General features: G+C 41.7%; 2 protein-coding genes across 2 annotated transcripts; both read right to left on the bottom strand.

Moving 5' to 3' along the window:
* Positions 1-3,708: 3,708 nt before the first annotated feature.
* CCN2 (cellular communication network factor 2) lies at positions 3,709-7,831 on the bottom strand. The gene is given in 7 exon segments (XM_083435038.1): positions 3,709-5,110; positions 5,910-6,121; positions 6,291-6,548; positions 6,980-7,199; positions 7,360-7,430; positions 7,433-7,672; positions 7,675-7,831. Coding segments are annotated over 7 exon segments (1,440 nt in total). The 5' UTR covers positions 7,817-7,831; the 3' UTR covers positions 3,709-4,813.
* Positions 7,832-28,663: 20,832 nt separating this feature from the next.
* LOC310674922 (uncharacterized protein) lies at positions 28,664-143,539 on the bottom strand. The gene is made up of 25 exons (XM_083434808.1): positions 143,414-143,539; positions 139,621-139,712; positions 135,547-135,599; positions 130,501-131,239; positions 128,910-129,070; positions 111,016-111,141; positions 108,624-108,707; positions 108,340-108,477; positions 104,161-104,280; positions 94,643-94,715; positions 92,058-92,132; positions 87,987-88,108; positions 84,130-84,342; positions 81,486-81,607; positions 63,057-63,173; positions 60,680-60,734; positions 58,929-59,090; positions 56,849-56,945; positions 52,578-52,762; positions 50,832-50,919; positions 49,185-49,312; positions 47,337-47,429; positions 41,775-41,863; positions 34,182-34,389; positions 28,664-29,216 (listed from the first exon to the last, which is right to left on the bottom strand). The coding sequence occupies exons 4-25, from the start codon at positions 131,198-131,200 to the stop codon at positions 29,046-29,048; spliced, it is 3,327 nt and encodes a 1,108-aa protein (XP_083290934.1). The 5' UTR covers positions 131,201-131,239; positions 135,547-135,599; positions 139,621-139,712; positions 143,414-143,539; the 3' UTR covers positions 28,664-29,045.
* Positions 143,540-144,179: the final 640 nt, after the last annotated feature.

Here is a 144,179-nt window from a genome sequence, read left to right as displayed (position 1 = left end):
CTGCTCCTTCATGAATAAAGCCTTTGAACTCCAGAAGCTGTAAGTGATCTTTTCTATATAATTCATCCAGGCTGCAAGCTCTTCTAACAAGGGTTGCATAGGCAAAACCAATGCAGTGCTTCTTGCACAGCCACAACTTTGCTATTGTCCTGCCCTAGTTGAGTCTGATTTGTGTAAGCTGCAGTGCTGCTGCTGATGGGAGGGGGGCTTCACACCACCATTCCAGCTGCTGCTGGTACTACCCAGGCTCTCAAGTACTTGAGTCCTTACAAAAATGCTTCTCTCTATTGATCCCATCTGCATCGCAATGGATACTGAAGTAAAAACTTGGGGAAATCAACATGATTGCTCCTGGCACAGTCAAGCGTGACACATTTATAGACAAAGATTATTCTAGCTGGGTTTCGAGGAATAGCCAACACCTCCCCTTGTGTAACTCACACATCCAGCCAGGAAAGTAACATCACTTCATGAATCACAGCAGATTAACTGCCAAACAATCACAGTAGATTAGTGTCTGAGTTTGGATGAGAAATTGTCAACGCCAGCAGGTGGTGTGGAGTTAAATAGAAAGGCTTCGTTCCATCTCTCTCTCCTGCAACTTCTGCCCCTGCAAAGAAAGCAGTGAGGCCCATCACTGCCCAGTCAGAGACAGGAGTGAAAACAAACAAACAAACAAGCTAACAAACACAAAACATATATGAACCCCAATAATGTCTCTGTCTTGGCCAACCCTTTGCTCCCCAGTTGAATGATTCTACAGTCTCCATCCCTAGGTAGAGACAGAGAGCCAAAGTGATGCATTGGACATAGTAGTATGGACATGAAGAGGAGATGAATTGAATTGAATTCACATTCCCTGCCTCAGATCTGGTATCACTGGGTGACTTTTCCACCTCTCATGTTCTCTCAAATAAGTCTTCTTCGTCGTCTTCTTCTTCTTCTTCTTCTTCTTCTTCTCTTCTATCTTGCTAAGAAATATCACTATATTTTCTTTATGGGATTGTCCTCAAACAGGTGGGTCCAGAGCACCTGCTGTGAATTTGGGGCCAAGCTGACACCACATTTCTTACAAGGTCCAAATCAATTTCTATGTGGAAGGCTCTAGCATACCCTATTTGCATGGAATAACTTCCTGGATGTAGCCCTGAATGCTTGGATGAAAATTTGGAGGTGGAAGGGAGAAATAAATAAAACTCATGGGTTTGGGGTTTTGTTTTGTTTTGTTTTTAGTTTCTGGTAGGACAAATATTTCCTCGATAATAGAACTGTGATGGCTCTACCAAATGAGCTATGGTATGTTAATTGCTATGAATCCGTGTGGTTAAAAGTTTATTTCAGTAAGTTATTCATAAAACTATGTTTCATAATCTCTAGATTGTCTCAATATAGGGCCAAGCCCTCCTGTTTTATGAGTACATGGCAGACATGAGTCAAAGTGGCAATAGAGGAGACAGATGTGAGAGGGAGTTTGTTCTGGAGATGTACACAAACAAATATGCATCACATCTAATTCTTTGCCATCTGAAAAGAAAGTGGGAACATGTCACAGGCAGCAACAAATTGTGCTGGGAGGATCCTTGGTAAATTTGGGACATGTGGAAGTTCTTTTCTGTGAATAAGCATTGGGCTGATTCCAATTTGATTTTTGCCTTTTTGCTTTTGAATTTTCAGGGTAGCAACACACAAGACTGGAGAAGTAGAGAAATATTTTTTCCTCTCTTTCCTACAGAAACAGTAAAGACATCAGTAGGGTCAAGCCATGTCGCCCCATAAACAAAGGAAATGAAGATAGACAAGGTGGTAACAACAAGCTTCACAATGAACTGTTGTATGGGTCTTTTCATGAGATCTAATTTCATCCTTAGATTGTATCTAATCTCTGCAAGCCACAGAGATCTCAAAACTCCTGCGCTGCAGACTGGAATAATTATAGGGCAATGTGTGTCCTGCAGGTGATGACAGTGTTGCTATTATTTTTAGATAGGACTGTTAAGATATTTTCTTCCTTTAAAAGTAGGGGCATTGCCTATGCAGATATTTACTCCAACCACAGCAATGTAAAAACCAGCCTTCCACAATCAGTTGAAGGACTGAATAATTAGCAATTTACAGACTGTGTTCATTGACTTATGGGATCATTCTCTTCTTAATCCCCATCCACTCTGCAGTGGAAAGGTGCTATCTCTGAACTACTAAAGCACTTCTTCAATAATTTTAGTGGGATACTGTTCTTCCCTATATTTGCTCCTTGGGGCACGTCTGCTATAGCAATGAGTTCCCACCATTCCAATGATCATGCAGAGCTGGCCAAAAACATTCCACTCCCTAAGGGAGTTGTACATAATACAGTTGGATTGGCAGTGAGGCAGAGTGCAACCCCTTCATTTATTTTCATGCAAGAAAGAAGGTCTTCCAATTGATCAAAATGAATGGGAGGTAGGAGGGCTGGTTGGAAGAAACTGACGACGCCAGAGAACTGACTTTGATGAGATTTATGTGACTTTTCTGGCTCAAACCTTAGGAAACTTGCTGCAGGGAAACCTAGAGTGTAATCTTGATTAGCTAGTGTCAATGAGAAGCAGATTGAAAATTTGAGGCTGCAATCCTGTGCATGCATGCTTGGGGCTAAGTCCCATTGAACCACTGCAGGATTCTGCCTCTAAGTAATCTTGTGTAGGGTTATATATCAGCTTAAATCTAAGTTTTGCCACTGAATGAAATTCAAGTCTTGCATGTATTTTTTATGCTCCTTCACAGACTGAATTATTAAGACAAAAATAACATAGAAAGCAATTTGGTATCATGTGACTAGTGACTTAGCAGCACTAGGAAGTTTCAGGATAGTGGGTGTGTTTTTCTTTCTAAAAGCAGGGCTGACAAAATGTCCATATGTTAGTTTTTGAGGACTGAAAACCTGTTTACATGTTACATGTTCAGCAGTATTGGCCAGCTGACATCTGGATGCTTTAGCTGAGATTCCTGCATTGCTGGGAGTCCCTTCCAACTCTACAATTCTATGATCTATGTCCAGTAACAAGGCTATACACAATATTGTTCTTGCCAGCTTGTATATGGGCAATTAGTCTCCCAGCTCGTTCTCCTGCTTAAGCCTTCCGTTCATTCCAGTGTGCAGAACTAATTGCACCCCACCAACAGGTTAGATACATCAAGGAATACCTCCCACTGGAGTGTAGGCCATGGTGCTATCAGGGCAGGACTTTAGGGCAGAAGTCCAGGACCCCACTCAGCAGAAAAAGAAGGGTCCTCAAATGAAGCACAGCTGGCTTGCCACACTGGAAAGTCATTCACATAACCATCCAAAAAAGGACAGGGACATGTGTAAGCCCAGCCTAGCCCAGAGCAGTTAGTGTGGAGGACTGGTGGCATTTACCTGACTTCCCGCTACCAGCGTTACCGGGCTTTACTGGGAGGGCGGTGGGAAGTGGTGGGTAAGTCGTTGCAGTGCAAACACACTGGCAGGAACAGCAGATTTTCGCATGGCTGCCAATGCTGTGGCAAAGGCAATCTCCCCGCCACCTACCCCATCCCATGGTAAGATGAAACAATGCAGGTGACAAGAGGTGAGGAAAGGACTGCTGCCCCCACTTTTCATGGAGCACTACTGGTCCAGAGTGTAAATATTACTGAGCTGCTGCCATTTCCAGTAACTGCCCGACCCAACAAAATCATGAGAAGCACAAGTCATTTTATATAAAAAATAAAATACTTTATTTTTTTTCCAACTAGAAAGGTGCAGACATGTAACTTTTGGTCACACTTCTCAACAGGTAACAAAACTGTTCCCAGGTGGAAAGATTGGTCAGCTAACAAATAAGCCACTCATTTCGCTACAGTCCATGTACGTTCATTAAGGCAGAGAGAATCCAATTTCCCTCTCCTTGTCCTTGATTTGACGATGAGCTTCGCAAGGACTCTGCTGGTGCATCTTGTTCAGCGAAGCATCACTTCGTTTCACTGCAACACCCGAACCCACTAACTGAACTTCCCAAAGAGAATCTATTTCATGTGTTAAATGAATGCATTGGATTGTATTTGAATGATAAAGCCTTGAATTGTAAAAAAAAAGATGAGGCTAACACTGATGTATCAAAGCATTAACACAAAAGGGAATAAAACTTTAAATTAACTTAGATAACTGTACAATATATATATATATGTACACACACACACACACACACACACAACAGTATTTACAAGATCGTAATATTACAATATTAATTAAAAAAAAATCTAGCTTGTGGCAGGCAAATTCATTGCCACAAGCTGTCCAGTCTAATTCCGATTCATTCTGAACAAACCATTTGAATCAGAACTTCAAAGCAAAATTATTGCTGTTCTAACAGAACACAATTACTTAGCACCTTGCTGGGTGAGAATTTCCAGTCCAGCACCTACTGTCATGGAAAGCCGTGACAGCAGCCTTGCTAAGCGTCCTTTCTGATTGCACTATTTGGTGGAAGACATGCTAACACACCATGAAAAGGCTGCACGAGATGGCACATGTCCCCTTAAGTAATCCCTATACACCACCCCCATATACTCTGTTCTGAGGCGCAACTTCATTGTCGTTCCTCACTGTCCTTCTTATTATTACTATTTTTCCTTCAAACCAATGTTTGGGGTCAATAGACAGTTTTGTCTGAAATCACATAGAACATTCTGCTTTTTGTTTCCCCCCCAAAAGCAGACATTTAAATACCTTGTGCTATCGAATCACGTTTTACAAAATGAGATGCAAACTATTAAGTTCAAGTTGACCGTCAAGTTTTTCAAAGTCTCTTTTTGGGCTTTATGCCATGTCTCCGTACATCTTCCTGGAGTAGACCGACTCAAAGATGTCGTTGTCTCCAGGGCAGTTGTAGTGACACGCACAGGTCTTGATAAACATCATCCTCTTCTTCATGACCTCCCCATCGGGACACTTGAATTCCACAGGGAGGGTGGCTGTTCTGTGAGGGGTGCAGCATCGGCCATCGGTGCAGACGCCACAGAACTTGGCCCGGTAGGTCTTCACGCTGGTGCAGCCAGAGAGCTCAAACTTGATAGGCTTGGAGAACTTGGGAGTACGAATACACTTCTTTCCTTTCTGTGGAAAGAGGGAGAGAGAATTCATATGTTTACATATCAGCTACACAAGGCTCCCATACACATTATCAAATATCTTAGCTTATCTCTGTGTTATTTATTTTATAACTGTCCAATCTTAAACATATTATGGTGGAACCAGACTCAGTTGAGATGAAGCCATGAGTTGTGGCTTCCTTGCCCCACTGATTTAAGTGAGGCCTAAATTCAGCGAATTTAACCTGCATACATCTCACTTGGTACAATCCAACCAGTGTAAGCACTTTGTTTGTCCCACTGGTAGAGCTAAGCAAACACACAATGAAGTCAATGATACCTAAGGATCTTAAATTTGGCTAGATTATGCCTAGTAGGTATAAATGGAGTCTCGCTTACTTCAGTGGCATTTCCACCCACATATATCAGATTGTTCATGCCTAGTTCTCTTGAAAGTTTCACTCACATTCATTAAGGTCAACTCAAGGAACAACAGCAGCCCTGGACAATGCATTCTCCCCAGTGTTGCATCCAATGATGGCTTTGCCTTAGAGAGAAGTATTTCCTCTCCCTCAAGGCAGGGCACCTGATGTTCACTGAGCTCTCTAGCCCACAATCCCCCTGCCTCCTCTTCCTTAGAAGCTGGTTGTGGGGCCCATAGAAACAGAATGGGACACAAGGCAGAGAACTGCTGTAATTGGGTGGGGGAAGCATGTTCCATTAAGGCCAAACCACTGGTGGATACAAACCCTAGTTCATAGCCACCAAGTGGATCTTCACATTCACTATGTAGAAGTGCTCTAGCAAAGTGGACCCCTATTTACCTTGATGCTCTCCTCCAGGTCTGCTTCACATGGCCTCACCATGCAAAGCCTGCTTTGCTTCTCCAGTCTGCAGTGGGCATTGTCATTGGTGACTCTGGTGGAGATGCCCATTCCGCAAGTCTTGGAGCAGGCACTCCATTCAGTGGTCTGGACCAGGCAGTTGGCACGCATCATGGATGGGTCAGGTCCATAAGTGTCTTCCAGTCTATAAGCTGGAAAAAGAATAGCAGAAACGGTTAGATTCTAGCACTAAGAGCTCATTCAGAAGGCACAGAATCCATTGATGGAGATCACAGCATGGTTAAGGCAACCAAACTCCAGAAAGTGCCCTGTGTAGGCTATCAAGATGGAGAGGGGCATTGAGAGAGCAAACCTACTCACCAGCAAGAGCAGGTCCAACTGCAGTCTGTTCTTTGTCTTTGGGCTCATCGCACACCCATTCCTCGCAGCATTTGCCTGGCAGCTTCACGGTTCGTGGGTAAGGGCAGTCGGGGCTGGGCAGGCGAACACCCATGCTGCAGAGAGGCACACAGCCCACAGCCCCGTCCAGGCAAGTGCATCGGTATTTGCAGCTGCTCTGGAAAGACTCTCCGCTCCTGTAAACCATGCCTCCAAAGACACAGGGGGCGCCGTCCCTTGCTGCAAACAGAAAAGAGGAGCCATTCATTAAAAACAACCACCCTAGAGTGACCAAGGAGCCTAGATTTCAGCAGCTCTGCCTACACATAAAGAAAGCGACTGGACTAACCATATTTTGGGCATGCAAGGATCAACTCCTGTCCTGCCACCTTTGTGCACCTCTGATGCCTTTAACAGCTGCGCAACAGGCAGAAATTCAACAGGGGAAGCTTTCTCTTGCTTGCTAGAGGAGACTGCAAGCCCCCCAGACCAATCACTTGCACCACTCTCTTCCATACACAAAGGGTGCTTTTTGTTTTAAGAGTATCTTAGGAAACAAAAAGCTGGAATGGGGTCACTTTTCCAGGCCCTAGAAGGGATTCCTCTCTGGAGCTTCTCTGCTTCAACCCTGCTCGCCGCTTCCCCCTAGAGGCAAAACTCCGGGTACTCACCGGTGCAGACGCCGATCTTCCGGTTGGCCGGGGAGCCGAAGTCGCAGAAGAGCCCCTTGTGAGGGTCGCAGGGGTCTCTCTCGGTGCACAGCTCGCCCAGCTGCTTGGCGCACACCCGGCAGCACCCGCAGCCGTCTTGCACCAGGCTGACGCCGGGCGGGCACTCGGGGGGCGCGGAGTCGCACTGGCACTGCCCGCTGCAGTCTTGGCCGGCCACGTCCTGGGGGGACACGGAGGGGGGGGCAGAGGGGTCAGGATCGGACGGAGCAGGCGGAGAGATGGGAAGCCAAGAAGAGGTCTCGGCTCCGCAGCCACTCAGCGCCCCTGATCCCGCCAAGCCAAGCTCGGCTCCCGTCGAGGCCGAGTGCAGGGAGACTTACCCGGCTCCAGAGGGCGACGACGAGCGCCAAGGCGAAGCTGCGAAGGAGTCCCATCCTTGCCAGCATGTTCAGGGCGAGAGAGACGAGGGCAAAAGCTGCGCGGAAGCGGAGGGGCTCCTGGTCCGGGCGAGGGCTCGCAAAATCTCCCTGCCTTGGGGCGAGAGAGGGTCGCTGCTGTCCGATCTGGCTTCGCTGGGTGCAGCCTTCGTGGGAAAGCGCCTTCCTTTGGTGCGGAGTCCGCTGGCCTGTCTTGTTCTCCGTCTTGGGAGCAGAGGAAGGTGGTTCGGTCTGAGTCTCAAGCAGGCGGCCCGGCGCTTTTTATACACTCCCGGCGCCCAGGACGCGCCAATCGGCTGAATGGAGTCCTACACAAACAGCGACATTCCTGACATTCTTCTCCACCTTCCTGCCTCATCAACTCACACCGGATTGATCCTGACCCCTTGACACTCCGCATTCCTCCTGTCTGAAAAAGCTGGCGCACTTCAGCGCACAAAAAAGGCGCTGTATTTTTCACCATCGAAAAAAAGAAGTGGGGAGGAAAAAAGCAAAAGGAGGGGGGGGGGGACTTTTCTCCCGCTTCCAGTCTAGATTCTTCCCACCACCACAGACCTGATTTATAGGACTTAAAAATACGTCTCTTTTGGAATATTCTCTCTCTCTCTCTCTCTCTCTCTCTCTCTCTCTCTCACACACACCTTTTTCAAAGGAATGGACCAGGATTTCACACACACAAAAATCGCCCTCCAAATTGCATAAATCATATGTAAAGACACCGCCAGACCAAAGAAGAAAAGGATGAAATTATTTCTTGGAAAGTATTATGATTTATAATAATAATCAGGGATCACATCTGAGACATTTCCAGTTTTAAGTTCACAGGATCCAAAAGAAAGTGCTTGCAAAAACCTTTGTGAAGGTGGAGTTCCACTTAATGGAAAATGTGAACCAAATGAATGGATTCTGTTAAAAAACATTGTCTCCGATCCCATCCAAACACTTGCTCTCGACCCCCCCCCCCATTTGAGTTTTTCCACATGTGCTTTATGAACAAACACATGAATGGATTAAAAGCTGAAATCATACAGTGTATTTGGAAACAAGATTCATCTCCCCTACACTTGTTGAGAATATTCCATTGAGCCAATAAAATCCATGTGTGGAAACAATAAAAAAAGACTGTGTTCTGTACTAGGTAAGGGCAATAAACCCTAAGAGGCTGCAGTCTGAGACACACCTGGGAGTATGCCTCATTGAACTCAGCAGGGCTTACAACTTAATAGACAGATTGTGCTTTAAGAACCCTGTTTATAAAACTTTTGCATTGCTCTTTGTGTGAGAGAGGGAGAGGACAGAGAGAGTGTGTCCACATTCCTTGTGATGGGAAGGGGTTCCATCTGTTTTTTCTCTTGATATTAATAGGGAGTGCCTATAGGGGGCATTGGTAGCTGGATGTTAACAGTGAAGTACACTTAACTGAGTGCATAAACACATAGTGGACTGTGGTACTTATATTTCTCTGGATCTATTAAGGTCCATCAAGCACATCTGTGTGATGCACAACTGGAATGAATGGGCATAGCACATCAGCAGCACTTGATGTGCATCACACAGATGTGCTTGATAGATCTTAACAGATCCAGAGAAATGTAAGTACCGCAGACCACTATGTGTTTATGCACTCAGTTAAGTGCACATTGCTGGGGGGAAACTTCGAAACAGCCCCAGTTCTTCCAATGGGGCTACTCTGGAGTAAATTGGTTGGGGTTTAGTGTCATTGACTGAATTCCCTAGCAATGTGAATGGCAAAAGTTCTGATGGCTTAATAGGTGTCAACTTGGTCCCTTCTACATCTCCAAGATACAGTCTCTCTTTCTAGCTGGATTCCTTCCAGAGAAACAGGTAAGAATGTGTGACACGATTCATCTCCTGTCATTAGTGAGGAGCAGAGAGTTTAAGTGGGGGAAGGGGATATGTCCGGGTGGCGGCTGGTGGGGAGAGGTTGCCAGGATGGTTGCTAGGAACAAGCCTGGGAATTTTTCTTTCCTTTTCCTTTTTATCTGGCCAAGAAGGCACAATATTGAAGCCTGACAGTTTTCCGCAGATTTCTTCAGACGCTCATGATTGACTTTCTGGCTGTTATCACCACCCCACCTCCTTAACAACTTGGTATGCTTTCTGCAACAACAACAACAACAAAACAAAATAAAAAATATTTGGGGATGTTTCTTATTATATCACCTAAAGCAATATATTATGCAGTGTCTGCTTTGCAATTGACTGTGGACCACTGAATCATCCTGGGATATTTTCCCTAATAAGTACTTTCTATGAATAGAGAGAGGGAAAGGGAGACTATTTGCCCTGAAATTCTTGGCAGAATCAAGTGAGGCAGAATGGAAGATGTGGCTCCACTTTTCCCACTGCGTATGTACTAGTCATTCGTAAGCAAGACATTCCACCCAAGCACTTTTGGGCTCCTTAAACTTTCCCCCCAGTGCCTAAGCAAACAAAATAATAAAAAAAGAGAGCCCACGGTATTTGTTGAATAATAGCACAGATAGAGAGATGCTTTATTATGTTTCCCAGCTTGCTCCTCCTCAAAGAGCAGTGCGGCATACACTGATCCTCTCCCCATTTTATCGTCACATCAGCCCAGTGAGGCACATCAGGCTAGGAAATTGTGGCTCGTTTGAGTTTACCCAATAAGCTTTGCAGCTGAGCAGAGACCTGAATCTGGGACTCAGTTAAGTTTGTGCATAGGCAACACAGAACTGGTCCCCTGTCCCAGGGGTGGATCTACTATGAAACTAATGGATCTTAAACTTTAGGGCCCCTAATTCCAGAAGGGCCCCAGAAATCACTTTAGTCCACATTGCTTTAAAAAAAGGGTCTAGTAGACCCCCATTTGAGTGGCACAACTCAAAGCTATTATTATTTTTTGTGCATATTTCAACAATCCCAGCGTTCGAGAGCTAGTATTACAGATACAAAGGTCATGGGGCATCAATTTCAATCAAAATTTGAGGGCCCCCCCGCGTGACTCACAACCTCTCCCTCTTTACTGCCGTAGTAGCTTTGTGCTTGTCCGTAGTACTGTGTATAAATGAGATATTGTGGAGAAAGTTGCGCCCATCTCAATGTTAGGGGTGGAATTAACAAAATATGGAAGCAGCACCAATGATCTTCAGTAATAATAATAATAAAAATGCTAAAAAAGAGAGTAAAATCTGAAATGTAGTAGTTAATGTGTATGTGGTGGTGTTTTTTTTAAAGGTGGTAATCTGTCATGGGACAACCCCACTGAAGAAGATAACAGCAGTTACCCAGAACTCATTGCTGGTTGTGAAGAGGCTCTCATGACACTCCAAGCTTCAGGCCCCCTAAAATGTGGGTGTGCCATTGCCCTGTCCTCAGCTTGGAAGGTCATCAGAATGTTTGCACGAGTCACAGTCTCTCAGCTGCTTAGCCTACACTACAGGGTCGTTGGGAGGCTTGAACACTGCTCTGAAAATGGTTGGTACTGGAATTGGAAGGATTAGCCAGTTATGGTCTCTTGGTAGTGGTTGTCAAACCTTACAGATCCGGGATTTGAAATTATATCCATATGTAGCAACCTGTGTCCTCCACATCCATCTGTTTCAAAACAAGCATGCACAGGAGATGTTTCCTGTGAATTTGGCTTGCAATCTGTCCTCTCCTTCTCTACCACAGCATAATATAGGATGTAGCCTCTTTCCAATACCACATTGGTTTTGTATAAAATAAAATCACCCCTTTAGCAGGAAAAACCCCCATCTCATTTGTAAAAATCCCATAAAAGGGAATTATGGTAAGTAATACATATTTCCAAATTTATGAGGCATCCCAAAACCTCTATTTACTTGGACAGCTGCAAGCAAAAGGCTGCACTTACCCACTTCTGAGTAAATAATAGACACACCAAACTATGCATAACATGCTTACGAAAATGGAAACTTTACCAGGTAAACAGAATGCCGCTTAAAAATGCCCAAATATGGTAGATGATCTCTGGGAAGAGAAGGGTTTTTAAAATAAAATGATCATACTTACCACAGACTCAGAAATGACTGTTTCGAAGGGCCAAAAGAAAAGGCTAGTAATTTAAGATGACTTATGCCAATGGGCCACACAGGGAAGGCAAAAATGAAGGCTGCCAACTGGTGTGTGTGTGTATTCATAAATCATCTGCTTTGATGGCCTGATTCATCAATCAGTTATATTTAAATAAATTCTAACACGCTCACAAGAGAGGTGTGTTTTTGGGGGGTGCTGAGGCCCACTGAACTCAGTAGGACATACTTCTCAGCAGGCAGGTATATTATAGAATTGCACCACATGTTGATTATAAATTAAAGCTTGCACCCCTGCCTTACAAATTACCCTGTATAATTTACGGTCCATTTGGCCACTTCAAATACAATCATTTCTAAGCATGAGCAAAAACATTCCGCCCAAGTCATTCCAAGAAGAATTAAAATTTGGTGTATATCCTTGGAACCCAACAACCTATCCCTGGTCGAGCCGTTCTTAAAAGCCTATTGAAATGTAGAGGGATGTGCAAAATCCCATGAAAAGTGTGTGTGGTGGGGAAGGGATAGACTTTGCTAAGCTGAATAAAAGCTTTATCTTTTCATGAAGTTTGACTGGAAACCAGTGAGTTTTCCATACAAACAAGATCTATAGCAATTGATTGTCGAAACAAAACAAAAACTCCTAAAATACCATTTATCTAGTACTTTAGGGAGGGTGCTTCAAAATCATGGAATCATAAAAGCTGGATTCCTCCAAGTAACCTAGTCTAATTCCCTGCTGATGCAGGAAAACCACCACCACAGCATCCCAAAGGGTTGGCCCCCAGAGTTTGCTTTAAAATCTCCAGAGAGTCATCTCCTGCAGCCGTTCGTTCCACTGTTGAATAGCCTATACCATCAGGAATCTCCTCCTAATGTTGCACAGGCATAACAACAGTTTCAAATGGTGCTTTATTATGGGATACTATTTCAAACCTAAATCTGGTGTGTCTTTCATGGATCAGAAAGAAATTCAGTGGGCCTCATCTATATATTGTTTTGCTCCATATGTGGTTGTTGGTTTTTTTAAAAAAGACACCTCGCCGAACATGTTTTGTGCAGATTGGGGTGATGACAAAATATAAACTGTGGCCTGCATCACCAGCCTTTGTTTGGCCATGCCAAAGGAACTTCTGGAGCACCATCATTCATATTTACATATACATACAGTGGTACCTCGGTTTTTTTTATTTTTGAACGTAATCCATTCCGGAAGACCATTCGACTTCAGAAACGTTCGAAAACTGAGGCGCAAAGGGCAGTCTGCAAATTCAGTAGAGAAAATTGAAAAAAACAACCCCTCAGAGCAAGCCATTGGACTTCTGAAAACGGAAGATTTACTTCCAGGTTTTCAGCGTTCGGAAACTGAAACGTTTGACTTCCGAGGCGTTTGAAAACAGAGGTCCCACTATATTTGTATATGTTTGCCATCTGTTATGGATGTTTTAGTTGAAATTCCTGCATTGCAGGGGGTTGGACTAGATGACCCTTGAGTCCCTTCCAGCTCTACGATTCTACGATTCTATATACATATACATATGCATATGCATATACATACAGGCTGTCATTGATACATAGGATTGTTAAAACGGAGTAATTTTGACTTACATGCAGGTGTTTATACAGCAGCTCCTTTTCAGACAGTATATTTTTTCTGGTAGAATTAGGAATTCACTATGTTGGCAACACGCTTGTGTTTGTACAGCTATATGTGGAATGTGTGTGTTTCGACATTCGCTTGAACTGGTGGTAAGTCTTGTAAAAAGTACAGGTGTGGATCTGTGGCATTCTTTCTTTAATGTTTATCCTGCTTCTTCGACCCGACTCTCCCCCCCCCTTCTCCTCCTCTCATTCGATGCCTTGCCCCCTTCCCTAAAGAAGTCACTTGATCAAGTATCAGACATACTGAAAATCCTGGCAGGACTGCAGGAAAGTGGCTAGACTCAGAGTGTTTGTGTACTTAAAGAAAGAATCTTGCACATTTTCAACCTTCAGTCGCGGCTATTTTCTTATAAGAGCCACTGGAGGTCTGAGCCAGCCCTCAGAGCGGAAATCAAAAGCTCCCAGAGAAACACACCCAAAGAATGTGAACCCGATCCAAGTACTGTACGCAATGCGCACAGAGGACTGGTCAGCCTTAGAGGAAGTCTAGCCGTATATGGACATCTGGACCCTGAGCTATTTATCATCCTGATGGGCTCATAGGCTGCTGCGGTTCAGACCTTCCTAGCTTGCCTCGGGTTTAATGATGTACATTAATTCCCCTCTCCAAAAGCTTGCCAGAATATTTCCCCAAAACGTTTAATAAATATTATCTTGCGCTCCTCAAGGATCCTGCTCAGCCCCATACATTATATGTGTATTTGCTTAAAGAGCCGATTCCAAGCAGGGCTTGCTGCTCTGCTTCGGAGCTGGAAATGAAGTACAAATAAAGCAGCTCGCTTTATATCCGGAATTTGCTTCTCGTGTTTATTTTTTTAAAAAGTTCATTCACTGGCTCATGTGTGTGTGTGTGTGTGTGTGTGTGTGTACACATTTATACATACACACATACATATACAGTGTGCATGTGTTCTGAAATGATATAAGCTTCCCAGTTGAACACACCAGCTATGAGAGCTCCAAGATTTCCACCTATTTTGTCACTTATGGTCTGTTTTAGAAACCATGTGATTATTTCTCAGAAACAGCTATATTACTGGTTATATGAGGTATATAAAAAGTCACCACAGCAAATGCTACAAATATTTACTCCCTTTTTGGCAGTTTTATCTTGAATCTATTCAAGAACAGGTCCTGAGCCACACTCTGAGGCTTGCCACCCTCTCCCCATCAATGCACACATGCTAAATATTGACATGACACCTGCATTGTCCTGCTTAAGTGTTCTTGCTTAGATCTGCAACTAATCAGTTAATTTATGCTGGGCTTTATTAGCTGAAGAAGAGAGCCAAAGGTTCTCACCCAGTTCACTGGTAAGTAAAGTGACCAACTTGGATGGATTGGACATGGCAACATCTGACGGAGTGGAACCAGCAAGTTAAATTCTGCAAAATTGTAGTGGAGTGGAGAACAAGCCATTCCACACTTAGAAAAATCTGGACTTGATTGCGGCACCAGGAACAGATTCAGCAATCAACTCTGGACATACATAGGCCTGGTTCACAATAATGATTTATTCAACCATGGTTTATCAAATCATTGTTTAGCATTATATGCAAATTCTGCCCCCTGGCTTAACTATGGTTTCTTTTCTACCAACAAACCACAATCTGAAACCCTTGTTTTTAGCTTATGAACCTTGGCTTGTTTTAACTGAAGCTTGGCATTGCGTGTGAACACAGCCAGCATCCTTCTTTAACCATTATCTTTTTTTGGTTAGCCCATTCCTGATAGTCACCAAACTGGCAAGACCAGGTAAAAAACAAAGCACATTTCATAGGATAACTTGTGGTTAAACAAACTGTGGCTTAGTAGTATGTGTGAGAGAGCATTATGCTACAGAGAGGTCTAGCACAACTCCTTGGGTCATGCTTAGATTTTCTTAAAGGTATAGCTTATATCAGTGGGAAGATGTACTGTTATTCTTGATCCCTTGATCACTTCTGGACTTTGGTTGAGGGTAGCTGTATTCAAATTACTGCTCAGCTTGCTGCGGGTTCTTAGACTAGCCTGCTTTTTGTTGTGAGAATGGAAGGGGTAATTCTGAACTCAGTAGTGAAGGCAGGGAGAGAGTGCCTTAAAAACAATCTCTGTTGTTTCCTGAATTGTATTGTAATCATTAGAAGAAATGGGACTTAAATTATGCCATTGCCACCAGCAGTTTTAATACGATTTTAATAATAATAATAATAATAATAATAATAATAATAATAATAATAAACCTCTTCAGAGATTACTCTCTGCTGTATATTTGCTTCTGTTCTGCATCTACAGAATGCAATTAGTCCCTAGCTGATTAATGAGATAGCCTTGAGCAAGTTGAACAAGACATGACTATTTGTGTTATAAAGAGCATTAATCTACCAGCTAATTCCTTTGACATCCTAAAAGTGTTTTAGGATTTTATACTGGCCTCCATAATGACCTCCATAAATAAGGGCAATATAGTTAGGACCTTGGAGAAATTGGAATCACGTTTCAACTTGTAGCAGCTTCTGTGATTTGAGACCATGCTTTTGTCAATTTGTGGGGTCTGCCCCATGCCTGACTGAGGTGATCAAACTTAGGTAAGTGGAGGAACTTTAACTCTGGTATCTACTTCCTTTCTTGATCTTGCATGAATATGTTTTATTGGCATAGAATCACACAGTAAGGCACATCTGTTTACTCAGGCCTTCACTGAAGTGTTGTGTTGACTCAGAGAATCAATCTCTCTCTCTCTCTCTCTCTCTCTCTCTCTCTCTCACACACACACACACACACTCCCCTTTTATGTTTTCTGATGGCTGTTTACTCTGTTTAGAAACATATCTCTACCCCCCCAAAAATGACAAGCAAAGTGTGGAAACTGAAAGAAAAATCAACTAAACAGCTGCAATATATTAATAACTTAATATAGCCATCTGCCCTCTGTTTTGGAAGATATTTCAGATTTGATTTTTAAGTCTAGCTGGCATGATTCCCAGTAGAGAATGTCTAGAATGCACATGGTGCAAATATAGCCACACTGGTGATGACGCAGAAGGAAACTTTGGAGATAGCCTGGGAAGACTGAAGTAAAACATCGAGGGCTTCCTTGTTGATTCGCAGATGCTTGCCATGCCAGCGCTCAGAAACAGCATGTCTAGTTTTCCACAAAGGTTCCAGTCTAACAGAGGAAAATGCATGTAGACAAATCTGCACATCATAACCCCACGAAGAGGGAACAATGTGCTTTCTCTAGGTAATATACAGAGTCTCCAATAAATAATGGAGCCATTAAGAACAATTTTCACATTACCTGGTCAGTATGCACTTTCTCTGGTCAATATGCATAGTCTCCAAGAGATAATGAAGAATTTTTACATTTCTTGGTCAATATACATAAGCTCCAAGATACAGTGGTACTTCAGGTTAAGAACTTAATTTGTTCTAGAGGTCCATTCTTAACCTGAAACTATTCTTAACTAGAGGTACCACTTTAGCTAATGGGGCCTCCTGCTGCCGCCGCACGATTTCTGTTCTCATCCTGAAGCAAAGTTCTTTACCCAAGGTACTATTTCTGGGTTAGCGGAGTTTGTAACCTGAAGCGTCTGTAATCTGTAGCATCTGTAACCTGAGGTACCACTGTACAGTGACAGGATTATATTGCCCAGTAAATATTGATTGACAGATTGATATTTACATTTATCAGCTTTTTAAAAACAAGGTTGTATACAATATTAGCCAGAGAAGATCCATTGAAATTACTAGCCATGACTAACTGCTTTATTCATATCCAAGTGAAACTTTGGATACAACCAGTGCTTTTTTCTGGGGGTACGCATACCCCTAAACATTTTGTGAATCTTTGTACTTTTGTCAATTTACAGTATTTATTTCCCCCAGTTTGAACTATAAAATGGTGATTTTCTTGAGTCAAAATGAGAGTACCCATAAACATTTTTTAAAGAAAAAAAGCACTGGATATAACTCATAAAACTGACTTAAAATAATCTCATAAATAACATAACAAAAGCATTACAAATGCAAATACACATTAGCAGCTCACCTCATACTAAAATAAAAACCAATATTAATTCTCAAAACACTGATTGAATAAAAGTGTTTTTGCACGTGTGATGAAGATTGCAATGGAGTGGATCTATCAAATTTCCTTAAGGGGGGAATTCCACAGTACTGTTACAACCACTGAAAAGATTCTATTGATAGTAGAGTTCAATTTTTCCTGGTTGTTGCCAGATGATGCGTTTTCCAATGTGACACCATATGCACACATGTGATCAAAACTTGAGATTAATCACTTGCTATTTATGCACATTCTCTGACATCACTTGTAGACTGTTATATCAACCAACCAATGTAAAAGCATCCCTGTTTATGTTATCAAATTAATTCATACTGGTTCAATATCACTTTGCTATCAGCATGTCTACTCAAAAGAAAGCCCTGCTAACTTCAGTGAGACTTACTCCAAGGAGTGGTATGTATAGGATTGCAGCTGAAGCATATAGACTGGAACTAATATAGAACGCATCCAGTGGAAAGTATGCGTATTGCCTGAGCATGTACAAAAATCCCAACTGTCCTGCCAATTCTTGCACATTCTCTGGCATGCCTTGGAGACTCTGCATATTTCCCAGGGAGAGTACAAACCTTCTGCTTATGCCATCATTGTGTGTACATTCTTGGATGTGTCTTTTGCCTAGGCTTGTCTGGTGGAGCCAGCTGGTGAACAAACCCTTCTTCAGCTGCTGGTATAAGGACTCACTGGGCCCTCCCTGCCAGAGGCAAGGCTCTAGCTTGAACTAATGGTGAGATGCCAAAGCTCATTGGTAGAGTGTATGCTCTGCATGCGAGAGGCTCCAAGTTTGATCCCAGACTCTTCCAGTAGCAGTTTCTCAAGTAGCAGGGTTGGGAAAGAAGTCACCTGGAAACCCTGGAAAGCTGCAGTACTGGATTCAATTGACAAAGGGCCTGAGTAGGATACTACTACTACTACTACTAATATATATATATATATATATATATATATATATATATATATATATATATATATTTATACATACCCTGCCCACCTGGCTGGGTTTCCCCAGCCACTCTGGGTGGCTTTCAACAGAATATTAAAATACAATAATCTATTAAACATTAAAAGCTTCCCTAAGGTTGGCAAGGAATAGCCTCATATATTCATCTCAGACTTGGGAGACTCTGCACATTGACTATCCAATGTACATTATATCAAATGCAGCACATTGTCCAGTGTCACTGGGATATAATTACTGTTAACGAGAGAAGGAGCATATTGGTTGGGCAATATGCAAAACTCCATAGCATTTTTAAAAGCACAATTAAAGCATATGGCTTTCCCCAAAGCATCCTGGGAAATGTAGTTTCTTAAGGGAGCTGGGGACTATGTGGGGAGTAAACCAGTTCCCAGGATTCTTGGGGGGCTTTAAATGTACAGTGGGGGTGTGACTCCAGGGTGATGCAAAGGAAAAAGGAGAAGCAGCTCCTGCTACCTGCTAACTCCCTTGTCTTATCCCCCTAGGCAGCAGTGGGGATTGGGTCCAGGGGCAGAGTGGGAGCAAGCATGTGATGGGAGAGAGGAGACCATGGAGAGCCTCTTCTCTGCCATACCTGGAACTGGACCACTGAGAGCTCCACCATATCTGGAGCTGTCACCAACAAAGATACGCCACGTGTTATCTGAAAGATAACAAAGTGTGTTCCTGGCCTCTACTTCTAGACATTTTAGAAGTAAAACCAGGGTCTTCTTCCTGAAGAAGACTGTTCTGGAATTCCTGTTATGGAAAGGCTGTCATGTAGCTGTGAAACCTTTACAGGGCTTTCCCTTCATCCCCACACTGCAGTTCAAAAGTGCAGGGTGTGCTTTGCTGTGGCATGTTTATTTGCTCCTTCGAAAACCCACCTTAAGGAGAAGGCTGCAAGGGGTAGTGTGTATCAGACAGTGCCACTTGGCTGCAACCTAATGGGCCAGAAAAGGCACTGAATATGGGAAGCTAGCTGCAAGGTGAAATAAAAAGTGTGCTCAACAAATCAAGGGATACAGAGCAGCAGATGCTGTGGATGGGCCCTTACAGTCCTTTTATTCTTGCTCCGAGCGGTCATTCCGATGGCTGGAGAAGACAACCAACCAAGCTTCTCTTTTGCTGCCATTGCACATGCAAGCAGAATGATAATGCACAAGCTTTGCTTTGTATAGTAAAGACCATAATGCTGTTCAAGGAACTGTGGCTGCTCCATCCTGTGGATACGTATGATGCTAAATATAAATCGGTTGGGAGAATGCAGGTGTGCATTAGAGCATCCTGAGTCCCTCTCCTGGCTCATGTTCACTAGGTCTCCCTTCAGCCTACACATTTCATTACAGGTACACCACATCTGATATGCTGCACACCAAGTGGAGGAGAGAGAGCTTAGTAAAATTGCGGCAAAGGAGGGGTTGGCCATTTGGTTAATATGGGACAAAAGGTAACAAGTGGGAGGTTTCTATTAATTTGTCTGCTTGCCACAAAAGTTATTTAAATTTTTTTGGCACGCTTTATGGATGTGGAAGGGGATAAATACAGCAGGAACAGCAACCCACACTATTGTGCTGGTGGAACATCGTCTGTTGGTGGATAATGCCTGGTACAGCATCACAAGTAGATGTGTCACCGTGGAGCTGATGTTCTTGTGACCTGTACCTTGAGAACCTCCCTACATTGAGAACCTCCCCTTCTGAGGTGGAAGACAATTTTCTGTGTCGGAAATGCCATATACTTCATATGTAGATTGCTGTGTGGGAATTGTTTTCACTGGGGATACCCGATTGGAACCCTGTTGACTGTCTTCCACAACCCAAGGCATGAACATCACATTCACGTGTACTGGAAAACTGATGTCCGTGATCTTCATACATGCGGATTTTACGGGGTTTGCATCATGGAGGAATATATCAGCCCTGATTTTCCAGCATTATGGTTCCCAGTCTATTTGGTGATCATTACCAGAAAGGGCATGTAAACCCTGAAAATTTGGGTGGGACCATTTCTTGTGATAAGGTTAACAATATGAGATATAGTCAGATCATCATACTCTCTTGATTTTCTTGCTGAAGAGTCCATTGAGAAGAGGATTGCAGTTTTATCCTCTTTTCTGACTTCTTTTTCTATTAGTTTATTTCTTGTCTGACTGCTTCTTAGCCTGTTTCCAGTTTCTATTTTTTAAAGTAGTGCTTCACATATGAAGTATGCATGAAGGAACGAAAGTGGGCATGATTTTGACCTAACATCATTTTAACAGTGGGCACATTTTACAGTCATATTAAATAGATATTTTAAAACACATACAGCTTTTATAGGTTTTTTTTTGTCTTTCAAACTTCTCTACATTTTATATTGCAACATAGTTTTCAAAGCAAGCCAAAGATAACAAGTTTCTGGTTTTAGCTACTTATGATTTCTTAGCACAAATTTTCAAAGAAGATCAAACAGGAAAGAATGCTTTTCTCATCTTGCCATAACTACCCCAAAATGCATTTTTGGGTCACTGCTCTAAACAATCATGTCATGATGCTCAAACCAAACACAGAAAATTTCAGAGATTATGAAATAGCTTTGGATACTCTTGAAACTCTTCTGAGAAAAGCGAACATGTGAGTTAGCGATGAACAATATGCCAACAAAAAGAGTGAAATGGTTTTTCATTCTCAGGCCATCTTTTCAGGTGTTTTAATATTCCTTAAGACAAAGGAATTAAGTGCTTGTTCTTATGTCATGGGAAATAGCAATATCATCAGCTCCATTCTGCGTGAGCTCACTTTCTGATGTGACTGGAGTGGCATGGGAAAAGAGCTTAGCAAAGTCGGACTCAGGACAACAGGTAAAGGCAAGCTCCTCTTACTCCAAGTCCAGTTCCTAAACCCAGACACCATGGTGTTCTTGATACCACCACCAGGATTTCAATGGAGTCTGTCTTCCCACAGTGACAGAGAGGTCTTCCTGCTTTCCATAAGACTGCAATGGCATCTTTAACACTGCAATGTGTCATACATGCAAGGAATCCTGGGTTATGTCATTTCCCTGGCTTCTGATACTCATAGGGAGAATTCAGGCACTCAGCAAAACTACATTTCCCAAAATCTTTGGCACTAGTGTAGCATTTAGGGTTATTGGGGAAGGAAAACAAAAACCTGGTTGAAAATCAAAACTTTCCGGGGCAATTCATAATGTAGTTAAGGATTATTAACTGAACAAGTTCACATCCCTGAGCCATGGAAACGTGAACTTCAGTGATATCACTACATATTTCTCCTGTCATTTGAGAACTGGTGTGGCCACGTTCAGCAGGAATGTTCAAAGTACAATTAAGAACCAGTTCAAAAATCCTCTTGAGGAACTATGCCATTTCAGAATAGGGTGAGAAAGCTCCTCAGATCAAAACCTTCCTGTGTGAAGAAACTGCTGGGAGCTTCTGACATGGGGGTGCTACCACGTAAGGAACATTCTTGCCCCTCTTCCCCAAGCCAACTCAAGCTTTTGGAGGACTACTGGTCAAGACATTCTTTATGAGGCCTCCCCCATCCTGCAACATGAATTGCTCCTCACCAGTCATGATCACATATACTTCTGTCCCTCATCATGAATACCACCTGTTGGCTTGAATATGGAGCCAAGGTACTAAGGCGGCAGTGGCTGCTACTGCTTCTCCTTTGTCTACTGTACCACCTTTGTCTGAGCCAGAGTGAGCAAACAGACTGGAATGGTTCACAGGAGGGGCAGGTCCACAGGGCTCTTGCCAGTGGGCCCTTGTAAGGACAGGGAAGAAATTCAGTTCACACTGAAAAGTGGACCTATCTAATTCAAACTTCCTGAAACAATGCACAAACTGAAATGTAGCCATCTTTTGAAATATGCGCTTCTCCAAATTTTGCAAAGCAGTTCTTCAGCCAAGTAATGTGTACAGAAATGCATAGGCTTGCAAAAAATGTGTACTATAAGAAAAATAGCACAAACATGTGTATTTTTGGAGAACTTTGCACTAAAATGCTGAGGGAATTTTCATGAGGACGTCCTTAAAATTAAATAAATTTGCAAACTGATGTGAAAATGAATGGAACCTATGTCTGGAAAAATGAGAGGCTGGGAGAAACCGAAACTGACAAATTTGCCTATCCCTAGGCAGAGGCCCAACCATGCTGACCTAGGACTCGGGACCAGCCTCTTCCAAGTCCTTAGGTTGCAGTGGCCTCTGGGAGGACTGAAGTTCCTGCTTTCCTGCTTTATGTCACGGAGATTTTTATGGGCTTTTGGCATTCTCAGCCAGCCCTGGCAATCTCACAGATTCCCTGGATCTCATTAACTGCTGTGTTAGAAACACACAGACCTTGTCAGGAAAATAAAGCAGCTGCAGTTCTTGCAGAATCCAGAATTTTAACAGCAATTCTCAGTGTGCTAAAACTGGACAGGTGTGTCTAAAACTCAGTTAAACTCTTCCATCAAAGGGAAAGCCAGGTGGAGCAAGACTTGGGGGTTTCAAACTGCTTAGCACTCCTAAATCAGAGCCAGATTTTCAAAGCTTTCAACTCTCATTAAAGTATTAAAATAATCAAGGGATTCCCAAAACTGCTGAGCATCCAGTATCTGCCACTGAAACATAGAACTATCAAGCATTATGGGTGCAGAGAAAGAGCTGTTTGAAAAACCAAGCAGATTTGTTTTTGTTTTAGTAGTACCACTGAAAAAGCACCGAGCACTTAATGTTTTGTAAAGTTTCCAGCTCTGATGGGGAGTTATAGTTAGTTTATTGTATATTTAAAGTATATAACCTAAGATGATGTAGAAGGTACGGAACAACAAGATGATAAAAGACAGCCATGGCAGAAAAACAATGGAGGCTGGAGATGTGGACACAGTAAAAAAGATGAATAGGACCATATGACCTAGTCATTTAGTCGTGTCCGACTCTTCGCGACCCCATGGACCAGAGCACGCCAGGCACTCCTGTTTTCCACTGCCTCTCACAGTTTGGTCAAACTCATGCTGGTAGCTTCGAGAGCACTATCCAACCAACTTGTCCTCTGTCGTCCCCTTCTCCTTGTGCCCTCCATCTTTCCCAACATCAGGGTCTTTTCCAGGGAGTCTTCTCTTCTCATGAGGTGGCCAAAGTATTGGAGCCTCAGCTTCACGATCTATCCTTCCAGTGAGCACTCAGGACTGATTTCCTTAAGAATGGAAAGGTTTGATCTTCTTGCAGTCCATGGGACTCTCAAGAATCTCCTCCAGAACCATAATTCAAAAGCATCAATTCTTTGGCGATCAGCCTTCTTTATGGTCCAGTTCTCACTTCCATACATCACTACTGGGAAAACCATGGCTTTAACTATGCGGACCTTTGTTGGCAAGGTGATGTCTCTGCTTTTTAAGATGCTGTCTAGGTTTGCCATCGCCTTTCTCCCAAGGAGCAGGCGTCTTTTAATTTCATGGCTGCTGTCACCATCTGCAGTGATCATGGAGCCCAAGAAAGTAAAATCTCTCACTGCCTCCATTTCTTCCCCTTCTATTTGCCAGGAGGTGATGGGCCCAGTGGCCATGATCTTCATTTTTTTGATGTTGGGATTCAGACCACATTTTGTGCTCTCCTCTTTCACCCTCATTAAGAGGTTCTTTAATTCCTCTTCACTTTCTGCCTTCAGAATTGTGTCATCTGCATATTTGAGGTTGTTAATATTTCTTCCGGCAATCTTAATTCCAGCTAGGGATTCATCCAGCCCAGCCTTTTGCATGATGAATTCTACATATAAGTTAAATAAGCATGACCTTAGACTGAGTCAAAGCATTTGTCCATCTAGCTCAGTATTGTCGACACTGACTGACAGCAGCTTTCCAGGATTTCAGGCAAGAAATATTTTCTACCCCTACCTGGAAACACCAGGAATTGAACCTGAGACCTCTGGCATGCAAAGCAGATGTTCTGCCACTGAGCTACATCACTCACAGTACTGAGCGATGGCCCACACGAAGTGGAATTGTGTCATGAACCTGAAAGTGCTTTCTCATGGAGATTTTACATTGTGGAGGATTAATTAATGTTTTAAACTTTGTATCTTGCATATTTTATTGTTGCAAGCTGCTTCAAGGCCTGTATGATGAAAAGCAGGATAAACATTTTTTTTAAAAAAAATAAGCGAGCTAAATAAATAAATGATCAAAAGGCAAAAGTGTAATAAAGAAATGATATTAGTTTTGTGATTGGTTTCTTTTCTCTTTCATTTGTGTTAATGCAGCTTTGTTGTTGATGCATTTGGGAGAATTGAAAATGGGTGTGTGAGGAGAAAACCCCCACCAGTGTTAGCATGTGTGTGTATGTGGGGTGGGAAGGGAATAGTTTATGAAAGTGATAAAATTATAATCGCTTCCTTGCAGAAGTCTGTGTCTAATTTTAAAACTTAACCAGAAGCTGAATCATCAGTGGGAGTCAGAAATATTTCATGGCATTTGAAGCTTATTTTTGTCCTTAAGTCTTTGTCCAATTCCTTTCTTTTTGTGACAAGAGACAGATCCCAAAACGTCTTGAGATGACTATTTCTTATGTTCCTATATGTTTAAAGTAGGGTTATATCTTGCACTGCTTTTGAAGTTGGATGGAAAAGGACTATTTCCAAATGGAAAACTCTTATTCTAGGTATCAGTTCAAACAATACATTTTTGGATGAATAACAATATTCTGAAACACAGATTAACAAATAAATACTGACAGATGTTGGAACTGCACAGTGCAAAAGGGAGCCCTGATGATGGTGATAGCAATAATACTGGTTTACTGTTCTTCCATTCAATGTTCCAAGCAGTGATGTTTACAATTTTCCATTTGGTGTAGAAATAAAAAATAATAGAAATATGTATAAAACCAGCATGCTATAATTGTCAGAGAGCTACAGGAAAGATTTATGGGATAGACCCACCTGCTTTTAATTAAAATAGAGGAATCAGACAGGAATGGCCATTGTTTGCAATCTATTATTGGAACCATTAGCAGTCTCCATCAAACAAATCACATGGACAAGAGGAATGGCAGCAAATGGACTGATTCATAATTTGGTATATGATGAATATTTGATACTATTCATCCCATGGATCTGTTCAATTACTGTCAGAATGAGATATCCCAATGCTAATAACCCTCTGGTTTTAAGATTATGATAAATCAGAACAGCATATTAATGGAACAACTGAAGAGTGCAAAGAGATTATAACCAAATTCTTCTTTGCGTGGGATATAAGAAGCTGGATATATATGGGAGTCAGCATCTAAAAAAGCTCAACAACTTTGACCCGACCCCCCCTCCCAATGGGTAGATCATTGCCAGTTTTTTATTCTGTGAGTAGATCGCAGTCTCTTGGGAGTTGGACATCCCTGATATATATAATTATTTCCACTCCTTGATGTCCAGGGATTTAGAAGAATGGATGATCTATCATGGCATGATCGCCAGGCAGATTTAGGATCTGTGTTACCAAAAAAGCTGTGTTGATTGCAATGTGAATATCCTCTCTGACTTCTTTAGACTACAACCAGACACATGAAGCTTGGTGGCAATCTGTGCAGTGTCTGTTCTCTATGTGGTTGCACCAGCAGGAAATGCGGAATCAGGTCTATCTGGATCAATCGTTCTGCCACCTTGTTCATAATCAGTGAGAAGGTGAGCTAGCTGGAGTGTGATTCCACTGGCAGTGAGGGAAACCCTGTTCTCCCAGCAGTAGAAAAGAAACAGTCTCATTCTCTTCCTCCTCTATATTGAAAAAAAACCCCAGTTTGTTCACTGGTGAACAAAAGTCTTCAACTGTCATAGACAATTTCAAGTAGTGTGTAACAAGTGGAAGTCAGGCTCCCAATTTGTCTTCCCTTTTAGTCTGAATTTCCAAATTATGAAATGATTGCCCGACACAAATATTTACTGGTATCTGCCTTGTTTTCTGTTCTAATTCTGTTCTATTCATTGAAGTGTTGACATTCATTGTGACATCTGGAAAAGGTTATAATGAGTATTTTCTGTGTCTTGCCCTTTTATTTCTTGGAACACGTCTGCCCATAGCGCATTTAGGTGGAAATGGAAATGTTCCTTGCAAGTCTTACAGGTTGTTCGACACATGAGCCTCTGTAACAGGGATGGTGATCACATTATTTTCACTGGTCAGACAGTCTATTAAGTTTGACTTGGAGTGGAGGGAACAATATAACACCTGAAGACAAGCCAATAGAGGTTTGTTATGCAATGCAAGGGAGCCTGAAAAAAGTTGTTTCCAAGTTCTGCTTGGAAGTACACCATTCATACACTAGTTATTCCAAATGTTAACCTACAGACTAGTGAAAAATTCTTGAATTAACTTACGCAATCAAATACAGATGGAATGACAGGATATTCTCAGAAAGAATGATTAAATAGATAGTGATGGATATTTGACAATTTACTATTTTTCCAAAGAAGCTTTATGTACCAAAGGCTAAACGATAACATTAAGGGTTATTTTATTCCTTGAAACAAATCCTAAGGGTTTAAATAAAAATAAAAATGTGAATGTCAGTTGTCTGAAATGGGAGGAGACATGTCCTTGGAATGTAAAACAAGGGCATATGGCAACACTATTTGCAAGGAACGTGATTCTTTTTTCCTTTTTTTGCACTTGATGCCAATTGCATGCCTTCCATAAGTGGTTTTGAAGGATATGTTCTATGATCCTAACCAGGTTTTCAGGAGACCCTGATGGCAAACTTGTATACCCCAGGTCTTCCACTATACTAGCAGGCTTCAAGTCTTAGAGGTCTATGATTTTTTATGAGGGTACCAGTACACAGACCCACAACACCTGTCATGCTTTCTCTTTTTTTTGAACTGTTCACTAATTTTAGCTGCATCTATCAGACAAAATGCTCAGGTGTCATAACTCAGTTGTTAGTTCAAAAGATGTCTCTCTCTTTCCATGTTTATAGATATTGTTCTGTATTCCACTGCAGCTGGGTCTCAAAGCAGCTTACAAAATAAAACTATAAAATATACCAAATTTAAAACATAAATTTAGAGCTTCTTGGGATTCTTTCTGTAGTGGTGAAGGGTTGCTTTTCTCCTTTTCACTCAAGCAAACTCAAGAAAGATAATGGATTGTCAGCTTTTGAAATATGAAGGAATTGGCATGACTGATTTAACGTATTCTAGATTCAATTATGTATCATTTATACTGTGATTAGAATGATCCCCACCTCCCAGAATATGATTTTGTGAAATGGCTTGAGAAGACTTATGAAAGCTCAGATGTGAACATTACCACATTACTTAAATTATTGTCAATAAAGGGATTATGGCATGTGTGCTTTTAAAATGGAGAACTTTGTCTATGAGTTCCAGAAAAACGTATGCATTAGAAGTAAGGACTGATTTGCATATTATGAAATTAGGTGGCGTGCTCAATTTCCCCCCTTTCCCCTTTTAAAACTCATTTCTGCGTAAGGTGGATTAGGATCAAAATCTTACTGAGCTTCAGACTCGGAACACAATGAAACAGCAAAAATACGCAAACCAGATTACTTGCTTTGTTGCTTACGTCTACCAAAAACCCATTTACAAAACAGCTCTTGTTTTCAGAGGGAGGATCATGTAGTTCAATAATAACAGAAACAGTTTAGTATTTGTAGATTAGATGCTAATACATAAACAGCATTTTTTTAAAAAGGAATGGTTCTGGATATATGAGCAAATAGATTTTTAAAGATGAACCATGTCTCCCTCTGATTTTGAAACAGAGATGGGCAAATTTGTTAAATCCCATCAAGCTGAAACTGTGAGATAATATATTCATTTGCTCTCCCCTGTCAGCAAAGCAGCCCAAACAGCTGTGATGGGGAAAATGTATTGACACCAAACTATTATTTATAGACACATATGCCTTTTACAAAAAAAAAAAAAAAAAAAAAATGCTCATAAACAATTTTCAGTGTCTTAGGCTGCAATCCTCTATACACAAATTCAGTAGTAAGTACCATTCGAGTTGAGTGGGACTAACGTTTGATAAAAAATGTATAGGATTGCATTCATTGTTTTAATCATAAAAGTACACACACACACACACACACACACACACACAGGAAATAACATAAAAGCCATACCAATATATATCTTGATTATTAAAACTATTAATTTTATTATGCTAAAAGTAATTAAAACAATTATGTAGTTAAGATAACTTTGCTATAGGGCGCACAGAAGTTGTTTTGGGAACAGAAAAAAACTGTATGCCAATGATAGTACAGTATATTAAAGTATTAATTTTAATTTAAAGAGCTGTTATTGGTTCTGTGAATATTATTGGAGTTAAGCTGATCTAGTGTTACAAGGGAGCAGATGTTTCATGAAAATATTGCCCAGTACATGAGTAGGCATGTACAGTGGTACCTCAGTTTTCAAATGTAGTCCGTTCCGGAAGACCGTTTGAGTTCTGAAACGTTCAAAAACCGAAAACTCAACAGCTGACAGCTAGGCCTCAGGATCTTGCAGTCAGCGGAAGCCGCGTGGCATGTTCGACTTCCAAGGCGTGTTCGAAAACTGAAGCATTCACTTTTGGGTTTACAGCGTACAAAAACTGAAATATTCGTCAACAGAGACATTCGAAAACCGAGGTACCACTGTATAGGATTATAATGTAACTAAATATATTGAATCATATATAGCCTTTGAAGAAAGTAGAACAACCTTACCACAAACTTTCACCTAAGTCTCTATTGCACTGGGAATCTCTAATGATCAGCACTGACTACAACAACGTTATTTGAGGTTTGTACAAGCAATCAGCAGTAACTTTAAGCAAATTCTTAATTAAATAAAAATATATATATTTGAGATTTCCATATCTGGGTCTTCTTGCATTGCTGGATTCACCTTGCAGTTCTGTGTTTCTAAATCACATTCAAATGAAGCTCATCTTCCAGATCTGGAACAGTGTTTGGGACTAGTGAAAGAGGATTCTGAACTATGCCCTCGTGGATTTCGACAAACAAGGGGATGTAGGTAACAAAATCCAGGAAAGATAGAACACCTGCTTTTCCGCGGTTGAACTTCTGCAGGGCCTGAAAAGAAAATTTCAAAGAGAGCTTTAACATTATGAAAGTTGGTTTCATAATAAGATTCTTAATTAGAAATGCATGGAACCTGTTATAATTTTGCTTGACAATGTCACACAATGGACTTAGCAACATATATGCCCTGATCTAGTTGGGTGCCCTGATCTAGTTGGGTGAATTAAAATTGCTGGAAGAAATATCAACAACCTCAGATATGCAGATGACACAACATTGATGGCAAAAAGTGAGGAGGAATTAAAGAACCTTTTAATGAGGGTGAAAGAGGAGAGCGCAGAACATGGTCTGAAGCTCAACATCAAAAAAACGAAGATCATGGCCACTGGGCCCATCACCTCCTGGCAAATAGAAGGGGAAGAAATGGAGGCAGTGAGAGATTTTACTTTCTTGGGCTCCATGATCACTGCAGATGGTGACAGTAGCCAAGAAATTAAAAGACGCCTGCTTCTTGGGAGAAAAGCAATGACAAACCTAGACAGCATCTTAAAAGGTAGAGACATCACCTTGCCAACAAAGGTCCGTATAGTAAAAGCCATGGTTTTCCCAGTAGTGATGTATGGAAGTGAGAGCTGGACCATAAAGAAGGCTGATCGCCGAAGAATTGATGCTTTTGAATTATGGTGCTGGAGGAGACTCTTGAGAGTCCCATGGACTGCAAGAAGAAACCTTTCCATTCTTAATGAAATCAGCCCTGAGTGCTCACTGGAAGGACAGATCCTGAAGCTGAGGCTCCAATACTCATGAGAAGAGAAGACTCCCTGGAATAGACCCTGATGTTGGGAAAGATTGAGGGCATAAGGAGAAGGGGACGACAGAGGACGAAATGGTTGGACAGCATTCTCGAAGCTACCAGCATGAGTTTGACCAAACTGAGGGAGGCAGTGGAAAACAGGAGTGTCTGGCATGTTCTGGTCTATGGGGTCACGAAGAGTCGGACACGACTAAACGACTGGGTCATATGGTCCTATTCATCTTTTCTACTGTGTCTACATCTCCAACCTCCATTGTTTTTCTGCCATGGCTGTCTTTTATCATCTTGTTGTTCCGTACAGAAGTGCCTGGCGTGCTCTGGTCCATGGGGTCACGAAGAGTCAGACACGACTAAACGACTAAACAAGAAGAACAGTTGGGTGCAGTGCCTTGGAGGCACAGCAGGTGTGCCACAACTAACAGGTGGGGGTGCATCAAATTTTGTCATTTGAGATCCCAGTTCCACCACTGCCATAGACAAGGCTCCCTCAATGCACCTAGAGGAGCCAGGAGCACAAGAGAAGTGCTAGCAACTGTTCAGGGACTTTGGGTTAGGGTTGTCAGACATAGAAGTGTGATAGCTAGAAATGCCTACCAGCTCCTCATCCATAATAGCTACTTGCATTGGAGAGTGGCACTGAAGTTAAACAATTCTCACTAGCCTGCTACAGATCCTGTCAATTATTTAAGAAGGCTGTGGATTCTTATTTATCCAAGAACCTATGTTGGTATATTTATAAGTACCATGCGCATAGGCCTAGCAGGAAAAATTCCATGTCAACCTGGTTACATTCTGTTTTACTTGTTGGTTGCTGTACGTGCTTCTTGATAGCCGCCCCTAAATTTGAAGGGGGAAATGTTTTTATCATGTAATGACCAAAGCCCAGCTCATGAGAATATATGCTGGCAAAACCGATTGTGTGTATAGATGGGTGTTTAGAATGGAAAATCTGCACCAATGGAGAAAAAGCTCCCATTCACCTCAGCATGGAACTATTGAAAAAAAAGATTATGCAAAGGCTATTTTGGAGCAGTTAGCAGAGATGCCCAAGAATGAAGCAGATTACATTTTGGATTCTCCAAAAGGTTGTATCCAGATAGGATTTGGAATTATACTGTTCCGCTTTTAACCACCACATAGGCCAGTGATCCTTCAGTATGTGAAAACAAAACCCTGATGAAGGAGCCTGCTAAAGTCATTAAGCTGAATTACTTAAAAGCAAACCTCAAAGAATGGTTAAAATGATTAGACTGCTTGTTCACTGAAGATCAAGTTATTTTCCATGGTTGCTTCCCAGCATGGAGTATTTAGTCACTAGTGCCTTTAAAGATCCAAAAATACAAGAGGACAAGAGGCCTCTTAACTATCATCCTGCCCTGTATGCTTGGCACCAAATTCAGACGACTTGGAGAAGTTTCGTTCAAATTGCCTGTTTTTTCTCTTCTACTTTGTATACCTTTCCGTAAGAAAGCAGGCCTATTTTTAGGAGCTGGCCGATGAAGCTGAACCCAGTGGTTTTGACTTTCACAGTTGTTGTTTTTCCTTCCCTTAAATCAAAAAGCAGGGGGCTTGGGGATTATATTAAAGCTTTCCTCTCTCTTCATACAAAGTGGTGACTTTTTAAAAAAAGTGTCTACAAATTCTCTTCACATTTCATCCAGATTGCTAGTTGTTATGATCCTTAGCATCCCTCCTCCTCCTCCTTTCCAAGGTTGCAGGTTCAATCCCTGCATGGGGCAGCTGAATATTCCTGCATTGCAGAGGTTGGATTAGATTCTTCTTCTTCCTCTTCCTCTTCCTCCTCCTCTCCTCCTCATCCTTCTGACCTACTTACTCCAGTTGACATGTCCAATTGGCTTCTGTTTGGACAGTTCAAGAACTGAGTTGAGAATTGCAGCTTTACGTTCCAATCCTATTGATTGGCTGTGATTTGTGCTGCTACCACTACAGCTGGATTCGTTTCCTGGTAAATGGTTCAAAGCTGCCATTTCCACTCTGCTTGCCAGATAAAATCCTTGGAACAGGGTTTAAAAGGAAGCATGAGGTTGTGCTTAGGAATTGTAATGTGGTGCATTGGAAACGGTATAATTTGAAATTGGTCACGGTGGGTTACTCAGGTTCAAGAAGTTGCTCAGCTACGAAGCTCACTGGGTGGCCTGGAAAAAGTCATAATCAGCCAACCTAACCCACCAACGGGTCATTGCAAGAATAAATGAGGTATGAATTGCAAAGCACTCAGTGCATCAAAAAATAAAATAATAATAAAAATGATAGTTGATCATAATCACATCCACTTTCATTTTTGGGATGTCACATACATGATTAGCACAGAAAGCCAACGAGTGCTGGTAGCTTTTTTTTGGGGGGGGGGGTCATTTTTATTTGATTTTACAAATACAAATTTGTAATAATGCAAACAGATATCCATATACAGAGAATACTTCAAATGTTACGACTTCCTCCCACCCCCGCCATGGAGTCCCATTTTGAACATGTGCAACTGCATATTCTTCCATACTCTAAATATTATAGCAATCCATATTGTCCATGGTATTTGTTACACTACAAGTAGAATCAAAATCCTTCCAGTGTTTCTATCTGCTTACAGTGGTCTCCTAAATAACTTATAATTTTTTCCATTCTTTTATAAAGTTTTGGTCCCCTTGGTTCCAGAGTTTTCCAGTCAGCTTTGCCATTTCAGCATAGTCCAACAGCTTGGTTTGCCATTCCTCTCTGGCAGGGACGACTTCTTCTTTCTGTCTCTGAGCTAGTAGCATCCTTGCGGCTGTTGTTGCAAGTGCTGGTGGCTTTCACTTTGCCAGCAATGGTGCAGCTGAAGCATTGTATTCCATGTGAAAATGCTTGAGCTCCTGCATCTGACCTTATGAGCTACCATGTCGGTGCAGCAGCAGCTCATAGGATTGGGCTACCACTATGTGCTTGAGATTGCAGAGAACAGATTGCAGAAGACCAATAAGAGTTTTGGCATGAGAAACGGAGAGCAAAAGAATGGCAGATAAGATTGTCAATAATGTGAAATAATGTGCAATAAGTCCAAGGAAGCATGCATGTAGCTAACTAAGTAGAGTAGACCCATTGACATTAACATATCTAAATTAGTCATGATGATTAATCTTAACAGGACTAATCTGACTATGACTAACATTGGATACAAGCCTGTTGTGCCAGTTGGGGGGCGCACTTTGAGCTCCCCTGAAATTCTTAAGGAGGGGGTCCCATCAATATTGAGCGCGATGTTGCTGTGCTCTACGTCAGCGCGTCGTGTCACATGGTGCATGACATCTGACATCGGCCCCTCAGTGGTGAGGGCAAGCTGGCACTCCTGATACAAGCCATGTGCTGTGATGTGGCTTCAGTTCCTCAGAGAAGTGACCACCATAGGAAGCTCATTGTAGCATCAGCTGAATGATCTCCGGCGATGGAAAAACTTTCGGCGTCATTATGAAAAGATTCAAAACCAGTGAAGCAGTGTTTCTCTGTTTTCAACAATAGAGTACCAAGTTAGTTCAGTCTTTCATCTGCTCCAAAATGGTAGTTGTTAGAATATGTTTGTATGGGCATAATAAGAGTACAGTCAGTTAATGTACAAAATAAAATTAAGGGTCAATAAAGCCCTATATCTGTTTTGTAATAGAAGGAAATGTAACCTATATCATTTTCTATGAAGATAGTGAGAACAGAAGAGTTTATGAATAAGAAGCAAAATGGTTAAGAGAGAAAAAACATCTGAATTGACCTGACCTATTGTATGTGTCAGTGAAAAGATCTGACCTTATAATCTGCCTTACCTGCCATATACCTGCAGTATATAATTTATACTAAACACTAGTGCCATTTTATACTCTCTCATTCTACTAATGCTACTCTCAGCTGAAAACAACTACGCCAAACGAACTTTGGCTTTTATTATCTCCAAGGCATATATGATATTTTGGATCATACATGGTACAGTAAGCCTAGGTCTGGAAGACGAAAGTCATAGCAAGGATATCTGTCTCTACAGCTTTATGTTTAGCTCTTCACTGTCAAAGTGTCCCAGCCTCTGAAAAGTATCATATAAGTATATAAATATTTCAAGGGGAGTGGGTGAAAGTGATCATCTCAGGAAATGCAACCAGAGATTTTGGACTGGTGCCATGCAGCCATGAAAAGAAAATGGGATTGTGAAGGGTTTGACTTACAAAATTAATAGCCTCCAATGAAAATCCACCTGCTGCCAGCTCAAGTGCCAATCGGCGAATGCTGACTGATCCTCCAGTTGTTCTGTTTGTTTTCCTTCCTTTCTCTTCTTCATCGTCCTGGAGGAGATGCCAGAGATCTTTTGCTTTCTCAATCCGAACGCTTAAGGCTTCAAAATCCAGTTTATTGACCAATTTCTTAATCACTGGGCTATGGGTGAGGAAAGCAAGATAAGATTATTTCAACGTCTGCTCCTTTTTATGAATTACATAAATGAAATTACTCTTCAGATTTTTAGCAGCAGAGTGATATGGATTGTAAATATTTTTCATTGATAGAATGTTTCACACAAGGAATTAAAGCTGCAAGAATTTAATTCAAGGTTTGACAAAATTATAGCACTGATGTCATAGTCTTTTTCTCCTTGAACACTTTTCTTACTGGACTGGCTCAACAGAATGTTTATTAATTGCACATGGATCTGGCCATTTCTCTATTCCCAACAGGTTGCCATTGGCACCTACAGGGCACCGGGAGCTATTTAAAATGTCTTTTTGGATGGAATCTTCCTGAGCTACTGATACTAATACACACCTTTTGTGGAAGAGGCAGAGGTGACAGTTTCAAACACCTGCTTATTGCAGATTAGTAGCAAGCCCAGTTTTCTAGAAGATTCTGCAACTCTGCAAATGCAGCTCTGCATTTTGTAGATCTCCACGGGGAGCACAAAGATGAAGGGATGCATATTGCACAAATAATTGTGTTGTGTCTCCAGGGTGTCATCATTTTGCAGGAGGGATTCAATCATAACCTGGAAACTGAGGTTTGCATAATTGAAATGAATAAGAGTGCTCTGTTGCCCTAGTGCAACAAATCCACTTTTTCCAATGGGGTTTTTGCATTTAGGAAAGTGATGGGAAAATGAAAGTGTTGAATGCTGGCATACAAACACCCCACAAGTAAATCAAGATGAATGCTCAAGGAAGAGGTCAAGAGCCCTTTGTGAACTGGACTCTCTTGTGCATGTCAGTCATGGGAAAAGCCTGCAATATTGTGACTACTTGACTGTTTATGAGTCATGACAACAAAAGAAACACTTTCAGGATTGCAACCTCAGTGGCAACTTAGTGCCATTATTCCCTTAATTTTCCAAGCAATGAGCACAAAGCTTTGTTCCGCAAAGCCTTAAGAAAACAGTAAAAAGGAGTTGAACGTGTGCCACATAAATGGCACAGGCTGCTGGATTAGTTGTTGGCACTCACAAGGCAATGGGCAACCTTCCAGTTGGGACACAGTTTGAAGTGCGATGGTGCCAGCCTGATGTATTACTGGGAGGAAGCCAATTCTGTACAAAGCAGTTGAAGAGGAGGTGACACTAAGGGGCAGAGGGAGAAAAGAAAGGGAGTGCATCCTGAGGTGATTGGTATGTCCTACAGAGACTACCAAAGGAAAATGTTGTTGTGTTAATTGGGTGTGTTAGTTACACTATTTTGCAGATGAACTTGCTAAAAGTACACATGGAACAACTTTAGGTTCTAAACAAAGAATGAAAAATGTGTGTAACTGTGAGAAGAAAATTCATGAAAATGAAATGTTTTCTCTATCAGTATAATGCGTCCTGTTTGGGGAGGATGCCAGCAAAATTGCTCATCTTGTTTTGGCTACCTAGTTCCTAGCTAGGTTTAGGAGTTACTGTCTATCTCCTTCTCCTCCTATTTCTGGCATGTTCACATTCCACCCAGGAAGTGAAGAGGATCGCCAAGGCCTCCAGTTTTTATGGTGTTGATTGATCACCCTTGGAGTCTCTTGGTGTGTTTGTGATCCTCATGCTTTATTTGGCAATGCTGGGCTCACATCAAGGGTAACCAATGCGGTGCCATCTGGATGTTTAGGATAACGACTCCCATCCTCCTATTGCCAGGTGCCATGTTGGCTATCCCTGACTTACATGCTCTGATCCCCAAGTTGTTGATGATAGGAGAGGAATCCATTTTAAATGGATTTATACATGGAATCTTGCAATTCTGACCTAATGGAGCGTTGCTTGCATCAGACCGCCTCTTGTATGGAGTGCTCGCTTATGTCTCAACTGCTCACAATGTTATTTTTTCCAAGGCCCAACTAAGGAACAACAATAAGCTCTTTGGGTAGAAAAGTTGGTGCAAAGAAGCAAAATTTGTAAACCCGAGAATTTGACTGCTATCGTCCCATCATTATTAATAGGATTTGTGTTTCTGGATTGTATGCAACATCTTGAGTGCCTTGGCTTGGTGGTGCTGGTGAATTATAAAATTGTCAGATAAGCTAATACAGAAAGCCATGATCTTTTGCTTTTTGCATCAGCTAAAAAGGCACTTTCCATGTTAGAGATTAATAGGAAGGGGCTTGACAAAAAAGGCCAGTCCTCTAGTATTAATGGATACGTTCAATGACTAAAATAATATCAGTGAAATTACATTCATGGTTTTTACCTATGATACCTAGAGAGGCTTTTATGATAATAAATATGCCATTATCAGTTGCTGCAAAGGCAAGTGGGGAATTAATATTGCTTTCAGAATCTGGCTGTCCAATTTTGGAAAATGGATGCTGAACGAGATGAACATATGGTCAGGGTTCTTCTTTTTTTATGGACTACCTTCAGTCTAGACACCATGGAAACTTGTGTAGTTGGCTCTTTTTTGCCACAAGAAGCTTATTTTGAACAGAAGTCTAAAATCCGAGAACTAACAAGATCAAATCAATACTATCACAAGTGCACAAGTCACTTTCTGGCTGTTTTCTCAAGCATAGGTACTATCTGTTTTAGGTTCTAATAACATCCATACTGGCCAGTGCTCTTTTCTGGGGGGATGCAGGGGAACGCATACCCCTAAACATTTTGTGAATCTTTGTACTTCTGTCCACTTACTGTATTTATTTTTCCCGATTTCAACTATAAAATGGAGATTTTATTGAGTCAAAACGAGAGTACCCCTAAACATTTTTTTCAGAAAAAAAAGCACTGACAGTGGCTCTTGGTCAATCAAACTCATAGACAGAAACACCCACACACCCACACCCACACACCAGCCATACTTTTGCGGAAGTTTTCTCCTTGTGTTTTGCTTGTGCAATATGGGCATCTTCCACTTAGAAGGTACAAAGGAGCTATTATGACTATTATGTTTTTTTAACTCTCACCACCCCCTGCCCTGGTAAAGTATTCATGGAGTTACGGGAACGGCTAACTCATTTAGAAAATGTAATGTAAGCCCCATGACTGATACAGTATTGCATCAAATTCCAGTTTACTAAAGGGAGGAGAGTGGATTATTTTTGATGCAGCCCCTTTTCAACTGCCTTCTTTACTGGAAGAGAACAACAAATCCCTTTTTATTCCAGCATAAGGACTGTGAATTGGTAAATATTTTGAGAATTTTGCCTGTAGTGTTTGCCTACTGAGACATTTTTAAAAAATGCCTGTGAAGTCGTACGGCTGGTAAGACTATTCAGTCATACCTTTGCTGCCCTCAACTTCTTCAAACCTCACGCCAGTAAGAAAGACCAGCGGGAGTCCTGCTCTTCCTTTGCAGCTGTCTTCCTCATAAACATCACCCATGGTATCCCATTTTATAGAAGCCACAAAACATCCCATTAAGCTTTCCCATGGTCCTTTTCTTCATGGCCGTAGCACAATATGGCTGCTGGTCATGGAACCGGACATTTAATCATATTCAGAATCTGCACAATAAAAGGCATGCCTCAATTTCACAGCTAACGTGTTCTCATGGAATTCTTCTGTTGGATAATATGCTTTTGTTTATCATTTTTAAAAATGAAATCTATGTAGCATACAGTCCTGTCAACCTTTTTTTTTTTTTCATGAAAGAATGTTTATACCTGCGGGCAAGGGCTAATGCACTGAAAGGCCTGCATTCATGGGCAGAGTATTAAGCGATTCATGGTTGCCAAGGTAAGCAGTGAAGGCATCCCCTCAGCAACTCTGCTGTGTCTAAAGGAAACAGTCTCCAAGGAAACAGGCTAACTTCCTTGGAGACCAAAAATGTCCCACTTTCTTAGGTGCAAGAAAATATTCATTCCTATAGCGAGAAGCAAAAGGATGCAATGTGTTCTATTTTTAGTTTTTCACAGTAACTTAATTTAGATTTTGCCCAAGGGTATCATTTAATTTCAGGGGGCACAGGGACTAATGAGCCACCATGGTAGAACTCCTGTCTGAGACCAGAGTCTCTTACATTTGCAAGTGTTGTGGAAGGGAACAGACCGTTTATCCTACAACAAAGTTTCAAGCATCAGTTGCAGCAGTGTTTGTAGCCACAAGCTTGTTTTCAATATTGCAACCAGGGGAGGAAAACATCATGAAAGCTTTTTATTGGTGGCCTCCTTATACACAGCTGCTATCACATTCCCGTCAGGTTTCATAGATACAACACTTTTATCAGGCAAATGGAATAGCTGTCAATAAGAGACACCCTTTGATGATCCAAATTAAGGATGTCCTCCTCCCACCCACCCAGGAGTTGAAATTTGTCATCTTGACTGTGACACTTGCTTTGAAAAGACATCAATGTGCCACTTTCATCAAGAGTCAAGACAGTCAAAAGTAGTCTGGGAAGACCCACTTTATCTGCCACATACAATTTTGCTTATGACGTAGGATGTCACTATAATACATTTGCAATCATGCCTCTGTGATTGTCTCTAACAGTCCAGATGGCATATCTAATAGATGTCAGTCTTCCCCACTCTGTCCATAAAAGTCAACCTGATCTTCTCTTTTAAATTTATCTTTAAATCCCACTTATTTTGCAAAGCTGTTTTCAATTTGTTTTCCTGTATCTGAGGCTAGGGATTTTAGCAAAGTTCCACCTGGCCCATCACATTTCAGTCTCCCTTGTGTGTGCTGCCATGTGTTTTACACATACTTTGGGTGCCCACATGTAGAAGCACCTGGGGTACAGTCACACTGCATCAGTAGCCACATTTTGAAAGCCACAACACAGAGTAACTGGAGACTGGGCACTAATCAAGATCATATACAGTTGTACTTTGGATCTCAAATCCCTTGGCTCCCGAACAAATTGGCTCCCAAACATTTGAAACCCAGAACTGAGTGTTCTGGTTTTTGAACTATTTTTGGAAGCCGAACGTCCAACGGGGTTTCCACGGCTTCCAATTGGCTGCAGGAACTTCCGGAATGGATTCCGTTCTACTTCCAAGGTACAACTATATACGGGCACATTCCCAAATTCACATAATTTAATACGTGCTCCAGACCTGGGCTTATAACTTTTGTCTTCATTTTATCATTTAAATATTTTAAAATAAGTTTCTAAAGTGAACTAGTTGCCTGTGAAAATCAGCAAGACCCAGCCTGAAGGCATACTGTGCTTGTGATGCAAAGAATCCCCTCAACTCGTCTGCTTACTGGTGGAAGGTAGTTGGGCTTGAGCAAACCTTCCCTGCCCCAATTTCCACTGACTCCCCTCCTGCTGCAACCCTCTGTACCACATCTCATGCTGTTGGGAGGGTTCTCTGACCTTCAGGAGGAACTTTGTGGAGAGGGGATACAAGAAGCTGCAGTGGGAGCTAGCAAGTGGGGAAGCTCCATAGAGTATAATACACCTTGTTCTTTTTAGATTCAAACCAGTTTGATTCTGATTCAAACCTGTGTGATTAAGGCAATATAAATGGGGGCAATTATAAGGATGTTTAGGGGGTCCAACTTCCTTGCCTGCTTCTATCATTGGAATTTAACAGTCCTGTTTCAAAACTTCCCAAAGCAACCTTATCTTATTTCTGCTGATCTGGAACCAGAGGTGAATTTTTATTTTTAAAAAATGAATATTGAAGGATTCATTATTGTGCATACAAATGGTTGTTGCACATGAAACTAGCTGACCTTAAAAGCCTGAGCTATTATTATACATGCATATTGATTCCATATGCCTCTTTGATTAAGTTTAGAAGAAGGCAAATGCACTGAAGTGACCTTCCCAGGATGTATGGGCAGTGTGTATGGAGGTCCTGGGATGCCCAGACAACGACCCCCCCCCTTGACATCACTGATGTGATCCAAAGGAAAGGAAAGCAATATGTTAAGCACCATTTTGGCTGTAGGAGTTGCCATAAGGAGGCGTTTAAGGTGCCATCCAAGAGTGTTAGGGACTCCACTGCATATTTTTGTAGGATATACTCCTTAGCCCTTTCTTCTCCCAAGCTATCCCACAAGACAGTGGAGGTTTAGGATTATAGTATTCCATCTCCTAGGTTGATGAGCCTCATCTGCCCTTCGCTTCCATCTACAGCACATACAGAAACTGCCTTCATGACCGTTGGACCCACTACTGGTATCAATACATCAGAGCCTGTACAACTTTGCACGCAGGGGAAGTCCCTAACTCACCAAGGCTTTGAAGCCCATCAGCTACCATCACCTGGTTTAGCCAGCCAGGCCAAAGCCGGGGCGTGGTTGCTGTCGCATGCTGACAGCTTCTATGAGCCACAGGTGAGAACTGAGTGCAGGGTGGGACCAAAGGTGGAGAAATACTCCAGAAGGAACACAATGTGTTCCCTACCAGAGGTACTACCACTCCCCTAACATCCATACACCCCAGAGAAAAAAATCAAGTGGATTCAAGAAATTATGCCAGATATTTTTTTAGCAACTCCTGAGTTCTGCATTTGATTGGTTTTGATGGTAGCCCTAACTGTAAGAATAAATGAACTTCCTTTAGGAACAAAATATTTTCATAAGTGATACACATTGTGAATTCAGCTCTCTACCACAACCTAACTATACATTATGCTTTGCCTCAATTGACAAATGTTTATTGACAGAAAGCATGAAGATGACACATTAACGAGAAGGCTTGACATTCTCATCCAAGGATGACTTCATCAAATTGACCACCAGACAAATAAACAACTTGGTTCTTGTAAAATGAATAAATTGATATGAAGTCACTGGGAAGATGATAAAATTTATTTTGGGCTTTTAAATATATAGACAAAACACTTGAATCACTTCCTGATGAACCCAATAAACCATAGCAGGTTCATGCTAAGACCAAGAACGAGGCTCAGCCAGACCGAGTACCTCTGTAATTACTATTGTTCGGGTAAACATTTTTTACAGTTAAGTGTCTTGTGTTTACACTTACTCCTCATATATGCTACAAATAAAGCAATAAGACATGGATCCTACAACAATCATAAATCAGAAACAAGTAGAAAAAAATAATCCCAGGTATAACAGTTCCTATACTATATACACATGGATTCATTCATTTGATGTTTAAATAACAAGGAAATCATTTGTATTAGGGCAGCAAGATTTATTTGCTAAACTGTTTGTAAATTAACTGTTATGGGAACATTTTAATTGGAATGACTAGAACCACATACATGTCCCAAAGCCCCAGAAGTGATGGCGTGGATTGGCTCTAATTATATGAACTGGTTTCCATCTAAATATTTTCCGCCAGCTATTATGCTCTGCCTTCTTTTCCTAAAATTGAAGCTGCAAAATAGCCACAGTCACTAATCAGTTTGGTCACTGCAGATGGGCTTTGGTTTATATTTTCACTTACTCAAGCTGTGTCACTTTCTCAGACAGAGCTGCCACTACACAGAAGAGTTCGAGGTTTAGTCTGTATTGTTGACCTGGGAGTTCAAGAATCTGGAAGAGAAAGAAAAAGCTGCTTGCATATATTGAAAGTCATTTGGGTTAATAATCAGTGCCATCAGCTGATGAGCACTGTCAGCTCACGAAACCTTTGTCCCAAGACTATTAAGGAAATGTAACATAATGGTTCTATGAAGATCTTATGCATAGTCATTGGCTGATCGAGGCAGGTCATTGTGCATGGGAAAGATGGAGAATCTTCTGTTGGATCAGAAGCCATGTGCAGAAAATGATGCCAAATGCATGGTTTCCAGAGGTGGCACTCTCCCCAGCACCACCACTTGGAGGTAATATTCATGCTTCTACAGTGGATCAGGAACCATGTGCACAACACAAGACCAATGAACCAATGCTTTAAAAATGAACTATGTGTCACCGTGTGTAGGTGGATAACCTAAAAACGATAAAATAATAAAAAGCAAGTAATCTCCAAAGCTGCTGTCAGGAATTCATATATAAAAGGGAAAGCCCATTTTTGTGTTTAAACTAAGGTGTTAGGAAACACAACTGTTCAGCATTATGGGCCATTTCCTTTGTAACCATTGTAGTGTATGCCCTAATGGTGTTAAGCTAACAGAAAGCATAAATCCTGTGGATAAAAGAAAGTACGTTTCTGAGGAGTTTTAGAACTGCAACTACAAATGGTGCTGCATATCCACATAGCCTCATTTATGGTGGAGTGAGAAAGGTCAGCAGCGGAATCTGTGGACACTGAAGCTGTATTTGGAACAAAGACTACAAGCCTCAAGGTGGAATGTTTTGTGGATCTAAGACATAATGATAAGCATTTTGGACTCTTGAAAAAGTTACCGAGTCTGCGGCACAATGGGAAGCATAGTTAAGAAGAGAAAAGTTTCCATTTAACAGAACTAGCCTCTATTGTGTCTTCTTCACTGCATCCTGAATCATCTGTTTGCCTATTTTAAGGAAAGTTGGAAAGTGCTTATCAGAAAGGTAATCATCATCATCATCATCATCATCATCATCATCATCTAGGTTGTACTTCAGGGCTGATGAGCTTAGTGCTGTTCTTTTCTTTAGCGGGTCCAGCACTGAGGAGAAGCATCTTCTTTCCCTCCAATGATTCTGGGCCCTGATATATGACCATAGTGGGACGCTATGTTGGGAGCAGGGCCCAGAGGGAAGGATAGTCCAGTGCAGCTGCCTAACATTTCTGTTTCAAATGTAAGGTTTTAAAAGATTAAATTATACTGGCCTCAGCTACAGTGGGCCAGCTGAAACCCCAGACACCCAAACGGCTCCACCTAGTCCTGCATTTCACTGCACTGAGACCCGCACCCTCAAAAGCTCACACAGAAAGTTTTAGGATCATGACTGTGCCTGGTGGTTTGTTCTAGGCATCTGGTATTCAGAAGGATACCAACTCAACACTACTCCAGGCTGCAGTGACATCAGCACATAGAATCATACCTGTTGGAGGCGGCGGATCTTAGCAAAAGTGGTGCCACTATCAGAGTTCTTGAAAATAGCCCTCCCTCTAAGATGTTAATGTCCCCTTTCAGCAATAAAAGCTGTGTGTGTGTGTGCAAGTCCTCTCAGTGGAATGAGAAGGACATTCTACCAAGTCTTGGTTTTTATTGACGAATTCCACACCAGACCCCAAATAGCATCTGCCCCACCATAATTCCTGCATTAAATTACTGGCGCAATATGTTTATTGCCGGTGGTTAGCTTTTAGCCTTTGAAATAGTTATGATGTGAGCCGTTTTTTATACTACAGTTTGTAAGGAAAAGTCGTAATTCAAATTTGTTTTGCAAATATTTCGACAGACTGAAGCGGTCTTCTTTTTCCTCTATGGTGTTTGAAGGTTGGATTAATCTCCTGCAGATATATATATATATTTATATATATATTTATATATATATATAAATATAAATATCTCAAATAGTAAGCACTCAATACCTTTTTCTCATGTGCTACCCAGAATGTGCAGCAGCCGCAGCCGCAGCCACAGTAGCATAGGCTCTCTCTATCTGACTTCCTAAGCCAGCCATGGGTGAGATGGGAAACTAATAATCACACTACTCAAACATCGCCTGACAATGCATTTGTTGTTCATACTTTAAATTAGATGCAGAACACCATAATCTCTGGACTTCAATGGCCATTGCATATAAATAAAATATATTCCAAGAGCTGGTTGGACTAGACTCAAGCAATGACATGCATGTGTAGATGAGTGGTCCTGATTTCCCTTCTATGCTTCCATGATTTTCTAAACTTATTAGGTTACAGCCAATGAAGTCACTGCAATGGAGCATCTCCCCACATCACTTGCGCCTTCAGCATCTGCTCTGGGCTTCCCCACAACCTTCCAAAGCAGACTGGGGGGCAGTGCATGCTGTGAGGGGAAGATCCATTGCATGAGCAGAAATTCTGTGTGTGCAATGACTTTGCCAGATTCAACCCTCTGTACTAGGGTTAAGCCCAAGGGGATGCTTTGCAGCACACCCTCTTGGTGATTCTTTCTTTCTTTCTTTCTTTCTTTCTTTCTTTCTTTCTTTCTTTTAAGTAGCTGACAGATATTGTTTTAATAGCATTTGAAAAGCACTGGTCTCTTCAGGGAACATTGCCATCCTTTCCACAAAATGAGGATCTTGGCCAGCTTGAATGTGTGGCAAATTATAGAGCATTCTCCTCCTAAAACATACAGTTGTGGATATCCTGAAAGGAAGAAAGTCTGCTGGTAACTCCCCTTGATATCAATCCCACAGCAGCCTGCCCTCCGCCCAGATTCCTCCTTTGCCTCAGAAACCATGAAAGTATAACATGCACCTTCCTCTCTCTTTGTTTGGATTTGAAGCCAGGTAGGATCAGCAGCTATCAATTTAGGTAGATGTACAGCTGAGTAAATAAAATGAAAGGCAAGTATAAATGTGTTTCCTCATGCAAAGTTTGAAAAACAGGCTTGGCAGAAGCAGAGGGGGAAAAAATCTAAACAAAACAGGAAAAGAGGGGCTGCTTATAAATTATACTTTTTTCACCTCAAGCTTTTTCGATAGCCCAGAAGTAATAAGAACGGGTGTTTCTTGGACTGGCTAGGCATGCATTCCAGCTCTAAATGGCTTCCTGTTCAAAATGTTCAAAGCCAAGAAGACTGAGGGCTCCCCCCACTTTCTGGGGTTGGTTACAAGTGTGTGAAGCATGAGCTTTTATTTCTGGCCAACGCAAATGTTTTTACATCTCCCCTCCAGCCCCCCAGAAGGATGGCAAAATGTGACCAAACTGTTTTCTTCTTCAGCTAGGAAGTTCAGTGATTAGCCTTCAGTTAATCTGTAAACATTCACACTTCCCGTTAAAGATGGTTTGGGGGCTGGAGGAGAGGACCAGTTCAATGTCATTCTGTGTTGGCATCCACACATGTTACTCAGGCTGGAGGCCTGCTCCACAACTTAGGCTGAAGTAACATGAGGGAAAGCTTGGATGTTTGAGGGTGCGAAATGTACTAAACCATTTCCCTCCCAATACACCTGAACCTATAATTCACAAATTATAAACTCTAGGCCCGGTTTTGGTTTTTTGGTCACATCAGCCTCAAATATTATTTAGTACGGCATGTTCTCCATAGATTTTCTTTACAAAATAACGAACACCCTAATTATGTTGCTAAGAGTGAAAATAACACACCCAGAAAAAAAGGGTATGTAATGAGTTGTGCCACAAATGAACCAAGGAAAGATCCCTCTTGAAACCAATGGAATATCTTACGCCCAAATTTATTCAGTCCTTCAGACCAATCAACAGCCTTTCCAGTTACCGTTTTTTCTAGCTTCTTCTGCTTCTTCTTTTTGAAGATGGGGCTATATTTATTAAGTGCAATATTTCACATAACTGTGGAGTACTTTGTTTCAATACCTTGGAATACACTCAGAATTTAAAGCAAGCAACGGTAAATGCAGCTGATTCTGAATGCAAAAAAAAAAAGCTCTTAATAAGAACACAAGGAATCCCCTGTCGGATAAGACAAAAGGCCTGTCTTGTCCAACAACCTGCCTCCCCCAGCGACCAAACAGATGGCTGTTAGGCAGGAGCTAAACACAATAGATCTCTTCTTCAATAGACTTCTCCTGCTCCCCAGGACCTGAAATTCAGAGGCATTGCACCTCCTGGAAGTAGTAGCTTGACAATGGAATGGGATTACCATTTTGTCCTAAATGGTACTTTGGTATAACCAAAACACAGATGATGGAGTTCAGGTGAATGGTATCTTTGAAACCTTTGCACTTAAAAGAGCTGTTCTTTAGCTTACGACTGCATAAAAAAGCACTGAGAACAAGATGATGTCACCACACTATGCCTGTTCAGAAAAAAAGGGGGGGGGGATCTGTTTGTGGAGAATGTAAGCTTTTGTTTACAGCTTTCAGTTTCAAACATGGTAAAAATTACAAAAGATGTTCAGTAGATAGGTATCACTACTCCAGTACTATTCTAAGGTTCTAGTCTCTGATGTTTCAATCTATGTATTAAACGCTGTATTTGCAAGCTTTGATTTTTCTGTAAACCACTTTGAGATGGATGGTGAAAAGCAGGGTATTATAAATTTCTTAGATAGAAATAGAACAAATATACCATCAGAAGAACTACATAGTGCACTAGAGTAAATCTGCAGGGCTGATGAAGCCCTCTGCACTCCAAGAATACTCTACGAATGCAAAGCCAGAGAGAATGGGAAAGGACAGACCAAAGGCCTAGAGACTGCAAGACCGAGGAAGGAACTTGGCAGTGGAAATGTAGCTCATTTTTGCATGTGTGACTTTTAAACTTTTTTCCAGGGTGCTTTGTGTGTGAGTGTCTATATTTTCAATCTGAATATAAAACAGACATTGGCTAGAATCCTTCCAGAATGACTGGAATGTATATTTGATTTACAAACAGCCTTATAGTGCCTTTTCTCCCACAATAATAACAATATTTATGAGAGGCACATTCCAGACTAAAAGGTATTCTCAGCTTTTGCAAACGCCCTGACTTGTACAGCTCAGGCCCTCCGACTTCCTTAACTATGGCTGGGCAGGGTGGGATGGAAAAATACATTTGATTGGCACATGTGATTCACCCAGATGGCATCTTAGGCAAAAGGACGAGTTTAAGGGCCATTTACAATAGCTGAAGGATTCCTTAAATTTCTTATACCAGGTAAGAGAAAAATCTTAATCCTGTTACATGAGCCTAATATACTTCAGACTATTTAAGTGAATCACTGCCATTACCAATATACACAGCTATGTACTGCATTAGCTTCCCAGACACTGAACACAATGTTGGCAAAATTGATAAAATATAAACCTAATGAGTCAGCCGCCAAACTTTTTTTTTTTTTGGTAATCTCCAAGACATACAGAAGACAGCCCAGACATATTGCCTTTGGCCCAGCTGCAGAAGTCTTGGAAAAGCTTGTGTGATAGCAGTCTAACTGCTGACAAATGGTACAGTAGTAGTACTTACATGGAAAATATAAGAGAACTCTTTTGGAGAAACCAGGCATTTGTTCACATCCTGGAGAGCTTGTTCAAGGTCATTTAGGTCAAGCACAAAATCCTGGAAAAAAAGAAAATACAGAAAGTTATATTGGATGAAATACCCCATCTTCATCTTCTTGCTTTGTACAACATGGTTTAGATGCTATGTCTAACCTTCTGCTAACAACCCACTGCTAGTAGAATAGCAGAGTCTAAATTAGCCACACCCAGTAGCCTTCCTACTTGGATGTTCTCTGTCACCCAGGCAGTGGCGGAGCTTCATGCGGGGGGGGGGGGGCAGTAGCGATGGCATCCTACCAGGACTGCGCTGCCGGGGGGCGGTGTGCTCCCCCTGTACTCTTCGTCCACCATTGCATCCAGGGCCCCCTTGACTGTGTTCCCATTGGCTCATGAGCTGTAGCATAGTGACTCCGGAAGGTGAGTCTGGTGCCATCCAGATCTCATCCTTCAATGCCTTCACTTTGAGACAGGATGTGGACGTCCTCAAAGAATGAGGCAGAGATGGGCAAGATTTGAGAAGAAGCTGTACTCAGCCACAGGCATTTAATGACGGCCCTTCTCTTCTCGTTTGTTGAAAGAGTTTTCGCTGTCACTGCAAGGCAGCGGTGGCACTCTTATAGGCATTTCACTTCTCAGGGTGAGATCTGAAGTGGCACTGGCTTCTCCCTAAGAGGGGCAAAGAGGCAGCCAACAGTCTTTGTGCTGGATTGAAGTGTGGTGTGCAGTGATGCAGCACCCTTCAATGCAAGAAGGCACTTTCCAAATGTATTTTCCTGGGGGTGGTGGATTTTCAGCAGTGGTGAGTAGGCAGAGAGCAATGGCTAGGTGCACATTCACTCTGTCGTCCCTCCCAATATGTGACCTGAGGCAAAGGGCTCAAATTGGCTAGCGGTAGGGCTGCTAGCCCTAGTCAGTGTTGGCTTTTGCAGGTCAGTATAGTAGTATTCTGGAAAAGAAGCTGAACAGCTCTGCTGTAATCCTTGAATGTCTCCCAAGTCACTGATAAAAATGATGTGACAGTGCAGTTGCAAAGTGGAAACACAATGCTCTCTGGCACAATAGCACATTCACAGGGCTGACAAATATTAGCTAATTAGCTATGTGGAACACAGCTTTGCAACAGCTTATAAATCATAAAATAATTTATCCTTTTTTTACAAGATATATAAAAAAAACAAGTTCACTGAAGCAACTGTAGGAGCACAGAACCTTACTTTAATCTTTTTTAATAGCCACAGTTACGTTTTTTCTTGATGTATATACATGTCTTATCATTTTTATAAAGTTCTGATCATGAGACTTCCCCCCACTCACCTTTAAAATTATGGGAGCCTTCACACTCTGGTTTTTCACATTTATTTGAGCACTAAGTTAGAACAGGGACATGGGTGGCGCTTAGGGATGTGGGTGGCGCTGTGGGTTAAATCATATAGCCTAAGGCTTGCCGATCAGATCGGCAGTTCGAATCCCCATGACGGGGTGAGCTCCCATTGCTCGGTCCCTTCTTCTGCCAACCTAGCAGTTCGAAAGCATGAAGTGCAAGTAGATAAATAGGTAGCACTCCAGCGGGAAGGTAAACGTCATTTCCGTGCGCTGCTCTGGTTCACCAGAAGCAGCTTAGTCATGCTGGCCACATGACCCAGAAGCTGTACGCCGGCTCCCTTGGCCAATAAAACGAGATGAGTGCCGCAACCCCAGAGTCGTCCACGACTGGACCTAATGGTCAGGGGTCCCTTTACCTTTACCTAAGTTACAACAGACAAAGATGATATCCCACAAACTTCAGTATGTTTGCAGTGTATTTAACATGTACCTTATCTGGGTGCAATCTCTGATATAGAGCACTTTGTAGCCTTCTTTCTTCTGGAGGAATCTTGGAATTCTGAACAATTGACTCTAAATAAGCTTCTTTATTTTTCTGTTCTAAAATCCTCTTTGTATCTAGATAACAGAAAGTGAAGGAGACAGGAAATGAACAAACAAAAACACTGGTAAAACAACTTTATCAAATAAAGTAAGATTCTCAGGATTCTGAATGAAATCTGGAAGCAGCATCTCAGTTTTTGTGTGGCTCTGAAGCATATGGCATCCACAAAGAAATTTGAGAAATTTGTTTGAGAAATGAGATCATTTCTAGTTAAAGCCACCTGATCTGCAACTAGGGATGGAAGATGCTGTCAGTGTCAGTTTCCTCAGTTTCCCATTCTTCCAGTCTTAAATTCAGTTTCCACAGCTGTTTGTGAATATTAATTAAAATAATCTTCATTAAAATTCACCAGCATTTTATCCACACTTTCTCCTATTATATGCATTTTCTACACATTGTCTAGTTGGAGAACTGCATTGCTAAATTTGGCAAAGTGAGAATTTTGAAGTCTAGCAGGGTTTCAGTCTGTGCATTGGGTGGAGATGTGTGAGTTGGCTAGTTTCTCCTTAAAATGCATACAAAATTGAATCTCTCCTGGGAAGAGTTTGTGGTCAGGGGACAGTCCCAAGGGCCAGAGAAAGATGAACGGATGTCCATATTTGGCTCCCACGCCTCAGATTCACCATCTCTTTTTTTTAATATCACAATATTCTACTGTGAATGTTTTCTGGTTATTGTTTCTTTCTTTCTGTAACCCTCTTGAACTCCTACTTACAGTTGGCAGGGTACAATCTTCATTTTTTTTTCTTAGCCCACAGCAGCACATAAGGTTCAGTTGTTTTCAGGAAGCCTTGGGCACAGTCCAACTCCATTCTACAACCCCCCTTCCCCTATCCTAAAAGGATGAGATGTACTCTGTTGGGCCAAATGTCCCATTACTATGTGAATAAGGAGTAATGGGAGGCAAACAGCCTGCTGTCATTTCTGTTTCTTCCTTAGAGCTATGACATGGTGAGATAAGAGAGTGAAAAGGAAGTCCTGAAGTTGCCTGGGGATATTTTTGTTTCCCAAATGAAGACAACCCTTGCCCGTAAATGAGGATCCATAAGAATCAAGTTCAGCTCGCAAGTGGCCATGGTAAACAACTGGAGGGCTCTGATAGCATATTACAAGACATGCCTTCTCCACAACATCCTTGTGCAAGTCATTAAAAAAAGAAGAAGAGGATTTCCTGACTGGGTACACAATGAAACAGGGCAAATGTTCTGAAACCAGAAAAATGCAAATAGCACTATCAGTTCAGATTCACATGGCATCACCTCTCTGTGTTTTTGTACTAGGATGTTTTTTGGGGGGAAATTGTTAATAAAAATAAAATGAATGGGAATTGTTCCTCTATGGCAGGGGTGGCCAACCTGGTGCCCACCAGAGGTTACTGAACAATTCCCGTAAGCCCTGACCCCTGGTGGGACTTTGAACAATAAGGTCAGGAATTGTGAGGTTGGAACAGAACTCATCATATTTGTGCAATGAAAAATGGCTTGTGATTTACTGTTCTTTATTTTAAAAAGTCACGTTCATCAAAATACTTACCACTCAGCTCTGATAATCTTGAACAAATTTCTTTATACTTGCTCCAGAAGAATTTTATTTTAAGGTCCAGGTTTTCATATGCATCAGCCTCAAATCAAAAATAATGTTAGTGTCAATTAAATGGACCGCAAGAAGCATGTTTTCAGACTTATTTCCTTCTTCACAGGCACAACAGAATCCTGGCGTTAGTGCAATGAATTTTCAGGCTAGTAATTTTTTGTGGGCAAGGAAAGGTGAGAAAACAAGCCTTTAAGCTTTAACAGACTCTTATGATACTAAGTTACAAGTGCAGAAACAGAGCTCCCACCATTTACAATCTCTGGATTCTCTTAGATTCACTCTTTAATTTATGTGATCTCATCAAAAAAAGGGAGAAGTCAAGCAATTATATGTGCTTGTTTCCCTTATCCTGTGTTGGTAAATGGCTGCTCTGATACCTTCACTGATACCTGCATATGATAATTAAGATTTCTTGTCACTTTGCAGTGGTTCTGTAATCTGGTTTCTAACAACCTAAAACCTGTAGATCACATTGATTTCGTGTGCTAATAAGCACCAGAAGTGACTTATTGCCATCTGCTTTATCAGTGGGGCAGGGAAAAATACTTCCTGAAGTGATTCTTGAAGTGTAGCTGTTCATAAGCAAGTGAAAAAATAATTATTCTTGTGCAAATCTTTCCCTACTTCCTTCCATCCCCCAAATATTGCTTTTCCTTTAGTTGCTACCAAAGTTTACCCAACGTGAAATTTACAAGGAGAATCTAAGATTCTCAGGTTAAACATTTGAGGATTCTTTTAGGAATCAAAAGTTGGGACTCTGTTGAACCTAATTACTGTTTTTCCTGAACATTTTCAGCAGCATCAAAATAGGCACTCCTTTCTTGGCAATTTTTTCTGAGATTCTTTTGAACATGTTTGTGCCAGGGCTAGGCAGTGTGTGGCAGCCTGAAGTAGGATGAATGGGCTATCAGGGCCAACTTAAAATTTATGTAAACCATTAGGGATACTGGAATGTTTCAGGACTTGGGAAGACCTTGTTGCTCAATGAAGGCTTGGTTGGAACAGGAAGTGCTCTTATTTTCTTTCATGAATAGGAGGATCCAGCGAGATCCACCTTCACTGACATCTTTTTGGTGCCAGGTAAAGGTTTATCCTCCCCACCCATCCCAGTCTTTTGATAGACTGAGATGATGCTGTTACCAGTGTGCTGCCAAAGCTGCTTCTTACTGTTAGGGGGATTGGTTGTTTTTTTGTCTTTATAATATCTTTATATTCATGTTTCTAAATGCAACTAGCAAGTGGCTGGGGAAACTCAGCCAGATGGGTGGGGTATAAATAATAAATTATTATTTTTATTATAAGTCCAATTAACAATACTACTATTAATGAACAGCTGGCTGTCAGTCTGAAGGCAGGATGTACAATGCGATCCAGCGGGAAGCAGAGCTGGGCTTTGCATGGTCAAATGCCCATTTAGAAAGCTAGTGCCTTTGAACCTTGTATAAATTAATATGTTATGTCATGAGTGATTACAAGTAATTTTGCTCAAGGTGAAGCTTTAGAGGCCAACTATCACTTCCTATTATATACATGCAACAAAGTCAGTTGACTTTAAGAGGACTTGCGACCATATAGCTAAGTACAAAATGTATTTACCTTCTTGAATTAACATCACTGTTTTATGATGTTATCAACATTTCATCAAACAATGATCATGAATGGAGTTGTGCTTGCTGCTTATTTTACCTGTTTGACCAGCATAGATGAAGGTTTAGACTTAGAGGATGGAATTCCACAAAGGTTGTCCCCCTTTCCATCCATGTTTAGAAGAAGCTTCGTGTCTTTGCCTTTCCTCCTCTTCTGTCCTTTCTTCTGCTTAGTTGTGTTGGATAACTGCTCCGTCATTGTAGCCTGGAGTTGCATTCTTTGATCTGACCATTAGGAAAGATCAGGTTGTAGCCATTTATAACATCTATTTTTGCCCACATTCATCACTAAGCTTAAACTGCCAGCATAACATTATGAAAGCTATTGGCACAGTTTGTTTGGATATTCCATGAGGCATACCCCATGAAACAAAAATGATTTAGTGTTGTTTGTAGAAGAGTGGTAAATAATGTGGCCAATTAATTTGTACGTTCTTAAGGTGAGGTGTATCATGCAATTTGCAAGAAAGCAATCCCTGGCACTGGTAGATTTTGGATGTTAACTGCCACCAAACCCAGAAAGGAGAGTGTAAACAACTGTGTATGGATGGCTAGTTATATTGATCGGATAAGGCTTTCTCAGATTTTTGGAAATTTGACTTATATCTTCTCAAGGACCATATTAGAAATTTTGATACGTCAAATTCAGCTAGGTAGACAATTCTAAGGGCCAAATTAGATGATACATGGCATGTGTGAATAACACTTCCGTTCTGCACTGCAGCCCCCCACAAAATTGCCCTCCAGAACTGCTTTACACTCAGAGAGTGAAGCCGCCATTGATTAACTCCCATTGATTAACATTGCCATCATCCTGATCCTCACAGCTGCTTTTTAAAAACTAGCCATTTGGATTTTAAAACAAAACAGATAACCTGAAATGCAGTCACATATTCCCCATGTTATATAGTTTGACCCACACAAAATTATTGCCTTGTATGTATTTTTATGAACACCAGGATTGGCTCACCATTTATAACCAAGTATGAAGTATGTTTGAACATAAAGGAAACTTGTCTACTCAGGTGAGGGCTTTCTTCCTTCATTTTGAGTAAGTTATTAAGTGAGGAACTTCTTTTTTGAAAAAGAAGAAGGTAGATAGTAAAAAATTCCATCCATTTGCACAAAAATTGCTTTGAAATTGTATTTTTTTTTGGCATATATTATGTATGTGAAAGTCAGTTCTCTTGAATACCATGTTCAGAAGTGCATAATAGGTTTGAAATTAGAGAACAGTATTATGCCAGATTGTAGTGTGTATTCCTTATCCTATGTGACTAAGAATGTGTTCCTTCCTGTCCTTCCTGTGTTCCTGTTGCATCTCTCAAGAGAGTTTCATTTTCATGTCAAAATGTGCATAACCTTTTCCCAGCAGTTAATCAAATTTTACAAAAAAGGGGAAGTGTTTTCTGTTTGCCCTCCAAGCTAAGGATTCTAATCACAGTTAATGCAGAGCTAGGCAAAATATCCCAAACCCTGTTTGGTCCCACAGCCACTTGAGCTAAAGCTTAGGTAGTGGCCTTTATATGCTTTTTGTAAGTCTGCCTTTAGCTCACGTGAAGGCAGGCAAGGCTTGGGGTGGGATCGGTCACATGACCTTGCTGGAGTTGGGAGCTTACAGTGAGTATGCAAGAAGACTTTACTGAAGCTTTCACTGAGTTGGGTTCAGGAAGTTCCTAACTCTTGGCCAGGCATGCTTAAGGATCACACAAGTCTTTTGCCCCCATGCTTTGGCAGCTTCTCTGAGCTGTGCTGGGTGAGCTACAACCATCCATTGTGGCCTCAGAGGAGGAGGACTTTTTTTGAGAAGAATAAAAGGGCATCTCTGGGAGAACATGGCTAGCTGTGATCTTTTGGTTAACAGTAATATGAGCTCATGCGGTAGTCGCACATTCTTCCATTCACCAGTAGCACAGTGTCTGAGCTCCAGAACATGAACATGAAATCATTCACAGTGTGGAATAATGAGCAGATTGTGCAATCAAGAATTAAGTTATGAAGAAATGCAGACTCTGTGCTTTGGAAACTCAATTTAGCACTATGAATGGAACCAGCTGTGAAAAAGGGGTATGTTGTGTGATGAAACCACTTGGCAAAGCCAATGGAGGAGGGATGCACATGACTTCTGCTTTTAATCTGCAACGGATAATGATGATGCGTCAAGGGCACCAAAGGGGCAAAGCATCCAACCAGAGAGGCAGATTTTATCAGAAACCTGTTGGGAGTCAGGGGCAGAATTCTAGAGGATAAACACTATGGCAACTCAATTTGGCAGAGGAGTAGGCTGCAACAAAGTTATTTAATTAGACTTGTCACACCCCTAACATGCAACTGCTTTGTATTAATCAACAAATGTTGACAACTGACCAAGAAGACAGAGGGTGGTTTTAATATGTATTTTCCTAAAGGCATTTCAGCCAACGCAGAACCAAAAGTACAGCCAAAGCTCTGCATGCCTAGCATTTGACAGGAGGCGTTTATCTGGACTCCCCAAACAGGCATTTCCCAAAGGATTTAACATTTTTATTTGCCAAATGCAAGTGGGCAAGTTGTAGCTTATAATGTGGTCATTGTACATCATTCTGTGTAACACCTGCCTGCCTATCTAATCTATCTAGTGTATTGACTGACTAGAGGCTGTCCCTGAAGATAGGCTGCAAACCAGGTTTTATTTTGGGGATGGGGAAGAAGAGTGGGGAATCCATGTGATATATTGGCTAGTGTGTAATTTATCTACCAAGAAACAAGCACACAATTCAGCAAAAGTGGAGCTGTGACTATGGCTGTATTCCTGTGCATGCTTACCTGGCCCATTAACCTAAATGGAAGCTCTGACATTGACAATTTGACATTGGAAGGACACTGACAATTTGACATTGGCTGGACTTAAGTGAGCTTCAGTCAGTATCAGACCTCCAGAATGCCCTCAGCACAGTGCTACTACTGGGCCCCCTACTCTCATGGTCATGACTACACAGTATTTTCTCTATTCTGTTGCTGCAGCAGCAACAACAACACCCTGCCAGTCCCCTGGAAGCATGTTAGTGGTTGGGCAGGTGGCAGTCTCACTTTTGAATGGGAACCAAGCTTGGTTCCTATGTATGGTGGCTACCTGCCATCTTTATTTATCCAAAATGTTTCCCCAGCTGGGTTTGATAGATGTTATACACCTACAGACTGTGGCATTGCAATGTGGATAAATGTGAGCCACCACCATGGATGGGCACTGAGCTTTGTTGCCATTCAAAAATGGCACCATCACCTGCCCACCACTAAAAACAGATGCTGAGGGCCTTGTGGGCCATGGCAGTGAATGGTGGTTTGGCCAGGCTAGACTAGTAAGAAGCTCTTTAGAGCCTCTGGGCTGCTGATTCCTGGCACCAGGCTTGGACCCCTTCCATTGCCTTTAATGAGACACAGAGCCATTCAACACATTATCCATCACACAAATTCTGTCACCGGCCATTCCACTAGCTGCATCAGAGGGAGAGCTGAGAAAGGAAGGATCCCTTCATTATTCAACATTGTGCTATCTGAATTTGCTTTCCTTCATCTCCTCCATTTTCCCCTTTTGCATCATGCCTAATATAATGTAAGCCATTATACAAAATTGTAGTAAATAAAACAAACTGTAGTGAAAAGAGGAAAACTGTGGTGGTCAAATTCCAGAATGTACCATTTCAGACTGCACATGAGAACAGTGCTTGAACCCTCTCTAATGTAAACACACAAAATCCTCTGTATGTGAGAGCATATCAAAAGGAAATTTTAGCATAATCATCCCACTGATGCACTAATTCAGTACCTGTAGGGAGCATTTCATTCAAAAACAAAAGCCACCAATCTGAACCCACAATCCGGAAGAGTCACGCATTTAACTGTGTGCTGAACGTGCTTTAAATATATGGTGTGAATGTGCCCACAATCTACCACTTCATTCTGCACAATGTGCAGGCAGTAGTGGTCACAGTTTTCTTCTGCAGAACAGGAGGGAAAATGTCTCGGGCTACATGGAAGAAGCTGACACTGTAGTCCCCCCACATAGCAGCGCTGTCCCTATCCCTAGAGCGATGTCAGCATGGGAAAGAGCTGCAGCGTGGCTTCGCTTATTTAAAGCTTTAACACATTACATGGAAATGATTGTGTTGTAGCAACACCTACATCACCAGTGCAAAGTGAAAAAGAGACCTAACTTCTTCCTTTTTTTGCACTTCAAGTGTCTACAGACTCTGTTCTTTTCCATTACAATTTCTTTTTCATAGCATTGTTCCTATTTTTCAATGAGCTTCTTCACTGTTTAAATAATCTTGCCTTGAAGTTCTTGTACTGTGTTCACAATGTCCTTTTTTCTTTCCAAAAGTGTCTTCATCTTAAACTGCATTTTTTCCAGTTGATCTGATACAGATCCCTACGAGGTAAAAAAAGAATGAGAAAGGGGAAAAAACAAACAGGGCCTTGGGATTTTAAAGGGAGAAGAGGGGAAACGAAGTTCAGCCATTAACATTTGTTCTCTCCTGTTAATGTGAGGTAAGAAATTAAAGGCTTATCATCCGTAATTATGTCAGAACACAGCTTGGGGTGCCTGTGATGTTTAAAGCTGCTGGTGTTTCATTTTTCTGCTGTTGTATCAAAAGGACCCAGGTAAATGCAATCATCACAGAATTCTTGGATCCAAGTTATTCTTCTAGTAAGTGGTTTTTAAAAAATCAAAAAGGCCTTTTTTGCTTTTTGGCCATCTGCTTATTACAAAATATCAAAGAAATTCTGAGGGCCAAAGATCTGGTGCTCACAAAAGTTTCAGTGGCATTTGAGGAGAAAAACAATTGAAGAAGGAGGGGCCTATAATCCAATACCACGTGCCTGGGAACAAGTCCCATTGAATACATTTTATCAAATATCTAAAGGATGGTATTGTTACGCTGGATTACTCTAATTTTCATGTAAAGTTACCACAAAATGTGCATCTCTCTCTCTGTGTGTGTTTTCTTTTAGTAAATCAGCTTCTGAATAGCCAAGTCTCTTCCCCATGAGACTGTAGAGTTTTGCATTCATAATCTAAAAATTATGCAATTGAATCACTGTCATGCAGCTGACTAGATCTTGCCCTGAGCCTGACCCTAGCTAGGATCATGGGTAGGCAAACTAAGGCCCGGGGGCCAAATCCGGCCCAATCGCCTTCTCAATCCGGCCCACAGACGGTCCAGGAATCAGCATGTTTTTACATGAGTAGAATATGCCCTTTTATTTAAAATGCATCTCTGGGTTATTTGTGGGGCCTGCCTGGTGTTTTTACTCAGGCTGAGGGAGCCGGCGTTTGTCCATAGACAGTTTTCTGGGTCATGTGGCCAGCATGACTAAACCTCTTCTGGCACACGGAAATGCAATTTACCTTCCCAGCACAGCGGTACCTATTTATCTACTTGCACTGGTGTGCTTTCAAACTGTTAGGTTGGCAGGAGCTGGGACAGCAACAGGAGCTCACCCTGTTGTGTGGATTCAAACCACCGCCCTTCTGATTGACAAGCCCAAGATGCTCAAGTTATATTACCTTAAGAAGGCTGCACATTATCTTGTTATGTTAAATTTTTTTCTTGAGAAATTGATTAGATGAGACTTTTAGTGACATGGCATTTCACCACTCCTTTGTTTTAAATGGGATTCAGGGAAGCCACTGCAATAGCAGAACTTAATGCTCAGGGTTCCTAAGAAATATAAATTCGCTTTTTATTTAAATATGAAATTTATCACACTTTCCAAAATAATTGGCAAACCAAAACCCAGCTGTCTTTTGAAATTCACAGTTTTGCAGTTTTGCAGTGCAGATCTCCAGGCAAGTAATATGCATAAAAATGCAGGTCAGAATATAAATGAATCCATTAATGCAAATAAATGGGAAAATGTGTGATGTTAAGCAAATTGCTTTGTAAATAAGTGTATATTAGGCAAAAAAGTATAAATTGGGAGAAATTTGAACTAAAAAGCTAACAAATTTTCATCAGGGCTTTAAAAAAAAGTAGACTGGTACAGAAATGCAGAGAACTGAATTTAATTGTCATGTTTGGCTTTTTTTTAGCTGCTGTTTTGTTAATAATGTTTTATAGATTATAATTGTTAATTATATTTGTTAATTACTTTACATGATTTATGTTGTATTTGTGATGTTCTATTATGTTATTGTTATTCATTGTTTGGAGCTGCTTTGAGATTCATTTGAATGAAAAGCAGCGTAGAATACAACAAATCAAAATAAATTATGATATTTGAGTTTGGGAGCTTTGGGGATGTCAGGCTCGCCATTTACCTCTACAGAGATATATGCACCTGAGTGAAATTTCATGATTAGCATTAATGGAATGCAGATTGATCGCAACAACTACAAATCTCCACTCACACTTTCAAGAATCATTTGGATCTTTTTCTCAATGTCAATGTTTTCCTTTGCCTTTTTCTGTATAAGGATTTCTTCTATGTGATCAAAGCCACCAGGCACCTGATCGAAATTTGCATTTGGCATATCAGTAGATTCCTGCTCTCTAGGTTCTTCATCAGGGTCCTTAAAAAAAGTACAAAGAAAGAACTGTTATACTTTTAAAATGCAAGCACTTTGAGCTCCAAGTGCGCCATGGTGCGTACTCTGAGCTGGTGAACATTTGCTCTGAAAGTGGGAGCGACACAAAGGGGGAGCCAGTATGCAAGTGCGGAAGGGTCTGAAAGTTTCACCACATCAAACGAACGTGTTGAAACATCTTTCTTCAGTGTAGCAATGGTAGTTAATAATAATAATAATAAAATATTTGTACCCTGCCCATCTGGCTGGGTTTCCCCAGGCACTCTGGGCAGCCTCCAACAGAACACCAAAACACAATAACCTATTAAACATCAAAAGCTTCCCAAACAGGGCTGCCTTCAGATGTTTTCCAAAAGTTTGGTAGTTGTTTTTCTCATAGGAGGGCATTCCACAGGGCGGGTGCCACTACCGAGAAGGCCCTCTGCCTGGTTCCCTGTAACTTGGCTTCTCGCAGCGAAGGAACCGCCAGAAGGCCCTCAGCGCTGGACCTCAGTGTCCGGGCAGAACGATGGAGGTGGAGACTCCATTACATTACATTAAAATGTCTTAGGGTGGTTTCATTACAAAAATAAATATAATAACTTGCCCTAAGAGGCAGAGAGTGTGACAGAAAGTGCTTCCAGACTGGAACTGGCCCTCCTCATACATGCAAGATTTTTTAGTTTTTGTTTTGCTTTGTCTACACAATGTCATTGCCATCAGATTGCCAGCCTGCATTCCTCATCTTCCCAATTTCATCTTCATTTACCATTTCTGGAGAAAATCTGATACATTTTTTTTATAATTAAAAAAAAAGCCAGTGTGTGTGAGTGAGAGGGATATGTGTTTTTAGCCTAAAGACAACAAAAATAGAACGGTAAGGAAAGAGCTGCCAGAATAGATAAAGCAATGAGGTTTTTACCATTCTCAGGGAAATGGACAAAAGGAGTGAGAAATAAACTATTCTGTGGCACTGAAAAGAAAAAGATAAAAGCTAAGAGATACACTTGGGATGATGAAGTTCCAAACTTGTACAGGATGTAAGTCCTTATCTTCTGTGTTATTAGCGGACTATGTTTGTCACAGTTGCTATGGCTCCAGTCAAAATTAGGAGAGACTGGAAAGGTTGTAGTTTCTGATTGTCAGAATATCAAAACAGAGGGTAAGATTGTGGCAAAGCGGGCAAGATAAAAAGGGGAATGGAAATTAGTACACAACCTCAAGGTCACCAAACGTTTCTGTTGTCCCGTGTATTGTTAGCAACTATTTCTCCTTTCTTTCATAAGAAAAAATCATATATAACCTGTTGCACCATGATAAGTAAGGATCCTACACTCAATTTAACTCTGCAGCATACACGATTTCTCATCCCATGCCACATTTTATCACCACAAAGACCCTCTGAGTAGTTAAGGTGAGATATGATGTCTGCTTCAAGGTCACCAAGTAGCTTTATGGCTGACTCGGAAATGGAATTAGTCCAGTCCTAACACAGTACTCTAATCATGGCTTAAAACAGAAAAATATTTGGTAGAGGCTGAACTATTTGTAGAAAACACAAATTAAGTTACCTTTGGTCTTCCTAAGTATCTTACCTCATGACTGCAGTACTTTAGGAAAATTCTTTCGTAAAATGATAAGCGTTCTGGACTTCGAAAGGAAATAAAACGATGTTAAAAAACAGGAAAGCAAAGTTACTTCACATCACATTCCTGTGTAAAACAGCCACAACAGATAGAACTGCTGTGCTTTTCTTTTATCATCACCACATTTTAATATCACGACATGTCATCTCAAACACAACACACATTCAGCCATGAGCTGCTGAGTTATGTACACACATGTCCAGCTCTTCTTGACATGGGGCTGGTAGAATGGCAATGCTCACCGCAGAGGCTGGTGTGTAAATAAGCAGAGATATATGCTAGCATATATTTCTGACCTCATGCTAGGGCAGGGAACCTGAGGCATTGTTTCAGGGAAGACCCTTTCTTTATGTTATCGTGGGTACAACAAAAAACGACAGTAGATACTGTAACTTCTTTTGAGACCATATCTTAACCTTAGAGCAGTTTTGCAACATTTGCAGGTTTTAAAATAAGCCGACAAATTACTATATATACCCTAGTACATGCCACAAACCATTTTAAAAAGGGAGTTGGGGAGCGAAAAGTCTGCTTGAAACGTGAAGGTAGAGGCAAGATGGATGGCTGAACCAGTTTTCAACTTGCTGGTATGTCTGTCATGCAAATTGCCAAGCCAGCCTCGCACCAGGGGTGAAGAAACTGCTGTGCCTGCTCTTTAATCTTACATCTGTCTTCACCCACCAATTTGTAGACTTTCCATGTTTTAACATCTGCATTTGACTAATCTTCGGGAACTGCTGAGGTTATAGCGAAATAATGCAGGGGTAAGTAGTATTCCTAGACAGTATTATTTTACTCAACCTTTTCCTCCAGGGTCTATTTTTCTTATCCGAGAGAAAAGGAGCAAAATAAGAAGGCAGCCTAAGAACACTCTTTTTTTTGTGTGCGTCCCCCTTTTGGCAGGTCCCCTCTGCCTTTTTTGGCCTGGACTTTACCCAGGTGCAGGGGAGGATGAGAACTTGCTGACATTGGATCTGAGACATTTAAAATGTGAAGAAAGGGAAATTGGAACCTGCCTGTGGTTTGAACTGTAACAAGAGATCAAAGGCGGCAGCTTCCAAGCGCAAAGGGAAGGGTGTATTAGTTTGGGGCATAGCTCTGAATCTTTGATGCAGGACAGTCTGGTCACACGAGAACACTGAACCTTAGCATTGGGATCCTTGTCTGCAGTTACATCTATTTGGAAAAAAACCTACCTGTCTGAAAATATATATGTTTTCTGCATTTTTACTACTTTCCCTATGCTAGGGCGTTTGTTAGCAAAGTAGCACACATGGCTTTGCTTAGGTGGGAGAGGTGGAGGGCCTTACAAGCTCCCTCAGCTGCTCTGGACTTGCTCTGACACTTCCTGTTTTGCCCATGTTTCACATCACTGATACAACTGGTAGAATTTCTGGATGTCATCCAGTGCTGTGTTTTGTAAAAATAAAACGAGGTTCCAGTGCATATAGCTTGCTAAATTGTAAAAGGCCTCTCCCGCCTTTCCATTCTCCCTGCACCTCTCCCCCTTTCTCCATTTGATTTGTCACCAACTTTTAATTAAAAAGTTTTAATTTAAAAGTTGATGTTGAAAATCATTCCAAGAAAAAAGTGCTGGTTCTACATACCAGCACTTCCGGTCAGAAAAAAAGGGCTGGTTGTACCCAGTGAATTTGTCTCATCCACAAGACGGCTTTTGCTTGCACAACGGAACTTCCTTTCCCACATGGCCCTCCAAATCTGTTCCGGGTTTTCCCTCTACCCCCCCCCCCGAGTAGATTTGTGGGTGCACAAGGGAAAAGGAAAGGGAGGGGAAGTTCTGTGGCACAGAAGAAGTGTGAATTCTGAAGGGCAGCTATGTTGGCGCATTGTTTCAGAAAGTATGAATTAAGTAGGTTCACTTCTAAGTGTGAACCGAATCAAATTTCTCCCCTGCCTCTACTTTTGAGCAGGCATGGGGCTTCCCCACTTTCTCTGTGTCATTTGAAAGTCTTCCGTCTTATGCCTTGACCAAGATGGCCTTAGGTCTTTAAATGCATTGTTACTCACTGTGTTTCATTTTCTGGCTACCCAAATTCCTTTAAAGGCCAACAAGAAGGAAAAGACCTTATTTCAGCACATATTTTCTAATGACACAACCTTCCTTCAACTCTTTTTGTATATAAACCATCACGTCATTCCACTCGGCTAAGGAAGGGGGAAGTATACAAGTACGTGTCTTTCGACCATGAAGTTGCTAATATTATTCAGGCAGTGTTTCATTCTTAGACTGGTTTACATTCTTTCCCAGTGAGTGAATGTGATAAGCACAAGTGTCTATTTATAACCAACAGTGGATTAGACTTACTTAATGATGCAGTACTTGGTTAAAAAATCCAGAATGGCTGGCCTGACTCTTTGTGTTTCTTCCATCATAACTCTATTACTCTGGCTCTTCCTCCAGAAGCCTCTCTTGATATGTGGCCTGTGGCAACACAACAAGAACAACACCCACATATTGGGGGAAAGTGAGTCATAAGTGGCACACTTCACACATTATTCCATTAGAAGAATGACAACATATTATGGAGTTCTGGGGGAATTTAGGATATCAGGTTAATTCATAAGCCTCACTGAAGTTTGATGACATAATTTGAAAGAAGCACTATTCTCAGTCTGTACCTAAAGTGGCTAGTGGGACAATACAGTATTTTTGAAATAAGATAATTGAACAGAAGCAGGAAAATGTATGGTCCCACTCATTAATTTGCCCTCAACTCCACTCATACTCTAGGAGATTCTGTTAGTCTCCGTTATCCTACTCAACCAGTAATTTAACATGCAATTTCCTATTAGGCCTTTTAAACCAGCTCCTTTTTGGATCTGGGCAATCCAGGGGACATTGGGAATGTGAGCACCCCTGTTTGCCTGCCTCCTATATAAAGACAAAATAATATAGATGAAGGGAGACCATGTGGTGCCCCTGATATTGTTGGATTCCACCTTCCCTCAGAACTGACCACTAGTCATGTTTGCTGGTGTTCATGTGAGTTGGAATCCAACAACAGCTAGAGGGTACCCCATTACAACCTCTGACATAGATATTCATCCCATTCCCTGTCCTATTATGCTAGCATATCTGGAAAGAGAGCACTGCACATTTTGACAAAAAACAAGTGGGACATGAAAAAACAACAACAAACCAAGTGTTTAGTCTTCCAGACAGCTGGCAAACCAGCAATACCTTCTTCCAGTATACGCCATTGCATTTCCCTTCCTGGTTTTCTAGTTTTCCTTCAGAAGACACTTAATATTCTGTGGTGACTTGAGTATGGGTTGGTTATTCTTTTGGGCTGCATTAGGCCCCTCCCCCATATTTTTAATATAGAATAATTTCCCCAAGAATGCTGATATCTCCTTCCTGTTTCTCAGTGGTCTCATGTTAGCTACAATCCTGCCAAACCACACTAGCTGAGTTCGTTCAACTGTGGCCTGAGGGGGCAGAGAAATGCTTTGCTTTATATCAGGGGTCAGCAAACTTTTTCAGCAGGGGGACGATCCACTGTCCCACAGACCTTGTGGGGGGCCAGACTATATTGGGGGGGATGAATAAATTCCTATGCCCCACAAATAACCCAGAGATGCATTTTAAATAAAAGCACACATTCTACTCATATAAAAACACACCGATTCCCGGACCATCCACGGGCTGGATTTAGAAGGCAACTGGGCCGGATGCGGCCCCTGGGCCTTAGCTTGCCTACCCATGCTTTATATTTTGTATGTTATTGCTGTTTTCATGCCGGTTGTTTTATTTTATCATATATTGCTGTGAACGTCCCTGAGATGAAGGGTGGGGTATAAGTTGTATAAACAAACAAACATACAAACAAACAATTTGACCTTGAATGCTGAATTTCAAATTGCATCTCCCGAATTGTAATTTTGCTATTTTGTTAACCATCTCATTTTATTATCATTCTTGATGCTTGTCATGAAAGTTAAAGCCAGCTAAACTCTTCTTACCTAAGGAGGTAACATTAAAAGGGTATTGCACATAATCCTTCCCCCCCCTTTTTATTAGAAACACATATTAAAAATTAGCTATTTAGTGGGGTTTTAGGAGAAGTATGGGGAGTTGGGTACCGTTTTGTCAAAAAAGGGGGAAAGTTTCAATAAAATTTGAATTTAAAAAATGGGATTCTGGCTGTCAAGGGGCAATTTTCCTTGCTACTAGTTCTCTTAAGTCAGAGAAAATGTTGGTCTTTAAGAAGAACCAAAACATTTAAAGTGTCTACTGTTATCTCATAATAAGTTCCTGTGTTCATTTGCCAAAATTGGACAATGTATCCTAAAAAATTGCAGCTAAGATGCATTGTTATTCGGGGGCCAAAAGAATTTGAGGTCAAATACACCAAACGTAAGGTCTTGTATGAAGTTCATGTCAATCTGTTTTAAGTCACACATAAACAGGCTCTTTCCAATGTTGACTCAATCCTTGAAAATCCCCAGCGATGGGGAGCAGCTTTGTAAGATAAAACAGTTGCCTGAAATCCTTTAGGAAAAGTCTGGGAAAACAACAAAGGCTACCACGTTTCTCTTACTGTTGCTAACATCATCATCATTAGCATTTGCTAACAAAAATAAAAAATAAAAGCATGCCCTGCTTGCAAGCTTGTAGTCTACAAGACTTTACACAATACATTAGGAGTAAAAGAAAGAAAATATAGAGAAAGAGGAAAAGTCAGTGTGAACAGATGTCTCTTGAGAAGGCACTGGAATCAAACAACAAAGGAGGAAAAAAACACTGAAAAATGGCAAGAGCTGCTGAAGAAAATAATATAGCCAGTGTGGTGTAGTGGTTAAGAGCGGTAGTCTCGTAATCTGGGGAACTGGGTTTGCGTCTCCACTCCTCCACATGCAGCTGCTGGGTGACCTTGGGCCAGTCACACTTCTTTGAAGTCTCTCAGCCCCACTCACCTCACAGAGTGTTTGTTGTGGGGGAGGAAGGGAAAGGAGAATGTTAGCCACTTTGAGACTCCTTCGGGTAGTGATAAAGCGGGATATCAAATCCAAACTCTTCTTCTTCTTCTTATATAGAAGGTGTATCCCTGGGTTTCCCAGACTGATGTGACTAGGGCTGCATGCATACTTCCCACAACCACCAATAATCCTGGGAAATATAGTTAACCTCCCACAGAGCTACAACTCCCAGCACTCTCAATAAACTACAGTTCCCAGGATTCTTTTTGGGGAGGATGCTTTATGAATGCTGTGTACACAATCCAAGAAATGCAAAAGAGGGTGTGGCTATGCAGATAAAGGAATGCAGGGGAGGGGCCAGAGCTCCGTGACAGAGCACATACCATGCATGCAAAGGGTTTCCCCAGCCTGCTCCATACCGTGAGTATATTAGGGTTGCCAAATTCCCAAAAGTGAAAATCTGGACAAAGATGCCAACCTTTTTTTTGGCGGCTAAGTTGGGGTTAAGTTGTTGAGGGTTTTTTGGAGGAACATCTCCCAAAAATTAATAAGTCTTTGGGCTGGGGGGGGGTTATTTTAAAATTACTCTAGGTGCCATACGTCCAGGTGGGAGGCTGTGGCTATCTGGCTGTTAATTTTTGATTGGCTGAGAGGCTGACTTGGTCACCTTGGCAGGAAGGTTCAGGAAGGGGAGCCCAATAGGGGAGCTTGTTGACACCCCCACACACACACTTAGGCTCCTTTGAGGGTGATTGGCAGCTTCTGAAGCCTACAGCTCAGGGCTGTAGGGCCAGAGACAAGACAGGACCACCTCCGATGCAAAGTTGCCTTATCAGTCTGGAGTTTTGGAGCCCTGTGGGGTGGTGATGCAGCACGTATCCTTACTCATGTTCAGAGTGTGGCTGAATAATCTGGATATGCAGATTCACTGCCTCTGACCTGGCAGGGTTTGGACTACAAAGTATAGATAGCTCAGCAGGCACAGCATGAGACCCTTAATTTCAATTGTCACAGGTTCAAGCCCCATGTTGGGAAAAAGATTCCTGCATTGCAGTGGGGTGGATTAGGTGACTCTCCTGCTCCCTTGCAACTATACAATTCTATGGTTCTGTGACACCCTTATAGCTGGGGTTTTTTTCCTGGTTTGTGGTCAGCTCCCACACCTATTGTTTCCCTCTGCAGGCTTGATCTACCATTGAATAAAGTGGCCATTATTCAGTCCAGCTACATATGCACAAACCTTCATCTCAACCCTTGGCCCTTGGCCCTTGGGTGAGAGTGAGGGTGAAAGCTGGGACACAAACAATAAGAAGACTATGGCTATTCTCGAACGAGACTTAAAGTGGTATTCTACTGCATGGATGCTTTTCTGCAGTGAGGTCAGTGTTGAAGTATTTTGAAAATCCCTTCTGTAATCCAAACAAGCAGAAAAATCATCCTACCCGCGCCTCTCAGACTTTCTTTGTTTTATTAGCACACTTTTTTAAAAACATGCATCATGATCTCATCAAGAGGTTTTGAAATCGTGCCTTTCAATTAGAGCATTATGTGAAACAGGACAGCCGTAGGGATCTGGCGCAAAGGCTTACAATGGAGCATCTGTAAAGATTAGGTAGTTCCTTGTGTGTGGGACAAATGCCTTAATGTGAGGAGGATCACAGGAAATTTTAGTCTATAAGCTTTCAAAATACATTAATAAAGGGATTCAGTTCTAGCCAGAACATTCACAAGGAAAGCAGATGCCATGTCCTTAAGTCACCCTGCTGAATAATCTAGTACAGTGTCCCCATAATCATCATCATCTCCCCCTCCCTTTGCCTTCATGAGGGTTATGCTCTCTCAGCCTTGGTGGTGATAGCAGCTACTGTAAGGGTAGTGGTATCCAAAGGTTTGTCCTGCATTTTCTGCCCCCCTGCCAACTCTCCATACATTTATGAAAAAAGAAATTGTTTTGTTGTGCCTGCTTTATTGAGATGCCCAGCCCCATAATCATTATCAAAAGACAAATCTGGCCCATCCATTGGGTCCCAGATGAGCAGTCAATCTGCACAGTGAAGTAGGCTTCTGTTGCAGATCTGCTCAACGAGTGCGTACAGTCTGCAACTAGGCTATACAAAGAGGCTCTGATGTATGTGCTTAAGTGAGTTTGGTGTATCTGGGCCACCTAAATATGGTCCCTACCTCTTCTAATTTGGGGCAAAGGTGGGAATTGTAGTGATTATTTGGTATAAGAAGTATAGTAGTTAGTAGTATCAAAAACGGAGGTCACATTGCTGCTACTGATGGGGAAGTAGAGGGGGAGCGGCAGTGATGTTGGTGTGATGCAGTTGCACTGGTGGGACCATTAGATTGGCTCAACCAGGGCATTTGCACTGCATTAACCCCACCATTGTATCCCCACTGACCTAATAAGCAGCAGTAACTCAACAAACCAGAGGTCAGGTGAGCATTGCTGCTCCACCATGCCATCTGCTACTGAACACCATGTATTTATTTATTGCATTGATACGCGGGTGGTGCTGTGGGTTAAACCACAGAGCCTAGGACTTGCCGATCAGAAGGTTGGTGGTTCGAATCCCCTCAACGGGGTGAGCTCCCGTTGCTCGGTCCCTGCTCCTGCCAACCTAGCAGTTCGAAAGCACGTCAAAGTGCAAGTAGATAAGTAGGTACCGCTCCGGCAGGTAGGTAAACGGCATTTCCGTGCGCTGCTCTGGTTTGCCAGAAGTGGCTTAGTCATGCTGGCCACATGACCCGGAAGCTATATGCTGGCCAATAAAGCAAGATGAGCGCCGCAACCCCAGAGTCGGTCCTGACTGGACCTAATGGTCAGGGGTCCCTTTACTGCCTATATAGTGAAGTCCTCTGGGTGGACTCTGGAAGTTTGCACACATGGCAGTCAGCCTAACATTAAGAACAAAAGTAACTATTTCACAGCAAAATGCACACACCATTTTTTTCAATATTCCCTTCAGTTTTCATGCAAAACAAATACTTCCATTAAATATACACACACCACCATTAGTTAGTCATTTTAAATATTAGAAAAAAAGATCTTCAGCATGTGTTAGATTTCCATTCTTTGTAAATCCATGTGATCATCCAAAGGATTTGGAAGACTTAAGGCCTACGCACAGTACAAATGCAAAAGGAATAAGAAGAAATAAAACTCCTGCATTAAAGAGCTTTAGTGGAAGAATAAGCTGGGATAAACTGATCATTGCTGGCACTTAATGTTCTTTTTCTGTAGCAAAATGACATTAGCACTCCCAGAGAATGATCATAATGACTAATTGAAAGCATTATTGTTTACTGGTTAGCTGCTTATTTTCTGTCAATGGCAACAAAAGATTACAGCTACTGCAAAACATTTCCAGAAGGCAAAATGACCTTTATTGTTTTCCGGTTGAGATGGGTTCATGTTTTCATTTTAACTGTGGAGAGATTCTGACAAGGTCAATACTGCTATCCCTAGCATCACATAGGATCTCAAATAAAGTGTGCCCATACATCACAAATGGGTCCTGTTTAACTCTCGGGATCAGTTCCAGGTTACGGGAAAAGCAGTAATGTGGGGAAATACATTTGCCAGAAATCTAACGCTCTGAAATACAGTGAATCGTGTCCAGGAACCTTTGAAATCTCTGATTTATATACCCTTTCTTGTTCATTTTTATCTGTTCATTTTAGTGTATTCATATTCCATCTTTCTTCCATTATGGAACTCAACGCAGCAGCCTTCTCCCATCCAGGAGTCATGAGTATCTAAGGTAACTACAGTCGCAAAACATGGGTAGAAAGCCAAGTGGGTTGCCAACTCCAAAACGATGGGCTGTCTCATAACCCTATGGTTAGACCCCCCTTCTTCAAGAAATAGGGCTGGGAATTCAGAGAAGGAATTGCCACCAGGGCCAGCCCCAGATGTACATGCAACAGCAGAAGCACTCGAACGATAGGCTACCATTGTGCTAGTAACTCTCCAGGCTCAGTTCTCCACATTCCACAGCACTTTGTGATGTGTTTAATAAAGAAAACCTCACAAAAATTCACCAACATGTGTGAATTTATTCCAATATCAACATTTTTGCAAAGCAAATTCCCCTGATAAAATGCATTTTGAATACTATTTTCAATATATACATTTTATTACACGCTTTATCCTAGTATATGCATTTTTGCACACATTATGGGGATGGAGAACGGCATTGCAAAATTCAAGAAAGAGTCCGAATTTTGAAGGATGGCTGTGTTTTGGTTCGTGTATTCTTTCAGAAAGTGTGAATTAAGTAGGTTCACTTTTAAATGACTGCGTGGAATGCTTGCTGTTGACTTGATAGGCATCATGGGAAATTATGGGTGAAAGTTACTTAAATTTATTTAGGATCCAGTGTTGTGAGATTTAGAGTACCTTTTGTGAAGTTTATGCACACCTACTTTGCTGTTAAATAATACTTCAGGTGATCTTGTGTTGCTACATTCAGCTAGGATATGGTATAAAAAGAATTCATTTAAAGTGACTTCTAGACAAAAGTGCTTTTTCTCCAGGGCTGTGTTCAGGGAAACTGAAATGTTGTGAATTACAGCACTGTTTTTCGGTTCCTACTTTGACCTTCACTACCACTAGGAGGGGGAAAGGTCATTCAACACCTCCTAGGCCAGGGCCTACGTGGCCAGAAGGCTGGACTGTTCTCAACGGTATAAAAACAAGTTAGGTTGCTTGCTATTATTTTTATAACTGCCCCTCAGGATGCAAAATGCCAAGGGCAACATACTAAAAATATAGGTACAGCAACTTCAAGAGAGGCTAAATTAAAATGCTTGGAGACCAATGCCAACTGTTTCCTGTGCTTTTGCAAAAGAGAGATTTAGTTTCCCTGGCAGACTGGCAACAAATGGGCTATAATGGGGAGCAAAGCATGAATATTATCACAAGTCTTTTCCCAACTTAACCCATGTGAACTGTGTTAATGACCACACAGTGATAAAACTATTGCTCCCTCCTTAGTATAAAGCTGTCTTTTATGGGCACATTTGGATTTGAAAGCAGACTCTCTTGTTGGGTTTAAATAAGGAGGTCTCCTTGGCAATCAGACTCCAGCTAATTAAAACCTGTCCATCTGTTTAGCATCTGAATGAAAGATTTGCAACTGGAAAGTGACCATGAGGCAGCAAAAACATTTTTCTAAAAAATAAAAACAAAATATTCATGGAATGTCAAGGGCCCTCCAGGAATATCAACTTAGAAAAGTCACTGCAAAACCAGCTCATTAGCAGACGAATCAGAAAATAGCCAAGTGACGTTTACCACAAAAGCTCATTTAAACCCAGACATTTCATTCTCCACAGGTTTATCAGAAGCTGGGATTTCTTTCCCCCCACTCCCCAGCCCCAGTAAGTTATGCTAATAGCAGAACAAAAAGCCCATGCTTCCAAATGTTCATTGTGAGGAAATTCTCTGAATATTACAAATAACTGCATAGCAAAATCTGGTGGTAGTTTCTTCTCACACCTGCATCCCAGGCTAGTGCCAATATGCACATACATCTGTGTAGTCGCATTGTTTTCAGTGGATCTTAAGTATAAATTTGATATGCAGTAGAAGGTGCCCCATCAATAAATCTATTTGAATGGGCTTGGTATTCACCTATGTGGCTGTTGTTGAATGATAACAGAGATTTTGTTGTTGTTTAGTCATTTAGTCGTGTCAGACTCTTCGTGACCCCAAGGACCAGAGCATGCCAGGCACTTCTGTCTTCCACTGCCTCCCGCAGTTTAGTCAAACTCATGCTGGTAGCTTCGAGAACACTATCCAACCATCTCGTCCTCTGTCACCCCCTGCTCCTTGTGCCCTCCATCTTTCCCAACATCAGGGTCTTTTCCAGGGAGTCTTCTCATGAGGTGGCCGTGGCAAAGGGGCTTGAATAACTCAGAGAAGCTATGAGCTATGCCGTGCAGGGCCACCCAAGATGGACAGGTCATAGTGGACAGTTTTGACCAAATGTGATCCACCGGGAGCAGGAACCAGCAAGCCACTCCAGTATCCCTGCCAAGAAAACTCTATGGACAAAGATAACAGAGATAGACTAATGCAAACCTTTTGGACAGGAATCCCTTAACAATACCTCACAACATAAAACAATCCACTGCCTATCCTAATCAGATAGCAGCAGCTGGAGTGGAACCTTCTATCTAACGAAGGATTGCATTTCTTACAAAATGGGGAACCAATATCCACACCTGCTGCCATGGTTAAATATCAGATGCCTGTCTGGTACTCCCAGCTCCGAGGGCCTTCACTGTGAGAAGTGAAGTTACAGGGAACCAGGCGGAGGGCCTTCTTGGTAGTGGCGCTCACCCTGTGGAACACCCTCTCATCAAGGAAATAAACAACTATCTGACTTTTAGAAGACATTTGAAGGCAACCCTGTATTGGGAAATTTTTAATGTCTAATGTTTTACAATTTTTAATGTATTGTAAGCCACCCAGAGTGGCTGGGGAAACCCAGCCAGTGTCACGGCTAAAATGGCTGCTGTTTCTTTAATGCGAATAAAGCTGGGTCAGCATGACTCAGCGGTCTGCACCAAGTTGTATATATAAGTGAGAAATGTTAGTTTGCAGCTGAGGCTGGTGTTTGGGTTGGTTGGTTGCTGGTAGTGTTGTTGTGTGTCAGTCGCTTTTGCACAACGACTTTTAAGAATAAAACTCTGCAAGGATATTCTCGTGGACTCTTTTGTGCCGACAAGGGTCCGAGGACCAGGCTGAAGAGACAAAGGGAGGTCAGAACCCTTTCCTTCTTTTTTTCGCTTTTTACAAACACTGACAGCCAGGTGGGCGGGATATAAATATGATAATGATAGGTAGGTTAATTCAAAATATCAAAATATTGTCATTATTTTTAAATGCAGTGGTATCTTGGTTCTCGAAAGTACTCTGTTTGGGAAGTCCGTTCGACTTCTGAAACATTCGAAAACCAAGGTGCTGTTTCCGATTGGTGCAGGCACCCCAGAAAAATAACCTACAAGCACATTGGACGTTCGGCTTCCGAAAAACATTTAAAAACCGGAACACTTACTTCTGGGTTTTCGGTGTTCGGGAGCTGAAATGTTCGAGTACCAAGGTGTTCGAGAACCAAGGTACTGCTGTAATGGTTTAATTATATATTTAGATTGCAACTTATGGTGTGCAAGTTGTATTGGACTGGACCTATTCCAGTAGGCCCCAATGGCAAAACTGATACAGCACAAGCAGTGAAGACTTACTTTGGCTTATCCACCAACTGCATTTTTGCAGCATGATTCTGCAGTGTCCAGAAGCCTTGGCAACGTTTACATCATCATTGCAAGAGGGGGTGGGTCCAGGGTTTCTGTCCATCCATCCATCCATCCATTCATAATATTTATAGACCACCTTTTAGGGCCAAACCCTGATAGCTGCATTAGCATGGCTGCAGTGAGCTGGTCATAAGAGCTGGATCAAACCAAATGTTTGTCTAGTCCAGCATCCTGTTCCCCACAATGACCAACTAGATGCTTATGCCATAAACTTTATGGAGAGCCAACAAGAAGCTCCTGGATACAATTGCCCTCTTCCACTGTTGTTCCCTAGGACTGGTATTCAGAGGTGTGTTGCTTCTACTTCCTGGAGGTAACATGCAATCATTCGGACTAGGCCGGTTGTGGCCTTGTGTAGTTCAAGACGCTTCTTACCCTTTTGTTCAACCCTTTCCACTTTTAATATCTGTAATATTATAAGGCAGGCTTTTATATGGTCCATTCCATCTTAGATGGGGCAGGGCCATTGCTCAGTGACAGAACATCTATTTTATGCACAGAAGGTCTTGGCAATCTCTAGGCAGGGCTTGGAGAGACGAGACCCTTGCCTGACACCATGGAAAGTGTCTGCCAGACATTGCTAGCAATACTGGACTGGGTGGCTAATGGTCTAACTCAACTCAACCTTCATATGTAATAGCTCAGGTCAGTTTAAAAGCATCATACATCTGCAAACTCCTGAAATATATACAAGCACTGTACTCTAGATAGACGGGAAAGTCTCCTTTTGGTGGAGTACTGTTGATTTCATTGAACTTTTCACTGGGGTGAGTTTTGCTTCCTGCACTTACAAATTGCTCATTGCCACTACCATTGGCAAGCAACTGCAGTATCGATGAGATCATTGTTTGCTCTTTGGAGTTTATAGAAAGGAGCTGCAGCCGGATCATTTCCCTCATTGTCAGATTATTTAACCAAAATGTCATTTAAGTTTACAGTATTATAAAAGAAATGTCGCTCTTCTGGTTTATTGTTCATCGTAGCAAATAATCAAACCACAACTAAGTAGAAGGCTTGGTAGATCCCCCCCTTCCCCCCTTTTTAGCATACCCTATGTTTGAATATGAGAGTGATTAAAATCCATTATGTTCTGGCAGAAATTCACTTTCTTCTGGCTGGGAATGTGGCCTGAAGAAAGTGAGAAAGCAAAATCAGGGAACAAAATGTTTCCTGATCCCAAGCTGCACAATTCCTCCGTGTGTTCGTAACAGACTGTGCCTCCGAGGCATGACGTCCCCTGTTACCTGCGGTTATTTTGTGGTAGCAACCGCTACTTGAAAAACCGTGTCACAGACTTGAATCCAACTAGTTATTGCACAAGCAGAATGCCTTCCACGTGCAACAGAACTTAATTTCCACCTCCATGTATTGCATGCACCTCTGCAATTCCCCCATCTGCTCTTAGTTTCCTGCACCCCTATGGAGAAGATTTGAGGGGATGTGGGGTGCACACAGAGGGAGGAGTGGAGGGGAAGCAAGCAGAAGTCATTCCGTGTCACGGCGCTGTCAGTCAAGGAATGTACAAAATGAGGAATTAACTTGTTGTTGTCTAAAGTACACTTATAAGTTGGGGAAAAGCACGTCTATCAGTCCTATGATTCTCAACTACTCCTAGGTGTGCACTCGATGAGGCAGTTGCAGCAAAAGAGAGGCACCATCCCAACTTCAGCTTATCCATCTTCCCCACCCGAGCTGTGTGTAAGCAGGCAAAGATTACATCTGTGTGTAACCTGCTTCTGCTCATCCCTCTACAATTCTCACCTGGTCCTGGGAGACAGTGGAGCAGGAGAAGTAGGGGCAGGAGGAGGAGGTGAGGAAGCCCTTGTGTCTACACCAGCCTTACTTATCTCTCCCTCCTCCTGCATCAAGTGTCCTTCACTCTCCAATCCTGCAGCTTCTCCTGCCTCTAACTCTTGTCTCCTGGCTGCTACAGAGTCCCCCAGACCATGGAACCCTTCTTGCAAGTTATCTCCAACCCTACTTCACCTGGTGCCCATGTATCAGTATCTGACCACCACCCCTGAGTGTCCAGCCAGTGACTCTGTTGAGTCCAAACCTTAAAATATAAATATGGATTTGTTTAGATAGCACCCATCATTATGTAGCTGGAAGGGAGACTGTTCTTGCACTTGCAGGTTTTCCACAGGCATCTGGTTGGCCACTGTGAGAACAGGATGGGCCACTGACCTGATCCTGCTTGGCTCCTCTTATGTTCTTATCAGTGGGCATGGCCCTTCACAGGGAGAAGATCAAAGGTCACTGGCCCAGGGGGATGTCATGATCCTGAGGCCTGCCTCCCCATCGTATCCAGCCCTGAGAAAAAGAACCATTCACTTGGAGTGGGGAATGCTCAGAATTACCAGACTAACAGTTCTGCTGCAAAAAAGGAAAACAGATGAAGACCATTTTACTGTGTATCCAGCTTGCTTTCTGAATGCCAGCAACGCAATCTGAGAAACATGTTTACAAATATTTCAAACCCTCATGAATCTTGTGAAGCAAACAAAATAGCAAAGGACAGGAACTCTGATCTTTATACACGATATGGGTGTAACTAATGATACAAGACTACCACATCTCCCATCTGTGCAAATGATGTACTAAAAATAAAAACAAAAATAATCACGTCATTGTTTGGGGGGGCGTTTGGAAGCAGTAATGTCAGCAGCCCTACAGAAGCCAGAGAGTGAGGCAATGTCTTGCCACAAGTCAGTGATAATGGGTAAGCAGATCTACAAATTGAAGACCTCCCAAGCTAAATGGCATGTGAGCAGTCCCACTGTCAACGCTTTTGAGCAGCTGATATCCTTCTCAGCTGAATGCTGAATCCCTTGCTTTGATTTGTTTACCAGAAAACTGTAGGAAAACTTCATATCCTTGAGATCACCTCACAATAATTCACATGTGGGGTTCATTTGCCAAATATGAAGAAGAAGAAGAAGAAGAGTTTGGATTTGATATCCCACTTTATCACTACCCTAAGGAGTCTCAAAGCGGCTAACATTCTCCTTTCTCTTCCTCCCCCACAACAAACACTCTGTGAGGTGAGTGGGGGTGAGAGACTTCAGAGAAGTGTGACTGGTCCAAGGTCACCCAGCAGTTGCATGTGGAGGAGCGGGGACGCGAACCCGGTTCCCCAGATTACAAGTCTACCGCTCTTAACCACTACACTATACTGGCTCTCAGGAACTTGGTCAGGAACTTTAGTAGGTATGAATTTGTAAAACTGGGGAATAAGATAGGATGTTGTTAAAGGTAAAGGTACCCCTGCCCGTACGGGCCAGTCGTGTCCGACTCTAGGGTTGTGCGCCCATCTCACTCAAAGAGCCCAAGGGCCAGCGCTGTCCGGAGACACTTCTGGGTCACGTGGCCAGCATGACGAAGCTGCTCTGGCGAGCCAGCACCAGCGCAGCACACGGAAACGCCGTTTACCTTCCCGCTATAAAGCGGTACCTATTTATCTACTTGCACTTACGAGTGCTTTCGAACTGCTAGGTGGGCAGGAGCTGGGACCGAATGACGGGAGCTCACCCCGCCGCGGGGATTCGAACCGCTGACCATACGATCGGCAAGTCCTAGGCACTGAGGTTTTACCCACAGCACCACCCGCTGTGTTAGCCAGTCCTTATAATGAAGGACAGTGTGATTTATATGGTGGTAATCCCTCAGGATCTCTGTGGAACAAGTAGTGCTGTGCAGAAACCTGTCCTCCATCAGGTCGCATATGACCTCTCTGATACCATCATGAGCACCAATCATCATGAATGCACAAGAAAAAGGGCATCTGGATGTTTCCCCTGCCCTTTTTGGCCCTATGATCCAGTTAAAACTGTCACCCCATATCTTAAAATTGTGAGTGGCTAGTGTTCCTCCCCCCCCCCCAGGCTGTGTTCCTTGTATCTCATAAATAAAGCACGTCTCATTGCTGACCCAAAGTAATGTTTGTCACCTTTGTCACCGCTTCTGTGATCTGCTGCCCACACGGATACTCACGTGCAATGGTAGCCACCTCAGAAGTAAAAACAAACAACTCCTTTCAGTGTTTTGGTGTTATTTGCATGCAAAGTTTATAAAGGAGCTACTCACTGGAATACTAAGAAAGATAAACAGATGGCAAAACTCTAAAGCCTGTTTCTGGAAACCTACTTGGAGAGAACAGCTAATCCATTGTTCAGAGTCTGAAAAATATTATGAGTCTGGAGTGGGAAATGGATGTGGAGAGAAATCCAAGAAAACAAAGTTCAAGGAGCAGAAATTCACTGCGGCTTTCCTGAACCAGGCACAGAAGTCCAAATGTAGAGGAGAGACCATGTGGGCATGTAAAAGGTGTGCATATGGGGCAGTGGAATGGGGAGGTGCATAACCAGAAGACAGCAGCAACATAACTGGCTCTCTAAATTCAGAAATGCCAATATAAGAGTTTCCCCAGCCTGATGGGTAGAACTGTTTGTTAAGGGTTAGACTGAAAGCAGCAGCTGTTATGGCAACAAGGTGTGCCAGTTACATAACCATGGCAGAGATGTAAATGGAAAGGCAAACTGAGCTTTATTTATATCGGCCTTTGCAAATTAAAGAGGAAAGGAAGGAGGGACAGACAGATGAACAGAAAACTGTCCCAAAATTCAAAGAAGTATGAACTTCAAAGGCTAGCTGTAATTTGGTTTGTGCATTGTTTTGGAAGGTGTGAATCAGGTAGGTTTGCTTTTAAATGTGAACGGAATTGAATTTCTCCCCATACATACGTGCAGGAAATTTTGTCCACTACTAATCTTCTTATTGGGGAAACCCTGATATGTTTCCCAGCAACACAGTTTGGAATCTGTGATTCTAACAGATTTGGGTCATAACTAGATGTTATGGAGATACACGACTGCTGCCAAAAATGGCATCCCTGTGCTCAGTCCTGCTCTAATCCCTTGTAACATCTTGTGAAACTCTGCCTTGAAGTAATCATTTATTTGGGCTTTCATCAGATTGGACCTCTGAAAGAATTCCAGCTGACAAACATTGGTAAATCCCGGGATTTGCACAGTGAGAAGGTTGATACTGAGTTTCGTCTACTAGAAGAGAGGTAAATATTTAGCCCTGGCTATTTTTATCTAAGCCATACTTGGACAAGTGCCAGAGTAAAGCATCTAAGCAAGGCAAGGCCCTGAAGGAACACTGTGAACTCAACCAGTCCCCCACCCCAATAATTTATTTCTCTCCGCAACTTTCTACTCAGAAACAAAAAATGATGCAGACAGGAAATAGGATTCCACATAGGACTACAATTAATAGGAAATGACAGGCATAGCTGGAACTTATAAACGGCGATCTTTGTATTGGCTAAGAGTTGTTGTTGGCATCTGTCTGGTCTCGAGAGACAATGGAGTGCTCCTCCAGGGGTGAAGTTAAATCTTGCATTAGCAACACTGAAGTGACCTCCCTGGGTCACAAGCCTGGGCAGTGTGAATGGAGATCCTGGTCAGCCCACTTGACAAGACACCCCCCTTGTCCTTGCTGATGTGGTCCAAAGAAAAGCAGAGCAATATATCTGGCACCAACTTGGCTGCAGGAGTTGCCAGAAGGAGGCGTCCAAGTCACCTTGAGGACTCCACTCCATATTTTAGCAGTATTTACTCCTTAACTTTTTCTTCTCCCAGAAAACATGCCTCATGGCAGTGGATGTTTAGGATCAGGGTTTTCCTTTTCCTATATGAGCTACCTTCCCAAGTTGATGAGCCCCATCTATCTGGGTAAGACAGGCTTCCTCAAACCTGGCCCTCCAGAGGTTTTGAGACTACATTTCCCATCATCCCTAACTACTGGTCCTGCTAGCTAGGGATCATGGGAGTTGTAGGCCAAAAACATCTGGAGGGCTGAGTTTGAGGAGGCCTGGGTTAAGAGTAAGGTCTGAAAATCCTCTATGCCCACATAATGTGGGATGCACTTTCTCCAGTACACGCCCACATGTCCAAGTAACTGTGGTGGCATTCATGTTTATTACAGGCCACTTGGTTTGGATGTGATAGGAAGATGCTTTAAGATAAGAGTTACTTTACTGGAGACAAGCATCTAATAGTTTGAAATAACTTGCATGAGAAGGGAGGGGCCTTGTTCTCTTCCCTACTGCCTCTTTGGCCTGTGAACTCATGGAAACAAAGAAACCAAACCATTAAAACCAAACACACAAGCTCACATCTACATTTGTGCCAGCTAAAGCAAAGGGGAAATGGAGAGTATTCACCCGCCTTAGTCAATGTCCAGCATAATAATTAGGAAGGGAAATTTAGTTCACTTCCTGATCATCTGTTGATTAAACATTTATTCTGATTTGTTTGTTGGCATGCTATCACTTCAAGCAATCCTACGCCTAACCCATACTTTTCAATATACTTTCCTGCCCTCTCCTTTATCAGAAAAACTCCCACTCTCCTTTTGGGATGGGGGAACAGGTTTGTTGAGCAAGAGCACCAAATCCACTTTAATGGCATAACCCAAATTTGCCAGTAAGTGGTTCAATCCTACCTCAAAATAGTGATGGACCCTAAAAGTTCCAGCAAAGAGCAGCTCAAAGAAACTGCCGAGAGATACTAAGGAATCACTCTTCCAAAGAAACATACAAGGAACTTTACACAGGCTCTTCTTTTTCTGGCAGCACAGGACTGGAAGAATTAACTTGTGGAGAGTTAACTCTCAGAGCAAATTGGCATGTGCAATTTGGTGCCATTTCCCCCCCTTTGTGTGATGTCCCCACTGTGCAGAAATGGACACATTCAAAGGGGAGGGAGAACATATCTATTTTTAGTAAAAAGTGCCTCTACATAAAAAGCAGCCCCAGGCTGCGTTTTGCTGATGCTGTGAACAGAGGCGTTACTAAATACAGATGTTAGATGTTGTGTCTGTCATGTTTACTTTTTGAGTGGTGTGGAGCACCATGCAGAGACCAAAATAAACTCAAAGTGGACATGCAGATTTTGTTATTCTAATAGCATCATATATGCACTCAAAAACACTCATAAATATATGGAAAAAGTAATTTTCAGATCACAGCTTCATCCCAATACCTAAAGCCATGCAGGGCAAGCTGGAACAACAGTGTAAATTCTTTGTAGCAGAGGCTTTTTCCTTGAATAAATATGTAACAAGCTTAGACCCATGAAAAAATGTTCATGGTTTGTGCCAGGTTAAATCAGATGCACATCAAAATGTGCATCTGAGAACAGATGCTGTCTAACAGAACAGCTTTGCTGACAACATCTGCATTTAGATGGGCTTCCAAATGTCCATTTGAGAGCAGATATTTTATAATTATATGGCACTGATTTCTGCAGAATTAGTACTTGGATACAAAACTGTGTGGCTTCTACTAAAAGAAATGCATCACCAATAGGCTGTATTTCAACTTGACTGCATATATGGGTGTGCACTCAACTTATCCCACTGTCCTTTAAATTTGCAATTTACAGTATATTTGGGGAGTAAGAAAGGAGCTTGGACGAGGTAGGCCTGGGGAACTCCTGCTCTGACACCAGTGTCCTCTCCTGCAGTTGCATGGCTGGCTTGCATGAGGAAGGAAATAGCACATGGAGGAGATGCACTTATCAACAAGCATTGAATCCACTCCCCCCTTCCAGACTGCAGCCGGGCTCTGCCCATCACAATTTAAAGGATCTGGTAGACAGGTAGGAGCTACCTAAGCTCAGAGAATTTGAGTTCCACATTTTGTCCTATCCCTTCTTCTTCCCATTACCTTTAAGACTGATGGGGTCCAAGATCTCAAACCAAATTATTTGCTTTTAGCATCCAGTTACATAACTGCATAAGCAAGCAATTAGAAAATAAATTTTCTAAATGCTCATGTAGCATTCTAAAAGAAAACTGACAATATTTTTCCGTGCTAAGGAAGATGTAAACAAATTGTTCATAGGTGTACAAAGATGGTTTTGGGGTAAAAATAAATAAATAAGTGTCCTCCTACAAGGTAGGGTAAAGGAACTGGGCATATTTCAGCCTGGAGAACCGAAGAACACCAGAGGAGAGGAGGATGAGTACCTAAAAGGCTGCCACAAGAGGACAGAGACTTCTTTTCTGTTGCCCAACAGAGTAAGGCTATAAGTAATGGATTTAAATTAAATGAAGAAGGGGGTACACAGGAACACAGAAAGCTGCCTCAAACCAAGTCAGACCATTGGACCATCTTCTGACAGAGGCTATCCATGGGTTTAGACAGAAGGTTCACCCAGCCCTACTGGGAGATGCTGAGAATTGAACTTTGGACCTTCTGTATGCAAAGCAGAGAAGAAACAAGAGCACATGGTGCATGTGTCTGACTGCGAAGTGAAAAGAAAAAGAGAACTTTTTTTTTAAGAGTGGGAGAAGTTGGCTAGGAAAATAAGAGACATTCCCGAAGGTAGGCCACAATTTCAAACAGATACGCTTTGACTATGCTGACGTTTCAGCTGACAGTGTCCCTTTTACTCTAGCTGACTGTGGTACCTACAAGGGCTTCCTCTTCGTGAGACCAGCTCTTGGCAGGCGCTCGCCCTCCTGTTTCCCAGTGACGAGAGCCTCTGCTGCTTGTTCATTGGTTAGCCTGTCTTCACCAGTGTCTGGAGGCTTTTCCTGTGGAAATAAAAAAGACATGGGCAGGAGAGCAGACATATTTGGTAATGTTTTGCTTCAGAGTTTCCTTTTTCACAAGGCTTTTGCTTCAGCAGCAAAAATTCTAGAATGCAGTTTGGGGAGCAGGAAAGAGAATGAGAGCAAGAAGACCTTGGAACTAATTCTAGACAGACCTCAGTGCTTATAAATTTGTCAAAGTAAGCCAGTTTTAAAAAAGGGCTGAACATGAAGAAGGTTTATTATTTAACTGCAGGAGATGGTGATATTTAAATAAGGAGACAAACCAGATCACTAATCCTGTTGAGGATTACAATTCAGGGCAGCTACTTGCTAGTCTTTCAAACAGTCCCTGGCCTCATATTGTCATCATCCTCTGTGCTACCCATGTTGTAATTTTAATGGCTTTTTAAAAAATGGAACTGAAACATTAGAAAAGAATTTAAGCAGCTTATGAGGGAAACAGTCTGTTCATAAAGTACAATGCCCTTATTTATCACAGGATGTCTTGGGTACTTCTGCTTATTCCAGTCAAGTATTTGAAACAGTTGAAGCCCACTTTCCAAGACACAAGTGAACAGTACAGTTGACCACTTCATATTATATTTGTTGACTGAGCAAGATTATACGGAAGTAAGCACATTGAGAGAATAGGCTCTCATCTACTACTACACTATATCACTCTACCCAAAGCCCACTGTGTATAGAAGACAACAGTTTCTAAAACCCATAATACATCAGGGATCCATGGAGTCGCTTGCAACTATTACCGTATTTTTTGCTCTATAAGACTCACTTTTTCCCTCCTAAAATGTAAGGGGAAATGTGTGTGCATCTTATGGAGTGAATGCAGCCTGCGCAGCTATCCCAGAAGCCAGAACAGCAAGAAGGATCGCTGCTTTCGCTGCACAGCGATCCCTCTTGTTGTTCTGGCTTCTGAGATTCAGAATTTTTTTTTCTTGTTTTCCTCCTCCAAAAACTAGGTGCGTCTTATACAGCGAGAAATACGGTAGTTATACTTTGTGTGAAGAGGCACTTTATTCCATTGTCCTAAACATCTATCCAATCATCTCTTGAAGTGGGTGCCCAATAGCTTTTTTGACTTTTCAGAGCCAATAAGTATATTTCTGTATTTGTTTTGCTTTGCCCTGCTCATGATTGCCTGCTTTAATTCAGCATGATTACTCACTGAAATATGATGACATTGCTAATATACTGAGCTCTGCCCCTTTTCAATATGCTAGATCCATATACAAAACTTAGCCCTGTCCTTTCTCCCTTTATTGGATTAGCAATAACATAAACCTGCTCTCCGGAAAGTGTTTTGTTAGGACACAGTTTATTGCATTAAAAGGAAACTCAGAAATCTGGGAAGACCTTTTGGATGCCAAGAACCTCTCTTGTTCTTTCTCTTTTTTTGGAAGGACTGCCATCGGTTTTGAGAAAAGAGCTTCAGGGAAAATATTATTCAAGTGAGATAATTTCTGTCTCACCAAAGAGTAATTTTCTTTTGACATCAAATGTATCTATCGGAACTCCCTGCTGTCTTCATTACTAACATCAGCGCATGTGGCTTAATTTCTTCTCCCTGATGTTGCAAATTCTTTTCTTCAACCCAAATGCAGAAGTTTGAAAGGCAAAAATAAACTTAATTTGTGGTAAGTTCTCTGGAATGTTAGTTTTCAGTCCCTAGGAATGTTTGGCCATGGAGGATCGTCCTTTCTTCAGACAGTGGAGGTTGGAAAGGGTGGTCCCTCAGAAGCATGCCAGGCTTGTAATTCCATTGGGTGGTGTCCTGCATTAGTCATACTCAGAGTAGACCCATTAATTTCAACGGGTGGAAGTCAACTAATTCCTAGTCAGAGTACCCTCACTGAAATCAATGAATCTAAGTCATGTTGATTCCCTTCCAACAGGTCTATTTTGTGCAGGACTAGCATTGCATACCATCCAATGGAACTAATGTTGGGCATCACCCATTATTCACAAATAACACTGTTCTCAGGGCTGCAGTCCTATACTGTGAGTAAACTCCAATGAATTCATTGGGGCACACTTCTAAACAGGCATTACACAGCTTAGCTCAGTTGGTTAGAACATGGTGCTGATAACACCCAGGTTGCAGGTTAAACCCCCTATGGAACAGCTGCACATTCCTGCATTGCAGAGAGTGTGTGGACTGGATAATCCTCAGGGTACCTTCCAACTCTATGATTCTATGTATAGGATTGTACTGTCAGTAAGGTTTCACAATGACAAACCCAATAGTGTGGATTTGGGAATATTTCCCTTAAGGATGCTAGATGATGTTTTTATTTCAAAGGTGGTACTCTCAACTATCCATGTACAGTATTTATCTACCTACATGTATAACAACAACAACAACTTTACTATTTATAACCCACCCATCTGGCTGGGTTTCCCCAGCCACTCTGGGCAGCTTAAAGCACATGTAAGCATGATGTCCTTTCTTTTTAAAGCAAAATCTTTGTTTTCAGGTGTGAGTTTGGTTTTTATATACTTACTACTTTTTGTTTCCGCTTGTCATTACATTCCTCGAATGCATCCGATGGTATGAATGCGACTGGCTGAGCAGGATGTGATTTCGTTCTTTCAGCAGAAGTATACTGATGTACCAGGGAATCTGGTTCTCTTTGATGTGGCATATTATATTCCATTGGGTCAGTGGAAAAACCCAAATACTTGTTCTTCTTAGTATCGGAAATATTTTCTCTTTGCTGTGCAAAAAGCAAACACAAAAGTATTGAAATGAATTTATGCGAGCAAAAGGTGGATGTTCATAATATTGTTTCCATTGTTCATTCCATTTTCACCCATTGCTTGGATAAGTTATTCATAGGACTTGTATGTTCCATTCCCACTTGTTCAAATGGCAACCCTAGATGTATAGTGTGTGTGTGTGTGTGTGAGAGAGAGAGAGAGAGAGAGAAAGAGAGAGAGAGAGAGAGCGAGAGAGCGCAAAGTTGCTCAAGTGAGTGCTACACTAGGCCCGCATATATTGTGATCCACTAGGCTGAATGTCACCTATCCACGGTTCTGTGTTCTACCAGGGAGTCAGGAACTTGAAGAACTTCTGCTCTTTGCTTAGGACAAGGGATATGTGTTTGTGTGAAGCACCACAATATTCAGCTGGCAGGCTACATTCAGCTTGGTGGGTCACACATTAAACAATTAACATTGTAATGCAAATCTGTGCTCCCACACCCCTCCTGTATCAATTGTGCATGACTGGATTGCAAGTTGTGGCCAACAGTGTCTTTTCTTAGTCCCAGAGTTTCCAGGACTAAGTTCTATTTAGCAAGGCAGTTAAGCTGCCCAGAGTTTAACAGAGCAATTCTATTTAACAAGGCAGAGTGAAAGTCCTGATGGTTATTATTAGCAAGTTTAATTCAGGATTGCTCTTAATTTACCACTGTATCCAATCCACAATACATATCTTGAGAATGTCCTTCAAGGTGTCTTTGGCCCTCTCAATATTTGTTGGCGGGGGGGCTGCCCACCCTCAAGATGGAGGGGATGGAGGAGGCTGAGCGCGGAGCCAAGCGTGTGAGAGGAGGAGCTGAAGGCCACTGAACCCACTCTGCGCTTGGTTTCCTTCCAAGAATGTCACATAGTGCACATGGTGTGTGCACATGATGTCGCACACCGGGCACATGACATCACACACAAGCAACGCATTAAGTGCACATGATGTCACACATGCATGACACATGCTGGGCCCCCTCAATCTTGGGCCCAAGACAGCACCTCTGGTAAAAGTAAATCAATCAAATTCAGTTCCTTTCCCCATATTTAAGTCATGCTACAATTAATTCAGGCCACTTCTGCATCTAAAATCACCAGTGTACGGAAAAATTGCAACATACCAATGCCAACTCATAACACAAAGATTTCAGAGGGCAACTTCAACGACACAATTATTATTACCCCGATACCATCAGTGCTTTACAAAGTATTGTAAGCGCATGGACATATACCAGACTGCCTGTCTTCTATACTGCATGAAGGGAGAAGGAGGGAAGAGAGACAAAGGTAATAAGGAATATATATAGTAACATGCTGTTACACACACATACACACACACACACACACACACAGAGAGAGAGAGAGAGAGAGAGAGAGAGAGAGAGAGAGAGAGTCCATACTTCCAGACACCTTCTCTTAGGTTTCTGGTAAGCATCTGAATATAGAAATATAGGAACCAATTACTTGACACCTTCCTAGCATATCACTGCAAGGTCAGGAAGGATAGAAATTTTGATTGGGCAGGAACTAAGCAACTGGCTCTGTTTATGTTGCTTACCAAGGAGATTGGGTTTAGCCCCATCAGATCACACATGCTTTGCATGCAGAAGGTTCCAGGTTCAATCCCTAGCCTCTCCAAGTAAGCCAAGAAAAGATTCCTGCTGGAGACTCTGTAGAGCCATTGCTAGTCAGTATCAACTGACAGCAGCTTCCTAAAGGCAGCATGGGAGGATGTTTCAAACAATTCAAAGGGACTGTAATGTTATTATTATTTTAATCAAACATCTAGAGCATTTCAGGTCTGGTGTTTGTTTGCCTGAAGGGAAATGGTTTGGAAGCCTTGTGGATTTATTACACATTTTGGGGAAATGGTTGGAAAATGCATTTATCAGACAAAGGCAACCTTTGTCTCTTTCCCGCCCATTTCTGCTCCTTCTGCCTTTTCTATACAGATGCACACATAGCACAGAAATGAGCAAGTTCTCTTTTTTTTAACTGTTTGGCTTTTGTTTACTTTATTCTTTTGCACCTGTGTGTGTTTGTGTGTATGTGTTTTAAGGAAAGAACTATTTTGGGGATTGCCATATGGACTCAGAGGACTCCAGCCATGGAATCTTCCTTGAAATGGGACAGAAATAGCTGCCTTCAAATAAACTGTGTAACTAAACACAGATGGCTGTTTCATGAAGACACAGCACTTTATAAGGTAGACAGGACCACACCCACACACAGTGAATCTCCCCTGTTTCAGTTTCATTGAAGATAGCACATCCTGTGAAAGCAAACTTTGCTGATCACTGGCTTAGAGAAACATCATGTAGCCCCATGAATCATCATCATGAAAAAAGTTTCCATGCCCTGTAGTTTATAAAACCCCAGACATGGTTTAAGGTGGATGAAAATCCCATAAACCTGAAATCTGACCTGGCTCTTGTGTGTTCATTTCAAGTTTGGAGATTTCCCCCTCTATCCCCTAATTGTCAATGGTGCAGTTAAGATATTTTGGTAGTCACATTACTTTTTAGAAATAGCTACCCCAGTTTTGGAATATTGAGGAACATTTCTTAATTAGGGAAAAAGAACATGCTATAGAAATTATAGGAGGCACACACAATTGATCTCTCTTGGTCTGAATGAAAGAGGAAACCTATGGCTTTGGAGCAAAGAGCATCACAAAAGTCCTGATGACATAGGTGAGAATCAGAAATTGAGCTGGTAACAAAAAATATGTACAGTACAGAAATACAGCTGTATGAAAAATGTATGATGAACTGTGCAAGCTAACATCTGATGCACATAGGATGCCCAGCCCAATTTAGCTGTGAAGGCAAAATATTCCATAAAATGCTGATAATTCTACTGGATTGTATAGTGAGCTATGAAATTAAGGAAAGTAATCAATAAGTAAAACAATTACACTCCAATTAGCTATTATAGATATTGTAGCTGTGACCTGTGAGTGATTGTGAACTTAAATGCAGTAAGTAACTCTTAATAAGGTAATACCCAATGCTACTAATGGTCAGAGTAGACCTACTTAAATCAATGAGTTTATGTAACTTAGACTCACTGAGTTCACATTGAGTATACTCTGAATATTACTGGCATTGGCTATCACCGATAACTTTCTAAACCATTTGGTTTTACTTGGTTCAGTGCTTGCTTTCTAATAAAAAGGTAATCTTGCTGCAACCAGATGTAATGGATCTTGTAATTGTACAAAGGAAATCATTTTTAGATGTTTCAACAAAAATACTAAAATGTCTAAAAGTAATTGAGCAAGCATTATTTGCACAGCTGTTTCGTTCTCCTTTTCCCAGAATATTTTGGCTCTATTAGAAAAGCTGGATGTAGTGGATAAAGTCACCTGTAGCTTCAACACAGAACCAGCAACTCCCATGCATGTTTTTTTATATAAAAAAATACTGAGCACTTCCTATAGCCACAGCCACCCTTGCATAGCCACCCTTATATTTACAATGAACTCTGACTTAAACAGAAAATCCCAGTCTGTATATAGTACACGATATTGCAAATTCCCTTCCAAATTTAGCAAGTAGGATTTAAGCAAATCTGTGTAAGAATCTACTAAAATGCATCCGATTTTTGTTCTCACTTGTAGGGGCAAACTTCCCATGCCTAATTTGCTGCTAACTTCAGATATGCCAGTTGATTGAAGAGATACAGCTGACAGCGATGAGGTTTCTTTATTTGGATCACTATTCATTTCATGAGTTCCTGAAAGAATTGAAGAACAGAAATACAATTGACAAAATCTGTTAAAACTAAATGTAATACAGGAGTGTGAATAGGTTTTGTTTTTTAATTACCGGAGACATGTGCTCCCTATACCTTGGAGCATCTTTCTTATTTTTTATTTACTTGGTTTACTATTTCTCTGCCTGGGTAACTTTAGATCTCTCAATGTTATCCTGATGGCAGTCAGCAACTTGCAGCCCCTCAGTGTTCCTACAGCAGAGGGGGGAAACCTGTGGCCCTCCAGATTTTGCTGGACTCCAATTCCTATCATAGTCAACGTTCAGAGATGATGGGAATTGTAGTCCAGAAATACACAGGGCAGCATTCAGCTAACCCATCCTGCCAGCACAAGGATTTCTGGTTAGGCAGTGGGACTTGTCCCTCTGTTCTCTCCCTGTGTGCACCCTCCCCAAATCTGCTCCAGAAGGTTGAAAGAACCTCTAGAACAGATTTAGGGGGCACACTACGGGGAGGAGAGGGGAAAATGTTCCATGGCACAGGCAGAAAACCTTTTGCCGATGGAACATTCTTGTAGTGCTGCTTTGGATGCAATCCATCACTGTTCCACAGTGATAAAGTTAAATCTTAAACGTGGTCAAGCACTTCAGAGGGAATAGAGACGATGGATGGGAAGCTTTTTAACATGTTTTCTTAAACAAAATTCTCTGATGGGGACAATTGAATGTTAGCTCTTTCATGAGCACAGGCTTTCTGAGTGGCTTGTCTCCTATTAAATTGCCATTACTCACTTGCAACAAAAGAGAGCTGTTCAGCTCTTTCTGGTTTAAATCAGTTGGTTTTATTCATTGATTTTGGGACAGGATTAGTGGAACGGATTGATCGGGAACGCCAAAAATGAGAGAGGTATCCTCGTATGAGGAATATTACTTTTCACACACATTAAATCAAATTAACCCTTGTTCCTTTCGATCGGTAAAGAGGATGGCCAGATGCAGCCAAGGAAAACACTTTCAGTCATTTCCATGGCTGTTTTAATTGGCAAAGCCTGCATGTCAGATTACTCTGTAATCCATACAAGAATGTTGTTGGGAAAAGATGAAGCATGCCTGACTTATCAGCCATATTCATCCTGGTTTCCTCAGAACATTGCAGCTGCAATGGACTGAAACTGGCAGCTCTTGGAGCGTTCTCAGACCGAGGACCACAAAAAGGTCTCTCTCATAATCACATCCTTACGGAAATGTCTTGAAACGCAGGCACACCTTGATCCACCATAATGAGGAGAGGCAAACCATGAATTTGAAAAGAAAGGGGGGGGGAAAGGCTGGCTTGGATGCACTTCAATGAAATGGTTAGTTCCTAATTAATCTTACATGTTAACTGAACTGGAGCCAAGTACGCTTTAAAGTTGTGAAGTCTGGCACCCAAACCGTTCCAAGGCCAGGAAAGGGTAGTCAAAGGAGATTGGTATTATGAAGGGCACTGGGTTGCCAGCTACTGAGTGAGCCTTGGAAATCCTGGCACAGCCCCACTTGCCTTTAGTGCGTTCATCTGACATTTTAAAAAAACCCTCATTTTTCAAGTTCTTCTGCACACAGTCAAGATACAGACAAGATACTTTTTTGTATAATGAAAGCAGAAAATATTTTTGAGAGCCATGTTGTATACCGGATTCTGTGCATCACACAAAAGCATGGAGCAGATGTTTTGAATGGTTTCACAAGGGCAGCTGAGAGAGAAAGGTAGTCTGTCATGTTTTGGGGGCAATTTTTCTTCTAGCCAATGTCAAAAATGAAACTTTGTGTTAGCATGAAGAAAATGCACAGTTAACAGCTTACACACGAACAAATTTCATGTACAGTGACTGATTCTGTGTAGAATTATTTGGCATAGTAGTGATGTAGCACCTGTAGCCTTAAAGAAAGGCAGTATCTGCCCATTTTTATTTGAAGGCAAACATATATTGTTAGAAATATATGGTTTCCTCCTTAGCGGTTTCCAAGATTCTTGGGTTTCCTCCTTATTAGTGGCCCCTCAATACAAAGATCTATAATGAATATGATGAACAAGATTCATTTTCCTTGATGTCCTGCATGGAACTTGATGATCTGAAATAAGATCCCTTTAAAATAAGGAGTCTACCTTAAAATAAGGGCTATCTGGAAACTCTTTTTGTCATGACCCAAAGTAAGGTAAGGGGAGTGCTACTGATGCTTTGATTTACTTAGTCATCTTCCCAGTTCCAGAAACTTTCCAGTCTTGTCATCCAGGCACTGTTTTGGAAAATAACATAGAAGCATCATTTAGAATAGGATTTTCCAAACTTTCTAAAGTGTACAAAGTCTTTATGGGGTTTTTTTGAGGACCTACTGACTTGCTGTTAGGGAACTCCTTCATGTTGCAGATTTATTCCTTCTAAAATGAAGTTTTGGGGCGTTGAAGATTTCCCCTTTTTCAGATGCTAAAGCTCCAAAGAGTCCCTGGGTCTTGAACTGTTGATTTGGCAAAGCTAATAGTTGTGCATTTAATACCGGGGGGGGGGGGGACAAAACAAAATATCTTTCAAACAATGATGGAACCAGCTTGTCCCTGAGCTCTTATTGTTATTACATTTTGACCACACAATGCTTTCTCAGTCAGAGATCTCTGTGGATTACTTGGGCAGGCATTTTACAACCTATCACTCAGAGGCTGAAACTGCTGCCATTTCACCTTTTGACTTTTTCACTCAAACAATTAAAAAAGCATATTCTTTCATGATTCTTTGCAGATTATTTTAAGTGAGTCCAAAGTTGTCTTTCTGTCCCCGCTGCAGTGGCAACAAAGATGCATTGTAAAGCAGAACTGTTTGCTTGACACCAGACCTGTTCAAAAAAGAGGAAACGCTAACCTTTCCCCCCACTCAATTGCTGTAAATGTTTCACCTTATGAAAGCAGTATACAAAAGTGCTTAGGAATCATTAAAAAAAAATGTGTGGGGGGAAGAAATAGAACCCTGATCAATACCTATCTGTCATCCTCTTTGCAACAACTCCCCTATCCTCAAGGTAACAGTCTGGGGCAGGTATATGACCAAAACACGTTTTTAGTTCTGCCCTAAATGTGTTTTAATTCTCTTACTTTTCAAGAAATATATCAGAGAACCTTAGAGAGTTAATGAGAGAAAGGTTCATTTAGTCCAACATCCATTTCTCACAGTGGCCATCCTGATGCTGATGGGGAGATGCAGAAACAGGACATCTGTGATGCAGCACACTTCCTACCTGTGAACCCCAGCAACTGATATCCAGAGGCAGATCTTCTCCAACTGTGGCAGGAGAGTGATTCATAAAATATGAATAATCATTTTTTAAAAACTGTGCTCCCTTATTTTCAAAGGAGGAAATGCATTTGCCTGTATTTTTCCTTTGAGTTTGCAGCTTGTCCGAGAAAGGGCAGCAGAGCCACCATGGAGCTGAGGCCACCAGGACAGATGTACTGGACTCAAACACAGCTCCTAGTAAGGTTCTGTGGAATGTATGGTGTGAGAACATATCTCCAGAGGCCTCTGCAAGAGCTCTAGGTCATGGTCTTATGTTAGCTACATACCTGCGAGTAAGGGACGTGGGTGGCGCTGTGGTCTAAACCACAGAGTATCTTGGGCTTGCCAATCAGAAGGTCTGTGGTTCGAGTCTGCACAACAGGGTGAGCTCATGTTGCTCTGTCCCAGCTCCTGCCTACCTAGCAGTTCGAAAGCACACCAGTGCAAGTAGATAAATAGGTACCGTTGTGGTGGGAAGGTAAATGGGGTTTCTGTGCGCTCTGGTTTCCCTACACCAGAAGTGGTTTATTCATGCTGGCCACATGACCCAGAAAGCTGTCTGTGGACAAACGCCGGCTCCCTTGGACTGAAAGCAAGATGAACGCTGCAACCCCATAGTCGCTTTTGACTGGACTTACCCGTCCGGGGTCCTTTACCTTTACATACCTGCAATAGAATGAAGCCGTTGAATGGACTGCAAGTCTCCATGCTGCAGGTAAAGGGTGCCATTTTTTAATTCTCCTGTATGCAAAAAAACAAACAAGCAAGCAAGTCACTGCAAGTAAAAAAATTGTTGATGAAACATCATGTGATGTCTCTGCAAACAAATCAGAAGGAATACTAAATAAATATCCATTATCATCTAACCTCCCCACAAACTTTGTATAAACAAATCAGGATGTATGCTCAATAAATGGGTCATCTGGAAGTGACCTAAGCCAGTTTCAGTCTCAGCTCCTCATTTATACAATGGGAATGATGCTACCTTCCTTTCCAAACAGAGGTACTGCATTTTCAAATTTCAAGTACTATCTAAACAATAAATATTGCTGCAGCAAAGCAGGGTGCCAGTATGGCACTTCTCAGCTCTTTAGTGTAATGGCTCATCCAAGCCAGGGCAGTCCGCAGATGAGGCAGCAGCAGGAGTCCTTCAAGTGGAACCCTGAATGGCTGAACTCAAAGGATAGATGGGAGTCAAAAGGAACAGGGTGGGAAAGAACAGTGGTTCCAACTACAATAACAATGCAGTTCTGTGCTTAGTTAATTTTGGCAGTAAGAATATGGTAATAAGTTTTGTTATGTTGATGTGATGCCGCTGAAAATCAACACACTTAGGGCTGTTTCCCATACTGCGTCATGGGAATGCTCCCATAATTCAATCCTATGTCTGAAAGTTTTTAACATGGTAAGTTATTATGCATGCATAATCCCCTGGGAAAAAAAATATGTGCATGCATGCTAAGAATGTGTAACTGGATTAGTGCTTGAATAACTTTTATCTGTATACCACAGCAATACAAACTGGATTAGTAAGTACCATGTCTCCCCCTAGAAGTAGCTACATGTTTAAAGTTTGACTTTCTTGTCTCCTAAGAAAAGAGTATAGAAAGCAGCCTTAATAAGAGATATGAAATGGTGATTTTAGAGGGAAAGTAATAGAAAGCAACTTGGTAAATCCTATGATTTATCACATCTCACCTAGCAAAGTGATGTGTGGGGATACCTCAGCTAGAGTGCTGCTTAAAGAGCCACCCTTCAGAAAATCTATTTTTGAAAAAGTATTCTAGCCTCTTTTTCATATCAGCAAAATGGATCCTGGGGCTGCATAGACACCACAAGGGATACTGGGTGATATTCAGCAGACCTGCTAAAATCAAATTACTTAAGCCCATTGGTTTCAATGTGTCTGCTCTGAGTATGTCTAATATTGGGTATACCCCAATATTGGTGCTGTCTTCCAAAGGCCCAACTGAGAAGCAGAGCCCATCAGAAAAGGCACTTGGGTTGTGATGTTCATGGAGCATATTGCAGGATAAATAGCTTAAGCCAGTCATACAGGATGTGAGCACTTGTTCAGTTGTTTTAACAAATGATGTTCCTGTAAGTTTTTAAGCAGGCATGTATGCTATGTGATTTACATTGTTATGAATTGGAGTGGGCAGACTTTTTACAATCTCTACATTCAGCGACGGGTCATAATTTGAAAAATTCACAAATTTCTGAATTTAATAAGTGCTGGGAACGACACCAGCTAACTTTCTCAAGGTGCCAGTCTGGTGATGGTGGGTTGATGCTGATGGCCAACAGTGGTGCTGATGGCCCCTCAATGGAAGCCATCAACCAGGCAGAAGGCTCTGGCAAGCACAGACGGAGGTTGCCAGGGTAACAGGGGTGTGTGATGTCACCACAGGAAGAGAGGGTGTCCTTTTACAGTAGAGGTTTGGGAAGCAGGGGTTTCTGGGAAGAAGAAGCAGAAAGTGGGCAGGATTCCATGTGGGGATTTGAAGGGCAGCAGCCTTGTTGGCTGGCTGGAGCAAGCTGTTGTGGGGGTGGTGCTTAGGATGCCTCTGAATCTAATGCTGTGCTGCTGGGGAGGGCAAGCCCCCTCTTGGGATGTAAATGCTGTGAACTCCCTCTCCTTAAAATTCAGGTGTAAATATATGGAAACAAGCCATATTTCTAAGACACTGAAGACTCCATTGTGCCTTGGTTTTCCAATGGAAACACAACCCTGGGTTAGTGCCCAGAAGGCCCCTGGAGTCTTGCTACTGCTCAACAGAGATTGCTTTTTTAGGGTGGTATCTGTGACCAGCTTATCACCAATATTACAGAACAAGCATCAAAAGCAAGTTTGGAAGAGCAAGTCTTCTTATGGAAAACATGCTTTTGTTAGGTGGCTTTACATTTCTAAAACAGTGACTGGGATTAGCAGCTATGAGTGGCTGGTTAGCATGTTTTTAGGGTGTGCATTGCACATGTGCTTTTTAGGAAAGTGCAACTTTTTTTTTTAGCCCTTGAGATATTTAACACTATTTATAATGCTGTACATTTTAGCATGCAAAGCAGCCAGGAACATTCTTGGGGCTTCTGCTGCGATACTGACCTGCCAGGCCGCCAGCTTTCTGTGGGCAACATATTTTTTCAACTGCAGTTCCTTTGAAAAGGACAAGCAAATATGCACATGTAGTTTACATACTTTCTGTGGTTTGCATATTCTGTGGCTAAAAATATCCAAACCCCTTTTAGCCCACCTTCAGAATCAGACTTGAAGTTAGACTGGGATGCAGAATCCAGTTCTTGTGAGTGTCTCATCCTTCTTTGCATCTGGCAAAAAAAAATTGAAAGAGAAGAAAACCTTAGACTTCAAGCATCTGACTTTGAGTTAACATTCTTGTCTCTGTTAAAGAGCAACAGCTCCATATGTCTCTATAAAAGGAGAAATGCACAAAAGTTTGGACAGGGCATGGGAACACTTATTAAATCCAATACTTGGTCAGGGAATCTTAAAGAAAATATTGTTTGATCTTGGATCCTTGCACCATTGAGAGAAGCAGACGCTTGTGGATTGTTGGCAGCTTAGCTTAGCTTGCTCATACTTTGCTATTCTAACTTTCTCAACATAAAAGGGTGCAAACAGAATTTAGCCGAACTGGAATGAGAGTGGGTGGCCAATCAGACAAACCCCAATTCCCAGCACTGCAAGCTTGGACAAATGAGTAGGGTGTGGGACAAGTTGTAGATTTTCATTGCATTTGAGCTGGCAGAGTATGGTGCAAATCAGAAGAAAGGCACAGATGAACATGGAGCTGGAGCAAAATGTTATGGAGTTCTAGGAAAACATCTCACAGACATTTATTTGGTAAGTTTTCAAGTCTGGCATAGAGGTCCACGTTTATCACAGAGCAAAGCCTCATGCAGGGTTGAACTAAAACGTTTTGCTGCCTGAGGTAGGGAGGCAAATTATGCTCTTGTCCAAGCTCCAACCAATTTATTTTGACATCTCAAGCAAAAAGAACCCCCACAAGCACCTCTCCCCACTCCCTGACAATAAAAATATAATAATAAATTGAATAATTAGCAATTTGCTGCCTTTTCATGACACCCCAAATTAGCAGTCTGAGGCAAATGGTCTCAGTCTGTCTAGTAGCTGGGCTGGGCATGTTCTCATAAAGGACTGGAGATATCTGTCATTAACAATTTGCAGTCAGTATTCCTTCTTTGTTGGAATGTTCCTAGTTCACTGATGGCTTGAGGTAACAGCTTGCTAAGAAGTTTTTTTTAAAGTACTTCCTGATGGAGAAAGGATTTGGTCACATCAGAACACACTCCTGATCAAACAACATGTAGCAGCAGCTCTGAATGTAGTTTTTTTAAATCTCCTAAGAATATAATTCAATGCAAACTTACTCGAAAGTTCCATTGAATTAACTGGGCCTTACTTCATAGTAGACATCTATAGAAAGGCCATTTTTATCCATTGTGATATATAGGCGGCAACCATTTTGCATGGGGGTTCAATTCCTGGCCCCTGTGCCTGTCAGTAGAGGGCACATGAGCCTGCCCCCCCCCCCCCATTATACCCTGTTATGTCCCCATTCCACCCCCAGCCCTCTTCCGGGTCAAAAATGACCTGCACATGGTAGCCATCTGTATTGTAAATAGAAAACAAAGCCTTCCAGCTCATGAGCCAATGACATCATATTTCAGATGATCTAGCAGGGCGAAGGCAGAGATGCCTGTACTCAAATCTATCTCAGGAGCATACTTCTATGGTTACTACTGGTTGCTAAGTTCTATAACTTGAACTGGGATCTAGTGCCTGAAGCACAGAATGCAGAGAATACTGCTGTGTTGACCAAGAAAAGGCAGAAGACCAGAAAGCCAGGTTCCTACTGTTGCTCCTGTGATCCAGAAGGTTAACGTTTCCAGTCAATCACAAAGGCTGAGGTTGTACACTCCTGTTGCTTCTACTGCCAGACCAGCAATCTATAATTGGCTCAATAACATTCTTTCTGTTTGTTTCTCTGAGCTTCCCTGGGAAATACTTGAAAAAGGCAGTTCAAAACAACAACAAACAAATGGGTGAACTGTTTGCCCCTTCCCATGCCACTCTCACCATTTCTAAAGAAAACACCAAGTCTTTTAGATGGTGAAAAATGGTAACAGGAAGCTGGGAAGACACAAGAGAGGTATTGTTTGCTTCTGCTTAAATTGAAATTATGCCCTTGTGTATGTTGCACAGTCAGAAGTATCACTTCCTGCAGAAATGCGTGTGATTGGTATCCTGGTTCAATTCAAGATGCAGAAGAAAGTACAAATAACATGCAGCTTTGTGGGAGATGACAGGTCATTCCAGAAGCAGCGAAGACTTGTTAGGCAGAGGAAACCATAACCCCTAGATCCAAATCTGAAGGAGTCTCTGCCTGACTCAGTATGCAGAGACTTTAGTAGGATCAGTAGGGTAGGGTTTATGCTCAGACCATAAGGCTCCTAACTGCGAGCCCAGTCGCAGTGCCGCCCACCTTGCATCAGTATCTATATGTAATATATGATTAATAACTCAGGCAGACAACGATCTGGATTTTAAAAATGGCCACAACTTTATTGATTACAGAATGTAGCTGGAATTTTGGCTCAGGCACTGGTTGTAGCCATTCCAGCCTCCTACTGGAGGGCTAGAACCACTGCAGGGTTGTGCCAGGATTGTGGCCTCTCCAAGCGTTAACCTACTGAGTTGGCTGTCCTAAGGCCATTCCTGGAAGCCCTGTGGACCACCCGCCACAAGCTTGGCTTCACGACAGGAACATCCACTGAATCTCCTTTAATGGGGTACCCTGAAAACGCCGCTGGATCATACTGGGTGAAGCACCACTTCACCCCACAATTGAAGACTAGGATTCCACCCAATGCCTTAACCACCAAAGTCGTGACGATTTGCTACAAGGAAGGCAAAACCTCCAGACCAGCCAATTTGTCTACAGGGGAAATTCCTTCCCGGCTCCGAATATGGCAACCATCTGCGACCACAGCAAGGTCAGGAGAAAGAGGGGAAGCAAAATAAGGTTAAACTGTGAATGAAAGGAATGGAGGATTGTTAAAGCAGCAACCTGAAAGGTTCAACAAAATGAAGTTGACCTGGAAAATAAAGAAGATGAATGATAAGGGGTGGGTGGGTTGCTTCTCTGCCAACTGTGTTGAGACTGGACAGGGCTGCCAGCTTTTATGCCTGGCCAGCTGCAAGAGTAAGCATGCAGCCAATGTCTTCTCAGCCTGTGAGGCACACCCACTAGGCAGGACACTGACTGGCCCATTTGAGATGCTGCAGGAGGCGGGAACTTGAGCCAGGTGTCCAGGAGGACAGAGGAATTTCCCTAACAGCCACCTGGTTATATGTGCTCTGTTCTCACTGTCCAGGGATGGCGGCAGAGCGCAAAAGGCGGCAACAGACACCCACCCAGGAAGGGATAAGTGTCCATTCTCTATAAAGGTGCAGGGAGGAGGTGGCTAAAGTAATGGAGTAAGTTCTGCCATGACATCTGCAATAAGGGAAATGGGGAGGAAGGAAAAACAAGCATTTCCTACTGCCTTCTGAGGAAGCTTGGAAGAAAAGTCTTGTGAATGACTGAGGCACTACAGCAACAATTTTCAAAAAAAAAAAAAGGAACTAAACTGAGATCAGTGGAATGAACTGGTTGATACAGGAACAAAGGGAGTGTTTTCTTCACTTTTTTAAAAAAATCAAAAGCAACTTTAGCTGAATGAAAGTTTAAGTGGAAGATTGGTGGTGGTAGTGGAGGAGGAGGAAGGGCTATTTAACCTTTCTTCCACCATTTTCCACATTCATAATCACCAGTCTCCCAAGCGGCTTCTCTTACAGAAAAAGCATCTGAAGAGAAAATGGTTAAGCAGAAACACTCCATGCTTCCTGCTGCCAGTTCCTCTCAAACTGTATCTTGAAGCTGTTTGATTTTAAACAAACAAACGGGAAATATACATGTTTGCATGATACATCTAATTTGGCTCTAAACCTGTCTTTCTCTAGCTTGATTCTACTGCTTCCTTTTTTTTCTACCCACAAAAGCGAAACATACTTCCAAACAATAATGCCTGTTGCTCTTCAACAATACTTCAATTCAAGCTAAGGTTATGGGACCATCACCTGTGGATAAACTATCAAATGCCAGGAATTGAAGGTTCACCATCTGGTCCATTGAGTGAGTTCCAGACAGTGTCATTCAAGTGTAGTTGTGGAATGTCAGGCCCAAAGGGGGCATGCCCTCGTTTAAAAAAGCAACGTTATGGTCATTACTGAATGCAAAATGCCGAGTTTCTTTTTCTGAGCAGAATTTGATTTCAGCACAGTGGAATTTGATTCCACTTTGGTCTCACATATGAGCCAGGAATATTAATTTTATTAGTATACGAATGTGAGGGGAAATGCCTCCCCACAGCCCTTTTCAAGTCTCCCTACATTTTTCACAACTGAAAATCAAAGTTTGTGGTGGCGGCTGTATCACTACAATAAGGATAAACACAATGTTTATAGCCTGCAGTGCTTTAGAATTAAATGTCAGGCAAGATTCTCATTCCCTTATCAGTTAGCCACACAGGTAACAATCCAGTGTAAAACTGTTCTCCTTTTGGAGATTCGCTCCAGAAATTCACAAACAATAAAATGCCAAGTTCCTCATTTTGTCAGGACTAGAATGTTCAGTACAATCCTATGCATATTTACTTGGAAGTAAGACCCAGTGTCTTCCAATGAGGCTCACTCTCTAATAAGCGTGCTTAGGATCACACACTTAAAATCAATAAGTAACACTGTTCTTGGGTGAAAGGGAATCTCCTGTGGTTACACTCCTGTGGTTCCAAATGGGCTCACTCTAAAAGCAAAGACTCAGTGGCATTTGCACACTAACTTCTTCCTTTTTAGTTTAAGCAGGAATGCTTTGAACAAAGGGGTTAGAAAGTCAAGTGAGTTGATCCATCTGTCTTGGGAGCACAAGAAAAAGCAGGAGAGGGCACTGGGAAGCAAATGTAGTTCTGAAATACCATAAAATAGACCTTGAAATAATACCACTATGGATGGGCCCATAATAGAGAAGACCTGTGTTTTTAGTTGTCACATGCTGGCAAGTCTAAGAAACATATGTGCAACTTCAATGGGGATTGGGGTTTGAATTTGCCAGAAAGAGACAGAGCAGGATTAGCTATCAGCATAAAAGTATCAGAGCTGTGCTATCCAACAATTAAGGAAATCAGAGTTTAATAGATGTGAATGATAGTACAGTGGTATCTCGGGTTAAGTACTTAATTCGTTCCGGAAGTCTGTTCTTAACCTGAAACTGTTCTTAACCTGAAGCACCACTTTAGCTAATGGGGCCTCCTGCTGCCGCCGCGCCGCCGGAGCAGGATTTTTGTTCTTATATCTGAAGCAAAGTTCTTAACCCGAGGTAATATTTCTGTGTTAGTGGAGTCACTAACCTGAAGCATATGTAACCTGAAGCATATGTAACCCGAGGTACCACTGTACACTAGTAACTGGTGTTACTCCTGAACTCAAAAGAGGAGACAGCTTCTGCCCCTTGAATAGCTATCTAGATGTTGGATTTTCAGCATGCAAGCTATATATTCTGAAATTCCCTCCTCTGAACAGCTATTAAAGGTTCTGGATCCCTGTTCTCTTTGGCATCTGGTCATCTTAGCAGTACTGGGTAAAATGAGTGGGGGGGGGGGGAGATGCCACCCTAAACCTTCACATTTTCTGCTCAATATCTATTAGTATCTATAATATTGAACATTCACTTGGATGCCCAGAAAGAAAAGAACTTTTAAAATCCACATGATTGCTCAAAAACCACTATGGGATTCAGTCCCATTTCCTTCAGTTGCATGGGCTCTATTCAAAGTGCTTCAAATGCTAACATTTAACTGGATAATGCTCAGAGTTTTAAAGGACCAGTTGTGACTGGTATTGCATTTCAAAAAACAAATTGATTCTGCAACAGATGCAACAAGCTTGTGTTTAATATAAATCTGCTTCCCCTGCCTCCCCGCAGAAAGCTTACAGCCAAGGATCAGTGAATTTGCAAATCCTTTCCCACTTAACATATAAGTGGTGCTATAGAAAGGGATAGCTCTTTGTTGCAGTATCCTCTTCCAACAGCAGCTGGCTGCTATTCCTATTTCCATAGAAGGGTACATCCTGGGTCCTAAGCTGTGCAGGCAAACAGTGGTACCTTGGGTTAAGAACTTAATTTGTTCTGGAGGTCCGTTCTTAACCTAAAACTGTTCTTAACCTGAAGCACCACTTTAGCTAATGGGGCCTCCCACTGCTGCCGCGCGATTTCTGTTCTCATTCTGAAGCAAAGTTCTTAACCCGAGGTACTATTTCTGGGTTAGCGGAGTCTGTAAGCTGAAGCGTTTGTAACCTGAAGCGTCTGTACCACTGTACTGGCATAAAGGACTAAACTGGTAGCAGGTAGTTTGGCATCAATTTTTTAAAGTACATTTTATGATTTATTTATTTTTTTTAAAATCTTAAAAGCCCTGCTAAGGAAACCACAGTTTGCTGTTGCTGAACTTTTAAAAGAGAATCACATTTTAAGATGTGCTTTTTTCAGGGGTTACTCAAGAGTACGGTATGTGGTACCAGCACCTCTTTTTGGTTTGTTTGTTTTTTAAAGTATGGCACTTACTGTAACTACTTTATGATGAGTACTAGCACCTATTTTTATAGAAAAAAAAGCACTGATTTTAAGTATTTTTTAAAAAATTATTCATTCAACTAAAATCTCATGCATCATGTTTATGGGAGCAATGAATACAAAAAATAGATTGGATGGGAATATTAAGTTATTGCACTCAAACAGGATTATAGGAGCACATTTCCTTCTTTGCTTTCCCTAATTCTTCTAAAACATTAATACAGTCAAAGGGTGTTTGTGATGCACCACCCACCACAAAGGCAAAGCAGAGAGACTCTAAAACAATCTCTTTGGTGACAATCCTTAAAATCTTTGGTCTAGCGGCTATCCTGTGGCTCCTGCACATCTTTTCAAGAGAAGAGGCTACACAAAACAAACTATTTCTGTACAAATCCAAATAACCATTTATTTTGGTAAAATTTATACCACCAGATTCTACTTTTAGCCAGGAAGTGCAAACAAAGCATGGAGACAGCTTGTTCCCTGACCCCAAATTCATTCTGTGTTGCTATAGCATCACCCTTGAGAAAATGGGGCTGGCTCTTTTCCTCTCCTTAGTCCTGCTCAATGGGCTTTTGTCAGCTGTTGAATTATAGCATTAAAATTTAAATACTACAGATTTAAGGGAGGATTATTATGACACCCTGACACATTCTTTCTGTTGCCGCGGGAAACAACCCCAGAGAATGAGCAGAAGACATTCAAACAACAACAAGGAGCTTTTAAGCCACAGTGATGTTGCATGTACATATATTTGGTAACAAGAGGAAAGGCTCCAACCTTGATGATTATTGTTTCTGTACCAAAGGAGACTGCAAAGCTGCACGGATCACAAACCCTCTCAAATTAGGGTTGCTAACAATTGCATTCTCCCCCGCTGATTGTCATTCCTTTTGCAAGCTCATTTGTTTTGTATTCACTGAATGGAACTTTTTGCTTTACCTGTTCTTGGCCAAACACATATAGAAGGGGTGTGTGCATGCATACACATGTGTGTATTCTTCCACAGCACACACACATTGATTCATGAAATGAATGAAGGCAGGAGAAAAATCTGTAGCTGGCAGTCTCTAAATGCTGAGTTTGCATTGCATAGCTGTATGTGTCTTTAGGAAAGCAGATGAGAGAAGATTCTATACAAAGAAAATCCCATCATGGGAAAATTCAGAAATGACAGGCCGGATGCTGACATTTTACCCCTAGCATCCCTTCAGATACTGCACATGGCTTCCAGGAGCTGCACAATCCCACAACTCATGATGTTTTGCCAACAGCATCTGCTGGTTCTAATGCTAGTGGCAGCAGCACGAGGCCACAGCACCCTGTGGTGTAACATTCCTGCATTTTTCAGAGAATGAAAATCACCCTACAATGCACAATACTATGCGATGCATTAAAAAAATTGACATAATTCTGGGGCAGAGAGGTACTCAGCATTCTGTATGTCTCTTTACAGCAATAGAAATGTACTTAATGAAAAGGATGCAACACATTTCAAGCAGCAAGATGGCTCTTCTTCAGGGAAATTTTAAATCATAACTAAAACATAAACAATTCCCATTTCAAAATCACATAAGATAGTCTTTATTAATCACGATATTATTTACACCTTTCATCTGGACAATTCTGTGAAATGTGTATGCTCAATGTTTTCAAAACTTGTAAAGATTCAGGCAACACACAAATAAAGATAGATTTTGGGATGACGTGTAGGGGGAGGAGAGGTAGGAAATCTTGTGCTAGCACTAATTTTGCCCTATGTTTTGAAGTCTAGGTGAAAGGAAAATGTCAAGGAAATGCCATCAGCTCAGAGGCGAGAGGTGGAAGGGCAGCTGGGTTACAGGGAGCCTCCAAAGATCGTGAGAAGCAGCACTTCCTCTGCGGAGGAGGGAAGCCACGCCTCCAGTGGGGAAGGGATGCAGGGCTCGGAGGATGCAAGGGCAAAGCGGGGGGGGAGAGGCAGGTCCCCCCTTAGCCACGGCCTCTCTGCGCAGTAGGTTTACGCACAGAGAGGGGAGACATTGGATGGGGGTCAAGAGACTACTCTGCTGGGGAAAGTTTAAGGACCGCCCACTCTCAGATTCTGCTAGTGACTAAGGAAGACATGGAATTGAGACGTTCTGCACTGAAAATGTTTTTTGCACTGATAATAAAACCTTTGAAAAGACCAGTGGGGATCTTGCCTGTTCGCTCTCGAGCAACCACGCTGGTAGGCATAACAGAAAAGGTACCCACTTCTAAGTGCCTAATCAGTACGGTAGTAAGTATACATCAAATCTCTGTTCTTGGGGAAAAGGGACACACGAAAGCATGGTGGCCATTTTGAGTGCCATGATCTTGTGTTATTTTGCACCAAGATCTTGCCCAGAAAAAAGCACCCCCCCCCCAAAAAAAATTAACCTTTTCCGGGTTGCAATCTCACATGTGCATCCCCCAAGCGTACCTTTTGGGCTCTATGATCTCACATAAGTCAGCTGACTCATGCAAGAACATGGGCGGGAAGACACAAGTCACAGTTTTGGGACTCAAAATGCTGGAGAGTATAAATTTGACCCTGAACTGTGCCACTTATTAAGGAATCATTTTAGCAACTGAATGATATAAAATGTTGCACTAACCACCCATAATGGAAACAGATTTTGTGGGCATCCAGAAGGTTTCATGGGGGGAGGGATTCCTGTTGTGTGAGCAGAAGTCCGTTTTTCGAAGAACAGGTGCATATGGATAACATGCACTCTAATAAGAAAAAAATTGTTTGGATGCAGGGGGCTGAGATCCTATTGCACCTCAGGATTATGACTGCATTCAGCATGATCTTGCAGTGTCATGTTTACAGAATCCCTTTCCGCCCCAAATGAATGAGGATATGCAAAGCTTACACTCAAAAATTGCATCAACATACAAATGCTAGATGGTAAAGATTACCTCATTGGCCCTGGAAACATTATCTAACCCACCTCTGCTGTAAGTTTTTCATGATAGACTGCTGAGTTAACAAATAACACTGTCCTTCGAGAAATAAAGTACAACAGAATGGTGGGGAGATGGGATGGATCGTATACCTGGTTGATCTCAGTTAAATTATTCTGTTGCCCAGGGTGAATGTCTATGTCTTTTGTTGAGGACTTTCTTCTTTTTACTTTTTTTGCCAGTGAAGTGTCGGTTTGCCTGAAGGATGACTCCTGTAATAAACAACAGGAAGATTATAAAAGGAAGGTGGGGTATAAAATTCATAAATATATATTTTTAAGTTGGATTTGATGGATTGATTGATTTCAGAATGTATAAACTGCTATACATTCAGTGAACACCCAGACAGTTTACAGAAATAAGATACAAAAACATAATACAAAATACAAAACTTTATATATTTATTTTAAAACAACAAAATTTATTTACTATTTAATTGTTAGGTGTTTAAAATATGCCCTTGCATATTGCAAGGGAGTTCCAAAGATTTCCCTCTTCCTTCAGCATTCGAAAAGACCACACATTTGGTAAGTTAAAAATTGTTTTACTTACAAACTCTTCAAAGGTCTGGTTCATGTGTTTTTCCAAACATCAGTCAGAAAAGTTGCATGGGTAGTATTGTTACAAAACTCCCAGTTTATTGGTACAGTCTTTCCTGGAGAAATTGAACCTAGGACTCTCTGCATGCAGAGTATGTGCTCTACTATTGAGTTAAAAAACCACCAGATCCACTATGATGGTGTAGGGAGAGCACACTATGGAGTGGAGAGTGATGAGTTGTATCTGTCAGTTCAGAGGAAAATGGTTTACCTAGATCTGGACCCACCCAAAGAACAATCAGAACAAATAAAGAATTTGCAGGTCGTTCTTGACAAAATTGAACTTTTCAAATTACATTATTTTCTCCCCACACCGCAAGTATACCAACTTTCAATCCATGCAAAAATTTTACGAGAACTTTTTATATGAAAGGTTTACAGCTATTTTTATTATGCTTTCCATATTCGTTTTAAGTGCCCCGTTTCCAGGAAGCCTTATTTTCGGTAAGAAAGTGTGTCTTCGGAAATCACTTTTTAAAAAGAGAAATTGTCACTGGAAAGCAAACTTCCAGTTAAACAATATTTGGAACTGAAATAGTAACAGCTTTATTTTTAGGGTTTATTTTTATAAAAAAAGGGGGAAAAAAACATCACTTTCTATATTAGAAAAGATAGTATTGAGCAAATGGGTGCATTTGGAACAAAGGGAGGTTGAAGGTATGGAAGGAACTGGTCTAATTTTGATCTAATGTTTCCAGCTTAAGGTTTTTACCCAGTTCTTCACTCTCTACACTTGCACAAAGCAATTCTGGGCTAAAATGGCTCCCTGCCACTCCCTGAGCCAGCACCCTATGCATTGCTCTCCTGCCTCTACTGAACACTGACAACAGAGAAAACCGTGCTTCTCAGCAAACCCCCAGCTAGTTGGTCTTTGGAGTTACGTAAGGTCCGTATAGTTAAAGCTATGGTTTTCCCAGTAGTGATGTATGGAAGTAAGAGCTGGACCATAAAGTAGGCTGATTGCCGAAGAATTGATGCTTTTGAATTATGGTGCTGGAGGAGACTCTTGAGAGTCCCATGGACTGCAAGAAGAACAAACCTATGCATTCTTAAGGAAATCAGCCCTGAGTGCTCACTGGAAGGACAGATCGTGAAGCTGAGGCTTCAATACTTTGGCCACCTCATGAGAAGAGAAGACTCCCTGGAAAAGACCCTGATGTTGGGAAAGATGGAGGGCACAAGGAGAAGGGGGCGACAGAGGACAAGATGGTTGGACAGTGTTCTTGAAGCTACCAGCATGAGTTTGACCAAACTGCGGGAGGCAGTGGAAGACAGGAGTGCCTGGTGTGCTCTGGTCCATGGGGTCACGAAGAGTCAGACATGACTAAACAACTAAACAACAACAACAGGCTGAAGGCAGATTGCTTGCTTCCCTTCAGCCTAGGCCAGTGTAGTGTACCCTCCAACATTCCTCAGATGAAAACAGGGACATTTCTCACTCCTCTGCCAATTGACCTTTCTCGATCCCCCATTTGTTTGCTCCCACCCCAAGAGCATTTCCTGTTAGAAGAAGGGAGTGTGCCAACACTGTGGCCAACGGGCACAGCATAGATGCCCTCCATTGTCATAAGAAAACCCTTACACCCCAATTTGATATTATTTTATCCTTTGGTACAAAAAAGAAAAGCACCCACAAATAAATTTTAGAAAGGGACAAGATTAGACACGGGCGCACAAAGCGTTGCCCTCTGCTCTGCTTTCCCCTTCTTCCCCTCCAGAGCTGTCCTGCCCTCTGCCTTCCTCTCAGAGAGGACACACCATGCAAGGCTGGGCCTTGGCGGTAGCAGCCTCTCCTCCTCCTCAACTGCTGTACAGCAGTCACTACAGGCTGCCCAAGGGAGGAGGACAGCAGCAGCGGCCATGGAGAGGACATGGAGAGGCAACGGAATGCTCCCTCGCCACTCCTGCCATGGCTGCTTAGGACAAACACCAGTTCATCCTCCCTCCTGAGCTTGGTGGTACTGGCACTGGTGGAGGAAATAGGGACATCCCAGGATCAAATCAAAAGCCATAAAAAGCCTGCTTCGGGGATGGCAGCTTAAAGGACTGCAGGGAGGGGGTAGGATGAATTGGCCGCACATGCCCTCTAAGCAATTTTCCCAGCAGGCAACCTTCCACCATTTAAAGGTTTGCAAGAGAGAGCAGTGATTGGCCTGGGAGAATATGTACCCTCTGAGTCAAATTATCCCACAATCCTGACTTTCCTGACTTTCTATTTACACAAACACACTGCAATGCTTCACTAGTTGTGCACATATTCCATCTGATTTCCCTTTTCATCAACCTATAGTTTCTTTTAGTTTATATAAACCCCCCCCTGTAAAACTGACTTTGGAAGGAGAAAGGACTGCCACAAAAAATATTGTCCCTAACCCCACTAATCTTACGGGTTTCATATCAAAAGACCTAATTGTGCTAAACAGGAAGCAAATATATGTCAATCATATTTTAGCATCATGAGTTCTGCATGCTCCCTCTCATCTGATAAAAATTACTGATTTACACAAAAGGCAAGCATTTCATGAAATAAACTTCTGTCACAAGAGCAGAAGCCAATTTTAGAACATTTTCATATGGTTAAATATGCTTTGAAATTGATAAAATGTGAGATACACTTCCCATAAGAACTTCCTTCTCTTAATGTGACTAGCAACTTCTAGGGAGGTTCAAATGCAGATGCCAGCCTATATTTATAAAATACCTGGTCAGGACCAGGAGTGGATATTAGGTGGGAAAAACTCAACTTGATGAATTTGGAGTAGGTCAAGTGTTGGGATGGTGGATAAATTCAATTCAGTTTGCATTTAAAGCCACATTTATCATATTTTCACTTTCCCAAACAATTTGAGAACTAAAACATAGCCATCCTTAGAAATGTACATTTATCCAAATTTTGTGATGCAGTTCTCCAACCAATCACTGTTGACAGAAATGCAAATATTAGGTAAAAGTATGCATAAGAATGAATATATTAATAAAAATAATATACGAAATATTTTATATTAGGAAAAACTGCTTGCAAAAAAAGAGAAGAAAATAGATTGAACATGGGGGGGGGGAGCACCAATCACATCTCCTGTACTTGTTTACTGAACATACAAAGATGATTGTGTGAATAACTGGTATAAATCTATTGTTAGCTTTTTCTAGTAGTACCACAGTTACATTTTTGTAGTGCTTCCTTTGCAAGTACATTTAAGAAAGGTTTTTTTAAAAAATGGCATTATATGTTATTATTAAATATCTGTAGTGCCAGCAATAAAAAATATATTTATGCATTGCCTTCTTTTACAAATCTGTTCTGTAGCATAAAACTAATGTGATGGTAGCAATGAAGATTTATCGGCTGTTTGTTTTCCATCAGCATTATAATGGCTGCAGTTATGTTTTGGGAAGCTGCTAATGATCTACCTTGACTTCATCTACTACAACTGACATGACACCATATGCCTAGCCATGCTGTTCCGCTTTATAATAAAACAACCCAGCTAAAATGAAGGCGCAGTGCTTCACTTATTAGACGCTTCCAGTTCATTCTTGTGGCTGTTATGATGCCACAAACAGAGTCACTTAATGGATGAAGGGTCAAACCTACCAGCTTCCTCATTAGGAAAGGGTGAACGTGTGACTAGAGCCTTAGAACAGATCATATTCTTCCTTTGCAGTTTTTACCTTAGAGTCATCAGATTGTCTGCCTTTATCTCCATCCACTTTATCTTCATTCCAAGGAGAAGGAAACTTGGAAGGAAGGAAACTTTGCTGCTCCAGAGCTGGCATCTCATTGGTTAACTTCTGCTGTGGCTTCTGAACCTGGAGAAATGTGAACATGACAAAAGGTTGCCGCAACCTTCTAAAGGATACATTTTCTCCCAATTCAGCTGCCTTCCAAAATCATGCTTCCTCTTCTTCTGGCCCTCCATCTGCTGCTGAGTTTCTTTCAGTATTCATTCTCTCACCTTTTGTTCCAGGAGGATCTCTGAATCTCTATCAGAACTTGGTACTTCTTGGTTCCCAGGTGTCTCCATCACAGGAAGGAAAGACTAGGTAAAGAGAATGACAACACACCAGATGTTTTTAGAACATCAACTCTTCAGGGTGTTTTCAGAAGTCGTTGGACTCAGGAACAGTGGCAGGCAAGCCGGAAGAACAATGGGAAGTACTTCACTGAGGAGCTGCTGTCCATTGTGGGAGTTGTAAAGCTACATTCATACATCATCTTAGGCACATTTGACTTTAATGATGTCAACATGGTTGCAGGCAGGATGGTTGAAATTGTGCAAATCAAGTCCCAAGCAAGTCTGCAAGCGTAGCAGGTCTTTTTGTGCCAGAGCTGCTTCGGGATGCCTGGCACAAAAAGAGCTTTTAAGCTTTCGACCTTGCTTGAAGGGCTAGGCCACCTCAGCATGCTGGATCTGGTTAGTGATACACATGCTCTCTCAATAGGGAGAACCTTCAATGGGATAAACATTTCAAATTTGTTTACATGTGCAGCATAGACGTGAATAAGCTGTTAACGATAATATAGTGGTTATTAGAGGACAAACTGAACAGAGATATCCTTCTAGAGCTTCTGCTTTTGGTGCTTCAGTAGAGTGTGATATAAAAGCTTGTTTCGGCAGACTGTGATATCAAAGCAACGAAGAGCAAACTGTAAACAGGACTCAGCTAGGGAATAAGGAAAGGAATGCATTCAAATTTCAGTGATCTGCTAATGGGTTTTTACTGGATTATTTTGCAAGGCTCCAGAGTAACTCCAGATTTTCAAAACTGTCTCTCAGCCAGCCAGCCAATCTTCGTTATTTTTAGTTAGCTCATTTACAGTTTTCATTTTATTGCTCTAATTTGTGAACAGCTGTGCCATCAAATTTAAATTCCAGTTCTTGTTTTGTTGAAGGTTAAGCAACTTTTTCCTTCCAGCTAGATGTTTTTGAAACATTAAAGGAGGCTGGAGAAGGGACAAGATGCCTGCATTATTATTATTTTTAAAAAGACTCAGCATGATAGCTTCTCAGTCAGTGATCTATGTTATTCCAAGTAACTATTTTGGCATAGACAATGGTGAACAGCTCACAAAAATACAAGATCTTTCTGATTGTATGACTAGAAGGAAGATCATGTTGTTGTTTTACAGAAGGGTTGGAGGCTTCATGAAGAAACACCAGTGCCTGGACTGTGCACTCTTGTCTCACAATCCTCTCTGGGAACTTTACTTCCATAATGCATTTCCATAAAGAAGGAAATGGATAAAAGGAGAATGTACACCATGCCATGAATCATACTACCTCTGACTTCTTTTGAACTTGAGTAAGGTTTTTGGTTCTTTTTATATAATTACTTAAAGCCAAAAGATCTATGTGTGTTCATGTACCACTAGGCAAAATGGCCTCTCCATTTTGTGACCTGATTCACCACAAGGAGTGGGAACATATATTTTTTTTTGTTTGGAGGGCAGAGTGATCTTTGGGGGGTAGACAAAACATCCCGGAGCTCTTAATGTAGCATCAGGCTGGCAGTTGAGGGACGCTGAGGGAGGAAGACAGCTACTGCAAAAAAGAAAGAGAAAACAATGCAAAGTGTGTGTGTGTGTGTGTGTGTGTGAGGGAGGGGAGGGAGGGAGGGAGAGAGAGAGATACCTGCCATTTCTTGCAAAAATGGCCCCATTGGAACAAGGCATTCTGTGAAATCTAAAATGGTGACTACCAGCCCAACATGTTCATAAAAAGATCATACTCCCAGCTGCTAAAAATACATAGGAATCCAGGCAAATTTGCCTCCTTTTTGTTACCAAACACCTCTTCCCTCTCAGTTCCAAATGATCAACCTTCTCCTGTTTCTGGTAGCCTCCCAGGGGCATTGTATGAAAAGAATCTGGCTACCCCAATCTGGCTACCCCATCTTTTTTGTGTGTGTCACAACATACCACTATTTCCAGGGTATTTTCAGATACATTTTAAAACAGGCCTGGAAAAAGGCTTGCTCTTCATAGCCGCTCCAAATGGCTAGAAATTTCACTGCACACAGGTGGTGTAGTGACAATAAAGGTTTATTATTATTATTATTGATTATTATTATTATTATTATTATTATTATTATTATTTAAATAGTTTTTAAAAAGAAAGACAAAATAAAAGGCAGTTTTTGGACCACTTTATAAAATTGTAAGTACTTTTCTGAAAGTTTCAAAAAATCCACACAGAGGTTGAAAAAGGGACAGGACCAACTTTCTGTCTGTGAAATATTCACAGACCCAATTTCAGTGGGACTTACTAACTTAGCTTCAGTCCATTCCAATGTAAATAATTTATTGATAACACAGTGCAAACTGAACTGAGTAAAAGTCTGCATTACCGGACAGTTCTTATCAAAATTGTCATGCTGAGGAGGATTTGAAGCATTTGGTGCATTTGAAGGGTTCTGTCTACTGCTGCCTTCTGATAGTCTCATCCGTTGTAGGGAAGAACTTTCTGATGCCATCTGTTTTTTAAAAAATGCAAAATTTTAAATCAAATGTTATTCATATAAAGCAGCCCACAAAACACTTCTTTGCTTTCTAGGTTACCTGTTTAAAAAAACGGAACCACTGACAACCTCTCACTTTAACTTATATTCATCAAAGTTCTGTCCCCTTAAAGATGGTTGTTAAGACTTAATTTCAGTTAATAATGTCTGGGAATATATAACAAATAAGAAAAAACGAACTACTTGCAGAAGTTGAAAATAAATATTTCTTTCTACATTTCCCCCAGAGATGGAGGACTTGGGCATTCTAGAATGTGGGAAGTACATGCTGTCCTTGGCTGTCAAAACATTAAAATTTTTGGGTTGTATCAGAAAGCAAAGGAAGCAGGAAGTGTATGGGTCTCTTGGTCCCCAGTCCCTATGCTTTTCAGAATGTTTGAAGGCACTCTGTTATCTACAGAACATGAGCAAATGTCAAGCCAGTTCAACCAAATTCATCTTTAGTGTATAGTTGAAACATAGTGGATAAGGTCTCCATTTATATTAGGCTGAAAGATTTGCCACCATATGTGGATAGAAATGTTGCACACAGATCTGCTAAAGTGAACAAACAAATCCTTACATATGCAATACATTACTGAACAGGTAACTTTAGCATCCAGCCCTATGATCACAATGAGCAAACACCATCCAAAATCTGTGTACCATTAAGGGAGTTAAGACTTAGAAGTGTTTCACTCATGTCATCACTGGCCTAATTTTCATTTCACAGAGAGACATTATGAAATCTTAAAGCTGGTTGTAGGATTAACATACTGGGAAAATTCAAAAATATAACCGTAATTAAAATACATTGCAAGCTTTTTCCTCACTACTCATCTTAACCACTTGATAAGCATATATGACATTCTGAAACCTCAAATCCTTGGTTGGTTTCTGGTTTTTTGTTTCAATGTGGGAGATTTAAGCTAGTCAACTTGAATACAGGATAGAAAAAAAGTCTGGAGCTGTTTTAGAACATTTTTTTTTCTGGAAATTCTCCTTTTCTCTCTAGGCATTTATCAAAGCAGGAAATATCGTAGGCACATACACCATACTTCAAGATTTCCAGGATCATTAAAAGTAACTATAGAATTTTTTTTTTATAATTAAGAGCTTGGTTTGTGTTTAAAAGAATTTGGTTCATGTTGGGGCAAATGAATGGTCTTCAACTGCAAACAGATACTTTGGTGTAAACATATGGTATGCTTTTAAGGAATGCATTTGACATTGGATGAAAAAAGCAACACATGCTAGGCTACTAGTGAAACTGTATGCACCAGTGATGTTTCCTGCTTCACTTAAAGCCTGGAGAATTAAGAAGCCATTATAAGAAAATTAATATTTTCCCTTAATCGCTGTTGTGCCAAGAATATGTTTGAATGGCATGAGCATTTATAATGCTAGCATTCTGAATGGCACAAATTGTGTACAGATCTTAAAATAAGACAAAACCACACTAAGACCTGATTTGGTCCTACATAGTCAAGACATATGTACTCTTGGAAACCACATAATTTCAATAAGAGAGTTAATCAGTTCCCTGTGCAAGTCCTCTTTGTGATAAAGCACAGCTGATTTTCAAACCATTCACCAAATTCACTACACCATACCCTAAGCACATGCTGTTTTTCCCAAAGAATCCTGTGAGCTGTAGTTTACCCTACACAGAGCTACAGCACTCCGTGTATTGTCTTCTGCTGTTTATTTAAGAACTCACTTCAGAGATAATGATAAATTAAGCTTCATTATTGATAATGCCTGGGAGCATGGACAAATTAGAAATTAAATCCTCCAGCCAGGTCACACCTTTCCGAGTCCTGATGTCCTGGGTCATAGCTCATTTTTTTAAAGGAGCCATGTGTCAGATATTTAGTTGATAATGCATAATTACACCCATAACCCGGAATGAACTACAATTCCCAGAATTCTTTCGGGAAAGCCATATGCTTTCAGTGTATGGTGTGGATGTTAAATTAGTCAACTTCAGGATGGGATTAAGTCAGGCAGAAAATTTTAAGAAATTGGAATGGAGCGACGCTAATAAACATAATTGACTGTCAAGTTAGAAGATTTTAATGCTAAATTCAAGTTTTGTTTCTTAGTGCAATTTGACCTATGAAGTCATCTTCAATAATGTTATACTATGCTGGAACAGGAACAAAAAACAAATGAACTGCTCTTCATCAGGCCAAAAGATTACAGTATTTGACAAAATTCCTTTCACTTCATGCCAATTACCACCCAAGTGTCTGAGGGTCAATTTTGTGAAGTGTTTCTCTCTTTCCATGTTTTAAGGTCTGAGAATAATATATGGTTACATGGATGTAGTAAATTCGGATAAACAACTGAGCAATAGAAACAAACACACTGTCATATTTTGAGAAAGGATCGACATGAATCAAGGACAAAGGCTTTATATGTTAAACACTCTATTGTGCCTGTTTCCAAAATGCTGCTAACTCTTCACCTGTCAACCTATAGCCCATGTTGTTGTACAAGGAGGTCTGTACAATTTATGAATACTGTAGCCCCAAGTGAGGGCTGTTTAAATGGCCAGGGAGTGGGCCTGAGGGAAGCCTTCCCACTCCATCAGTTCCACCCCCTGGCCCGGGCAGTTGTCCAGGCCTGCATCCCCATTGGCCAATTCAGGCCAGGATCTGGTTCCTGATAGGCTGCATGGGCTTACGCTAACACCACCCATCAGGAAGGGACACTGAAGCTAAGATTCCCTTGTCGGGGTCCCCAGTGGAGCCTCTGCTGTCCTGCAACACCGCCACACCAGAAGGGTGAGCGGACTTACTGTACAAGGAGGTCTGTACAATTTAGTGAATACTGTAGCATCGGATTAGAGAGATGAGCAGATATTTTTGTATTTAGCTTTCCATTATGAGCACCAGGAAGAATGCATACACCTGAGTTGCAATTCTTTCATTCTTATATCCACACATTCACGGGTGAACATTTGGAAAGGGCTGTGGTGCAGTGGAAGAATCTTTGTTTTGCATGCAGAGGGTCCAAGGTTCAATCCCAGGCATCTCCTGGTACAGCTAGGAGTGCTTCCTGTCTGAAACCCTGGAGAGCCCCTGCCAGTCAGTGTAGACAATATTGAGCTATATGGACCAATGGTCTGACTCAGTATAAGGCAGCTCCCTGAGTTTGGGGATAAATACGTAAAATGGAAATTGATGGTCATTTTCAGCAAGAGATTCAGATCTCTCTACACATTCAAATAGCACAAGGTGTAGCCTCTCCTAAACAGTAGCACTTCAGTCTAGGGATGGATCATATGTTGAATGTGCCTCCATCATTTAAAGTTTCCCTCTAGGAGAAAAATATGATATCCAGAGTGTGATGCAGACATTCTGCTCACTTGTAAAACCTGCACATGAGCAAGGAAAGTAGAGATCAGCACACTGAGCTCAATATCCCATTGTCCACCAAGTGCCGGATGGAAATCTCCAGTAGCATGAGGAGCTTTCACCAGTACTGGAGGTTCCCCACTTCAGGCTGTCACCCTCTATGAGTTGGAAGGAATAGAGAACAGAGCTTAGCTCATTTGTCCCCGTTCTTCCCACATGTGCAAGATTTACACTTGAGCAGAATAGCTACATAGGGCTATAGAATAGCTGCATAGAGAGTATTTTTACATGACGAAGCATTCTAATATGAAGTTCCAGACTTCAACCTTAAGTGGTACAGTCCAGATGGACCACACCATATGTGATTTCTGCATATCAGTGCTCACACCGTTGCTTGGGAATGTGGAAGGCAGGTACCGGGCAGCCATTTGGTACTGTAGAGTTATTCTCAGGATATGGCTGTCATTGGAATATCTACTTCTCACATATTTAGCTCTATGGGACAAAAGCGGCCAAGAAAACACAATTTAATCCCAAAGCTGTTCATGAAAAAAATGCCATGAACCACTGACGTTCTTCTTGCTCTTTAAAATGGTCTAATTTAAGAAATTGAGAATTAAAAAAAAATAATAATGTCTGAAAGTATTTTTAAAAAAGTATGCCTCCTTCAACCCTACGCCAAGTCTTTGCCTGACATAATATAAAGGTCTGGTTTATAAATTAACTGCAAGACAGAGTTTATAATGGAAATAGCTATTGACCCTTGGCTGTGGCAGTGCATTTTCTGTGGCAATATTAAGTTACAACTCTGTTCCCTGGGCACAGCCTAGTGAGTTATATAACAGTGGCCATTGCATGATTGCTCAACTTCCTTTACCTAACCCTAATTGCATGCTGGACATAAAAAAAACCCTCTTCTATGACATGTTCAGCAGAGACACTGCTGACGCCACCAACCTCATCCACTGTTGCCTTTTAAGATGCTCCAATGAGATGCAGCATGCAGGTGCCACCCACCTTAAAAGGATATTTTGTTTTCCTGTCTCTCCTTTCCGAACTGAAAAGCGGTTTCTGACTAAAATGAACTAGTACAGTAAAATATTTGAACTAATAGGAAAAGGCGAAGCTACATGTACAGGGCATACTGTACTTAGGATTTTGGCTTAAATGTGAGACAGCCACCCAGACGAAGGAGGGGGGGGGGGAGAAAGAACACCTACATTAAAAACAAAAAGCCTCCTTGTAAGCTCTTTTTAACAGCACAAGCATCCTAGAAACAATTAAGTACCTCGGGTTAAGTACTTAATTCATTCCGGAGGTCCGTTCTTAACCTGAAACTGTTCTTAACCTGAAGCACCACTTTAGCTAATGGGGCCTCCTGCTGCTGCTGCGCCGCCAGAGCACGATTTCTGTTCTCATCCTGAAGCAAAGTTCTTAATCTGAAGCACTATTTCGGGGTTAGCGGAGTCTGTAACCTGAAGGGTATGTAACCTGAAGCGTATGTAACCTGAGGTACCACTGTATGTCAAATGTTGTCTGGGTTTTGTATGCCATTCAATCAGCTACATTAGCAGCATTGTAGCAAGTCTCTCATGTGAGAGGCTAAAGAAAGACAATGAAGCCATGGGGTTGAATAAAATCAGCTGCTGGTTAGCTTTTCCTCCTCCACAACTGTCTTCTCAGCAGCCATTCCAGTTGGTGACTAGAATATCAATTCTGTAACTTTTCTGTAACTTTTGTTTCCCTCTTCCCATGCCATTCATTTTTCCTTTATGTTTCATGTCTATTACATTGTGAGTCAAGGATCCAGAACTGTTTTGTTGTTGTTGTTGTTGTTTTTAAAAAAGCTCTAACCAGCACCTAGAAAATTCTATGTGCCTTATAAAATAGCTATAATATTAAGAAGCATAATGTTGCGATTTTTTGGGTGGCGGGTGGGGCAGGGGAATATTTCTAGGTGCTTCCAATCCACTTCTTACTTACAATTGTTGAAATGAAAGAAACATCTGAAATAAGTTAACACTGTGCCAACCTCCCCTCTGCTTCATCCTTCTCCCTCCTGCTACACAACAGCAATCCACCTGTTGGAAATTTAGCACAGTGGATCCAGTTCCCTTGACAGGCCACTGATGGGTTGGTGTTTTTGGTTAATCTGACTATGCACAGGGATGGATCTCCTCTTGATGGGGTTACACTTCCCTTGAAGTAGAAGGTTCGTAGCTTGAGAGTATTCCTGGATCCTTTGCTGTCTCTCAAGACTCAGGTGGCCTCATTGCCTCGGAGTGCCTTCCATCAGCTTCGGTGGCCCAGCTATGCCCCTATCTGGACAGGGATAGCCTAACTACTGTTGTCTATGCTCTGGTAACCTCAAGGTTAGATTACTGCAATGCGTTCTACATAGGGCTGCCTCTGAAGATGGTTCAGAAACTTCAGCTAGTGCAGAATTCAGTAGCCAGGTTGCTCACGGTTTGAGCATAATACACCGATCCAGGTCCGACTGCAATGGCAACCAATTAGTTTCCAGGCCTAATACAAAGTGCTGGTTTTGACCCATAAAGCCTTAAACGGCTCAGGACCACAATACCTCAAGGACTGCCTCTTTCCATATGAACCTACCCTGAGATCATCTTCTGAGGCCCTCCTTCATGTGCCTCCTCCTCGAAAGGTCCAGAGGGTGGCAACACGAGAACAGGGCCTTCTCTGCAGTGGCTCCCTGTCTGTGGAATGCTCTCCCCAGGGAAGTTCACCTGGTGCCTTCATTATACACCTTTAGGCGCCAGGCAAAACGTTCCTTTTTAACCAGGCCTTGGTTGATCCGATTTACATCCTATGCCCTTTTAAAATGTGTTGGGGGGAGGCTATTGAGTTGTTGTTTTTGTTTTTATTAGGTATTTTGTGATTTTATATCTTGATTTTATTCTGTGAACCGCCCTGAGACCTCCGAGTATAGGGCGGTATATAAATTCAATAAATAATAATAATAATACTGTGAAACTAATGAAACTAATGAAGCCCCTGATCCTGAAGGGGTCCCAGGAGTTCACATTACTCTAAAAAATTGGATCTAGTAGACCTTATTTGAGTCACACAATTCAAATTATTATTATTATAGTATATATTTCAACAATCCCAAAGTTTGAGAGTCAGTAGCACAGATGTAAAGGTGGAGTGTTATGGTACAGTAATTTTAAGCAGTTCATGTTTTTTCCTCTAGGAAAGGCCAACATTATCTGGTGTTTACCCAGTACCATTACTTCACAGTTGAGATATCTTTTATCAAGTACACAGAGTGACCCAATATCCTAGGGATCAGAAGTCAGTTAATAGCCAATTTGCAGGCATCTGCCTCATGCAAAACAGCCTGTTTATTTTATTTATATATATATATATATATATATATATATATATATATATATATATAAAGTTTCTGTGGCTAGCAAACAGGACTAGTTTAGAAACTGCTTCTATAACAGTTTTTCAAGTCAATGACACACTCCTGTAGGGAGAAGGTTTTCTAATTTGCAAGCCGTGCCTTTCTCTACAAACCTGCCAAATAGCTCAAGTGTGTAATTGTACTTTCTTTTCTCTCTCTAAAAAAATCCCTCCTTAAGAAAACAAAATAGCTTTTCTTAAGTTTGGTTTCGGCTTTCAATGACTCACAAGTTACTCCTTATTGGGGCCCTCTTGTTTATATGCAGAGCATTTAGGACACGTACTGAAATGTTATCCCTACAGAAAGCTCAATAGCTCTAAAACCCCAGAGCCCCCAGTGCAGAGGAACAAGTAGCACTCTGTGCCAACTTTACAAGAACAGCCTAGAATAGTGCTGAGAAGCTCCCCAGCCAAACTCCTTGTTTTTGGAGGATGCTTACCAGCTCAGTTTTGCTATCTGCCCTGCATGCTCAAATATACCTCAATTTGTCCTGCGGAACTAATAGTAGCTAAGGTGCAGTCAAATGGCCTGAACACAATTCAACTCCTCAAAACTCTTTTCGAAAAGTAGTATAGAATAGAATGGAAATTTGGTCATGTATGGTTTTGACTGGTGGGGCAGAGTGGGTGGGTGGAGTCATACATCTCCCCCAGTAACCAGCCGCCACTGGAAAATCCAAAGGCTCTGCTCCGGAAAAGTGAAAATATGCATAGGGCTGGGCCTGGGAAGGACCCAAATGTGTAAACAAATCCAAGCCAAGCCCCATCTCTGCAATGGAGTCTTAGGGATCCAATTTTTTAAGAAGGTGCCTTGGACGGGGTGCAGAAAAGAGAAGAGCCCACTGGACTTTCTCTGTTGCACCTCAAAGAGTCCCCTTCATAGCACGAGGAAGGAGATAAAGGGGATGTGTAGAATGGGTAAAAGCTGCTGCCTCCATTGCTTCTGTCCAGCCCTCAGTGTGAGTGTTCTTAAATGAGTTTGTTCGCTCCTGCACACCTGGTTTGGTGGGAAGGCATCTAATGGTGGTGCTCTAGGGAAGGGAGAGACTCAGCTCCCATGTACAGTGGTTGCCTGGGATCACATTGTCCATCATCCTGGGGACATTGTGTGTTGGGTAATCTTAGCCCATTTCTCAGGAGCTGAATCACTCTCATTCAAGAGCAGCAGCAACATCATACTCCTTCCTGAACCACTAAATGCATCAGGTTAGCAAGGAGTGTGCCTAGTGGCTCATGGTGCTGTGGTGAGGCAGGGTGGGGCTCTGGGTGAGGGCCGCCTGTGAGCTCCTGGGCCTTTGGTCCGGCCCGATCTGGCCTGCCTAAGAGGGCCAACACAAAAGCGGTGTTAGCCTCCTGGGATGTGAGCACCATTGGGGGGGGGGAAGGACGAGGAGAAGAAGCCTTTATTTTACATGCCACAAGATTTATCAAGTTCATCATCTCTTGACCTTAGTATGTTAGCAGTGTTGTTTTCTGTCAAATGACATTTGGTGCGTATGAATCAGCATAAAAAGTGGAATAAAAAGTGAACATTGAGCAGTCTAACAGATCTACTTCCATACTATCTAACAGCATTTGAATACAGTTTAATTGCCAATTGCCATGTGTGGGTGGGGAGTAAAGAGATTTAGCTTTTGTGGATAATTTTGGTTAGGAGCAGCTTTCAGGTTCTCCACCTCTGATAACTCACATGAAGACTTCAGAGTTGAGATGATGCAGAAGGAATGAGTCCTTCAAATGTTAATGTTCTCTTGGATATTCACAGGATTAGCTCAAGGTAACAGAAGTGTCAATTCACAAGAAGAAACACAAACTGCAACAATGAAGTGCCTGTCTCCACCTGGTGTCCATTATTCTACATTAACTAAGCAGTCCAAGTAAATATATGAACATATTTCCTGAGTACCATTATCTTTATATTCTTCAACAAGAGTTAATAATTAGGTTTGTATGCTGCTATTGTTGCTGGTTTTCTTGGAAGGCAGACTTCAAAAGCAAAATGTGAACATTTAAATTCTAAAATGCTACAAAATTTTGAATTTTATCTTTCCTCCTGACATATTTTTCACCTGAACGCTGGGTGGAATACTGAAAGAGAGCACTGAAATAGCTTGCGAACTGCTCTGCTAAATCAGAAATGCAGACCCTGACTCAAAATGATGAGATTATCCATTGAGACAAGGGCTGGTGAAGCATGAAATCTGAAGTGCTTCAATAGTGCTTTTGTCCTTAGGTCAGTCCCTCAGGGAACGCTGAATGCTGTGTCAGCAAAACGAAGATGCATTAAGCTGTAGGGCTGGGCGCCTGTATATGCGGGCACATAAAATGGTCTTCCTTCCAATGCACCAAGGGATTTCGTGGGGATGAAGTCTCTGGCAGTTATTGGGGGAACCACCCTGATGTAGGAGAAGGATGGGCCCTGGCCAGTGGCTGAGTTCATCTTCATAGACTGGTGATTTCAAATAACAACTGGCTGCAAACTAGTAGAACTAGATGACTTCCACACCTTCTGGATGTGACCATATCATGGAATCTGAGAATCATGGGTGTTTTAAGAGGCTAACTCAAGGGGTTTCAGACCTATACGCATAGATCTCAAGGAGGTTCACAAAACAAAATTACAATATATAAAAAAATATATAAATTACAATGTAAAAATAAGAACCAAAACCCTCCATCACAGGGTCAGGTTGTGTAAATAAACCATATATCCTAAAGACACCACAGTCTCTGCTATCCCTTATTCCAAGGAAACCAAACCCTGGAATCCCTGGAATCTCACCCTGCTTGGAGATTGGGGTGGCGTGCAGCAATATAACAAATTCAGGTTGCATGTTAATATGCCATACTGAGAATATCAAATGTTATCTTCCAGCAGTTGTGCTGTCTGTTGGTGTATAATAGATAAGAATTGTGAAATAATTACAAATTAGCTGTAGATGATAAAGGTTTTTTTTAATAAAACCATGTGTATGTTCTTGATACACTTTGCTCTTTTAAAGAATCTGTCTTCTTACACCATCACCTGATTGTATGAAATTCGGATATAGCTATCTTAATTGCCATCACATTTTAAAGAAAGCAACCTGCTCTCCATTTTAAATATCTGAAAGTGGATAGAAGCTGAAGTAGGAAAATGAACCTAAAGCCAAGCAATGCAAGACTCCAGTATACATTTTAAGGGCAATTTCTGTTTTGCAGAATGTCCATTAATCTTTTAACTGGCAATAGCTTAAACTGAAACTTGGATTAGATTTAGACACATGGTAGCAATGTGTCGTCCATTTTCCTTCTGATTGCCTTCCAAACAAGTGCAACAACTTTGTCACTTTTTACAATTCCACAGAACTTTGAAAGAACAATCACTAATTCTGCACACAGCTGCGTTCGGTGGAGGGGGGTGGAATGAAAGCACGGTCACTATTGTTTGTGACTAATCATCCTAAAGAAACTTGTTGGCTCGTTTTCACGTTATTTTCTTTTCATGTTTTGTCCTCCATTACCACAAAATGCTTCCGCTATTATGGTGCTAATAAATTTCTCGGTGGGAAACTATTAAAAACTATAACTGATGTAAAAAAAGAAAAGAAAACAAACAAACCTCTCTTTAATCAGTTTCTCATGCCAAAGCTTAGCAGCAGTGAGCTGGTCATATGCAACATAATAAAAAATAGTTTTAATCAGTTCCTTGCAAGAGCACTGGCTCAAATGCTGTTCGGTGTTTTCCCATTGCTATTCTGCTTATAGATCAGGAGTAGCCAATATGGCGCCCTCAAGATGTGGCTGGACTACAACTCCCATCATTACTGACCATTGACCATGCTAACTGGGGCTGATGAGAATTATAGTTTAACAGCATCTGGAAGGCATAATGTTAGCTATCCAGGTTTTAGCCCAGAGGTTACCAAATTGTGGTCCATGAGCTTTGTTCAGGTCTTTTGTGGCACATCTGTAAAAATATAATAATAAAAAAAACCTTACAGCATCTAGCAGAGCACATTACAGTCTCCCTGGAAAAGACCCTGATGTTGGGAAAGATTGAGGGCACAAGGAGAAGGGGACGACAGAGGACGAGATGGTTGGACAATGTTCTCGAAACTACCAACATGAATTTGATGAAACTGCGGGAGGCAGTGGAAGACAGGAGTGCCTGGCATGCTCTGGTCCATAGGGTCACGAAGAGTCTGACACGACTAAATGACTAAACAACAACAGCAACAAAGGGAAGCTAGACTTCAGGGACCAGGCACTCAAGTGTAAGGCTGCCTGAAATGATTTTGGGACAGATTTTTCCATATTATCATGCAATATAGAGGCATAAATGAGTAGTGTGAATATCTAGCAATCTGCAGACACTCTCAGCCACAAATATGACAAATGACAGAGGGCGGGAAGAATGAATTTTAGAATGGAAAGCAAAATTTTAATAGAATATTAAATTCTGATTAGCATATTTTCCCTGAGGTAGTCAGGTGCAGAACATCGGGGCCATAATCTGAGCCAGGTTCACCGATAAAATGCTTTGTCTGCCAAGACTCATTCCTGGAAAACAGGGGAGAGTTCCAGAAAGACATCTACTCCTGCTTCATTGACTATGCAAAAGCCTTTGACTGTGTCGACCAAAGCAAACTATGGCAAGTTCTTAAAGAAATGGGAGTGCCTGGTCACCTCATCTGTCTCCTGAGAAATCTCTATGTGGGACAAGAAGCTACAGTTAGAACTGGATATGGAACAACTGATTGGTTCAAAATTGGGAAATGAGTACGACAAGGCTGTATATTGTCTCCCTGCTTATTTAACTTATATGCAGAATTCATCATGCGAAAGGCTGGGCTGGATGAATCCGAAGCCGGAATTAAGATTGCCGGAAGAAATATCTACAACCTCAGATATGCAGATGCTACAACCTTGATGGCAGAAAGTGAGGAGGAATTAAAGAACCTTTTATTGAGGGTGAAAGAGGAGAGCGCAAAATATGGTCTGAAGCTCAACATCAAAAAAACGAAGATCATGGCCACTGGTCCCCTCACCTCCTGGCAAATAGAAGGGGAAGAAATTGAGGCAGTAAGAGATTTTACTTTCTTGGGCTCCATGATCACTGCAAATGGTGACAGCAGTCATGAAATTAAAAGACGCCTGCTCCTTGGGAGAAAGGCGATGACAAACCTAGACAGCATCTTAAAAAGTAGAGACATCACCTTGCCAACCAAGGTCCATATAGTAAAAGCTATGGTTTTCCCAGTAGTGATGTATGGAAGTGAGAGCTGGACCATAAAGAAGGCTGATCGCCAAAGAATTGATGCTTTTGAATTATGGTTCTGGAGGAGACTCTTGAGAGTCCCATGGACTGCAAGAAGATCAAACCTCTCTGTTCTTATGGAAATCAGCCCTAAGTGCTCACTGGAAGGACAGATCGTGAAGCTGAGGCTGCAATACTTTGGCCACATCATGAGAAGAGAAGACTCCCTGGAAAAGACCCTGATGTTGGGAAAGATGGAGGGCACAAGGAGAAGGGGACAACAGAGGATGAGATGGTTGGATGGTGTTCTTGAAGCTACCAGCATGAGTTTGATCAAACTGAGGGAGGCAGTGGAGGACAGTGCCTGGCGTGCTCTGGTCCATGGGGTCACGAAGAGTCAGACACGACTAAACGACTAAACAACAACAACAAAGATAACTGAACTTCCTCTGAGCCTGTGTGGAATGCTTTTCCTTCAACAGTCAATATACACTGAAGGTTGTGGGGTGTCAAAGTTTTCAGCTAAATTCTGCGTGGTTCTAGGCAGTCCTGTGATTAACCCCACCCTCTCTCTTTTAAATGACCTACTGGGTTCCAGTGTATAGAGGAGGATGGCAAGGTGGGCTTCTATCAAGAAATAAACTCATAAAAGGAGGGGGAATATCCTTTAAAGCACAGAGTGGCCTCCAGAGTGGAGCAAAGGATTTTGTACAGTGAGATGTGAATCTCGAAATGCTGCAACATCTTCTTTAAAACCTGTATAGAACCAAAAATACCTCCCTATCAGAAAGAACTGGGCTAAGATATTCTGGTAGGAAGAGACACATTGGGACCCTGGCACAGGTATTATTTTTCTAAAAACAGGGAAAGCACACTTTCAAACTGTAGTGAAGAAATGAAAGAAGAATTTTATCCACTTTGTTGTGCCAAACATGAAATCAGAGAGCTAACTAAAGCATTTGAAGTATTTGGGCCAACACAATAGTTCCCACAGTGGGTACAGCATAGAATATGGCAGAGTACACTGGGTAAGCACTGAAATACCAAAAAGGGAGGATCCTTTTTCCATGTTCATGCAGGCACAGCCCATTAATATTCCAGCATCCATTACCTTCCAACAACAGCAGGAAATTTGATAGTTGAAAGGCGGGAGCACTTATTTTCAGCTTACAATCCAGTATTAAAACATTTAGACCAATATATCTACTTACAGTGGCAATGTAATACCATTGTACAGGAAACTGTGGTATCCCAGGAGATGTTACTCAATCCTATATACTTATTTATGAGGGTGGCAAGTTTTTGTATTTGATACTTAGTTGAGTGAGACAATAAGAACTTCAAACTCTAGTTTCAAACCTTTGCTTTAGCAATGGAAGAGGAACATCATAATTAGCTAAAGACTACATTTGTTTTACAGAGACCTTGCAGTATTGGGGTTAGACAGTGTTTATGAGGCTGAGGTCACACCACCATTTACTGTGCACTCACTGAGTTTCCAGTGAGAGCCAGTGTGGTGTAGTGGTTAGGAGCAGTGAACTCGTAATCTAGTGAACTGGGTTTGCTTCCCCACTCCTCCACATGCAGCTGCTGGGTGACCTTGGGCTAGTAAGACTTCTCTCAGCCTCACTCACCTCACAGAGTGTTTGTTGTGGGGGGGGGGCGAAGGGAAAGGAGATTGTTAGCCGCTTTGAGACTCCTTAGGGTAGTGATAAAGTGGGATATCAAATCCAAAGTCTTCTTCTTCTTCAGTGTTGGGTTTTTAATCCAAAACAATAAGTATCCTGCAATTTGTTTTACTATGCAGTTGTACCTTGGAAGTCAAACGGAATCCGTTCTGAAAGTCCGTTCGACTTTCAAAACATTCGAAAACCAAAATGCGGCTTCTCATTGGCTGCAGGAAGTTCCTGCAGCCAATCAGAAGCCACAGAAGCCCCATTGGGCATTTGGCTTCGAAAAATAGTTCCCAAACCAGAACTGAATGCCCAGTGAATTGAGACAGCCAGATCTATTACTATCCACATTATTTTCTCATATACTGTAGGCCATTGAGAGCAGCAACAAATATTTCAAAAACAAATCATGCATAAAGAAGTGTGGATCTCTCAACAATGTTTTGTACCAGATTTGCAGATCTGTGGCTCATCTGCAAAAATAGAGCTTAATATTGAACCACCCTGAGACCTCCGGGTATGAGGGTATATAAATTCAATAAAAACAAACAAACAAACAATTATTTTCCATATTCTTACCAAGCCCCCTCCTATCTAAGCCGTTGCTTAGTTCCTGGGCTTGTACTGATGGAAGCCTCACTGCAAACAGTGTGTGTATTAGACTGGCAGAAGGACAGGAAGCAAAGAGTCAGAAGCATCTGTGTGTGGGGGGGGGAAGACAACAGAGCTTGCACAAAAAAATTTTAGAAAGCCAATTGGACAGCCAGAGGAAAGAAGAAAAAGGAAAGGCCTGTGAGGAACAGAGACAGATGGACAAGGAGGAATGAAGAAGAAGAAGGAGGAGGAGGATGAAGGTCTGCTTTTTTCCTGAAAGTAAGGTAATCCCTGAGACAGAGCCTTCTCTGTGGTGGCACTTTGGCTCTGGAATGTTCTATCTCTAGGGGAGTTTGTCTGACGCCATGTGGCAAAAAGGGCCAATTGATTTCAACACTGCTTTATCAGTTATGCTTTAATGGCTTGTCTTTTGTTTTGATGGTTTACATTCTCTATTTTGAGTAACCATGGGAATCTTGGATTTTTGAGCAGGGTATCAAATAAATAAGAGGTTTCACCCCACAGTCTGGTGATTACGTGGCTAGGAGGGGTGGGAAGCCATGGAATTCACCAATCAAAGTGTTGGCTGCAGTCCTCTAGTCATGCTAAGTATCACTGTGGTAAAGGAAAAAGGAACTCCAATCAGGTCCAGTGCTGAATGCAAACAGTTGGGGAAAATTACTGGAAAAACACATGCAAACCACATCAGTGATAATGTAGTGCATTAGACCTCCTTCCAAAACACCTAATGAGCGAGACAGGAGCCACAGCAAAATAAACTTCCTAAAGGGGAGATATTTTAGGGCAGGACTACTTGTCTAGTGGTTTGACATGATCCAAATTAGTTCAGCAGGGCACTTGTTGTGTACATTATCTGTGATACTGGTGACCTACGTGTATTTCCAGACAGCACTTTCCTGAATGTTAAACAGGCTGGTTGGACACATCTAATATTCACAAATCACAGCCAGCCACATTCATTCCTATTAGTTCAGCCAGGCAGAACCATGGCCTGTAGAATCAGGAAAGGATAGGCAGTCTGAAACAGCAACTGTTTCATGAAATCTACCTACTATTTTATATGCCTCAGCATCAAACTTCCATGCACTTTGTTGAAGATACCATGTAATACTTTGAGTCCTTCTCAATGTAGGCTGCAGTTATGCTGGTGGTTGTATGCTTGTTACAAGATACATTCACCTGCATCTCAAATAATGGTTTTTGTACCAAACAATTTTAAGTACTGTACTTTATAACATAAATAAAAGTTAAATGAATGTTGCTGAAAAAGAACCTGCCACATCTTCAGATTTTGAATGTGCATACGAAGATTGAAAGTTTCTTGGATTGCAAATGTATATAGAATTCTATTTTGTGCTACTCCACTATGCTGCTAGGAAAAACATTTTTTTTGTTACCAACATGCCTTCTTGTTATAGACTGCAAGCTTCCCTGATCAATTTAAATTTTACGTTTTGTTACCTGCAGCCAGAAACTAACCCACCCAACTGATAAACTGCTGTTTAGCAAAAATGTCTCTTATAAGCTAGAAATCCACAGCTATGTAGGTTGCATGATTAATTTTAGCTGATGTGGTTTGCAGGTGGTTTCTGGATGCCATGAGCATGGCTGGCACATTGCAAAAGAAACAGGATGCATGCTTCAGATATCTAATATTACACACGCATAATTAATGTGGTCCACATGTTGTTTGCAAGATGTTTATGAGGTCTTGATGTGGCGAGGGCATCACTGATGTGGCTTGCTGGAGATTTACAAGAATTTTTTCGATTTGTTTTTGTTCAGGGAGAGGTTGATCTGGACTCTACAGTATATTCATCACTGCTTGGATGTTTCTAACGACATCTTGGCACACTACCAACAGTTAACAGCATAATATGGCCATTTTTTAAAAAAAGGTATCTGACTCTTGAAGCTACGAGGGCTTTTTAAAAAACTAGGTGTCCATCATATTCTCAGAAGGACAGACCACCCACATGAGCAGTGAAATGACAGATAAAAATCTGTTGAAATCAGGTGAAAATACCTATGTTTTGCCAACACCAGCTGGGATGAAAAGCAGCCTACCTCAATGCATTCCCATCTTTGTTATTTTTGTGGGAAGATGAGTTGAACTGAAAGTGAATAAGTAACTGTGTAAGCAGAGTCCTCTTCAAAGAGTTATTTCTTTCCCACTGGTAAGCTGGTTCCTAAACACCTACAAAGGAAATGTCTGTTGGAGCGAAAAACACTGAACAGAATCCATGTTATGTGATATTTTGATTCCCCCAAGGACTGAGAAGTGAAAGAACCAGCTCCCTGAATGCTCCCTGAACGTTTTTTCGAGCTTTGCTTGGAATGTTTATGGAGTGGGGTTATAATCCTTTGATTTGCATCTCTCTTCTTCATCTTCTTCTGCTCAACATAGTGGCCAGGATCCAAAGAACAGTACAACTAGTGCTGTGTGCCAAAAGAGGGCTTGAGCTTATGTTTTTCAAACAGCAGCCAACATGCCTTATGGAACACAATGTTTGTGAAACTAAGGATGCTTTCAAAAGCAGTTTGTGTACTATATTGCACGCAGGCCGGCTCTTCAATAATAATAAAAACCCCAGAAAATCCCATTGGGCATGCTTAAACCCTACAGCATACCTAAAGTTGCTCTCTGCACCATGGCTATTAAGTGTAGGTCAGCACTGAGTGATTTGAAGAATGTGCCCATGTATAAAAACACACGCACTTAGTGCTATCGCCGATATTAATCTAAGTAGAATCTAGGTCAAATTTTCTTTGGCATCGCATGTTTGGAATCTTGCTGAAAAATTCTGGCAGCTTTTCCAAAATTCTACAATATTCTGTCAGATCTGGGTCACATTCATCACCTGTAGCATCAAAGAGATGGGGTGGCACACACAGAGAAAGAGAAAAACAGGGTTGCGGGGGAGAGAGAGGGAGGAGAGAGCAGGGGCTGGGAGGGAGATATGGGGTACAAATAACTAGAGAAAGTGAAGAGGTTGAGGAAAGAGGAGGGGCATGTAATGAGGCAAACTCCACCCACTTCTGGCTCTGATCCCAACACCACTGGAATAAAGTGCCAGTTTACCTCTAAGAGTGGCTGGGGAAACCCAGCTAGATGGGCAGGGTATAAATAATAAAATTATTATTATTATTATTATTATTAAATGCAGTCTTTGACAGGAGAAAAAGGTTCCCTACTCCTTATGTAAATGAACTTTTAAAAGCTATGGGTTGTATATGTCTGAATATGGGGATTTTTTTATGTGCAGATAATATGCTGAGAAGTAATCAGATCTAGAAAAAAAATTAAGTAAATGTATTTCTTTTTAAATTTCAAGCATGAAATCAAGCAATCTACTTCTGCTATTTGTTTTTACAGAAGATCTCACTTTAACTCAGGGGGAACTTAAGATAATATTCCTGTACCTGAGGTAACTTGACCTGGATGAACTGTGTTGGCTCTTTCTCACTCTTATACACGTGGAAGTTTTCCTTCAGAGATTTGATGTTGTACATACGATCGTTAGAGAAAGGAGACACAGGCCTTGTGAAGATTTTCTTGTGTTGTACTTTAAAGGCTTTAGGCTCTGTTAGATATGGAAATGAGGGAGAGAGATGGATTTTCGACAGCATTCTTAAAACACAAGGAAAAACATGTAATGGCTTCTATACAGTCGGTGTGCTACATGTATTAAATTCTCACTGAGAAAGGGTTTTCTCCTGAACACACTATTCTCATTTATGCCAGGGGTGGGGAAACTTCAGCCCTCCAGATGTTGCTAGCAAGCATGACCAATGGCCAGGGATGATGGAAACTGTAGTTCACCAACATCTGCTTATGCATACTTGGTGTTTGCAAAGAGTGAATTCATTACTTGACTGTGGATCCTTATCACCACTGACAAAATGGAGGTATCAGCATGCCAAAGGAAACCCCAAGCTTTGCAGAAGTACCAAAAACTTAAAGGAGCAAAAGTTCAGGGGCGAACCCTAAACATAGTCCAATAAAGAATGATCATGCTCAGTGACCACAGAATGCTGACCAATGTTGAGAGGTGGTAAAATGGAAGAGTATGGCAGAAGGGGGAATGAATGAGGAACGGAATGGATTTTCCTGGAAGAGGGCTTGGATAACTATCTCACGGCATAACTTACACCTCACGGCAAAGCTTTGTTACAGGTCCCATTTGTGAAAGTGGAATTTTGAATGGTCAGGATGGTAGTCAGTGCCAAAATTCTACGCATAAGAGATGTCAGCAAACACATGAAATGCCTCAGCGCACTGCAGGCTCAAAGTCCACATGGCTTGAAAGACTTGTCAGACTTGGTAGTATAGAGCAGGCTTCCTCAGCCTTGGCCCTCCGGATGTTTTGAGACTACAATTCCCAGCATCCCTGACCACTGGTCCTGCTAGCTGGGGATCATGGGAGTTGTAGGCCAAAAACATCTGGAGGGCCGAGGTTGAGGAAGCATGGTATAGAGTAAGATCACAGCAGTGACATCTCTTTCTCAGACTGATAACTGGCCATTTATGTCTTCTATTCACTTGCAGGCACAAAGCAACAACCCCATCTTTGCATGCCAGGATTTTGCATTCCAGGTGGATGGGTAAAAGGAAGGATCACGGGAGATCTGAACTGGAAGCATTGCCAAGCGGATTGCACTGTGAATCATTTGGGAGCTCAGTGTTCCTGCTATGTGTATATGAAGCTCGATTATGTATGTGAAATAAGTTACCTTACAGATGCCACCTTGGGAGGCTTAGTCCTGAAAGACAGCGTGTAAGTACTTTAAACAAAATGCCTTTGTAAGATTTTTAATGGTTCACTACAAATGCAAGGTTGATTTGACCTTAAAAGGCACATTCATCATGGTTGCCAACTTCCTTTGGTAAGGAAAGGCTTGCCGAGTTCTCCAAAATTTGCCAAATGACAGATGCTGCTGTAGGTATTTAAAAGGGGGAGTGAGATTAAAGCGTGTATTTTCAATTTTTTTAAAAGGCTGAAAGGCAAGCTACCTGTCCAAAGACCACGAGGTCTCTCACTTAGTCCTGGAATGAATGGGTTGTGGGGGCTGTTCTGCAAAAGACCGTGTTGTTTGAGATATACTGTTCTCTCTCCTCTGGACATATTTTGTAAAGACTGGAGCAGCATTTTTTCCTCTTCCTCACGAAGAAGTTTAGGTAACATCATTATGGAGTTGAAAACAGTTGACAGTTTATTTTCTTGTTCTTCTGGACATCGCAGATCTTTGAAATGGGATTGCTCAAATCCTCTTTTGCCCTTATCCAAGTTCTTCTGAAAAGGCTCTGGTAGACATATCCTTTGAAAAACAAACCAGCACCCATCATCAATCTGTTGCTCCTTCTTGGAAGTTTCTTGAGTTGCCTTCTCTCCATCAGGCCATTTATTGACTAGAGTCTTTCTAAGGAACTCGATGACAGCTGCTGCATCTCCTCCTTTGACCTGGCAACTTCTCAACAACCTTAGAAGCACAGCTGAATTCTCTACTGACTGGATGCGTTGTGGGTTTAATGGCTCAGAATGATCCACGATAGACCTCCGTTGAGCTTCTTCCACAACTTTACTGACATTTGGACCTTCTATGATGCATTCCTGCTGAATCCCACAGTCGTATTCTAAAAACTCTTTGAGCAATTCCAAACCAAGCATGTCCTGAGTTTTATGTACCATAGTACAGGAAGCAAGTCTTTTCATGTGTTGGAGTAGGTCGGTTTCTGCAGCCAGACGCAGGAGCTGCTGAAAAAGAAAACCCAAAGACAGGTCATACTTTAGCCATCGCCTCTTAAGATAATCCTGGGAGAATTAATTAGTCCAGTACAAATCAAGTTTCATCCCAAATAGTGACTCAAACAGATTATTATTATTATTCTTATTAAAAATGGGGAATTAATTCAAGTATGTGTAAGTATGGACAATGTACAATCTTTCCCACAAATTTATTCCTACTTCCTTTCAGAGCTGGCAAGGGAAAAGAGATCATAAACAGCAGTGCCCATACATCATAAACAGCGGCACTGTTAGCTAGCTCCATGGGTGGCTTGAGGCTCAGAGTTGAGAGAAATGCCAAACAGTGCAACACAACATGGCAGCAAAGCTCAAATGGCTTGCTTTAAACAAACCCATAGAAATCAGTGGGGATACTTTGGGATATGCTGTTAAAGCTACAAGAGATGGGGAAAAGACTATTTTGCTTCCTGGGTCAGAAAATCCCAGTGGTGACCCTCCAGTGATGCTAAATCTTATTACAACTAAACCAAGACATGGACAATTTGCTACACTTTTAAGAGTACCTCTAATAAACCACGGCTTGGTATTATCTGCAAACTAAACCTGTGCAAGCATACCCTTAGGGACAGTTACATGGAAATCGAAACAGCCCCCAGCCCCTCTTATCCCTGAGTTTCGCCTGTGTCCCCTTGCTTTCCCTTCCCAGCTGTTTATTATGGCTCAGCTCCAAAAATAAGTGAACAGAATGAAATTCATGGAAAGAACATTCCCACCATCTTCTCTCCTTGTGCCTCCTGAAAATTGTGCATGGTTGGGTGTGCTGTCCTATATGCAGTGTGGGATGGGGTGCAATCCCCAAATCTGAATAGAGCCCCCCCCCCATTTTGGCAATTCCCTCTCCCCCAGCAAGCTCCTTGCCAATTATACAGAGTTCAGGGTGAGCCCCATATCCTCTGGAGAGGCTTTTAAGGGGGCACAGGCAGCTTAGAGGTGGTGGGGGTGGTTTAGGATTTCCCCCTTCTTTCCATGAACTTTCTTCCATATCTTAGGATCCAAGCCTATATCTGTACAAACTTCAGTTAAGAATGAACCAATGAATTTTGTGACACATATAAGTCATGCTGTAGTAAGCATAATTCATGCTGTAGTAGGCATCCTCCCACTGCAAACAGCGCCCTTGCCACTGCGTAGCATGCAAGCTTCATTCTACAATCCTCTGCAACCCTTCCCTTCCCCATGGGACAATTAAAACACACAGATTCATGCATTCACTTAGCCCACTGTCCTCTATCTGACTGTTGCCACAGGCCTCCCTTACGACAGTCTCAGCTACTTCCCTTATGACAGTCTCAGCTACTTCAGTGTGCCACTGGGAGCCACTTAACCCCCTTGTCTCACAGAGATCAGATTCTTTGTGTTATGCTTAAACTCCCATGCTGAGGAAGAAGTACCCCACAATTCCTTGCTTTGGGTGAGGAAGTCAGAAGGACTCTGCTTTTGAAAAGGGAGTTCACAGCAATTTCAAGCAGTAAATGCTAGAATTCTCAAGACTGCATCTTTCAGAGTTTCCAGGACAAAGAGCAAGAAGCTACTGTCCATTACCACAAGTAATCTGTAAACTATCAGTGTGAATGGAAATTGCATCCCATGAGGAGAGAAACAAGCTGCCCTTTGAGCATTGCTCTCTCTCTCTCTCTCTCTCTCTCTGTGTGTGTGTGTGTGTGTAAGGTGTGGGTCTGATGTGCCCGCTTCACAACTATTTTTCAGAGATGGATGAGTGTCTGGGAAAGGGTGTTTATGAAAATATTCTTCTGCCAATTGTTTTGCTGTTCTAAAAAGCAGTGGAGCTGGTGAAGAAGAGTAGGGGAAAGGAAGAACTATCCCCCAAACACAAAAACACTCAAGTGGCCAGTCAGTGAATGCCTAAATTTCTTTCTGGCATGGCAAAATGCACTCCTCAATAAGATCACTATAATCTAGGAGATGAAATGGAATTTGATGGGACACTGTCCTGTTTGGCAGCATTTGCTCTCTGAAGATGCACTAGTTCCAAAAAAATGACAGAGCACCATTTGTCCAAGCCAAGGTAACTTGCCTTGCCATGGCAATGTGGGAAGCTGAAAATGCAAGCCATGTGAACTGGTACCAAGCTCGTGGATAAACAGATTTCTGCTTCCAGTGCTAGCAGTCCCCAACTCACCTTATTCATCCTTAGCCATCCCTATGTGGAAGTTATGTTTTCTGAGGCTGTTGCCCATTGTTTCTAAAGAATTCCCAATTAAAACTTTAATAGACAGGAAGCTGTTGTAAAGCTAGCATGTGATATGCAAATTTTAGATATTAGATTAAGGTATGGGGGAGAGAGAGAGAGTTAGAGAGTTTTTTTTTTTTAAAGACAGATGTTGTTGGGGCCATCAGTGTTAAAAAGGTTGAGCTTCTAGCTACTGGGCCAAAATGCTTTGAATATGTTTCAGTGCATTAAAGATGGTCAGGTTATGCCTTGGTTTAGTTTCAGCTTTTTGCATTCCTCAAATGAGCATGTGATCAAACAGTTCTACAGTACTATGAGCTGTACTCCAATCTATACTTTTTTAAAAAAATGTTGTGTACAATGCATATGCGTCACTTGCAGAGGCAAGTGAAATAGTTCAGGTTGTTACCAGCACCACCTGACTTATGCACATGCGGCATATCAACATGGCTCACAACAGAATGTTAAAATTTCACAGCAAACCCTGAATCCTGGCAACCACAGCATGTCCTTGTCTCCTCCTCCTGTATGTACACAGAGTGAAAGGCAGTGACTGAAAATGAGGGTCAGATTATTTACAAGGGGAAATCTCGGAAGCTTTAAATATTTGTGGCTGATGTTAAAAAAAAATCGCAGAGAGTTAATTGGCAGAATCTGGGACCAGGGAAATGGCATTCAAACTGATTATTATTATTTCTAAAGTGACCAAGAAAAGTGTGCAGTGCCAAAGTCCGAGTGGCTTTAGATATTCTAAAGACATTGGGGTGTGGTGGGGAGGTGCTGCAGAGAAGAACAACAAGCAAGTTACATTTAGTCTTCCATTGCTTGCTTTAGAATTCTGAAACTGGAGCTTCTTCATCTCCCCTCCAGGGTGATTCCAGAGCTAAAAGAGACAGTGCACATATGTCCACGTGAAGAAAGGAAGGTGGATGAGCTGTAGACCTCCTACACAAAAAGAAGAAGCACTTTCCCCCCTTGTTTCAAGGGTCCAACATGGCTCTCACTTTCCTTTATGAGTATTTGTTAATTTATCCCATAAGGGTCATGGTGTTAGGCATCATGAGACTTGAAGCAGAAGAGCCCATTCAACCGCCAGATGGAGATTCCTTGCTCTCTGCACCATAGGGCTGCTTTCTGAAGGAAGGAACCATAAGCAGTTCAAGCTGGGATGCTAACAGTACAGATTGGAATGCTCTCAGGCATGGTTAGTTGCATTGCTTATTGAAATTAGACGATACCTTTTATTTTATTGGTTTAATAAATTTATATCCTATTTTTTGGTGGGGGGGGGGAATCCTCACAAGGCAGCAAAGATAAGCAGATAAACTAAACCACGTACAGTGGTACCATGGGTTAAGAACTTAATTCGTTCTGGAGGTCTGTTCTTAACCTGAAGCATCACTTTAGCTAATGGGGCCTCCTGCTGCCACTGCGCCACCGCACGATTTCTGTTCTCATCCTGAAGCAAAGTTCTTAACCCAAGGTAATATTTCTGGGTTAGCGGAGTCTGTAACCTGAAGCGTATGTAACCTGAAGCGTATGTAACCCGAGGTTCCACTGTATTATGCAAGTATATAAATACGTAATTCAAAACATTAAAACAATCAATAACATGCAAATAGTATGACCATAAAATAGGGTGCAATCAAAATAAATCAGCCCAGTGCCAGTGATTCCTTGCCTGCTGTAGCTCAACATAGGCAGTTTATTAAAAGAATGTGGAAGACTATCAAGCTGTCTTTTTCCTCCTTCGTACCAGTTTCCATCCAGCCTGCCTCCATTTTGCACCTTCTCCTTGGTACCTATCACCATTCCAGCCACTGAACCAAGGCATCTGGAATGGTCAGTTGTGCTGCTGATTTTCTAGTTTAGTGTATTTTCTCACAGCTACCAGGTTCATATACACACAACATTTCTGCAAAAATCAAACAGCATGTGGTAGATGTGTAAAATGTTAATCAGCTGGCTTATATTTTGAATCACTACCATCTGTAGTTAGAGAAATATGCTCAAACACGAACCACCCCCACATGCAGAATGATAAAACTGCAATTGGACAGACCTGTATAGGCAATGTCAGAGAATCTGGATCATCTTCAGGAATCCCATATGTTTCTGAGGGGAAATACATATCAAGTAATAATAAATGTATGGGAAACACAAAAGCAGCATTCCTTCAAGTACAGCAGCTGCGAAGCAAATGATTTACGCCTGCTTACCAATGACTGGGATGGCACAGTTTCATTCTGGGAGCACAGTTCCCAGAAAACTGACCTAGTTTCACGTCAAAGGGAATTATCTGAGGTGATTGTTCTGTCAGCAGGTCATGATATTCTTCTTCTGGAAGTTCTGTTTTAGTACAATTCTTTTGCTCAGGATAATATTTATGACCTGTTAGCAGATTTGATCGGCCTGGCTGCTCAGATGAGGGAACTTGTCAAATGGTATTATTTGAAGACCAATTCAAAGGCTACAATCCCTCACCACAGAAGCTCCCAAAAATGTTTATGCATGGTGGTGACCTACTGAAAGGCCAGAATGTCTGGAATCAGTATCCCCATGGGATGGTCCCAACTACAAGAGCTGCCTTTACACCAGCAACAGCAGTTAAACTGTGAGCAGTTTTCAAATGTTATAGCCTATATGGGGGATGGTCTTATGGAAAGTTTTCTTTTGGCAGTGGTGGTCAAAGGTATTGTGGTCTACTTGTGGGAAGGTGAAATGTTTGAATTGGCTTTCAGAGAAGCATTGCATTGTTATTTCGGTGAGCAGATGGTGAGCACAGAGTTTGGAGGGGATATCCAGCAAACTAATGGGGCGGTAGTTTTGGGGGAGGGTTTTATCTTCTTTTTTGTAGATTGGCATGATGATGTTCAATTTCCAACCAGCTGGCATATGAGCCATATTATTTATGTAGGTGTAGAGCTTAGCCAGGATGGGTTGCCACCAGTCCATATTCATTGTTTCTAAGATACCACAAGAGATGATTGATAGCAAGCAAGGTCTGTGTAACAAGATACTTAAATGCATTTCGCTGAGAGAAGCAATTAATTCTAAACATTCAAAATGTGAATGAAATCTTTCAATTTTAATTCAAAATTTGATCTCAGCATCCAGTTGTGAAGGATGTACAGAAAGGCTAGATTCTATGTCTTGACAGTATACCAAAGGAGAATAGTGCTATAAGTTTACCAAAGGTTTATTAATGGTTCAGCCTGCAATCATGAAACCAGCTCAGTTGTTACATTTCAGAGAAAATGTGGTTTGTTTCCATGAATGGACAACACAACACAATTCTAACTGAGGGGGGGGGGTGGTATTCCTTTATGAAAAGTCATCCACTATGTTCTGAAATGCTTGAAGAAGAAAAAAATTATCCAGACAATAAAATGCCTCTTCCCTGAAGGTATTTCAGACACTTCAATGACACATTAAAATGTTTGTTTGTTGTCTTCTCGGTATAATTTTGAAAACATGATGTGATCCAAAGTATGTGTTTTCAGGCTTGCATGCCACCATCCAATCCCTAGTGATGTACTTGCTCCATGTTCATTACACTGTACAAACTTTCTATTCATAGTTTTCCTCCCCAGTATAATTTTTAGAGGGTAGGCTGGAATTTCCTTGTGTGGCATATGGCAATCCTCCACCTGAAGGCTTGCTCCAAATAAAAGTTTACATTCCTCTGGCATCTCCCTTCAGATGTAAAGGCATGAGGTATGTGTGTCTTCTGTTAAATAACCGTCTGCATTTACATGTTCTAGTGGCAAAAGGTACATAGTGTTCTTACACCGTACGGGCAGCAGGAATGTCCAACTCTACTTCCTCTCATAAATACTACATAATAGACAAGACTTTTAAAATATGCCAGTTAAAACTCCGGACTGGCCCTTCCCACTCCAGGTACGAGAGCTCAGAAAGCTTGAAATAAATACCACAAGAGAGTTGGGCCTAGCAGTGGGAGGTGAGCTATGGTAACCACAACCTCCTTTTTGGATTAAGGGGAGATAATTTCATTTGGAGGCAATTGCAAGAGGTCGTGAGGTGATGGACGGCAGTGGTCTAAATACTTCTGCGAAGACATCAAAAGTGGGAGAGGAATTTTGAAAGAAATGTCTAGGTCTGAGAGTCTGTTTTATGTCACTTCAGCTAATGCAAACAAACAACTTGTGTTGGCGCTGCTTTTTAAAAAAAGATATGACAGAGTATAACAGTAATTAAAAGTTATGATGGATAAACAAAGCACACATAGTAAATAAAAAAATACATGTGTAGCTCAAAATAACATATATAACCCTGCATTGCTCAAAGAGATAATGTTTTTAGTGTGTGCACTATAGTAACTGTCCATTGATACGAGGCCACAAAAATGTTTTGACTTTTAATGATGACTCAACCTGAAACACCATCAAAGTCTGAAATACTACTAAAATATCCACAGAAAGTGAGAATATAGCTGCTACAATCCAAAGCCATGAGGAATTCAATCCCATGAGCATGAAAAAATGCAGAGGATTATTTTTTAATATAAATAGCAGGGAAAGGTGTTTTTTAATTTTTTTGTCTGACAGATGGTGATTTCAAAAGTCCTCATCTCTATGAGCTAGTAAGAAGACACATATTATACCAAGCAAAGCTTGAGTCTGAGATGTACCGATAACCTTCTTTAAGTAGCCAGAGTGCCAATGCATAAGGCTGATGAGTGGAACAATTTGTATACAGCAAAGGGACTAAGGAACCCGGGTGGCGCTGTGGGTTAAACCACAGAGCCTAGGACTTGCCAATCAGAAGGTCAGCGGTTCGAAGACCCGTAACGGGGTGGAAGCATCCCTGGTCTTGGCAACTGCAAGTTTTATCTGTTCATTCCACCAAGGACATTTCCTTAAAATACCAAACACCTCATCTGCTTTTATGATAAGGTTCTTAACAGACATTCTTTACATGCTCAGTGAAGACACATCTGTCTGTCTGTGTGAAGATGCTGCGTTGCAGCATGATAGAAATCTTTCCGCGAATGCATGGTCTATGGGGAGAACTCCAGTGCAGCTGACGTTTTCTGCAAATGCCATAACGAATGTATGAAGTTGGAGGCTGCTGCTGTGGTGTCACCCTCCATGTCTATTCACTGAATGTGCAAAGAGCATCTCTCAGGGGCTCCTATGCCATTTCTCAGGCCCCACAGTTCGGAAGGATAAACAATAAAATGTTAAAAGCATTAAAAGCTAAGTAAATTCTCGAAATAAATTACAAAACCAGCACAGAACAAATAGCACATGTGACTCAGCATCAAAATTTAACCCACAAAGACCAATGGAGGCGTTTTGTTTTTTAAGTGTGTTTAAAAGAGTTCAGAGACAGGACCTGCCTAACATCATTAAAAATGAGGAGCTACTGCAGAAAAGTCCCTGCCTCATAAGCCTGGTAGTTTTTGCAGATGGGTGTCTCAGCAGGGTGCTTCACTCTTTGGCTTAATCAGTTTTCCTAATGTCAGTCATAACAAGAAGTTTCTAGCCCTCATGGGTAAAAAAATCCATTTTAACTCCTATAGTCAGCATAAGGTCCCTGTTAGCTATGAATGTATATGGGTGGTTTTCAAGGCTGGGAAGTACTGAGCCCTGGGGAGAGCTAGAACTGTGTGAGCTTGGAGATGGCAGGAGCAAACCTAGGTTTGGGAACATAGATGTGGGCACCACAGCGCGGTAACTAATGTGGTATCTGGAATTGGATTTTGGCTTACACTGTGGATTAGGCTTCCACAAAGCACCAGGGTTTAGAGGATTTGCGGGCTGCTTTTCTGGTGGCACTTTGCTGGAGAGACTAGAGCAGACAGTTTGCATGCAGAAGGTGTGAGACTCAATACCCAGCATCTAATCTCCAGTTAAAAGGATCATGTAGCAGGTGATGATGGTAAAGGTCCATGCCTAAGACTGGCTGCTGCTGGGCAGGACATGGAATGTGGGGCTGGATGGACAAATAACTTGACCCAGGAAAAGCAGATCATTGTGATGGAACAGTGAATTGGTGCAAATGACAGAAACTGAGCCCAGGAACCCTGTTGATGAAGGGTGGAGCAAGCACAACCTGTGAAATGATGTTGTAACTTCCATGTCATTTGTTTAAAGTTGCTATTACTCACTTAGGTAACCTTCTTGAAGTGGAGATGCCGATGTCTTTTTGCTAAAGTATGTGTACCCTCCACCAGTGCGTATCGGCTTCTCATGATGAAAGCTATAAAGCAAGAAGGGATATTATAGAAAGATCACTTCCCAGATCCTATGAAATGGAGCTATCCCACTCTCCTATGACAATCACACCTTCTAATAGCAAATGCAGTACTCCTGTGCTGATGGAAATTAAACCAGAAAGGATCTCAAGTGGTATTAAGCATGCTTGAGATAACCTCAAATATTGCAGCAGTGATGATTTAAAAAACCACAACAACCCTAAAGAGGGCAACTCCCACAAAGCCCAATAAGAACTGGACATCCTCAAACATCAAAAGACCCATGGGAACAACTACCTGACATTCAGAAGACAACTTAAGGCAGCCCTGTTCAGGGAAGTTTTTAACGTGTGATATTTTACTGTATTTTTGGTTTCTATGGAAGCCGCCCAGAGTGACTGGGGAGGCCCAGCCAGATGGGCGGGGTATAAATAATAAATTATTATTGTTGTTGTTGTTGTTGTTGTTATTATGTTGAGTGTCTACTGGAAAAGAAAAATGGAAAAACAGGAGGAAGAGTGAAGTGGCTTCCTGGATCCCCAAACATCTTACAGTATCCCAGAGAAAAGCATCTTTGAACAGGAGCAATCCTATTAGGAGAAATACAGCAACCTTTTGGCAGTGGTCACCATCATTGTGAGTTTAAAATAGGCTGTGCCAAGCATTTTCTGATTTTAATATTCATTTAGTATATTCATCACATGGAAATAAATTATCACTTAGTCAATGCTCACTTCATAGATCATGTACATTATTTAGAGCTTTTAAATGTGCTTTAAATGTATTGCCTAAATGCAAACATTTCCACTGACCCTTTCAGATACTGCAGGGCTGTGACCACAGCTTCAATTCTTGTTATCACACAATAAAATGATGCCACGATGTGGTGTCTGAAGGCATTAGCATGCTGCAAAACAAGCTGCTGTATGGTGGATATTTTGTAGATTATGGCCTGAAGCATCTGTCTGGAACAAGCTGTGGCCCTCCAGATGGTGTTGGACGACACCTTACATCATCCCTGATCACTGGCTGTGCTGGCTGGGGCTAATGGAAGCTGTAGTCCAGAAACATTTGGAGAGCTGCAGGTTGTGCACCCCTGGCCTAGGATCATAGAGGTGGAGGAGGCCTAGGACATCTAGTCAACCCCACTGCTCAATGCAGAAAATCTAGAGCTAGAACATGTCCAACAAGAGGCTGCCCTGTCTGTATTTGAAGACTGAGAGCCCACCATCACCCTAAGTAATTGGTCCCAGTAATGAACTGCTCTTACTCCCAGTGTTCAGTCACAACGCACCCTCCTATTCCTCAGTCCCACTAGATCTTAGCCTGTCCTCTGAGGCATTAGAGAGCAAGTTTTTGTTCAGAAGACACTTCAGAAGATTAAGAGGTAGAATAATGGTGGATATACTTGGGGAAGAAATGTAATCTGAAAGTCAGCTTCCTCAATCAATGGGAAGATTAACAACTTTGGGAAGAAAAAGAACTCAGCCCTTTCTTTGATGTTATTATTAGCTCCAAAGAAATACTTTCAAGAATTAAGTGACTTGCTACAGTTAACTTTCACAGGAAGTACTATAAAGCAGGAAATCTCATTTGTCAGATGTTTGCACTCGGTCTCTCTCTTTTTTTCTGTAGAAAACAATGAAGCATATTCTAATACAGATTTCCTTTATTTAAGATCATTATCCAAGTTGGTTTACCACTGATCCAGCCTAAAAAATTCTTGTTGAGAATTGAGACAGGATAAGTAGCTGTGTAGAATACCAGGTACATATTATAATAAACTCTTAGCAATAGTAGGTACATATTATAATAAACTCAAAGCAATGCTAAAGGGGGGGGGAGTAGACATATTAGTAAGTTATAACAGAATGACCACCACTGCTGGCTAAAATTTGAATTTTGTTGTAAGTCAGGGGTAGATGAATAGCAACCTCACTACTATAATTTAATGACTAAGACAATTTCTGCTCTACAGGTGATGTTTCGGGGGAGGGGCCCTCATGTGTTGGATTACATTAATGTTGTCCAGTGTGGCTTAAAATGGAGTTTGACAGCTTTAAAGGCTGATTAGGAAAATTCATGGAGAAAATTCATAATAGCTAATGGAATGTCCAAATTCAGAGGTGGTATTCTGGGAGCCAAACAACATGGAAGCTGCTTCCTACCGCATTTGTGTGGTTTCCCAAGAAGCTTTTGGCTGCCCATTGTTGGAAGCAGAATTTAGACAGGATCAGGGATCAGAAAGCTGTGACCTTCCAGGTGTTGGTGGACTACAACCCCCATCATCCTTGACCATTAGCCATTTTGGCTAGGGCTGATGGATGCTGCAGTCCAGCTATATCTGGAAGGCCACAGGTTCCCTTACAGATTAGATGGACTATTGATTCCATATATTGTTGTGCCCCTAAGGGATGGCATCAACATGTTAAGTGAAATCAACGCAGGGTCAAATTACACCCCCACACTGCCACTAAGGGTAAAGGTAAAGGTACCCCTGACCATTAGGTCCAGTCGCGGATGAATCTGGGGTTGCGGCACTCATCTCGCTCTATAGGCCAAGGGAGCAGACGTTTGTCCACAGACAGTTTTTCCGGGTCATGTGGCCAGCACGACTAAGCTGCTTCTGGTGAAACCAGAGCAGCACACGGAAACGCCGTTTACCTTCCTGCTGGAGCAGTACCTATTTATCTACTTGCACTTGACATGCTTTTGAACTGCTAGGTGGGCAGGAGCTGGGACCAAACAACGGGAGCTCACCCTGTTGTGGGGATTCAAACCGCCAACCTTCCAATTGGCAAGCCAAGTCCAAATCCCAGCTCATATCTCAGCACATACTTTCATCACTGCTTAATTCTTGAGGGTAGAAAAAGAATGCTCTTGACTCCGTCTGAATGAAGTCTGATTCACATTCCCCCCCCCCCCACTTCTAGGTACACATATATCCAAGAATGGCTTGACCATCCTAAAGAATGGATTACTCATATATTCAGTTTAGCTTCTACCAGCCACCAGCAACATACATGTTCTCTACCAACATAGAATTTCAAAGTTGGGAGGGACTAACTGCAGTTATTTATGATAACACATCTATGATATCATGCTAGCATTCAGTAACATAATGCAGCATAACTTTCAAGACCCTAAGACTACAGTCAAATTCTTGGCTGCTGGCTCCTCCTTGTTTAGTAATGCAACATGCATTGTGTGACATTAATGCGTTGTTAGTTTCCTCCACCTGCACAAGTAGCAGACAGTCAAGTCAAGTAGTTTCCCAGCCTTGCAAGATGGTGATGCCACAGCAAAGATTTTGTACTGTTAAATTTTATGAGGAAAAGCAAAGGAGAGGCTTGATGCCCAGTATGTGGTTTCAGCCTTAGGCTCCTCAAAGCTCCACACAATCACTGCATTGCTATAGAGTTAATTGTGTATTCTCTAATGTAACTGCAGGTGCTTTATCTAACCACCTGCACCTCAGTATATTTGAAGAGAAGCTTTGTAGTTCATCATGCAAAATGTCAGCCTGCATCAGAGATTGTAGATGGGAGAACAAAGTAGACAAATAGATATTAGCACACACAATTTGTAGTTACATGATGAATCATTTCAGATGTCATTTCTGGACATTAGGAAACATTTCTCCATTTGATTATCTGACCCTTTAGCAGGCAACATTATTACTTTTGTCCTTAAAGAGGATACTTACTGTTTCTGAATGTTTCTGTCACAGCCATAGCAGAGTCCATGGAGAGGCTGGTTGTGGATTAACTCTACACAATAACTCAAAGGTTCTGATATCTTTTTGATCAACTGTGCTTGTTCCCAAAAAGGCACATACCTAGACAAAACCAGAGAATAGATGTTTTAAATATATTTGTTATAAGATTAGCCATAGAAAAGTCAAAGACTTATATATAGTATCATATGCTAGCAGAGTTAAGGAAGCTATTAACAGCAAGAAGGCAAATTGATAAACACATCACTAAAAAGATGAATACCAATAAATGAAAACCAATAAAAAGATGAAAACCCATTTCACATAACTTTTAGGTATATTAGAAGCAAGAAACTTCTTATGGAGGCAGTTGGACCTGTGAATGGCAAAGGAGTCAAAGGTTGAAAGAGCAGATTGCAAAGAAGCAGAATGAACTCCTTCACAGGAGAAGATGCAGGGCAGATCCCTGTGCCTGAATTCTCTCTCTCAGGAAGGGAATCTGAGGAACTGATCAAACAGCAACCACAAAAACGTAATGGACTGGGCCTTACTAGCAAACTAGAAATGATAAAGTACTAGATCCAGATGGCATGACAGATGTGTGATGTTACCCATGTGACAGAGGTATGTTACATTATGCACTGTGTGGAGAAAGCAGATGGAGAAAAGTTTTTCTTCTTCTCTTAATAAAGCCGAACATTGGAAGATTCAGGACAGATAAAATGAAGCACTTCTCACAGGATATTGTAAAACTGTG

This window comes from Podarcis tiliguerta (assembly GCF_965153285.1).
Source record: "Podarcis tiliguerta genome assembly, chromosome: 3".
NCBI classification, from domain to species: domain Eukaryota; kingdom Metazoa; phylum Chordata; class Lepidosauria; order Squamata; family Lacertidae; genus Podarcis; species Podarcis tiliguerta.
The sequence above is the reverse complement of the archived record's forward strand: the minus strand, read 5'-3'. Positions and strand labels throughout refer to the sequence as shown.

What these genes read in the sequence shown, in the direction of transcription:
- LOC310674922 (XM_083434808.1), bottom strand. Translation starts at nt 131,200, where the DNA reads ATGAAAAGACTTGCTTCCTGTACTATGGTACATAAAACTCAGGACATG. An exon ending in CTTCAAGTCTGATTCTGAAG is followed by an intron (nt 92,133 to 94,642) that starts GTGGGCTAAAAG and finishes TTTTGCATACAG; the next exon opens with GAGAATTAAAAAATGGCACC. An exon ending in GAGAAAGTGACACAGCTTGA is followed by an intron (nt 34,390 to 41,774) that starts GTAAGTGAAAAT and finishes CCTCACCCATAG; the next exon opens with CCCAGTGATTAAGAAATTGG.